Genomic DNA, 117687 nt, shown 5'->3' with positions numbered 1-117687 from the left:
TATTTGCCCCATAGCTCCGCCGGTATCCAAGATATCGCCACACTTTCTTCTGGCCATGGCTAGATGGCACTTGTGGCTAGATTTCTTCCATGCACCACTAATCGCTACCATGTCTGTGGCCGGAGCTATTCACGAAAGCGTCTCGCGCACTTGGTCGGGTTTTTGGTCCAACTTGCACCATTTTTGGCCCGTATTTGCCCCATACCTCCGCCGGTATCCAAGATATCGCCACACTTTCTTCTGGTCATGGCTAGATGGCACTTGTGGCTAGATTTCTTCCATGCACCACTAATCGCTACCATGTCTGTGGCCGGAGCTATTCGACGAACAACCATCGCATTTACCTAGGTACTTTTTCGGGTTTTTGGTCCAACTTGCACCATTTTTGGCCCGTATTTGCCCCATAGCTCCGCCGGTATCCAAGATATCGCCACACTTTCTTCTGGTCATGGCTAGATGGCACTTGTGGCTAGATTTCTTCCATGCACCACTAATCGCTACCATGTCTGTGGCCGGAGCTATTTGACGAACAACCATCGCATTTACCTAGGTACTTTTTCGGGTTTTTGGTCCAACTTGCACCATTTTTGGCCCGTATTTGCCCCATAGCTCCGCCGGTATCCAAGATATCGCCACACGTTCTTCTGGCCATGGCTAGATGGCACTTGTGGCTAGATTTCTTCCATGCACCACTAATCGCTACCATGTCTGTGGCCGGAGCTATTTGACGAACAACCATCGCATTTACCTAGGTACTTTTTCGGGTTTTTGGTCCAACTTGCACCATTTTTGGCCCGTATTTGCCCCATAGCTCCGCCGGTATCCAAGATATCGCCACACGTTCTTCTGGCCATGGCTAGATGGCACTTGTGGCTAGATTTCTTCCATGCACCACTAATCGCTACCATGTCTGTGGCCGGAGCTATTCACGAAAGCGCCTCGCGCACTTGGTCGGGTTTTTGGTCCAACTTGCACCATTTTTGGCCCGTATTTGCCCCATAGCTCCGCCGGTATCCAAGATATTGCCACACGTTCTTCTGGCCATGGCTAGATGGCACTTGTGGCTAGATTTCTTCCATGCACCACTAATCGCTACCATGTCTGTGGCCGGAGCTATTCGACGAACAACCATCGCATTTACCTAGGTACTTTTTCGGGTTTTTGGTCCAACTTGCACCATTTTTGGCCCGTATTTGCCCCATAGCTCCGCCGGTATCCAAGATATCGCCACACGTTCTTCTGGCCATGGCTAGATGGCACTTGTGGCTAGATTTCTTCCATGCACCACTAATCGCTACCATGTCTGTGGCCGGAGCTATTCACGAAAGCGTCTCGCGCACTTGGTCGGGTTTTTGGTCCAACTTGCACCATTTTTGGCCCGTATTTGCCCCATAGCTCCGCCGGTATCCAAGATATCGCCACACGTTCTTCTGGCCATGGCTAGATGGCACTTGTGGCTAGATTTCTTCCATGCACCACTAATCGCTACCATGTCTGTGACCGGAGCTATTCGACGAACAACCATCGCATTTACCTAGGTACTTTTTCGGGTTTTTGGTCCAACTTGCACCATTTTTAGCTTATGAGCTTATGAGAAGATCTATCCATATCTGTGTTACAATTGAAGATCCATTGGAAACTGACCGAGTTATAAGCATGCAAAGTGGCAAAATGAGAATTTTTTTTTTTTTGAAAAACCGAGAAAATTTTAAGTCTTTGTATCTCGAATATCATTTGACACGGACAACTAAGCACATCGGCGTTGAATAACTTTTGGTAGCTAATGAGAAGATCTATCCATATCTGTGTTACAATTGAAGATCCATTGGAAACTGACCGAGTTATAAGCATCCAAAGTGGCAAAATGAGAAATCTTTTTTTTTTTCAATTTTTTTTAAATCAAATTTATTTACGACCTCGCTGCTGCTTGCTCAAATAGCCCAGGTCGATAACTGCTTGCTGTGCCATCACCCACAGTGAAGGTTCAAATCTCGCTTTTACAAAATCTTTTTTTTTCAATTTTTTTTAAATCAAATGTATTTACGACCTCGCTGCTGCTTGCTCAAATAGCCCATGTCGATAACTGCTTGCTGTGCCATCACCCACAGTGAAGGTTCAAATCTCGCTTTTACAAAATCTTTTTTTTCAATTTTTTTTAAATCAAATTTATTTACGACCTCGCTGCTGCTTGCTCAAATAGCCCATGTCGATAACTGCTTGCTGTGCCATCACCCACAGTGAAGGTTCAAATCTCGCTTTTACAAAATCTTTTTTTTCAATTTTTTTTAAATCAAATTTATTTACGACCTCGCTGCTGCTTGCTCAAATAGCTCAGGTCGATAACTGCTTGCTGTGCCATCACCCACAGTGAAGGTTCAAATCTCGCTTTTACAAAATCTTTTTTTTCAATTTTTTTTAAATCAAATTTATTTACGACCTCGCTGCTGCTTGCTCAAATAGCCCAGGTCGATAACTGCTTGCTGTGCCATCACCCACAGTGAAGGTTCAAATCTCGCTTTTACAAAATCTTTTTTTTTCAATTTTTTTTAAATCAAATTTATTGACGACCTCGCTGCTGCTTGCTCAAATAGCCCAGGTCGATAACTGCTTGCTGTGCCATCACCCACAGTGAAGGTTCAAATCTCGCTTTTTCAAAATCTTTTTTTTCAATTTTTTTTAAATCAAATTTATTTACGACCTCGCTGCTGCTTGCTCAAATAGCCCATGTCGATAACTGCTTGCTGTGCCATCACCCACAGTGAAGGTTCAAATCTCGCTTTTACAAAATCTTTTTTTTCAATTTTTTTTAAATCAAATTTATTTACGACCTCGCTGCTGCTTGCTCAAATAGCCCAGGTCGATAACTGCTTGCTGTGCCATCACCCACAGTGAAGGTTCAAATCTCGCTTTTACAAAATCTTTTTTTTTTCATTTTTTTTTAAATCAAATTTATTTACGACCTCGCTGCTGCTTGCTCAAATAGCCCATGTCGATAACTGCTTGCTGTGCCATCACCCACAGTGAAGGTTCAAATCTCGCTTTTACAAAATCTTTTTTTTTCATTTTTTTTTAAATCAAATTTATTTACGACCTCGCTGCTGCTTGCTCAAATAGCCCATGTCGATAACTGCTTGCTGTGCCATCACCCACAGTGAAGGTTCAAATCTCGCTTTAACAAAATCTTTTTTTTCAATTTTTTTTAAATCAAATTTATTTACGACCTCGCTGCTGCTTGCTCAAATAGCCCATGTCGATAACTGCTTGCTGTGCCATCACCCACAGTGAAGGTTCAAATCTCGCTTTTACAAAATCTTTTTTTTCAATTTTTTTTAAATCAAATTTATTTACGACCTCGCTGCTGCTTGCTCAAATAGCCCTTGTCGATAACTGCTTGCTGTGCCATCACCCACAGTGAAGGTTCAAATCTCGCTTTTACAAAATCTTTTTTTTCAATTTTTTTTAAATCAAATTTATTTACGACCTCGCTGCTGCTTGCTCAAATACCCCATGTCGATAACTGCTGACAATAATGATAATGTTGACAATAATATATGCAATTGTGTGTGCACATAAATTTTTTACCCATACGCGGAACCTTCCGGCGTAAATTGCAATTCAATTTAAGCCAATGTTTTAAATTGCATTTTGATTTCATCTTCATTACAGTATTCCACGTGTGTGATACAATTAAATATACATTTAACAAATCGTGAAGTTTTCTGCAAGAATATGTGCAAAACTGTTTGTAATGGCAACCGTTCAAAATATGGGCGTGCGGTTTTTTTTATTTAATTACATTAAATTGTATTTTATCAAATGAGCCCATTCAGGTGTTCCACCACTCTCTGTTGCTCTCTCGCACTGATTGATCGAATCGTTCCCATGCGAAAGAATGCGAAGAAAAGGTTTGATTTATTTTTTGTTAGTACTGTTTTAAATCGGATTTTGGTCGGCTGTTATGATCATTGATTGTGTAGAATTGATTGAAATTAAGTTTAATAGAAAAAAAAATAATTTAATTAAATTTATTATAATTTTTTTTCATTTTATTCTAAATGAAATAATTTAGTTTAATTTAATAGAATTTAATTTATTCGAATTTAATTCAATTTAATTTAATTCAATGTAATTTAATTTAATTTAATTTTAATTAAATCCATAACATTTCATTTCATTTCATTTCATTTCATGTCGTTTCATGTCGTTTCATGTCATTTCATGTCATTTCATGCACAGCAATATCGCAATATCGAACATATGGCACAACCCCCACCCACAAAAAAAACACCGGCAACAGCTGTTGATACGGTGCGCGCTCCGTTTGCCTTAGCGCGGTATCGATGTGAAAAAAAGGGAAGCAAAGGTTTGATTTATTTTTTGTTAATACTGTTATAAATCGGATTTTGGTCGGCTGTTATGATCATTCATTGTGTAAAATTGATTGAAATAAAGTTTAATAGAAAAAAAAATAATTTAATTTAATTTATTACAATTTATTTTAATTTTAATAAAAACGAAATAATTTAATTTAATAGAATTTAATTTAATTTAATTGCCCTTTATTTCAATTCATTTCATTTAATTCAATATCACGCGCCGCAATAACGCGTGCGCATAAATACGCATGCATGCAACCGCACGCAACAAATGATCGAACGTATGCCACCAAAACGCGACAACGTCAAGGTCAACAGCTGTTGGTACCGCGCGCGATCCGTTTGCCTTAGCGCGGTATCGATGTGAAAGAAAGGGAAGCAAAGGTTTGATTCATTTTTTGTTAATACTGTTATAAATCGGATTTTGGTCGGCTGTTATGATCATTGATTGTGTAGAATTGATTGAAATAAAGTTTGATAGAAATAAAATAATTTAATTTAATTTAATAGAATTTATTTTAATTTTATTTTAAATTAAATAATTTATTTTAATTTAATAGAATTTAATGTAATTTAATTGCACTTTATGTCAATTCATTTCAATTCATTCAATATCACGCGCCGCAATAACGCGCGCGCATAAATACGCACGCATGCAACCGCACGCAACAGCTGATCGAACGTATGCCACCCACCCCCACCCACAAAAAACCACACCGGCAACAGCTGTTGGTACCGTGCGCGCTCCGTTTGCCTTAGCGCGGTATCGATGTGAAAGAAAGGGAAGCAAAGGTTTGATTCATTTTTTGTTAATACTGTTATAAATCGGATTTTGGTCGGCTATTTTGATCATTGATTGTGTAGAATTGATTGAAATGAAGTTGGATAGAAAAAAAATAATTTAATTTAATTTAATATAATTTATTTTAATTTTAATAAAAACGAAATAATTTAGTTTAATTTAATAGCATTTAATTTAATTTAATTTCATTTTATGTCAATTCATTTCAATTCATTCAATATCACGCGCCGCAATAACGCGCGCGCATAAATACGCACGCATGCAACCGCACGCAACAGCTGATCGAACGTATGCCACCCACCCCCACCCACCCACAAAAAACCACAACGGCAACAGCTGTTGGTACCGTGCGCGCTCCGTTTGCCTTAGCGCGGTATCGATGTGAAAGAAAGGGAAGCAAAGGTTTGATTTATTTTTTGTTAATACTGTTATAAATCGGATTTTGGTCGGCTGTTATGATCATTGATTGTGTAGAATTGATTGAAATAAAGTTTGATAGAAAAAAAATAATTTAATTTAATTTATTATAATTTATTTTAATTTTAATTAAAAATGAAATAATTTATTTTAATTTAATTGAATTTAATGTAATTTAATTGCACTTTATGTCAATTCATTTCAATTCATTCAATATCACGCGCCGCAATAACGCGCGCGCATAAATACGCACGCATGCAACCGCACGCAACAGCTGATCGAACGTATGCCACCCACCCCCACCCACCCACAAAAAACCACAACGGCAACAGCTGTTGGTACCGTGCGCGCTCCGTTTGCCTTAGCGCGGTATCGATGTGAAAGAAAGGGAAGCAAAGGTTTGATTTATTTTTTGTTAATACTGTTATAAATCGGATTTTGGTCGGCTGTTATGATCATTGATTGTGTAGAATTGATTGATATAAAGTTTAATAGGAAAAAATAATTTAATTTAATTTATTATAATTTATTTTAATTTTAATTAAAAATGAAATAATTTATTTTAATTTAATAGAATTTAATGTAATTTAATTGCACTTTATTTCAATTCATTTCATTTCATTCAATATCACGCGCCGCAATAACGCGCGCGCATAAATACGCACGCATGCAACCGCACGCAACAGCTGATCGAACGTATGGCACCACCCCCACCCACAAAAAAAAAAACACACCGGCAACAGCTGTTGATACGGTGCGCGCTCCGTTTGCCTTAGCGCGGTATCGATGTGAAAGAAAGGGAAGCAAAGGTTTGATTTATTTTTTGTTAATACTGATATAAATCGGATTTTGGTCGGCTGTTATGATCATTGATTGTGTAGAATTGATTGAAATGAAGTTGGATAGAAAAAGAATAATTTGATTTAATTTATTACAATTTATTTTCATTTTATTAAAAATGAAATAATTTAATTTAATTTAATAGAATTTAATGTAATTTAATTGCACTTTATGTCAATTCATTTCAATTCATTCAATATCACGCGCCGCAATAACGCGCGCGCATAAATACGCACGCATGCAACCGCACGCAACAGCTGGTCGAACATATGGCATCACCCCCACCCACAAAAAACCACACCGGCAACAGCTGTTGATACGGTGCGCGCTCCGTTTGCCTTAGCGCGGTATCGATGTGAAAGAAAGGGAAGCAAAGGTTTGATTTATTTTTTGTTAATACTGATATAAATCGGATTTTGGTCGGCTGTTATGATCATTGATTGTGTAAAATTGATTGAAATAAAGTTTAATAGAAAAAAAATAATTTAATTTAATTTAATATAATTTATTTTAATTTTATTAAAAATGAAATAATTTAATTTAATTTAATAGAATTTAATTTATTCGAATTGAATTCAATTTAATTTAATTCAATGTAATTTAATTTAATTTAATTTTAATTAAATCCATAACATTTCATTTCATTTCATTTCATTTCATGTCGTTTCATGTCGTTTCATGTCATTTCATGTCATTTCATGCACAGCAATATCGCAATATCGAACATATGGCACAACCCCCACCCACAAAAAAAAACACCGGCAACAGCTGTTGATACGGTACGCGCTCCGTTTGCCTTAGCGCGGTATCGATGTGAAAGAAAGGGAAGCAAAGGTTTGATTTTTTTTTTGTTAATACTGTTAAAAATCGGATTTTGGTCGACTGTTATGATCATTGATTGTGTAGAATTGATTGAAATAAAGTTTGTTAGTAAAAAATAATTTAATTTAATTTATTATAATTTATTTTAATTTTAATTAAAAATGAAATAATTTATTTTAATTTAATAGAATTTAATGTAATTTAATTGCACTTTATTTCAATTCATTTCAATTCATTCAATATCACGCGCCGCAATAACGCGCGCGCATTAATACGCACGCATGCAACCGCACGCAACAGCTGATCGAACGTATGGCACCATCCCCACCCACAAAAAAAACACCGGCAACAGCTGTTGGTACCGTGCGCGCTCCGTTTGCCTTAGCGCGGTATCGATGTGAAAGAAAGGGAAGCAAAGGTTTGATTTATTTTTTGTTAATACTATTATAAATCGGATTTTGGTCGGCTGTTATGATCATTGATTGTGTAGAATTGATTGATATAAAGTTTAATAGGAAAAAATAATTTAATTTAATTTATTATAATTTATTTTAATTTTATTTTAAATTAAATAATTTATATTAATTTAATAGAATTTAATGTAATTTAATTGCACTTTATTTCAATTCATTTCAATTCATTCAATATCACGCGCGCGCATAAATACGCACGCATGCAACCGCACGCAACAGCTGATCGAACGTATGGCACCATCCCCACCCACAAAAAAAAACACCGGCAACAGCTGTTGATACGGTGCGCGCTCCGTTTGCCTTAGCGCGGTATCGATGTGAAAAAAAGGGAAGCAAAGGTTTGATTTATTTTTTGTTAATACTGTTATAAATCGGATTTTGGTCGGCTGTTATGATCATTGATTGTGTAGAATTGATTGATATAAAGTTTAATAGGAAAAAATAATTTAATTTAATTTATTATAATTTATTTTAATTTTAATTAAAAATGAAATAATTTTTTTTAATTTAATAGATTTTAATTTAATTCCGTTCCGGTGTAAAATACAATTCAATTTTAATGCCATGCGGAAAATGTGCCGAACTTGTCCGCTACACCTAATGAAAGCTTCATATTGTACCCAAACGAAAGCTTTACATCAAAAGCTCTGTGATGCGAGAGCTTTTCCATATGCATTTTAACCATTTGGAAAGCTTTACCGCCATTTGCATTGGGTGTGTAGTAAAAGTGATGTCAGTAAAAATGTCATCGCATATTCATAACGTAATAATGTCGAATTATGCATATATTTTCGGCTCAACTGTCATTTATTGGGTTTGTTGACAATAATATATGCAATTGTGTGTGCAAATAAATTTTTTACCCACACGGGGAACCTTCCGGCGTAAATTGCAATTCAATTTAAGCCAATGTTTTAAATTGCATTTTGATTTCATCTTCATTACAGTATTCCACTTATTATGTGTGGCAGTGTGTGATACAATTAAATAAACATTTAACAAATCGTGAAGTTTTCTGCAAGAATATGTGCAAAACTGTTTGTAATGGCAACCGTTCAAAATATGGGCGTGCGGTTTTTTTTATTTAATTACATTAAATTGTATTTTATCAAATGAGCCCATTCAGGTGTTCCACCACTCCCTGTTGCTCTCTCGCACTGATTGATCGAATCGTTCCCATGCGAAAGAATGGGAAGCAAAGGTTTGATTTATTTTTTGTTAGTACTGTTTTAAATCGGATTTTGGTCAGCTGTTATGATCATTGATTGTGTAGAATTGATTGAAATTAAGTTTAATAGAAAAAAAATAATTTAATTTAATTTATTATAATTTATTTTAATTTTATTTAAAATGAAATAATTTAATTTAATTTAATAGAATTTAATTTATTCGAATTGAATTCAATTTACTTTAATACAATGTAATTTAATTTAATTTAATTTTAATTAAATCCATAACATTTCATTTCATTTCATTTCATTTCATGTCGTTTCATGTCGTTTCATGTCATTTCATGTCATTTCATGCACAGCAATATCGCAATATCGAACATATGGCACAACCCCCACCCACAAAAAACAACACCGGCAACAGCTGTTGATACGGTGCGCGCTCCGTTTGCCTTAGCGCGGTATCGATGTGAAAGAAAGGGAAGCAAAGGTTTGATTTATTTTTTGTTAATACTGTTAGAAATCGGATTTTGGTCGGCTGTTATGATCATTGATTGAAATAAAGTTTGTTAGAAAAAAAATAATTTAATTTAATTTTTTACATATTATTTTAATTCTATTAAAAATGAAATATTGTAGTTTAATAGAATTCAATTTAGTTTAATTTAAATGAACTATATTTCAATTCATTTCATTTAATTCAATATCACGCGCCGCAATAACGTGCGCGCATAAATACGCACGCATGCAACCGCACGCAACAGCTGATCGAACGTATGCCACCCACCCCCACCCACTCGCGAAAAACACCGGCAACCGGCTGTTGGTACCGTGCGCGCTCCGTTTGCCTTAGCGCGGTATCGATGTGAAAAAAAGGGAAGCAAAGGTTTGATTTATTTTTTGTTAATACTGTTATAAATCGGATTTTGGTCGGCTGTTATGATCATTGATTGTGGAGAATTGATTGAAATGAAGTTGAATAGAAAAAAAATAATTTAATTTAATTTATTACAATTTATTTTAATTTTATTTAAAATGAAATAATTTATTTTAATTTAATTTAATTTAATTTAATTTAATTGAACTATATTTCAATTCATTTCATTTAATATCACGCGCCGCAATAACGCGCGCGCATAAATACGCACGCATGAAACCGCACGCAACAGCTGATCGAACATATGCCACCACAACGCGACACCGTCAAGGTCAACAGCTGTTGGTACCGTGCGCGCTCCGTTTGCCTTAGCGCGGTATCGATGTGAAAGAAAGGGAAGCAAAGTTTGATTTATTTTTTTTTAATACTGTTATAAATCGGATTTTGGTCGGCTGTTATGATAATTGATTGTGGAGAATTGGTTGAAATAAAGTTTGATAGAAATGAAATAATTTAATTTAATTTATCATAATTTATTTTAATTTTATTTCAAATTAAATAATTAATTTTAATTTAATATAATTTAATTTAATTTAATTAAACTATATTTCAATTCATTTCATTTCATTCAATACCACGCGCCGCAATAACGCGCGCGCATAAATACGCACGCATGCAACCGCACGCAACAGCTGATCAAACGTATGCCACCACAACGCGACACCGTCAACAGCTGTTGGTACCGTGCGCGCTCCGTTTGCCTTAGCGCGGTATCGATGTGAAAGAAAGGGAAGCAAAGTTTGATTTATTTTTTGTTAATACTGTTATAAATCGGATTTTGGTCGGCTGTTATGATAATTGATTGTGGAGAATTGGTTGAAATAAAGTTTGATAGAAATGAAATAATTTAATTTAATTTATCATAATTTATTTTAATTTTATTTCAAATTAAATAATTAATTTTAATTTAATATAATTTAATTTAATTTAATTAAACTATATTTCAATTCATTTCATTTCATTCAATACCACGCGCCGCAATAACGCGCGCGCATAAATACGCACGCATGCAACCGCACGCAACAGCTGATCAAACGTATGCCACCACAACGCGACACCGTCAACAGCTGTTGGTACCGTGCGCGCTCCGTTTGCCTTAGTGTGGTATCGATGTGAACCGTGCCGCGGTCGAGGTTGAAATGAGCTCGTCCAGGTGGGTTTCCCCCACTCTCGCGTTTTCTCCCGCGCACTAATTGGTCGAAGCGTTCCCATACCGAAGAGAGGGAATGGCAAATGTTGGCTGAATTGTAAATGGTATGTCTGAAATCGGATATCCGCTTTAATAGCAAATAAGTTTTATTTTATTTAAAATTAATTACACTAAATGAAATTAATTTCACTGCAATGCACATAAGTTAGGTTAAATAGAATGTATGAAGGTGGTTTGAAATTATTTAATGTAAAATGTTAATAAATGTATTCATTTATTTAATTAATTATTGGAATTATAGTGTAGTGTATTAAATTGCATAAAATGAAATAATTGTTTAAATTTATTTATTCAATTAAGTGTTATGAAATGTGAAGAATGTAGTGTAATTTATATTGTTTTTTAATTTATTAAAAACTTAATGTAAATTTTTTTAATTAAATTCAATGTAATGCAATGTAATTAAATTTCAATAAATTTAATTTAATTTAATTTAATTTAATTTAGTTTAATTTTATTTTAATTTATTTTAATTTACTTTAATTTATTTAATTTTATTTAATGTAATTATACTTTTATTAAATTTAATTTTAATTTAATTTAATTGAATATAATTGAATTTATTTGAATTTAATTCAATTTATTTCAATTCAATGTAATTTAATTTAATTAAATTTAATATAATTTAATTTAATTCCATAAGATTTCATTTCATGTCATTTCATGTCATTTCATGCACAGCAATATCGCGCGCTCGCGCATGCGCACTCGCACAGCAACAGCTGATCGACCGTATACCACCCCCACCGAAAATAAACAACACCGGCAACCGGCTCTTTTTTATCGTGCGCGCTCCTTCCCGCCTTAGCGCGGTATCGATGTGAACCGTGCCGTGGTCGAGGTTGAAATGAGCTCGTCCAGGTGGGTTTCCCCCACTCTCGCGCATGCGCATGCGCACTCGCACAGCTGATCGAACGTATGCCCACCCCACCGAAAATAAACAACACCGGCAACCGTCTCTTTTTTATCGTGCGCGCTCCTTCCCGCGTTAGCGCGGTATCGATGTGAACCGTACCACGGTCGAGGTTGAAATGAGCTCGTCCAGCTGGGTTTCCCCCACTCTCGCGCATGCGCACTCGCACAGCAACAGCTGATCGACCGTATACCACCCCCACCGAAAATAAACATCACCGGCAACCGGCTCTTTCTTATCGTGCGCGCTCCTTCCTGCCTTAGCGCGGTATCGATGTGAACCGTACCACGGTCGAGGTTGAAATGAGCTCGTCCAGGTGGGTTTCCCCCACTCTCGCGCACGCGGTCGCGCGCTGGTTCAAGATTGGCCCGTTCCGCGGCGTACTAATACATGCTCATAAAAAGCGTCAAACCCGTTTCTCGCTTTGCGGGCAACGTGCACAAAGCGGAGAACGGGTTCGACACCACCGGCCCTCGTGTAGCGATAGGAAAACGTTTGCCGGTGTTTGTAAATATGCGTATTTTTTGCCGGATTTAAGCGTTCTGATTGGCTTGTAACGCTAGTATGGAAACGTAAACGCCCAGCGTGACGATTCGAGCGGGATGAAGCGATCTGAAACCCCAGGCGCGGGAACGGCTCATCCGAAAAGCGTTACATTAACGAAAATATATATTATGACTAGCTTAAACTCCGGGCCCGGTAGATTACAGGGCTACGCACGATAAGGGGATACGCATGATAAGGGGATGTGAGAAGATAGGGGATGTGAGAAGATAGGGGATGTAAGAAGATAGGGGATGTGAGAAGATAGGGGATGTAAGAAGATAGGGGATGTGAGAAGATAGGGGGGGGGGGAGGGTCGTGGAAGACTGTTAGCTTGCATTCATCGAGATCTCTCCAAATCACTAAGAAAATCCAAAATCGGTTGGTAAATGACTGAGATATGGGCAAACATAGAAGTTGAAATGCGAACCGCGAGAAATCAGCCTGAAGGTAGGCAATTCGTATAAGCCATTCAATGTATTAGAAGTTACTTTTTCGAATAACTTTTTCCACAGACATCTTAGCACATCGACGTAGAACAACTTATGGTAGCTAATGAGCAGATCTATCCAAATCTGTGTCAAAATTGAAGATCCATTGCAAACTGACCGAGTTATAAGCATGCAAAGTGGCCAAATGATTAATTGTTTTGTAAAAACCGTGAAAATGTTAAGTCTTTGTATCTTGAATAACTTTTTCCACAGACATCTTAGCACATCGACGTAGAACAACTTATGGTAGCTTATGAGCAGATCTATCCAAACCTAAGTCACAATTGAAGATCCATTGGAAACTGACCGAGTTATAAGCATCCAAAGTGGCAAAATGAGGCAATTTTTTTCTTGTAAATACCGAGGAAATTTTAAGTCTTTGTATCTCGAATAACATTTGACACGGACAACTTAGCACATCGGCGTAGAATAACTTTTGGTAGCTAATGAGAAGATCTATCCATATCTGTGTTACAATTGAAGATCCATTGGAAACTGACCGAGTTATAAGCATCCAAAGTGGCAAAATGAGGCAATTTTTTTCTTGTAAATACCGAGAATAGTTTAAGTCTTTGTATCTCGAATAACATTTGACACGGACAACTTAGCACATCGGCGTAGAATAACTTTTGGTAGCTAATGAGAAGATCTATCCATATCTGTGTTACAATTGAAGATCCATTGGAAACTGACCGAGTTATGGCAGGTGACAGAAAAAGGTTAGGTCGCGAATAACTTTTTTGTCCGACATCGGAGCACATGGTCGTGGAAGACTTTTATCTCGCATTCATCGAGATCTATCCAAATCACAAAGAAAATATTAAAATCAGTTGGTAAATGACTGAAATATGGGCAAAAATAGAAGTTGAAATGCGAACCGCGAGAAATCAGCCTGGAGGTAGGCAATTCGTATACGCCATTCAATGTATTAGAAGTTACTTTTTCGAATAACTTTTTCCACAGACATCTTAGCACATCGACGTAGAACAACTTATGGTAGCTAATGAGCAGATCTATCCAAATCTGTGTCACAATTGAAGATCCATTGCAAACTGACCGAGTTATAAGCATGCAAAGTGGCCAAATGATTAATTGTTTTGTAAAAACCGTGAAAATGTTAAGTCTTTGTATCTCGAATAACTTTTTCCACAGACATCTGAGCGCATCGGCGTAGAATAACTTTTGGTAGCTAATGAGAAGATCTATCCATATCTGTGTTACAATTGAAGATCCATTGGAAACTGACCGAGTTATAAGCATCCAAAGTGGCAAAATGGGGAATTTTTTTTTTGGAAAAACCGAGAAAATTTTAAGTCTTTGTATCTCGAATAACATTTGACACGGACAACTTAGCACATCGGCGTAGAATAACTTTTGGTAGCTTATGTAAAGATCTATCCATATCTGTGTTACAATTGAAGATCCATTGGAAACTGACCGAGTTATAAGCATCCAAAGTGGCAAAATGAGGCAATTTTTTTTTTTGTAAATACCGAGAAAATTTTAAGTCTTTGTATCTCGAATAACATTTGACACGGACAACTTAGCACATCGGCGTAGAATAACTTTTGGTAGCTAATGAGAAGATCTATCCATATCTGTGTTACAATTGAAGATCCATTGGAAACTGACCGAGTTATAAGCATGCAAAGTGGCAAAATGAGGCAATTTTTTTCTTGTAAATACCGAGAAAATTTTAAGTCTTTGTATCTCGAATAACATTTGACACGGACAACTTAGCACATCGGCGTAGAATAACTTTTGGTAGCTAATGAGAAGATCTATCCATATCTGTGTTATAATTGAAGATCCATTGGAAACTGACCGAGTTATAAGCATCCAAAGTGGCAAAATGAGGAATTTTTTTCTTGTAAATACCGAGAAAATTTTAAGTCTTTGTATCTCGAATAACATTTGACACGGACAACTTAGCACATCGGCGTAGAATAACTTTTGGTAGCTACTGAGAAGATCTATTCATATTTGTGTTACAATTGAAGATCCATTGGAAACTGACCGAGTTATAAGCATCCAAAGTGGCAAAATGAGTATTCACGAAAGCGCCTCGCGCACTTGGTCGGGTTTTTGGTCCAACTTGCACCATTTTTGGCCCGTATTTGCCCCATAGCTCCGCCGGTATCCAAGATATCGCCACACTTTCTTCTGGCCATGGCTAGATGGCACTTGTGGCTAGATTTCTTCCATGCACCACTAATCGCTACCATGTCTGTGGCCGGAGCTATTCGACGAACAACCATCGCATTTACCTAGGTACTTTTTCGGGTTTTTGGTCCAACTTGCACCATTTTTGGCCCGTATTTGCCCCATAGCTCCGCCGGTATCCAAGATATCGCCACACGTTCTTCTGGCCATGGCTAGATGGCACTTGTGGCTAGATTTCTTCCATGCACCACTAATCGCTACCATGTCTGTGGCCGGAGCTATTCACGAAAGCGTCTCGCGCACTTGGTCGGGTTTTTGGTCCAACTTGCACCATTTTTGGCCCGTATTTGCCCCATAGCTCCGCCGGTATCCAAGATATCGCCACACTTTCTTCTGGCCATGGCTAGATGGCACTTGTGGCTAGATTTCTTCCATGCACCACTAATCGCTACCATGTCTGTGGCCGGAGCTATTCACGAAAGCGTCTCGCGCACTTGGTCGGGTTTTTGGTCCAACTTGCACCATTTTTGGCCCGTATTTGCCCCATACCTCCGCCGGTATCCAAGATATCGCCACACTTTCTTCTGGTCATGGCTAGATGGCACTTGTGGCTAGATTTCTTCCATGCACCACTAATCGCTACCATGTCTGTGGCCGGAGCTATTCGACGAACAACCATCGCATTTACCTAGGTACTTTTTCGGGTTTTTGGTCCAACTTGCACCATTTTTGGCCCGTATTTGCCCCATAGCTCCGCCGGTATCCAAGATATCGCCACACTTTCTTCTGGCCATGGCTAGATGGCACTTGTGGCTAGATTTCTTCCATGCACCACTAATCGCTACCATGTCTGTGGCCGGAGCTATTTGACGAACAACCATCGCATTTACCTAGGTACTTTTTCGGGTTTTTGGTCCAACTTGCACCATTTTTGGCCCGTATTTGCCCCATAGCTCCGCCGGTATCCAAGATATCGCCACACGTTCTTCTGGCCATGGCTAGATGGCACTTGTGGCTAGATTTCTTCCATGCACCACTAATCGCTACCATGTCTGTGGCCGGAGCTATTTGACGAACAACCATCGCATTTACCTAGGTACTTTTTCGGGTTTTTGGTCTAACTTGCACCATTTTTTGGCCCGTATTTGCCCCATAGCTCCGCCGGTATCCAAGATATCGCCACACGTTCTTCTGGCCATGGCTAGATGGCACTTGTGGCTAGATTTCTTCCATGCACCACTAATCGCTACCATGTCTGTGGCCGGAGCTATTCACGAAAGCGCCTCGCGCACTTGGTCGGGTTTTTGGTCCAACTTGCACCATTTTTGGCCCGTATTTGCCCCATAGCTCCGCCGGTATCCAAGATATCGCCACACGTTCTTCTGGCCATGGCTAGATGGCACTTGTGGCTAGATTTCTTCCATGCACCACTAATCGCTACCATGTCTGTGGCCGGAGCTATTCGACGAACAACCATCGCATTTACCTAGGTACTTTTTCGGGTTTTTGGTCCAACTTGCACCATTTTTGGCCCGTATTTGCCCCATAGCTCCGCCGGTATCCAAGATATCGCCACACGTTCTTCTGGCCATGGCTAGATGGCACTTGTGGCTAGATTTCTTCCATGCACCACTAATCGCTACCATGTCTGTGGCCGGAGCTATTCACGAAAGCGTCTCGCGCACTTGGTCGGGTTTTTGGTCCAACTTGCACCATTTTTGGCCCGTATTTGCCCCATAGCTCCGCCGGTATCCAAGATATCGCCACACGTTCTTCTGGCCATGGCTAGATGGCACTTGTGGCTAGATTTCTTCCATGCACCACTAATCGCTACCATGTCTGTGACCGGAGCTATTCGACGAACAACCATCGCATTTACCTAGGTACTTTTTCGGGTTTTTGGTCCAACTTGCACCATTTTTAGCTTATGAGCTTATGAGAAGATCTATCCATATCTGTGTTACAATTGAAGATCCATTGGAAACTGACCGAGTTATAAGCATGCAAAGTGGCAAAATGAGAATTTTTTTTTTTTTGAAAAACCGAGAAAATTTTAAGTCTTTGTATCTCGAATATCATTTGACACGGACAACTAAGCACATCGGCGTTGAATAACTTTTGGTAGCTAATGAGAAGATCTATCCATATCTGTGTTACAATTGAAGATCCATTGGAAACTGACCGAGTTATAAGCATCCAAAGTGGCAAAATGAGAAATCTTTTTTTTTTTCAATTTTTTTTAAATCAAATTTATTTACGACCTCGCTGCTGCTTGCTCAAATAGCCCAGGTCGATAACTGCTTGCTGTGCCATCACCCACAGTGAAGGTTCAAATCTCGCTTTTACAAAATCTTTTTTTTTCAATTTTTTTTAAATCAAATGTATTTACGACCTCGCTGCTGCTTGCTCAAATAGCCCATGTCGATAACTGCTTGCTGTGCCATCACCCACAGTGAAGGTTCAAATCTCGCTTTTACAAAATCTTTTTTTTCAATTTTTTTTAAATCAAATTTATTTACGACCTCGCTGCTGCTTGCTCAAATAGCCCATGTCGATAACTGCTTGCTGTGCCATCACCCACAGTGAAGGTTCAAATCTCGCTTTTACAAAATCTTTTTTTTCAATTTTTTTTAAATCAAATTTATTTACGACCTCGCTGCTGCTTGCTCAAATAGCTCAGGTCGATAACTGCTTGCTGTGCCATCACCCACAGTGAAGGTTCAAATCTCGCTTTTACAAAATCTTTTTTTTCAATTTTTTTTAAATCAAATTTATTTACGACCTCGCTGCTGCTTGCTCAAATAGCCCAGGTCGATAACTGCTTGCTGTGCCATCACCCACAGTGAAGGTTCAAATCTCGCTTTTACAAAATCTTTTTTTTTCAATTTTTTTTAAATCAAATTTATTGACGACCTCGCTGCTGCTTGCTCAAATAGCCCAGGTCGATAACTGCTTGCTGTGCCATCACCCACAGTGAAGGTTCAAATCTCGCTTTTTCAAAATCTTTTTTTTCAATTTTTTTTAAATCAAATTTATTTACGACCTCGCTGCTGCTTGCTCAAATAGCCCATGTCGATAACTGCTTGCTGTGCCATCACCCACAGTGAAGGTTCAAATCTCGCTTTTACAAAATCTTTTTTTTCAATTTTTTTTAAATCAAATTTATTTACGACCTCGCTGCTGCTTGCTCAAATAGCCCAGGTCGATAACTGCTTGCTGTGCCATCACCCACAGTGAAGGTTCAAATCTCGCTTTTACAAAATCTTTTTTTTTTCATTTTTTTTTAAATCAAATTTATTTACGACCTCGCTGCTGCTTGCTCAAATAGCCCATGTCGATAACTGCTTGCTGTGCCATCACCCACAGTGAAGGTTCAAATCTCGCTTTTACAAAATCTTTTTTTTTCATTTTTTTTTAAATCAAATTTATTTACGACCTCGCTGCTGCTTGCTCAAATAGCCCATGTCGATAACTGCTTGCTGTGCCATCACCCACAGTGAAGGTTCAAATCTCGCTTTAACAAAATCTTTTTTTTCAATTTTTTTTAAATCAAATTTATTTACGACCTCGCTGCTGCTTGCTCAAATAGCCCATGTCGATAACTGCTTGCTGTGCCATCACCCACAGTGAAGGTTCAAATCTCGCTTTTACAAAATCTTTTTTTTCAATTTTTTTTAAATCAAATTTATTTACGACCTCGCTGCTGCTTGCTCAAATAGCCCTTGTCGATAACTGCTTGCTGTGCCATCACCCACAGTGAAGGTTCAAATCTCGCTTTTACAAAATCTTTTTTTTCAATTTTTTTTAAATCAAATTTATTTACGACCTCGCTGCTGCTTGCTCAAATACCCCATGTCGATAACTGCTGACAATAATGATAATGTTGACAATAATATATGCAATTGTGTGTGCACATAAATTTTTTACCCATACGCGGAACCTTCCGGCGTAAATTGCAATTCAATTTAAGCCAATGTTTTAAATTGCATTTTGATTTCATCTTCATTACAGTATTCCACGTGTGTGATACAATTAAATATACATTTAACAAATCGTGAAGTTTTCTGCAAGAATATGTGCAAAACTGTTTGTAATGGCAACCGTTCAAAATATGGGCGTGCGGTTTTTTTTATTTAATTACATTAAATTGTATTTTATCAAATGAGCCCATTCAGGTGTTCCACCACTCTCTGTTGCTCTCTCGCACTGATTGATCGAATCGTTCCCATGCGAAAAAATGGGAAGAAAAAATTTGATTTATTTTTTGTTAGTACTGTTTTAAATCGGATTTTGGTCGGCTGTTATAATCATTGATTGTGTAGAATTGATTGAAATTAAGTTTAATAGAAAAAAAAATAATTTAATTAAATTTATTATAATTTTTTTTCATTTTATTCTAAATGAAATAATTTAGTTTAATTTAATAGAATTTAATTTATTCGAATTTAATTCAATTTAATTTAATTCAATGTAATTTAATTTAATTTAATTTTAATTAAATCCATAACATTTCATTTCATTTCATTTCATTTCATGTCGTTTCATGTCGTTTCATGTCATTTCATGTCATTTCATGCACAGCAATATCGCAATATCGAACATATGGCACAACCCCCACCCACAAAAAAAACACCGGCAACAGCTGTTGATACGGTGCGCGCTCCGTTTGCCTTAGCGCGGTATCGATGTGAAAGAAAGGGAAGCAAAGGTTTGATTTATTTTTTGTTAATACTGTTATAAATCGGATTTTGGTCGGCTGTTATGATCATTGACTGTGTAAAATTGATTGAAATAAAGTTTAATAGAAAAAAAAATAATTTAATTTAATTTATTACAATTTATTTTAATTTTAATAAAAACGAAATAATTTAATTTAATAGAATTTAATTTAATTTAATTGCCCTTTATTTCAATTCATTTCATTTAATTCAATATCACGCGCCGCAATAACGCGTGCGCATAAATACGCATGCATGCAACCGCACGCAACAAATGATCGAACGTATGCCACCAAAACGCGACAACGTCAAGGTCAACAGCTGTTGGTACCGCGCGCGATCCGTTTGCCTTAGCGCGGTATCGATGTGAAAGAAAGGGAAGCAAAGGTTTGATTTATTTTTTGTTAATACTGTTATAAATCGGATTTTGGTCGGCTGTTATGATCATTGATTGTGTAGAATTGATTGAAATAAAGTTTGATAGAAATAAAATAATTTAATTTAATTTAATAGAATTTATTTTAATTTTATTTTAAATTAAATAATTTATTTTAATTTAATAGAATTTAATGTAATTTAATTGCACTTTATGTCAATTCATTTCAATTCATTCAATATCACGCGCCGCAATAACGCGCGCGCATAAATACGCACGCATGCAACCGCACGCAACAGCTGATCGAACGTATGCCACCCACCCCCACCCACAAAAAACCACACCGGCAACAGCTGTTGGTACCGTGCGCGCTCCGTTTGCCTTAGCGCGGTATCGATGTGAAAGAAAGGGAAGCAAAGGTTTGATTCATTTTTTGTTAATACTGTTATAAATCGGATTTTGGTCGGCTATTTTGATCATTGATTGTGTAGAATTGATTGAAATGAAGTTGGATAGAAAAAAAATAATTTAATTTAATTTAATATAATTTATTTTAATTTTAATAAAAACGAAATAATTTAGTTTAATTTAATAGCATTTAATTTAATTTAATTTCATTTTATGTCAATTCATTTCAATTCATTCAATATCACGCGCCGCAATAACGCGCGCGCATAAATACGCACGCATGCAACCGCACGCAACAGCTGATCGAACGTATGCCACCCACCCCCACCCACCCACAAAAAACCACAACGGCAACAGCTGTTGGTACCGTGCGCGCTCCGTTTGCCTTAGCGCGGTATCGATGTGAAAGAAAGGGAAGCAAAGGTTTGATTTATTTTTTGTTAATACTGTTATAAATCGGATTTTGGTCGGTTGTTATGATCATTGATTGTGTAGAATTGATTGAAATAAAGTTTGATAGAAAAAAAATAATTTAATTTAATTTATTATAATTTATTTTAATTTTAATTAAAAATGAAATAATTTATTTTAATTTAATTGAATTTAATGTAATTTAATTGCACTTTATGTCAATTCATTTCAATTCATTCAATATCACGCGCCGCAATAACGCGCGCGCATAAATACGCACGCATGCAACCGCACGCAACAGCTGATCGAACGTATGCCACCCACCCCCACCCACCCACAAAAAACCACAACGGCAACAGCTGTTGGTACCGTGCGCGCTCCGTTTGCCTTAGCGCGGTATCGATGTGAAAGAAAGGGAAGCAAAGGTTTGATTTATTTTTTGTTAATACTGTTATAAATCGAATTTTGGTCGGCTGTTATGATCATTGATTGTGTAGAATTGATTGATATAAAGTTTAATAGGAAAAAATAATTTAATTTAATTTATTATAATTTATTTTAATTTTAATTAAAAATGAAATAATTTATTTTAATTTAATAGAATTTAATGTAATTTAATTGCACTTTATTTCAATTCATTTCAATTCATTCAATATCACGCGCCGCAATAACGCGCGCGCATAAATACGCACGCATGCAACCGCACGCAACAGCTGATCGAACGTATGGCACCACCCCCACCCACAAAAAAAAAAACACACCGGCAACAGCTGTTGATACGGTGCGCGCTCCGTTTGCCTTAGCGCGGTATCGATGTGAAAGAAAGGGAAGCAAAGGTTTGATTTAGTTTTTGTTAATACTGATATAAATCGGATTTTGGTCGGCTGTTATGATCATTGATTGTGTAGAATTGATTGAAATGAAGTTGGATAGAAAAAGAATAATTTGATTTAATTTATTACAATTTATTTTCATTTTATTAAAAATGAAATAATTTAATTTAATTTAATAGAATTTAATGTAATTTAATTGCACTTTATGTCAATTCATTTCAATTCATTCAATATCACGCGCCGCAATAACGCGCGCGCATAAATACGCACGCATGCAACCGCACGCAACAGCTGGTCGAACATATGGCATCACCCCCACCCACAAAAAACCACACCGGCAACAGCTGTTGATACGGTGCGCGCTCCGTTTGCCTTAGCGCGGTATCGATGTGAAAGAAAGGGAAGCAAAGGTTTGATTTATTTTTTGTTAATACTGATATAAATCGGATTTTGGTCGGCTGTTATGATCATTGATTGTGTAAAATTGATTAAAATGAAGTTTAATAGAAAAAAAATAATTTAATTTAATTTAATATAATTTATTTTAATTTTATTAAAAATGAAATAATTTAATTTAATTTAATAGAATTTAATTTATTCGAATTGAATTCAATTTAATTTAATTCAATGTAATTTAATTTAATTTAATTTTAATTAAATCCATAACATTTCATTTCATTTCATTTCATTTCATGTCGTTTCATGTCGTTTCATGTCATTTCATGTCATTTCATGCACAGCAATATCGCAATATCGAACATATGGCACAACCCCCACCCACAAAAAAAAACACCGGCAACAGCTGTTGATACGGTGCGCGCTCCGTTTGCCTTAGCGCGGTATCGATGTGAAAGAAAGGGAAGCAAAGGTTAGATTTATTTTTTGTTAATACTATTATAAATCGGATTTTGGTCGGCTGTTATGATCATTGATTGTGGCGAATTGGTTGAAATAAAGTTTGTTAGTAAAAAATAATTTAATTTAATTTATTATAATTTATTTTAATTTTAATTAAAAATGAAATAATTTATTTTAATTTAATAGAATTTAATGTAATTTAATTGCACTTTATTTCAATTCATTTCAATTCATTCAATATCACGCGCCGCAATAACGCGCGCGCATTAATACGCACGCATGCAACCGCACGCAACAGCTGATCGAACGTATGGCACCATCCCCACCCACAAAAAAAACACCGGCAACAGCTGTTGGTACCGTGCGCGCTCCGTTTGCCTTAGCGCGGTATCGATGTGAAAGAAAGGGAAGCAAAGGTTTGATTTATTTTTTGTTAATACTATTATAAATCGGATTTTGGTCGGCTGTTATGATCATTGATTGTGTAGAATTGATTGATATAAAGTTTAATAGGAAAAAATAATTTAATTTAATTTATTATAATTTATTTTAATTTTATTTTAAATTAAATAATTTATATTAATTTAATAGAATTTAATGTAATTTAATTGCACTTTATTTCAATTCATTTCAATTCATTCAATATCACGCGCGCGCATAAATACGCACGCATGCAACCGCACGCAACAGCTGATCGAACGTATGGCACCATCCCCACCCACAAAAAAAAACACCGGCAACAGCTGTTGATACGGTGCGCGCTCCGTTTGCCTTAGCGCGGTATCGATGTGAAAAAAAGGGAAGCAAAGGTTTGATTTATTTTTTGTTAATACTGTTATAAATCGGATTTTGGTCGGCTGTTATGATCATTGATTGTGTAGAATTGATTGATATAAAGTTTAATAGGAAAAAATAATTTAATTTATTTTATTATAATTTATTTTAATTTTAATTAAAAATGAAATAATTTTTTTTAATTTAATAGATTTTAATTTAATTCCGTTCCGGTGTAAAATACAATTCAATTTTAATGCCATGCGGAAAATGTGCCGAACTTGTCCGCTACACCTAATGAAAGCTTCATATTGTACCCAAACGAAAGCTTTACATCAAAAGCTCTGTGATGCGAGAGCTTTTCCATATGCATTTTAACCATTTGGAAAGCTTTACCGCCATTTGCATTGGGTGTGTAGTAAAAGTGATGTCAGTAAAAATGTCATCGCATATTCATAACGTAATAATGTCGAATTATGCATATATTTTCGGCTCAACTGTCATTTATTGGGTTTGTTGACAATAATATATGCAATTGTGTGTGCAAATAAATTTTTTACCCACACGGGGAACCTTCCGGCGTAAATTGCAATTCAATTTAAGCCAATGTTTTAAATTGCATTTTGATTTCATCTTCATTACAGTATTCCACTTATTATGTGTGGCAGTGTGTGATACAATTAAATAAACATTTAACAAATCGTGAAGTTTTCTGCAAGAATATGTGCAAAACTGTTTGTAATGGCAACCGTTCAAAATATGGGCGTGCGGTTTTTTTTATTTAATTACATTAAATTGTATTTTATCAAATGAGCCCATTCAGGTGTTCCACCACTCCCTGTTGCTCTCTCGCACTGATTGATCGAATCGTTCCCATGCGAAAGAATGGGAAGCAAAGGTTTGATTTATTTTTTGTTAGTACTGTTTTAAATCGGATTTTGGTCAGCTGTTATGATCATTGATTGTGTAGAATTGATTGAAATTAAGTTTAATAGAAAAAAAATAATTTAATTTAATTTATTATAATTTATTTTAATTTTATTTAAAATGAAATAATTTAATTTAATTTAATAGAATTTAATTTATTCGAATTGAATTCAATTTACTTTAATACAATGTAATTTAATTTAATTTAATTTTAATTAAATCCATAACATTTCATTTCATTTCATTTCATTTCATGTCGTTTCATGTCGTTTCATGTCATTTCATGTCATTTCATGCACAGCAATATCGCAATATCGAACATATGGCACAACCCCCACCCACAAAAAACAACACCGGCAACAGCTGTTGATACGGTGCGCGCTCCGTTTGCCTTAGCGCGGTATCGATGTGAAAGAAAGGGAAGCAAAGGTTTGATTTATTTTTTGTTAATACTGTTAGAAATCGGATTTTGGTCGGCTGTTATGATCATTGATTGAAATAAAGTTTGTTAGAAAAAAAATAATTTAATTTAATTTTTTACATATTATTTTAATTCTATTAAAAATGAAATATTGTAGTTTAATAGAATTCAATTTAGTTTAATTTAAATGAACTATATTTCAATTCATTTCATTTAATTCAATATCACGCGCCGCAATAACGTGCGCGCATAAATACGCACGCATGCAACCGCACGCAACAGCTGATCGAACGTATGCCACCCACCCCCACCCACTCGCGAAAAACACCGGCAACCGGCTGTTGGTACCGTGCGCGCTCCGTTTGCCTTAGCGCGGTATCGATGTGAAAAAAAGGGAAGCAAAGGTTTGATTTATTTTTTGTTAATACTGTTATAAATCGGATTTTGGTCGGCTGTTATGATCATTGATTGTGGAGAATTGATTGAAATGAAGTTGAATAGAAAAAAAATAATTTAATTTAATTTATTACAATTTATTTTAATTTTATTTAAAATGAAATAATTTATTTTAATTTAATTTAATTTAATTTAATTTAATTGAACTATATTTCAATTCATTTCATTTAATATCACGCGCCGCAATAACGCGCGCGCATAAATACGCACGCATGAAACCGCACGCAACAGCTGATCGAACATATGCCACCACAACGCGACACCGTCAAGGTCAACAGCTGTTGGTACCGTGCGCGCTCCGTTTGCCTTAGCGCGGTATCGATGTGAAAGAAAGGGAAGCAAAGTTTGATTTATTTTTTTTTAATACTGTTATAAATCGGATTTTGGTCGGCTGTTATGATAATTGATTGTGGAGAATTGGTTGAAATAAAGTTTGATAGAAATGAAATAATTTAATTTAATTTATCATAATTTATTTTAATTTTATTTCAAATTAAATAATTAATTTTAATTTAATATAATTTAATTTAATTTAATTAAACTATATTTCAATTCATTTCATTTCATTCAATACCACGCGCCGCAATAACGCGCGCGCATAAATACGCACGCATGCAACCGCACGCAACAGCTGATCAAACGTATGCCACCACAACGCGACACCGTCAACAGCTGTTGGTACCGTGCGCGCTCCGTTTGCCTTAGCGCGGTATCGATGTGAAAGAAAGGGAAGCAAAGTTTGATTTATTTTTTGTTAATACTGTTATAAATCGGATTTTGGTCGGCTGTTATGATAATTGATTGTGGAGAATTGGTTGAAATAAAGTTTGATAGAAATGAAATAATTTAATTTAATTTATCATAATTTATTTTAATTTTATTTCAAATTAAATAATTAATTTTAATTTAATATAATTTAATTTAATTTAATTAAACTATATTTCAATTCATTTCATTTCATTCAATACCACGCGCCGCAATAACGCGCGCGCATAAATACGCACGCATGCAACCGCACGCAACAGCTGATCAAACGTATGCCACCACAACGCGACACCGTCAACAGCTGTTGGTACCGTGCGCGCTCCGTTTGCCTTAGTGTGGTATCGATGTGAACCGTGCCGCGGTCGAGGTTGAAATGAGCTCGTCCAGGTGGGTTTCCCCCACTCTCGCGTTTTCTCCCGCGCACTAATTGGTCGAAGCGTTCCCATACCGAAGAGAGGGAATGGCAAATGTTGGCTGAATTGTAAATGGTATGTCTGAAATCGGATATCCGCTTTAATAGCAAATAAGTTTTATTTTATTTAAAATTAATTACACTAAATGAAATTAATTTCACTGCAATGCACATAAGTTAGGTTAAATAGAATGTATGAAGGTGGTTTGAAATTATTTAATGTAAAATGTTAATAAATGTATTCATTTATTTAATTAATTATTGGAATTATAGTGAAGTGTATTAAATTGCATAAAATGAAATAATTGTTTAAATTTATTTATTCAATTAAGTGTTATGAAATGTGAAGAATGTAGTGTAATTTATATTGTTTTTTAATTTATTAACAACTTAATGTAAATTTATTTAATTAAATTCAATGTAATGCAATGTAATAAAATTTCAATAAATTTAATTTAATTTAATTTAATTTAATTTAGTTTAATTTTATTTTAATTTATTTTAATTTACTTTAATTTATTTAATTTTATTTAATGTAATTATACTTTTATTAAATTTAATTTTAATTTAATTTAATTGAATATAATTGAATTTATTTGAATTTAATTCAATTTAATTTAATTCAATGTAATTTAATTTAATTAAATTTAATATAATTTAATTTAATTCCATAAGATTTCATTTCATGTCATTTCATGTCATTTCATGCACAGCAATATCGCGCGCTCGCGCATGCGCACTCGCACAGCAACAGCTGATCGACCGTATACCACCCCCACCGAAAATAAACATCACCGGCAACCGGCTCTTTTTTATCGTGCGCGCTCCTTCCCGCCTTAGCGCGGTATCGATGTGAACCGTGCCGTGGTCGAGGTTGAAATGAGCTCGTCCAGGTGGGTTTCCCCCACTCTCGCGCATGCGCATGCGCACTCGCACAGCTGATCGAACGTATGCCCACCCCACCGAAAATAAACAACACCGGCAACCGTCTCTTTTTTATCGTGCGCGCTCCTTCCCGCGTTAGCGCGGTATCGATGTGAACCGTACCACGGTCGAGGTTGAAATGAGCTCGTCCAGCTGGGTTTCCCCCACTCTCGCGCATGCGCACTCGCACAGCAACAGCTGATCGACCGTATACCACCCCCACCGAAAATAAACATCACCGGCAACCGGCTCTTTCTTATCGTGCGCGCTCCTTCCTGCCTTAGCGCGGTATCGATGTGAACCGTACCACGGTCGAGGTTGAAATGAGCTCGTCCAGGTGGGTTTCCCCCACTCTCGCGCACGCGGTCGCGCGCTGGTTCAAGATTGGCCCGTTCCGCGGCGTACTAATACATGCTCATAAAAAGCGTCAAACCCGTTTCTCGCTTTGCGGGCAACGTGCACAAAGCGGAGAACGGGTTCGACACCACCGGCCCTCGTGTAGCGATAGGAAAACGTTTGCCGGTGTTTGTAAATATGCGTATTTTTTGCCGGATTTAAGCGTTCTGATTGGCTTGTAACGCTAGTATGGAAACGTAAACGCCCAGCGTGACGATTCGAGCGGGATGAAGCGATCTGAAACCCCAGGCGCGGGAACGGCTCATCCGAAAAGCGTTACATTAACGAAAATATATATTATGACTAGCTTAAACTCCGGGCCCGGTAGATTACAGGGCTACGCACGATAAGGGGATACGCATGATAAGGGGATGTGAGAAGATAGGGGATGTGAGAAAATAGGGGATGTAAGAAGATAGGGGATGTGAGAAGATAGGGGATGTAAGAAGATAGGGGATGTGAGAAGATAGGGGGGGGGGGAGGGTCGTGGAAGACTGTTAGCTTGCATTCATCGAGATCTCTCCAAATCACTAAGAAAATCCAAAATCGGTTGGTAAATGACTGAGATATGGGCAAACATAGAAGTTGAAATGCGAACCGCGAGAAATCAGCCTGAAGGTAGGCAATTCGTATAAGCCATTCAATGTATTAGAAGTTACTTTTTCGAATAACTTTTTCCACAGACATCTTAGCACATCGACGTAGAACAACTTATGGTAGCTAATGAGCAGATCTATCCAAATCTGTGTCAAAATTGAAGATCCATTGCAAACTGACCGAGTTATAAGCATGCAAAGTGGCCAAATGATTAATTGTTTTGTAAAAACCGTGAAAATGTTAAGTCTTTGTATCTTGAATAACTTTTTCCACAGACATCTTAGCACATCGACGTAGAACAACTTATGGTAGCTTATGAGCAGATCTATCCAAACCTAAGTCACAATTGAAGATCCATTGGAAACTGACCGAGTTATAAGCATCCAAAGTGGCAAAATGAGGCAATTTTTTTCTTGTAAATACCGAGGAAATTTTAAGTCTTTGTATCTCGAATAACATTTGACACGGACAACTTAGCACATCGGCGTAGAATAACTTTTGGTAGCTAATGAGAAGATCTATCCATATCTGTGTTACAATTGAAGATCCATTGGAAACTGACCGAGTTATAAGCATCCAAAGTGGCAAAATGAGGCAATTTTTTTCTTGTAAATACCGAGAATAGTTTAAGTCTTTGTATCTCGAATAACATTTGACACGGACAACTTAGCACATCGGCGTAGAATAACTTTTGGTAGCTAATGAGAAGATCTATCCATATCTGTGTTACAATTGAAGATCCATTGGAAACTGACCGAGTTATGGCAGGTGACAGAAAAAGGTTAGGTCGCGAATAACTTTTTTGTCCGACATCGGAGCACATGGTCGTGGAAGACTTTTATCTCGCATTCATCGAGATCTATCCAAATCACAAAGAAAATATTAAAATCAGTTGGTAAATGACTGAAATATGGGCAAAAATAGAAGTTGAAATGCGAACCGCGAGAAATCAGCCTGGAGGTAGGCAATTCGTATACGCCATTCAATGTATTAGAAGTTACTTTTTCGAATAACTTTTTCCACAGACATCTTAGCACATCGACGTAGAACAACTTATGGTAGCTAATGAGCAGATCTATCCAAATCTGTGTCACAATTGAAGATCCATTGCAAACTGACCGAGTTATAAGCATGCAAAGTGGCCAAATGATTAATTGTTTTGTAAAAACCGTGAAAATGTTAAGTCTTTGTATCTCGAATAACTTTTTCCACAGACATCTGAGCGCATCGGCGTAGAATAACTTTTGGTAGCTAATGAGAAGATCTATCCATATCTGTGTTACAATTGAAGATCCATTGGAAACTGACCGAGTTATAAGCATCCAAAGTGGCAAAATGGGGAATTTTTTTTTTGGAAAAACCGAGAAAATTTTAAGTCTTTGTATCTCGAATAACATTTGACACGGACAACTTAGCACATCGGCGTAGAATAACTTTTGGTAGCTTATGTAAAGATCTATCCATATCTGTGTTACAATTGAAGATCCATTGGAAACTGACCGAGTTATAAGCATCCAAAGTGGCAAAATGAGGCAATTTTTTTTTTTGTAAATACCGAGAAAATTTTAAGTCTTTGTATCTCGAATAACATTTGACACGGACAACTTAGCACATCGGCGTAGAATAACTTTTGGTAGCTAATGAGAAGATCTATCCATATCTGTGTTACAATTGAAGATCCATTGGAAACTGACCGAGTTATAAGCATGCAAAGTGGCAAAATGAGGCAATTTTTTTCTTGTAAATACCGAGAAAATTTTAAGTCTTTGTATCTCGAATAACATTTGACACGGACAACTTAGCACATCGGCGTAGAATAACTTTTGGTAGCTAATGAGAAGATCTATCCATATCTGTGTTATAATTGAAGATCCATTGGAAACTGACCGAGTTATAAGCATCCAAAGTGGCAAAATGAGGAATTTTTTTCTTGTAAATACCGAGAAAATTTTAAGTCTTTGTATCTCGAATAACATTTGACACGGACAACTTAGCACATCGGCGTAGAATAACTTTTGGTAGCTACTGAGAAGATCTATTCATATTTGTGTTACAATTGAAGATCCATTGGAAACTGACCGAGTTATAAGCATCCAAAGTGGCAAAATGAGTATTCACGAAAGCGCCTCGCGCACTTGGTCGGGTTTTTGGTCCAACTTGCACCATTTTTGGCCCGTATTTGCCCCATAGCTCCGCCGGTATCCAAGATATCGCCACACTTTCTTCTGGCCATGGCTAGATGGCACTTGTGGCTAGATTTCTTCCATGCACCACTAATCGCTACCATGTCTGTGGCCGGAGCTATTCGACGAACAACCATCGCATTTACCTAGGTACTTTTTCGGGTTTTTGGTCCAACTTGCACCATTTTTGGCCCGTATTTGCCCCATAGCTCCGCCGGTATCCAAGATATCGCCACACGTTCTTCTGGCCATGGCTAGATGGCACTTGTGGCTAGATTTCTTCCATGCACCACTAATCGCTACCATGTCTGTGGCCGGAGCTATTCACGAAAGCGTCTCGCGCACTTGGTCGGGTTTTTGGTCCAACTTGCACCATTTTTGGCCCGTATTTGCCCCATAGCTCCGCCGGTATCCAAGATATCGCCACACTTTCTTCTGGCCATGGCTAGATGGCACTTGTGGCTAGATTTCTTCCATGCACCACTAATCGCTACCATGTCTGTGGCCGGAGCTATTCACGAAAGCGTCTCGCGCACTTGGTCGGGTTTTTGGTCCAACTTGCACCATTTTTGGCCCGTATTTGCCCCATACCTCCGCCGGTATCCAAGATATCGCCACACTTTCTTCTGGTCATGGCTAGATGGCACTTGTGGCTAGATTTCTTCCATGCACCACTAATCGCTACCATGTCTGTGGCCGGAGCTATTCGACGAACAACCATCGCATTTACCTAGGTACTTTTTCGGGTTTTTGGTCCAACTTGCACCATTTTTGGCCCGTATTTGCCCCATAGCTCCGCCGGTATCCAAGATATCGCCACACTTTCTTCTGGCCATGGCTAGATGGCACTTGTGGCTAGATTTCTTCCATGCACCACTAATCGCTACCATGTCTGTGGCCGGAGCTATTTGACGAACAACCATCGCATTTACCTAGGTACTTTTTCGGGTTTTTGGTCCAACTTGCACCATTTTTGGCCCGTATTTGCCCCATAGCTCCGCCGGTATCCAAGATATCGCCACACGTTCTTCTGGCCATGGCTAGATGGCACTTGTGGCTAGATTTCTTCCATGCACCACTAATCGCTACCATGTCTGTGGCCGGAGCTATTTGACGAACAACCATCGCATTTACCTAGGTACTTTTTCGGGTTTTTGGTCCAACTTGCACCATTTTTGGCCCGTATTTGCCCCATAGCTCCGCCGGTATCCAAGATATCGCCACACTTTCTTCTGGCCATGGCTAGATGGCACTTGTGGCTAGATTTCTTCCATGCACCACTAATCGCTACCATGTCTGTGGCCGGAGCTATTCACGAAAGCGCCTCGCGCACTTGGTCGGGTTTTTGGTCCAACTTGCACCATTTTTGGCCCGTATTTGCCCCATAGCTCCGCCGGTATCCAAGATATTGCCACACGTTCTTCTGGCCATGGCTAGATGGCACTTGTGGCTAGATTTCTTCCATGCACCACTAATCGCTACCATGTCTGTGGCCGGAGCTATTCGACGAACAACCATCGCATTTACCTAGGTACTTTTTCGGGTTTTTGGTCCAACTTGCACCATTTTTGGCCCGTATTTGCCCCATAGCTCCGCCGGTATCCAAGATATCGCCACACGTTCTTCTGGCCATGGCTAGATGGCACTTGTGGCTAGATTTCTTCCATGCACCACTAATCGCTACCATGTCTGTGGCCGGAGCTATTCACGAAAGCGTCTCGCGCACTTGGTCGGGTTTTTGGTCCAACTTGCACCATTTTTGGCCCGTATTTGCCCCATAGCTCCGCCGGTATCCAAGATATCGCCACACGTTCTTCTGGCCATGGCTAGATGGCACTTGTGGCTAGATTTCTTCCATGCACCACTAATCGCTACCATGTCTGTGACCGGAGCTATTCGACGAACAACCATCGCATTTACCTAGGTACTTTTTCGGGTTTTTGGTCCAACTTGCACCATTTTTAGCTTATGAGCTTATGAGAAGATCTATCCATATCTGTGTTACAATTGAAGATCCATTGGAAACTGACCGAGTTATAAGCATGCAAAGTGGCAAAATGAGAATTTTTTTTTTTTTGAAAAACCGAGAAAATTTTAAGTCTTTGTATCTCGAATATCATTTGACACGGACAACTAAGCACATCGGCGTTGAATAACTTTTGGTAGCTAATGAGAAGATCTATCCATATCTGTGTTACAATTGAAGATCCATTGGAAACTGACCGAGTTATAAGCATCCAAAGTGGCAAAATGAGAAATCTTTTTTTTTTTCAATTTTTTTTAAATCAAATTTATTTACGACCTCGCTGCTGCTTGCTCAAATAGCCCAGGTCGATAACTGCTTGCTGTGCCATCACCCACAGTGAAGGTTCAAATCTCGCTTTTACAAAATCTTTTTTTTTCAATTTTTTTTAAATCAAATGTATTTACGACCTCGCTGCTGCTTGCTCAAATAGCCCATGTCGATAACTGCTTGCTGTGCCATCACCCACAGTGAAGGTTCAAATCTCGCTTTTACAAAATCTTTTTTTTCAATTTTTTTTAAATCAAATTTATTTACGACCTCGCTGCTGCTTGCTCAAATAGCCCATGTCGATAACTGCTTGCTGTGCCATCACCCACAGTGAAGGTTCAAATCTCGCTTTTACAAAATCTTTTTTTTCAATTTTTTTTAAATCAAATTTATTTACGACCTCGCTGCTGCTTGCTCAAATAGCTCAGGTCGATAACTGCTTGCTGTGCCATCACCCACAGTGAAGGTTCAAATCTCGCTTTTACAAAATCTTTTTTTTCAATTTTTTTTAAATCAAATTTATTTACGACCTCGCTGCTGCTTGCTCAAATAGCCCAGGTCGATAACTGCTTGCTGTGCCATCACCCACAGTGAAGGTTCAAATCTCGCTTTTACAAAATCTTTTTTTTTCAATTTTTTTTAAATCAAATTTATTTACGACCTCGCTGCTGCTTGCTCAAATAGCCCAGGTCGATAACTGCTTGCTGTGCCATCACCCACAGTGAAGGTTCAAATCTCGCTTTTTCAAAATCTTTTTTTTCAATTTTTTTTAAATCAAATTTATTTACGACCTCGCTGCTGCTTGCTCAAATAGCCCATGTCGATAACTGCTTGCTGTGCCATCACCCACAGTGAAGGTTCAAATCTCGCTTTTACAAAATCTTTTTTTTCAATTTTTTTTAAATCAAATTTATTTACGACCTCGCTGCTGCTTGCTCAAATAGCCCAGGTCGATAACTGCTTGCTGTGCCATCACCCACAGTGAAGGTTCAAATCTCGCTTTTACAAAATCTTTTTTTTTTCATTTTTTTTTAAATCAAATTTATTTACGACCTCGCTGCTGCTTGCTCAAATAGCCCATGTCGATAACTGCTTGCTGTGCCATCACCCACAGTGAAGGTTCAAATCTCGCTTTTACAAAATCTTTTTTTTTCATTTTTTTTTAAATCAAATTTATTTACGACCTCGCTGCTGCTTGCTCAAATAGCCCATGTCGATAACTGCTTGCTGTGCCATCACCCACAGTGAAGGTTCAAATCTCGCTTTAACAAAATCTTTTTTTTCAATTTTTTTTAAATCAAATTTATTTACGACCTCGCTGCTGCTTGCTCAAATAGCCCATGTCGATAACTGCTTGCTGTGCCATCACCCACAGTGAAGGTTCAAATCTCGCTTTTACAAAATCTTTTTTTTCAATTTTTTTTAAATCAAATTTATTTACGACCTCGCTGCTGCTTGCTCAAATAGCCCTTGTCGATAACTGCTTGCTGTGCCATCACCCACAGTGAAGGTTCAAATCTCGCTTTTACAAAATCTTTTTTTTCAATTTTTTTTAAATCAAATTTATTTACGACCTCGCTGCTGCTTGCTCAAATACCCCATGTCGATAACTGCTGACAATAATGATAATGTTGACAATAATATATGCAATTGTGTGTGCACATAAATTTTTTACCCATACGCGGAACCTTCCGGCGTAAATTGCAATTCAATTTAAGCCAATGTTTTAAATTGCATTTTGATTTCATCTTCATTACAGTATTCCACGTGTGTGATACAATTAAATATACATTTAACAAATCGTGAAGTTTTCTGCAAGAATATGTGCAAAACTGTTTGTAATGGCAACCGTTCAAAATATGGGCGTGCGGTTTTTTTTATTTAATTACATTAAATTGTATTTTATCAAATGAGCCCATTCAGGTGTTCCACCACTCTCTGTTGCTCTCTCGCACTGATTGATCGAATCGTTCCCATGCGAAAGAATGCGAAGAAAAGGTTTGATTTATTTTTTGTTAGTACTGTTTTAAATCGGATTTTGGTCGGCTGTTATGATCATTGATTGTGTAGAATTGATTGAAATTAAGTTTAATAGAAAAAAAAATAATTTAATTAAATTTATTATAATTTTTTTTCATTTTATTCTAAATGAAATAATTTAGTTTAATTTAATAGAATTTAATTTATTCGAATTTAATTCAATTTAATTTAATTCAATGTAATTTAATTTAATTTAATTTTAATTAAATCCATAACATTTCATTTCATTTCATTTCATTTCATGTCGTTTCATGTCGTTTCATGTCATTTCATGTCATTTCATGCACAGCAATATCGCAATATCGAACATATGGCACAACCCCCACCCACAAAAAAAACACCGGCAACAGCTGTTGATACGGTGCGCGCTCCGTTTGCCTTAGCGCGGTATCGATGTGAAAAAAAGGGAAGCAAAGGTTTGATTTATTTTTTGTTAATACTGTTATAAATCGGATTTTGGTCGGCTGTTATGATCATTCATTGTGTAAAATTGATTGAAATAAAGTTTAATAGAAAAAAAAATAATTTAATTTAATTTATTACAATTTATTTTAATTTTAATAAAAACGAAATAATTTAATTTAATAGAATTTAATTTAATTTAATTGCCCTTTATTTCAATTCATTTCATTTAATTCAATATCACGCGCCGCAATAACGCGTGCGCATAAATACGCATGCATGCAACCGCACGCAACAAATGATCGAACGTATGCCACCAAAACGCGACAACGTCAAGGTCAACAGCTGTTGGTACCGCGCGCGATCCGTTTGCCTTAGCGCGGTATCGATGTGAAAGAAAGGGAAGCAAAGGTTTGATTCATTTTTTGTTAATACTGTTATAAATCGGATTTTGGTCGGCTGTTATGATCATTGATTGTGTAGAATTGATTGAAATAAAGTTTGATAGAAATAAAATAATTTAATTTAATTTAATAGAATTTATTTTAATTTTATTTTAAATTAAATAATTTATTTTAATTTAATAGAATTTAATGTAATTTAATTGCACTTTATGTCAATTCATTTCAATTCATTCAATATCACGCGCCGCAATAACGCGCGCGCATAAATACGCACGCATGCAACCGCACGCAACAGCTGATCGAACGTATGCCACCCACCCCCACCCACAAAAAACCACACCGGCAACAGCTGTTGGTACCGTGCGCGCTCCGTTTGCCTTAGCGCGGTATCGATGTGAAAGAAAGGGAAGCAAAGGTTTGATTCATTTTTTGTTAATACTGTTATAAATCGGATTTTGGTCGGCTATTTTGATCATTGATTGTGTAGAATTGATTGAAATGAAGTTGGATAGAAAAAAAATAATTTAATTTAATTTAATATAATTTATTTTAATTTTAATAAAAACGAAATAATTTAGTTTAATTTAATAGCATTTAATTTAATTTAATTTCATTTTATGTCAATTCATTTCAATTCATTCAATATCACGCGCCGCAATAACGCGCGCGCATAAATACGCACGCATGCAACCGCACGCAACAGCTGATCGAACGTATGCCACCCACCCCCACCCACCCACAAAAAACCACAACGGCAACAGCTGTTGGTACCGTGCGCGCTCCGTTTGCCTTAGCGCGGTATCGATGTGAAAGAAAGGGAAGCAAAGGTTTGATTTATTTTTTGTTAATACTATTATAAATCGGATTTTGGTCGGTTGTTATGATCATTGATTGTGTAGAATTGATTGAAATAAAGTTTGATAGAAAAAAAATAATTTAATTTAATTTATTATAATTTATTTTAATTTTAATTAAAAATGAAATAATTTATTTTAATTTAATTGAATTTAATGTAATTTAATTGCACTTTATGTCAATTCATTTCAATTCATTCAATATCACGCGCCGCAATAACGCGCGCGCATAAATACGCACGCATGCAACCGCACGCAACAGCTGATCGAACGTATGCCACCCACCCCCACCCACCCACAAAAAACCACAACGGCAACAGCTGTTGGTACCGTGCGCGCTCCGTTTGCCTTAGCGCGGTATCGATGTGAAAGAAAGGGAAGCAAAGGTTTGATTTATTTTTTGTTAATACTGTTATAAATCGAATTTTGGTCGGCTGTTATGATCATTGATTGTGTAGAATTGATTGATATAAAGTTTAATAGGAAAAAATAATTTAATTTAATTTATTATAATTTATTTTAATTTTAATTAAAAATGAAATAATTTATTTTAATTTAATAGAATTTAATGTAATTTAATTGCACTTTATTTCAATTCATTTCATTTCATTCAATATCACGCGCCGCAATAACGCGCGCGCATAAATACGCACGCATGCAACCGCACGCAACAGCTGATCGAACGTATGGCACCATCCCCACCCACAAAAAAAAAAACACACCGGCAACAGCTGTTGATACGGTGCGCGCTCCGTTTGCCTTAGCGCGGTATCGATGTGAAAGAAAGGGAAGCAAAGGTTTGATTTAGTTTTTGTTAATACTGATATAAATCGGATTTTGGTCGGCTGTTATGATCATTGATTGTGTAGAATTGATTGAAATGAAGTTGGATAGAAAAAGAATAATTTGATTTAATTTATTACAATTTATTTTCATTTTATTAAAAATGAAATAATTTAATTTAATTTAATAGAATTTAATGTAATTTAATTGCACTTTATGTCAATTCATTTCAATTCATTCAATATCACGCGCCGCAATAACGCGCGCGCATAAATACGCACGCATGCAACCGCACGCAACAGCTGGTCGAACATATGGCATCACCCCCACCCACAAAAAACCACACCGGCAACAGCTGTTGATACGGTGCGCGCTCCGTTTGCCTTAGCGCGGTATCGATGTGAAAGAAAGGGAAGCAAAGGTTTGATTTATTTTTTGTTAATACTGATATAAATCGGATTTTGGTCGGCTGTTATGATCATTGATTGTGTAAAATTGATTGAAATAAAGTTTAATAGAAAAAAAATAATTTAATTTAATTTAATATAATTTATTTTAATTTTATTAAAAATGAAATAATTTAATTTAATTTAATAGAATTTAATTTATTCGAATTGAATTCAATTTAATTTAATTCAATGTAATTTAATTTAATTTAATTTTAATTAAATCCATAACATTTCATTTCATTTCATTTCATTTCATGTCGTTTCATGTCGTTTCATGTCATTTCATGTCATTTCATGCACAGCAATATCGCAATATCGAACATATGGCACAACCCCCACCCACAAAAAAAAACACCGGCAACAGCTGTTGATACGGTGCGCGCTCCGTTTGCCTTAGCGCGGTATCGATGTGAAAGAAAGGGAAGCAAAGGTTTGATTTATTTTTTGTTAATACTGTTATAAATCGGATTTTGGTCGACTGTTATGATCATTGATTGTGTAGAATTGATTGAAATAAAGTTTGTTAGTAAAAAATAATTTAATTTAATTTATTATAATTTATTTTAATTTTAATTAAAAATGAAATAATTTATTTTAATTTAATAGAATTTAATGTAATTTAATTGCACTTTATTTCAATTCATTTCAATTCATTCAATATCACGCGCCGCAATAACGCGCGCGCATAAATACGCACGCATGCAACCGCACGCAACAGCTGATCGAACGTATGGCACCATCCCCACCCACAAAAAAAACACCGGCAACAGCTGTTGGTACCGTGCGCGCTCCGTTTGCCTTAGCGCGGTATCGATGTGAAAGAAAGGGAAGCAAAGGTTTGATTTATTTTTTGTTAATACTATTATAAATCGGATTTTGGTCGGCTGTTATGATCATTGATTGTGTAGAATTGATTGATATAAAGTTTAATAGGAAAAAATAATTTAATTTAATTTATTATAATTTATTTTAATTTTATTTTAAATTAAATAATTTATATTAATTTAATAGAATTTAATGTAATTTAATTGCACTTTATTTCAATTCATTTCAATTCATTCAATATCACGCGCGCGCATAAATACGCACGCATGCAACCGCACGCAACAGCTGATCGAACGTATGGCACCATCCCCACCCACAAAAAAAAACACCGGCAACAGCTGTTGATACGGTGCGCGCTCCGTTTGCCTTAGCGCGGTATCGATGTGAAAAAAAGGGAAGCAAAGGTTTGATTTATTTTTTGTTAATACTGTTATAAATCGGATTTTGGTCGGCTGTTATGATCATTGATTGTGTAGAATTGATTGAAATAAAGTTTAATAGGAAAAAATAATTTAATTTAATTTATTATAATTTATTTTAATTTTAATTAAAAATGAAATAATTTTTTTTAATTTAATAGATTTTAATTTAATTCCGTTCCGGTGTAAAATACAATTCAATTTTAATGCCATGCGGAAAATGTGCCGAACTTGTCCGCTACACCTAATGAAAGCTTCATATTGTACCCAAACGAAAGCTTTACATCAAAAGCTCTGTGATGCGAGAGCTTTTCCATATGCATTTTAACCATTTGGAAAGCTTTACCGCCATTTGCATTGGGTGTGTAGTAAAAGTGATGTCAGTAAAAATGTCATCGCATATTCATAACGTAATAATGTCGAATTATGCATATATTTTCGGCTCAACTGTCATTTATTGGGTTTGTTGACAATAATATATGCAATTGTGTGTGCAAATAAATTTTTTACCCACACGGGGAACCTTCCGGCGTAAATTGCAATTCAATTTAAGCCAATGTTTTAAATTGCATTTTGATTTCATCTTCATTACAGTATTCCACTTATTATGTGTGGCAGTGTGTGATACAATTAAATAAACATTTAACAAATCGTGAAGTTTTCTGCAAGAATATGTGCAAAACTGTTTGTAATGGCAACCGTTCAAAATATGGGCGTGCGGTTTTTTTTATTTAATTACATTAAATTGTATTTTATCAAATGAGCCCATTCAGGTGTTCCACCACTCCCTGTTGCTCTCTCGCACTGATTGATCGAATCGTTCCCATGCGAAAGAATGGGAAGCAAAGGTTTGATTTATTTTTTGTTAGTGCTGTTTTAAATCGGATTTTGGTCAGCTGTTATGATCATTGATTGTGTAGAATTGATTGAAATTAAGTTTAATAGAAAAAAAATAATTTAATTTAATTTATTATAATTTATTTTAATTTTATTTAAAATGAAATAATTTAATTTAATTTAATAGAATTTAATTTATTCGAATTGAATTCAATTTACTTTAATACAATGTAATTTAATTTAATTTAATTTTAATTAAATCCATAACATTTCATTTCATTTCATTTCATTTCATGTCGTTTCATGTCGTTTCATGTCATTTCATGTCATTTCATGCACAGCAATATCGCAATATCGAACATATGGCACAACCCCCACCCACAAAAAACAACACCGGCAACAGCTGTTGATACGGTGCGCGCTCCGTTTGCCTTAGCGCGGTATCGATGTGAAAGAAAGGGAAGCAAAGGTTTGATTTATTTTTTGTTAATACTGTTAGAAATCGGATTTTGGTCGGCTGTTATGATCATTGATTGAAATAAAGTTTGTTAGAAAAAAAATAATTTAATTTAATTTTTTACATATTATTTTAATTCTATTAAAAATGAAATATTGTAGTTTAATAGAATTCAATTTAGTTTAATTTAAATGAACTATATTTCAATTCATTTCATTTAATTCAATATCACGCGCCGCAATAACGTGCGCGCATAAATACGCACGCATGCAACCGCACGCAACAGCTGATCGAACGTATGCCACCCACCCCCACCCACTCGCGAAAAACACCGGCAACCGGCTGTTGGTACCGTGCGCGCTCCGTTTGCCTTAGCGCGGTATCGATGTGAAAAAAAGGGAAGCAAAGGTTTGATTTATTTTTTGTTAATACTGTTATAAATCGGATTTTGGTCGGCTGTTATGATCATTGATTGTGGAGAATTGATTGAAATGAAGTTGAATAGAAAAAAAATAATTTAATTTAATTTATTACAATTTATTTTAATTTTATTTAAAATGAAATAATTTATTTTAATTTAATTTAATTTAATTTAATTTAATTGAACTATATTTCAATTCATTTCATTTAATATCACGCGCCGCAATAACGCGCGCGCATAAATACGCACGCATGAAACCGCACGCAACAGCTGATCGAACATATGCCACCACAACGCGACACCGTCAAGGTCAACAGCTGTTGGTACCGTGCGCGCTCCGTTTGCCTTAGCGCGGTATCGATGTGAAAGAAAGGGAAGCAAAGTTTGATTTATTTTTTTTTAATACTGTTATAAATCGGATTTTGGTCGGCTGTTATGATAATTGATTGTGGAGAATTGGTTGAAATAAAGTTTGATAGAAATGAAATAATTTAATTTAATTTATCATAATTTATTTTAATTTTATTTCAAATTAAATAATTAAGTTTAATTTAATATAATTTAATTTAATTTAATTAAACTATATTTCAATTCATTTCATTTCATTCAATACCACGCGCCGCAATAACGCGCGCGCATAAATACGCACGCATGCAACCGCACGCAACAGCTGATCAAACGTATGCCACCACAACGCGACACCGTCAACAGCTGTTGGTACCGTGCGCGCTCCGTTTGCCTTAGCGCGGTATCGATGTGAAAGAAAGGGAAGCAAAGTTTGATTTATTTTTTGTTAATACTGTTATAAATCGGATTTTGGTCGGCTGTTATGATAATTGATTGTGGAGAATTGGTTGAAATAAAGTTTGATAGAAATGAAATAATTTAATTTAATTTATCATAATTTATTTTAATTTTATTTCAAATTAAATAATTAATTTTAATTTAATATAATTTAATTTAATTTAATTAAACTATATTTCAATTCATTTCATTTCATTCAATACCACGCGCCGCAATAACGCGCGCGCATAAATACGCACGCATGCAACCGCACGCAACAGCTGATCAAACGTATGCCACCACAACGCGACACCGTCAACAGCTGTTGGTACCGTGCGCGCTCCGTTTGCCTTAGTGTGGTATCGATGTGAACCGTGCCGCGGTCGAGGTTGAAATGAGCTCGTCCAGGTGGGTTTCCCCCACTCTCGCGTTTTCTCCCGCGCACTAATTGGTCGAAGCGTTCCCATACCGAAGAGAGGGAATGGCAAATGTTGGCTGAATTGTAAATGGTATGTCTGAAATCGGATATCCGCTTTAATAGCAAATAAGTTTTATTTTATTTAAAATTAATTACACTAAATGAAATTAATTTCACTGCAATGCACATAAGTTAGGTTAAATAGAATGTATGAAGGTGGTTTGAAATTATTTAATGTAAAATGTTAATAAATGTATTCATTTATTTAATTAATTATTGGAATTATAGTGAAGTGTATTAAATTGCATAAAATGAAATAATTGTTTAAATTTATTTATTCAATTAAGTGTTATGAAATGTGAAGAATGTAGTGTAATTTATATTGTTTTTTAATTTATTAACAACTTAATGTAAATTTATTTAATTAAATTCAATGTAATGCAATGTAATAAAATTTCAATAAATTTAATTTAATTTAATTTAATTTAATTTAGTTTAATTTTATTTTAATTTATTTTAATTTACTTTAATTTATTTAATTTTATTTAATGTAATTATACTTTTATTAAATTTAATTTTAATTTAATTTAATTGAATATAATTGAATTTATTTGAATTTAATTCAATTTATTTCAATTCAATGTAATTTAATTTAATTAAATTTAATATAATTTAATTTAATTCCATAAGATTTCATTTCATGTCATTTCATGTCATTTCATGCACAGCAATATCGCGCGCTCGCGCATGCGCACTCGCACAGCAACAGCTGATCGATCGTATACCACCCCCACCGAAAATAAACATCACCGGCAACCGTCTCTTTTTTATCGTGCGCGCTCCTTCCCGCCTTAGCGCGGTATCGATGTGAACCGTGCCGTGGTCGAGGTTGAAATGAGCTCGTCCAGGTGGGTTTCCCCCACTCTCGCGCATGCGCATGCGCACTCGCACAGCTGATCGAACGTATGCCCACCCCACCGAAAATAAACAACACCGGCAACCGTCTCTTTTTTATCGTGCGCGCTCCTTCCCGCGTTAGCGCGGTATCGATGTGAACCGTACCACGGTCGAGGTTGAAATGAGCTCGTCCAGCTGGGTTTCCCCCACTCTCGCGCATGCGCACTCGCACAGCAACAGCTGATCGACCGTATACCACCCCCACCGAAAATAAACATCACCGGCAACCGGCTCTTTCTTATCGTGCGCGCTCCTTCCCGCGTTAGCGCGGTATCGATGTGAACCGTACCACGGTCGAGGTTGAAATGAGCTCGTCCAGGTGGGTTTCCCCCACTCTCGCACACGCGGTCGCGCGCTGGCTCAAGATTGGCCCGTTCCGTGGCGTACTAATACATGCTCATAAAAAGCGTCAAACCCGTTTCTCGCTTTGCGGGCAACGTGCACAAAGCGGAGAACGGGTTCGACACCACCGGCCCTCGTGTAGCGATAGGAAAACGTTTGCCGGTGTTTGTAAATATGCGTATTTTTTGCCGGATTTGAGCGTTCTGATTGGCTTGTAACGCTAGTATGGAAACGTAAACGCCCAGCGTGACGATTCGAGCGGGATGAAGCGATCTGAAACCCCGGGCGCGGGAACGGCTCATCCGAAAAGCGTTACATTAACGAAAATATATATTATGACTAGCTTAAACTCCGGGCCCGGTAGATTACAGGGCTACGCACGATAAGGGGATACGCATGATAAGGGGATGTGAGAAGATAGGGGATGTGAGAAAATAGGGGATGTAAGAAGATAGGGGATGTGAGAAGATAGGGGATGTAAGAAGATAGGGGATGTGAGAAGATAGGGGGGGGGGGGGGGTCGTGGAAGACTGTTAGCTTGCATTCATCGAGATCTCTCCAAATCACTAAGAAAATCCAAAATCGGTTGGTAAATGACTGAGATATGGGCAAACATAGAAGTTGAAATGCGAACCGCGAGAAATCAGCCTGAAGGTAGGCAATTCGTATAAGCCATTCAATGTATTAGAAGTTACTTTTTCGAATAACTTTTTCCACAGACATCTTAGCACATCGACGTAGAACAACTTATGGTAGCTAATGAGCAGATCTATCCAAATCTGTGTCAAAATTGAAGATCCATTGCAAACTGACCGAGTTATAAGCATGCAAAGTGGCCAAATGATTAATTGTTTTGTAAAAACCGTGAAAATGTTAAGTCTTTGTATCTTGAATAACTTTTTCCACAGACATCTTAGCACATCGACGTAGAACAACTTATGGTAGCTTATGAGCAGATCTATCCAAACCTAAGTCACAATTGAAGATCCATTGGAAACTGACCGAGTTATAAGCATCCAAAGTGGCAAAATGAGGCAATTTTTTTCTTGTAAATACCGAGGAAATTTTAAGTCTTTGTATCTCGAATAACATTTGACACGGACAACTTAGCACATCGGCGTAGAATAACTTTTGGTAGCTAATGAGAAGATCTATCCATATCTGTGTTACAATTGAAGATCCATTGGAAACTGACCGAGTTATAAGCATCCAAAGTGGCAAAATGAGGCAATTTTTTTCTTGTAAATACCGAGAATAGTTTAAGTCTTTGTATCTCGAATAACATTTGACACGGACAACTTAGCACATCGGCGTAGAATAACTTTTGGTAGCTAATGAGAAGATCTATCCATATCTGTGTTACAATTGAAGATCCATTGGAAACTGACCGAGTTATGGCAGGTGACAGAAAAAGGTTAGGTCGCGAATAACTTTTTTGTCCGACATCGGAGCACATGGTCGTGGAAGACTTTTATCTCGCATTCATCGAGATCTATCCAAATCACAAAGAAAATATTAAAATCAGTTGGTAAATGACTGAAATATGGGCAAAAATAGAAGTTGAAATGCGAACCGCGAGAAATCAGCCTGGAGGTAGGCAATTCGTATACGCCATTCAATGTATTAGAAGTTACTTTTTCGAATAACTTTTTCCACAGACATCTTAGCACATCGACGTAGAACAACTTATGGTAGCTAATGAGCAGATCTATCCAAATCTGTGTCACAATTGAAGATCCATTGCAAACTGACCGAGTTATAAGCATGCAAAGTGGCCAAATGATTAATTGTTTTGTAAAAACCGTGAAAATGTTAAGTCTTTGTATCTCGAATAACTTTTTCCACAGACATCTGAGCGCATCGGCGTAGAATAACTTTTGGTAGCTAATGAGAAGATCTATCCATATCTGTGTTACAATTGAAGATCCATTGGAAACTGACCGAGTTATAAGCATCCAAAGTGGCAAAATGGGGAATTTTTTTTTTGGAAAAACCGAGAAAATTTTAAGTCTTTGTATCTCGAATAACATTTGACACGGACAACTTAGCACATCGGCGTAGAATAACTTTTGGTAGCTTATGTAAAGATCTATCCATATCTGTGTTACAATTGAAGATCCATTGGAAACTGACCGAGTTATAAGCATCCAAAGTGGCAAAATGAGGCAATTTTTTTTTTTGTAAATACCGAGAAAATTTTAAGTCTTTGTATCTCGAATAACATTTGACACGGACAACTTAGCACATCGGCGTAGAATAACTTTTGGTAGCTAATGAGAAGATCTATCCATATCTGTGTTACAATTGAAGATCCATTGGAAACTGACCGAGTTATAAGCATGCAAAGTGGCAAAATGAGGCAATTTTTTTCTTGTAAATACCGAGAAAATTTTAAGTCTTTGTATCTCGAATAACATTTGACACGGACAACTTAGCACATCGGCGTAGAATAACTTTTGGTAGCTAATGAGAAGATCTATCCATATCTGTGTTATAATTGAAGATCCATTGGAAACTGACCGAGTTATAAGCATCCAAAGTGGCAAAATGAGGAATTTTTTTCTTGTAAATACCGAGAAAATTTTAAGTCTTTGTATCTCGAATAACATTTGACACGGACAACTTAGCACATCGGCGTAGAATAACTTTTGGTAGCTACTGAGAAGATCTATTCATATTTGTGTTACAATTGAAGATCCATTGGAAACTGACCGAGTTATAAGCATCCAAAGTGGCAAAATGAGTATTCACGAAAGCGCCTCGCGCACTTGGTCGGGTTTTTGGTCCAACTTGCACCATTTTTGGCCCGTATTTGCCCCATAGCTCCGCCGGTATCCAAGATATCGCCACACTTTCTTCTGGCCATGGCTAGATGGCACTTGTGGCTAGATTTCTTCCATGCACCACTAATCGCTACCATGTCTGTGGCCGGAGCTATTCGACGAACAACCATCGCATTTACCTAGGTACTTTTTCGGGTTTTTGGTCCAACTTGCACCATTTTTGGCCCGTATTTGCCCCATAGCTCCGCCGGTATCCAAGATATCGCCACACGTTCTTCTGGCCATGGCTAGATGGCACTTGTGGCTAGATTTCTTCCATGCACCACTAATCGCTACCATGTCTGTGGCCGGAGCTATTCACGAAAGCGTCTCGCGCACTTGGTCGGGTTTTTGGTCCAACTTGCACCATTTTTGGCCCGTATTTGCCCCATAGCTCCGCCGGTATCCAAGATATCGCCACACTTTCTTCTGGTCATGGCTAGATGGCACTTGTGGCTAGATTTCTTCCATGCACCACTAATCGCTACCATGTCTGTGGCCGGAGCTATTCACGAAAGCGTCTCGCGCACTTGGTCGGGTTTTTGGTCCAACTTGCACCATTTTTGGCCCGTATTTGCCCCATACCTCCGCCGGTATCCAAGATATCGCCACACTTTCTTCTGGTCATGGCTAGATGGCACTTGTGGCTAGATTTCTTCCATGCACCACTAATCGCTACCATGTCTGTGGCCGGAGCTATTCGACGAACAACCATCGCATTTACCTAGGTACTTTTTCGGGTTTTTGGTCCAACTTGCACCATTTTTGGCCCGTATTTGCCCCATAGCTCCGCCGGTATCCAAGATATCGCCACACTTTCTTCTGGCCATGGCTAGATGGCACTTGTGGCTAGATTTCTTCCATGCACCACTAATCGCTACCATGTCTGTGGCCGGAGCTATTTGACGAACAACCATCGCATTTACCTAGGTACTTTTTCGGGTTTTTGGTCCAACTTGCACCATTTTTGGCCCGTATTTGCCCCATAGCTCCGCCGGTATCCAAGATATCGCCACACGTTCTTCTGGCCATGGCTAGATGGCACTTGTGGCTAGATTTCTTCCATGCACCACTAATCGCTACCATGTCTGTGGCCGGAGCTATTTGACGAACAACCATCGCATTTACCTAGGTACTTTTTCGGGTTTTTGGTCCAACTTGCACCATTTTTGGCCCGTATTTGCCCCATAGCTCCGCCGGTATCCAAGATATCGCCACACGTTCTTCTGGCCATGGCTAGATGGCACTTGTGGCTAGATTTCTTCCATGCACCACTAATCGCTACCATGTCTGTGGCCGGAGCTATTCACGAAAGCGCCTCGCGCACTTGGTCGGGTTTTTGGTCCAACTTGCACCATTTTTGGCCCGTATTTGCCCCATAGCTCCGCCGGTATCCAAGATATTGCCACACGTTCTTCTGGCCATGGCTAGATGGCACTTGTGGCTAGATTTCTTCCATGCACCACTAATCGCTACCATGTCTGTGGCCGGAGCTATTCGACGAACAACCATCGCATTTACCTAGGTACTTTTTCGGGTTTTTGGTCCAACTTGCACCATTTTTGGCCCGTATTTGCCCCATAGCTCCGCCGGTATCCAAGATATCGCCACACGTTCTTCTGGCCATGGCTAGATGGCACTTGTGGCTAGATTTCTTCCATGCACCACTAATCGCTACCATGTCTGTGGCCGGAGCTATTCACGAAAGCGTCTCGCGCACTTGGTCGGGTTTTTGGTCCAACTTGCACCATTTTTGGCCCGTATTTGCCCCATAGCTCCGCCGGTATCCAAGATATCGCCACACGTTCTTCTGGCCATGGCTAGATGGCACTTGTGGCTAGATTTCTTCCATGCACCACTAATCGCTACCATGTCTGTGACCGGAGCTATTCGACGAACAACCATCGCATTTACCTAGGTACTTTTTCGGGTTTTTGGTCCAACTTGCACCATTTTTAGCTTATGAGCTTATGAGAAGATCTATCCATATCTGTGTTACAATTGAAGATCCATTGGAAACTGACCGAGTTATAAGCATGCAAAGTGGCAAAATGAGAATTTTTTTTTTTTTGAAAAACCGAGAAAATTTTAAGTCTTTGTATCTCGAATATCATTTGACACGGACAACTAAGCACATCGGCGTTGAATAACTTTTGGTAGCTAATGAGAAGATCTATCCATATCTGTGTTACAATTGAAGATCCATTGGAAACTGACCGAGTTATAAGCATCCAAAGTGGCAAAATGAGAAATCTTTTTTTTTTTCAATTTTTTTTAAATCAAATTTATTTACGACCTCGCTGCTGCTTGCTCAAATAGCCCAGGTCGATAACTGCTTGCTGTGCCATCACCCACAGTGAAGGTTCAAATCTCGCTTTTACAAAATCTTTTTTTTTCAATTTTTTTTAAATCAAATGTATTTACGACCTCGCTGCTGCTTGCTCAAATAGCCCATGTCGATAACTGCTTGCTGTGCCATCACCCACAGTGAAGGTTCAAATCTCGCTTTTACAAAATCTTTTTTTTCAATTTTTTTTAAATCAAATTTATTTACGACCTCGCTGCTGCTTGCTCAAATAGCCCATGTCGATAACTGCTTGCTGTGCCATCACCCACAGTGAAGGTTCAAATCTCGCTTTTACAAAATCTTTTTTTTCAATTTTTTTTAAATCAAATTTATTTACGACCTCGCTGCTGCTTGCTCAAATAGCTCAGGTCGATAACTGCTTGCTGTGCCATCACCCACAGTGAAGGTTCAAATCTCGCTTTTACAAAATCTTTTTTTTCAATTTTTTTTAAATCAAATTTATTTACGACCTCGCTGCTGCTTGCTCAAATAGCCCAGGTCGATAACTGCTTGCTGTGCCATCACCCACAGTGAAGGTTCAAATCTCGCTTTTACAAAATCTTTTTTTTTCAATTTTTTTTAAATCAAATTTATTTACGACCTCGCTGCTGCTTGCTCAAATAGCCCAGGTCGATAACTGCTTGCTGTGCCATCACCCACAGTGAAGGTTCAAATCTCGCTTTTTCAAAATCTTTTTTTTCAATTTTTTTTAAATCAAATTTATTTACGACCTCGCTGCTGCTTGCTCAAATAGCCCATGTCGATAACTGCTTGCTGTGCCATCACCCACAGTGAAGGTTCAAATCTCGCTTTTACAAAATCTTTTTTTTCAATTTTTTTTAAATCAAATTTATTTACGACCTCGCTGCTGCTTGCTCAAATAGCCCAGGTCGATAACTGCTTGCTGTGCCATCACCCACAGTGAAGGTTCAAATCTCGCTTTTACAAAATCTTTTTTTTTTCATTTTTTTTTAAATCAAATTTATTTACGACCTCGCTGCTGCTTGCTCAAATAGCCCATGTCGATAACTGCTTGCTGTGCCATCACCCACAGTGAAGGTTCAAATCTCGCTTTTACAAAATCTTTTTTTTTCATTTTTTTTTAAATCAAATTTATTTACGACCTCGCTGCTGCTTGCTCAAATAGCCCATGTCGATAACTGCTTGCTGTGCCATCACCCACAGTGAAGGTTCAAATCTCGCTTTAACAAAATCTTTTTTTTCAATTTTTTTTAAATCAAATTTATTTACGACCTCGCTGCTGCTTGCTCAAATAGCCCATGTCGATAACTGCTTGCTGTGCCATCACCCACAGTGAAGGTTCAAATCTCGCTTTTACAAAATCTTTTTTTTCAATTTTTTTTAAATCAAATTTATTTACGACCTCGCTGCTGCTTGCTCAAATAGCCCTTGTCGATAACTGCTTGCTGTGCCATCACCCACAGTGAAGGTTCAAATCTCGCTTTTACAAAATCTTTTTTTTCAATTTTTTTTAAATCAAATTTATTTACGACCTCGCTGCTGCTTGCTCAAATACCCCATGTCGATAACTGCTGACAATAATGATAATGTTGACAATAATATATGCAATTGTGTGTGCACATAAATTTTTTACCCATACGCGGAACCTTCCGGCGTAAATTGCAATTCAATTTAAGCCAATGTTTTAAATTGCATTTTGATTTCATCTTCATTACAGTATTCCACGTGTGTGATACAATTAAATATACATTTAACAAATCGTGAAGTTTTCTGCAAGAATATGTGCAAAACTGTTTGTAATGGCAACCGTTCAAAATATGGGCGTGCGGTTTTTTTTATTTAATTACATTAAATTGTATTTTATCAAATGAGCCCATTCAGGTGTTCCACCACTCTCTGTTGCTCTCTCGCACTGATTGATCGAATCGTTCCCATGCGAAAGAATGCGAAGAAAAGGTTTGATTTATTTTTTGTTAGTACTGTTTTAAATCGGATTTTGGTCGGCTGTTATGATCATTGATTGTGTAGAATTGATTGAAATTAAGTTTAATAGAAAAAAAAATAATTTAATTAAATTTATTATAATTTTTTTTCATTTTATTCTAAATGAAATAATTTAGTTTAATTTAATAGAATTTAATTTATTCGAATTTAATTCAATTTAATTTAATTCAATGTAATTTAATTTAATTTAATTTTAATTAAATCCATAACATTTCATTTCATTTCATTTCATTTCATGTCGTTTCATGTCGTTTCATGTCATTTCATGTCATTTCATGCACAGCAATATCGCAATATCGAACATATGGCACAACCCCCACCCACAAAAAAAACACCGGCAACAGCTGTTGATACGGTGCGCGCTCCGTTTGCCTTAGCGCGGTATCGATGTGAAAAAAAGGGAAGCAAAGGTTTGATTTATTTTTTGTTAATACTGTTATAAATCGGATTTTGGTCGGCTGTTATGATCATTGATTGTGTAAAATTGATTGAAATAAAGTTTAATAGAAAAAAAAATAATTTAATTTAATTTATTACAATTTATTTTAATTTTAATAAAAACGAAATAATTTAATTTAATAGAATTTAATTTAATTTAATTGCCCTTTATTTCAATTCATTTCATTTAATTCAATATCACGCGCCGCAATAACGCGTGCGCATAAATACGCATGCATGCAACCGCACGCAACAAATGATCGAACGTATGCCACCAAAACGCGACAACGTCAAGGTCAACAGCTGTTGGTACCGCGCGCGATCCGTTTGCCTTAGCGCGGTATCGATGTGAAAGAAAGGGAAGCAAAGGTTTGATTCATTTTTTGTTAATACTGTTATAAATCGGATTTTGGTCGGCTGTTATGATCATTGATTGTGTAGAATTGATTGAAATAAAGTTTGATAGAAATAAAATAATTTAATTTAATTTAATAGAATTTATTTTAATTTTATTTTAAATTAAATAATTTATTTTAATTTAATAGAATTTAATGTAATTTAATTGCACTTTATGTCAATTCATTTCAATTCATTCAATATCACGCGCCGCAATAACGCGCGCGCATAAATACGCACGCATGCAACCGCACGCAACAGCTGATCGAACGTATGCCACCCACCCCCACCCACAAAAAACCACACCGGCAACAGCTGTTGGTACCGTGCGCGCTCCGTTTGCCTTAGCGCGGTATCGATGTGAAAGAAAGGGAAGCAAAGGTTTGATTCATTTTTTGTTAATACTGTTATAAATCGGATTTTGGTCGGCTATTTTGATCATTGATTGTGTAGAATTGATTGAAATGAAGTTGGATAGAAAAAAAATAATTTAATTTAATTTAATATAATTTATTTTAATTTTAATAAAAACGAAATAATTTAGTTTAATTTAATAGCATTTAATTTAATTTAATTTCATTTTATGTCAATTCATTTCAATTCATTCAATATCACGCGCCGCAATAACGCGCGCGCATAAATACGCACGCATGCAACCGCACGCAACAGCTGATCGAACGTATGCCACCCACCCCCACCCACCCACAAAAAACCACAACGGCAACAGCTGTTGGTACCGTGCGCGCTCCGTTTGCCTTAGCGCGGTATCGATGTGAAAGAAAGGGAAGCAAAGGTTTGATTTATTTTTTGTTAATACTATTATAAATCGGATTTTGGTCGGTTGTTATGATCATTGATTGTGTAGAATTGATTGAAATAAAGTTTGATAGAAAAAAAATAATTTAATTTAATTTATTATAATTTATTTTAATTTTAATTAAAAAAGAAATAATTTAGTTTAATTTAATTGAATTTAATTTAATTTAATTGCACTTTATTTCAATTCATTTCATTTCATTCAATATCACGCGCCGCAATAACGCGCGCGCATAAATACGCACGCATGCAACCGCACGCAACAGCTGATCGAACGTATGCCACCCACCCCCACCCACCCACAAAAAACCACAACGGCAACAGCTGTTGGTACCGTGCGCGCTCCGTTTGCCTTAGCGCGGTATCGATGTGAAAGAAAGGGAAGCAAAGGTTTGATTTATTTTTTGTTAATACTGTTATAAATCGAATTTTGGTCGGCTGTTATGATCATTGATTGTGTAGAATTGATTGATATAAAGTTTAATAGGAAAAAATAATTTAATTTAATTTATTATAATTTATTTTAATTTTAATTAAAAATGAAATAATTTATTTTAATTTAATAGAATTTAATGTAATTTAATTGCACTTTATTTCAATTCATTTCAATTCATTCAATATCACGCGCCGCAATAACGCGCGCGCATAAATACGCACGCATGCAACCGCACGCAACAGCTGATCGAACGTATGGCACCACCCCCACCCACAAAAAAAAAAACACACCGGCAACAGCTGTTGATACGGTGCGCGCTCCGTTTGCCTTAGCGCGGTATCGATGTGAAAGAAAGGGAAGCAAAGGTTTGATTTAGTTTTTGTTAATACTGATATAAATCGGATTTTGGTCGGCTGTTATGATCATTGATTGTGTAGAATTGATTGAAATGAAGTTGGATAGAAAAAGAATAATTTGATTTAATTTATTACAATTTATTTTCATTTTATTAAAAATGAAATAATTTAATTTAATTTAATAGAATTTAATGTAATTTAATTGCACTTTATGTCAATTCATTTCAATTCATTCAATATCACGCGCCGCAATAACGCGCGCGCATAAATACGCACGCATGCAACCGCACGCAACAGCTGGTCGAACATATGGCATCACCCCCACCCACAAAAAACCACACCGGCAACAGCTGTTGATACGGTGCGCGCTCCGTTTGCCTTAGCGCGGTATCGATGTGAAAGAAAGGGAAGCAAAGGTTTGATTTATTTTTTGTTAATACTGATATAAATCGGATTTTTATCGGCTGTTATGATCATTGATTGTGTAAAATTGATTAAAATGAAGTTTAATAGAAAAAAAATAATTTAATTTAATTTAATATAATTTATTTTAATTTTATTAAAAATGAAATAATTTAATTTAATTTAATAGAATTTAATTTATTCGAATTGAATTCAATTTAATTTAATTCAATGTAATTTAATTTAATTTAATTTTAATTAAATCCATAACATTTCATTTCATTTCATTTCATTTCATGTCGTTTCATGTCGTTTCATGTCATTTCATGTCATTTCATGCACAGCAATATCGCAATATCGAACATATGGCACAACCCCCACCCACAAAAAAAAACACCGGCAACAGCTGTTGATACGGTGCGCGCTCCGTTTGCCTTAGCGCGGTATCGATGTGAAAGAAAGGGAAGCAAAGGTTTGATTTATTTTTTGTTAATACTGTTATAAATCGGATTTTGGTCGACTGTTATGATCATTGATTGTGTAGAATTGATTGAAATAAAGTTTGTTAGTAAAAAATAATTTAATTTAATTTATTATAATTTATTTTAATTTTAATTAAAAATGAAATAATTTATTTTAATTTAATAGAATTTAATGTAATTTAATTGCACTTTATTTCAATTCATTTCAATTCATTCAATATCACGCGCCGCAATAACGCGCGCGCATTAATACGCACGCATGCAACCGCACGCAACAGCTGATCGAACGTATGGCACCATCCCCACCCACAAAAAAAACACCGGCAACAGCTGTTGGTACCGTGCGCGCTCCGTTTGCCTTAGCGCGGTATCGATGTGAAAGAAAGGGAAGCAAAGGTTTGATTTATTTTTTGTTAATACTATTATAAATCGGATTTTGGTCGGCTGTTATGATCATTGATTGTGTAGAATTGATTGATATAAAGTTTAATAGGAAAAAATAATTTAATTTAATTTATTATAATTTATTTTAATTTTATTTTAAATTAAATAATTTATATTAATTTAATAGAATTTAATGTAATTTAATTGCACTTTATTTCAATTCATTTCAATTCATTCAATATCACGCGCGCGCATAAATACGCACGCATGCAACCGCACGCAACAGCTGATCGAACGTATGGCACCATCCCCACCCACAAAAAAAAACACCGGCAACAGCTGTTGATACGGTGCGCGCTCCGTTTGCCTTAGCGCGGTATCGATGTGAAAAAAAGGGAAGCAAAGGTTTGATTTATTTTTTGTTAATACTGTTATAAATCGGATTTTGGTCGGCTGTTATGATCATTGATTGTGTAGAATTGATTGATATAAAGTTTAATAGGAAAAAATAATTTAATTTAATTTATTATAATTTATTTTAATTTTAATTAAAAATGAAATAATTTTTTTTAATTTAATAGATTTTAATTTAATTCCGTTCCGGTGTAAAATACAATTCAATTTTAATGCCATGCGGAAAATGTGCCGAACTTGTCCGCTACACCTAATGAAAGCTTCATATTGTACCCAAACGAAAGCTTTACATCAAAAGCTCTGTGATGCGAGAGCTTTTCCATATGCATTTTAACCATTTGGAAAGCTTTACCGCCATTTGCATTGGGTGTGTAGTAAAAGTGATGTCAGTAAAAATGTCATCGCATATTCATAACGTAATAATGTCGAATTATGCATATATTTTCGGCTCAACTGTCATTTATTGGGTTTGTTGACAATAATATATGCAATTGTGTGTGCAAATAAATTTTTTACCCACACGGGGAACCTTCCGGCGTAAATTGCAATTCAATTTAAGCCAATGTTTTAAATTGCATTTTGATTTCATCTTCATTACAGTATTCCACTTATTATGTGTGGCAGTGTGTGATACAATTAAATAAACATTTAACAAATCGTGAAGTTTTCTGCAAGAATATGTGCAAAACTGTTTGTAATGGCAACCGTTCAAAATATGGGCGTGCGGTTTTTTTTATTTAATTACATTAAATTGTATTTTATCAAATGAGCCCATTCAGGTGTTCCACCACTCCCTGTTGCTCTCTCGCACTGATTGATCGAATCGTTCCCATGCGAAAGAATGGGAAGCAAAGGTTTGATTTATTTTTTGTTAGTGCTGTTTTAAATCGGATTTTGGTCAGCTGTTATGATCATTGATTGTGTAGAATTGATTGAAATTAAGTTTAATAGAAAAAAAATAATTTAATTTAATTTATTATAATTTATTTTAATTTTATTTAAAATGAAATAATTTAATTTAATTTAATAGAATTTAATTTATTCGAATTGAATTCAATTTACTTTAATACAATGTAATTTAATTTAATTTAATTTTAATTAAATCCATAACATTTCATTTCATTTCATTTCATTTCATGTCGTTTCATGTCGTTTCATGTCATTTCATGTCATTTCATGCACAGCAATATCGCAATATCGAACATATGGCACAACCCCCACCCACAAAAAACAACACCGGCAACAGCTGTTGATACGGTGCGCGCTCCGTTTGCCTTAGCGCGGTATCGATGTGAAAGAAAGGGAAGCAAAGGTTTGATTTATTTTTTGTTAATACTGTTAGAAATCGGATTTTGGTCGGCTGTTATGATCATTGATTGAAATAAAGTTTGTTAGAAAAAAAATAATTTAATTTAATTTTTTACATATTATTTTAATTCTATTAAAAATGAAATATTGTAGTTTAATAGAATTCAATTTAGTTTAATTTAAATGAACTATATTTCAATTCATTTCATTTAATTCAATATCACGCGCCGCAATAACGTGCGCGCATAAATACGCACGCATGCAACCGCACGCAACAGCTGATCGAACGTATGCCACCCACCCCCACCCACTCGCGAAAAACACCGGCAACCGGCTGTTGGTACCGTGCGCGCTCCGTTTGCCTTAGCGCGGTATCGATGTGAAAAAAAGGGAAGCAAAGGTTTGATTTATTTTTTGTTAATACTGTTATAAATCGGATTTTGGTCGGCTGTTATGATCATTGATTGTGGAGAATTGATTGAAATGAAGTTGAATAGAAAAAAAATAATTTAATTTAATTTATTACAATTTATTTTAATTTTATTTAAAATGAAATAATTTAATTTAATTTAATTTAATTTAATTTAGTTTAATTGAACTATGTTTCAATTCATTTCATTTAATATCACGCGCCGCAATAACGCGCGCGCATAAATACGCACGCATGAAACCGCACGCAACAGCTGATCGAACATATGCCACCACAACGCGACACCGTCAAGGTCAACAGCTGTTGGTACCGTGCGCGCTCCGTTTGCCTTAGCGCGGTATCGATGTGAAAGAAAGGGAAGCAAAGTTTGATTTATTTTTTTTTAATACTGTTATAAATCGGATTTTGGTCGGCTGTTATGATAATTGATTGTGGAGAATTGGTTGAAATAAAGTTTGATAGAAATGAAATAATTTAATTTAATTTATCATAATTTATTTTAATTTTATTTCAAATTAAATAATTAATTTTAATTTAATATAATTTAATTTAATTTAATTAAACTATATTTCAATTCATTTCATTTCATTCAATACCACGCGCCGCAATAACGCGCGCGCATAAATACGCACGCATGCAACCGCACGCAACAGCTGATCAAACGTATGCCACCACAACGCGACACCGTCAACAGCTGTTGGTACCGTGCGCGCTCCGTTTGCCTTAGCGCGGTATCGATGTGAAAGAAAGGGAAGCAAAGTTTGATTTATTTTTTGTTAATACTGTTATAAATCGGATTTTGGTCGGCTGTTATGATAATTGATTGTGGAGAATTGGTTGAAATAAAGTTTGATAGAAATGAAATAATTTAATTTAATTTATCATAATTTATTTTAATTTTATTTCAAATTAAATAATTAATTTTAATTTAATATAATTTAATTTAATTTAATTAAACTATATTTCAATTCATTTCATTTCATTCAATACCACGCGCCGCAATAACGCGCGCGCATAAATACGCACGCATGCAACCGCACGCAACAGCTGATCAAACGTATGCCACCACAACGCGACACCGTCAACAGCTGTTGGTACCGTGCGCGCTCCGTTTGCCTTAGTGTGGTATCGATGTGAACCGTGCCGCGGTCGAGGTTGAAATGAGCTCGTCCAGGTGGGTTTCCCCCACTCTCGCGTTTTCTCCCGCGCACTAATTGGTCGAAGCGTTCCCATACCGAAGAGAGGGAATGGCAAATGTTGGCTGAATTGTAAATGGTATGTCTGAAATCGGATATCCGCTTTAATAGCAAATAAGTTTTATTTTATTTAAAATTAATTACACTAAATGAAATTAATTTCACTGCAATGCACATAAGTTAGGTTAAATAGAATGTATGAAGGTGGTTTGAAATTATTTAATGTAAAATGTTAATAAATGTATTCATTTATTTAATTAATTATTGGAATTATAGTGAAGTGTATTAAATTGCATAAAATGAAATAATTGTTTAAATTTATTTATTCAATTAAGTGTTATGAAATGTGAAGAATGTAGTGTAATTTATATTGTTTTTTAATTTATTAAAAACTTAATGTAAATTTATTTAATTAAATTCAATGTAATGCAATGTACTTAAATTTCAATAAATTTAATTTAATTTAATTTAATTTAATTTAGTTTAATTTTATTTTAATTTATTTTAATTTACTTTAATTTATTTAATTTTATTTAATGTAATTATACTTTTATTAAATTTAATTTTAATTTAATTTAATTGAATATAATTGAATTTATTTGAATTTAATTCAATTTAATTTAATTCAATGTAATTTAATTTAATTAAATTTAATATAATTTAATTTAATTCCATAAGATTTCATTTCATGTCATTTCATGTCATTTCATGCACAGCAATATCGCGCGCTCGCGCATGCGCACTCGCACAGCAACAGCTGATCGATCGTATACCACCCCCACCGAAAATAAACATCACCGGCAACCGTCTCTTTTTTATCGTGCGCGCTCCTTCCCGCCTTAGCGCGGTATCGATGTGAACCGTGCCGTGGTCGAGGTTGAAATGAGCTCGTCCAGGTGGGTTTCCCCCACTCTCGCGCATGCGCATGCGCACTCGCACAGCTGATCGAACGTATGCCCACCCCACCGAAAATAAACAACACCGGCAACCGTCTCTTTTTTATCGTGCGCGCTCCTTCCCGCGTTAGCGCGGTATCGATGTGAACCGTACCACGGTCGAGGTTGAAATGAGCTCGTCCAGGTGGGTTTCCCCCACTCTCGCGCATGCGCACTCGCACAGCAACAGCTGATCGACCGTATACCACCCCCACCGAAAATAAACATCACCGGCAACCGGCTCTTTCTTATCGTGCGCGCTCCTTCCTGCCTTAGCGCGGTATCGATGTGAACCGTACCACGGTCGAGGTTGAAATGAGCTCGTCCAGGTGGGTTTCCCCCACTCTCGCGCACGCGGTCGCGCGCTGGTTCAAGATTGGCCCGTTCCGCGGCGTACTAATACATGCTCATAAAAAGCGTCAAACCCGTTTCTCGCTTTGCGGGCAACGTGCACAAAGCGGAGAACGGGTTCGACACCACCGGCCCTCGTGTAGCGATAGGAAAACGTTTGCCGGTGTTTGTAAATATGCGTATTTTTTGCCGGATTTAAGCGTTCTGATTGGCTTGTAACGCTAGTATGGAAACGTAAACGCCCAGCGTGACGATTTGAGCGGGATGAAGCGATCTGAAACCCCAGGCGCGGGAACGGCTCATCCGAAAAGCGTTACATTAACGAAAATATATATTATGACTAGCTTAAACTCCGGGCCCGGTAGATTACAGGGCTACGCACGATAAGGGGATACGCATGATAAGGGGATGTGAGAAGATAGGGGATGTGAGAAGATAGGGGATGTAAGAAGATAGGGGATGTGAGAAGATAGGGGATGTAAGAAGATAGGGGATGTGAGAAGATAGGGGGGGGGGGAGGGTCGTGGAAGACTGTTAGCTTGCATTCATCGAGATCTCTCCAAATCACTAAGAAAATCCAAAATCGGTTGGTAAATGACTGAGATATGGGCAAACATAGAAGTTGAAATGCGAACCGCGAGAAATCAGCCTGAAGGTAGGCAATTCGTATAAGCCATTCAATGTATTAGAAGTTACTTTTTCGAATAACTTTTTCCACAGACATCTTAGCACATCGACGTAGAACAACTTATGGTAGCTAATGAGCAGATCTATCCAAATCTGTGTCAAAATTGAAGATCCATTGCAAACTGACCGAGTTATAAGCATGCAAAGTGGCCAAATGATTAATTGTTTTGTAAAAACCGTGAAAATGTTAAGTCTTTGTATCTTGAATAACTTTTTCCACAGACATCTTAGCACATCGACGTAGAACAACTTATGGTAGCTTATGAGCAGATCTATCCAAACCTAAGTCACAATTGAAGATCCATTGGAAACTGACCGAGTTATAAGCATCCAAAGTGGCAAAATGAGGCAATTTTTTTCTTGTAAATACCGAGGAAATTTTAAGTCTTTGTATCTCGAATAACATTTGACACGGACAACTTAGCACATCGGCGTAGAATAACTTTTGGTAGCTAATGAGAAGATCTATCCATATCTGTGTTACAATTGAAGATCCATTGGAAACTGACCGAGTTATAAGCATCCAAAGTGGCAAAATGAGGCAATTTTTTTCTTGTAAATACCGAGAATAGTTTAAGTCTTTGTATCTCGAATAACATTTGACACGGACAACTTAGCACATCGGCGTAGAATAACTTTTGGTAGCTAATGAGAAGATCTATCCATATCTGTGTTACAATTGAAGATCCATTGGAAACTGACCGAGTTATGGCAGGTGACAGAAAAAGGTTAGGTCGCGAATAACTTTTTTGTCCGACATCGGAGCACATGGTCGTGGAAGACTTTTATCTCGCATTCATCGAGATCTATCCAAATCACAAAGAAAATATTAAAATCAGTTGGTAAATGACTGAAATATGGGCAAAAATAGAAGTTGAAATGCGAACCGCGAGAAATCAGCCTGGAGGTAGGCAATTCGTATACGCCATTCAATGTATTAGAAGTTACTTTTTCGAATAACTTTTTCCACAGACATCTTAGCACATCGACGTAGAACAACTTATGGTAGCTAATGAGCAGATCTATCCAAATCTGTGTCACAATTGAAGATCCATTGCAAACTGACCGAGTTATAAGCATGCAAAGTGGCCAAATGATTAATTGTTTTGTAAAAACCGTGAAAATGTTAAGTCTTTGTATCTCGAATAACTTTTTCCACAGACATCTGAGCGCATCGGCGTAGAATAACTTTTGGTAGCTAATGAGAAGATCTATCCATATCTGTGTTACAATTGAAGATCCATTGGAAACTGACCGAGTTATAAGCATCCAAAGTGGCAAAATGGGGAATTTTTTTTTTGGAAAAACCGAGAAAATTTTAAGTCTTTGTATCTCGAATAACATTTGACACGGACAACTTAGCACATCGGCGTAGAATAACTTTTGGTAGCTTATGTAAAGATCTATCCATATCTGTGTTACAATTGAAGATCCATTGGAAACTGACCGAGTTATAAGCATCCAAAGTGGCAAAATGAGGCAATTTTTTTTTTTGTAAATACCGAGAAAATTTTAAGTCTTTGTATCTCGAATAACATTTGACACGGACAACTTAGCACATCGGCGTAGAATAACTTTTGGTAGCTAATGAGAAGATCTATCCATATCTGTGTTACAATTGAAGATCCATTGGAAACTGACCGAGTTATAAGCATGCAAAGTGGCAAAATGAGGCAATTTTTTTCTTGTAAATACCGAGAAAATTTTAAGTCTTTGTATCTCGAATAACATTTGACACGGACAACTTAGCACATCGGCGTAGAATAACTTTTGGTAGCTAATGAGAAGATCTATCCATATCTGTGTTATAATTGAAGATCCATTGGAAACTGACCGAGTTATAAGCATCCAAAGTGGCAAAATGAGGAATTTTTTTCTTGTAAATACCGAGAAAATTTTAAGTCTTTGTATCTCGAATAACATTTGACACGGACAACTTAGCACATCGGCGTAGAATAACTTTTGGTAGCTACTGAGAAGATCTATTCATATTTGTGTTACAATTGAAGATCCATTGGAAACTGACCGAGTTATAAGCATCCAAAGTGGCAAAATGAGTATTCACGAAAGCGCCTCGCGCACTTGGTCGGGTTTTTGGTCCAACTTGCACCATTTTTGGCCCGTATTTGCCCCATAGCTCCGCCGGTATCCAAGATATCGCCACACTTTCTTCTGGCCATGGCTAGATGGCACTTGTGGCTAGATTTCTTCCATGCACCACTAATCGCTACCATGTCTGTGGCCGGAGCTATTCGACGAACAACCATCGCATTTACCTAGGTACTTTTTCGGGTTTTTGGTCCAACTTGCACCATTTTTGGCCCGTATTTGCCCCATAGCTCCGCCGGTATCCAAGATATCGCCACACGTTCTTCTGGCCATGGCTAGATGGCACTTGTGGCTAGATTTCTTCCATGCACCACTAATCGCTACCATGTCTGTGGCCGGAGCTATTCACGAAAGCGTCTCGCGCACTTGGTCGGGTTTTTGGTCCAACTTGCACCATTTTTGGCCCGTATTTGCCCCATATCTCCGCCGGTATCCAAGATATCGCCACACTTTCTTCTGGCCATGGCTAGATGGCACTTGTGGCTAGATTTCTTCCATGCACCACTAATCGCTACCATGTCTGTGGCCGGAGCTATTCACGAAAGCGTCTCGCGCACTTGGTCGGGTTTTTGGTCCAACTTGCACCATTTTTGGCCCGTATTTGCCCCATACCTCCGCCGGTATCCAAGATATCGCCACACTTTCTTCTGGTCATGGCTAGATGGCACTTGTGGCTAGATTTCTTCCATGCACCACTAATCGCTACCATGTCTGTGGCCGGAGCTATTCGACGAACAACCATCGCATTTACCTAGGTACTTTTTCGGGTTTTTGGTCCAACTTGCACCATTTTTGGCCCGTATTTGCCCCATAGCTCCGCCGGTATCCAAGATATCGCCACACTTTCTTCTGGCCATGGCTAGATGACACTTGTGGCTAGATTTCTTCCATGCACCACTAATCGCTACCATGTCTGTGGCCGGAGCTATTTGACGAACAACCATCGCATTTACCTAGGTACTTTTTCGGGTTTTTGGTCCAACTTGCACCATTTTTGGCCCGTATTTGCCCCATAGCTCCGCCGGTATCCAAGATATCGCCACACGTTCTTCTGGCCATGGCTAGATGGCACTTGTGGCTAGATTTCTTCCATGCACCACTAATCGCTACCATGTCTGTGGCCGGAGCTATTTGACGAACAACCATCGCATTTACCTAGGTACTTTTTCGGGTTTTTGGTCCAACTTGCACCATTTTTGGCCCGTATTTGCCCCATAGCTCCGCCGGTATCCAAGATATCGCCACACGTTCTTCTGGCCATGGCTAGATGGCACTTGTGGCTAGATTTCTTCCATGCACCACTAATCGCTACCATGTCTGTGGCCGGAGCTATTCACGAAAGCGCCTCGCGCACTTGGTCGGGTTTTTGGTCCAACTTGCACCATTTTTGGCCCGTATTTGCCCCATAGCTCCGCCGGTATCCAAGATATTGCCACACGTTCTTCTGGCCATGGCTAGATGGCACTTGTGGCTAGATTTCTTCCATGCACCACTAATCGCTACCATGTCTGTGGCCGGAGCTATTCGACGAACAACCATCGCATTTACCTAGGTACTTTTTCGGGTTTTTGGTCCAACTTGCACCATTTTTGGCCCGTATTTGCCCCATAGCTCCGCCGGTATCCAAGATATCGCCACACGTTCTTCTGGCCATGGCTAGATGGCACTTGTGGCTAGATTTCTTCCATGCACCACTAATCGCTACCATGTCTGTGGCCTGAGCTATTCACGAAAGCGTCTCGCGCACTTGGTCGGGTTTTTGGTCCAACTTGCACCATTTTTGGCCCGTATTTGCCCCATAGCTCCGCCGGTATCCAAGATATCGCCACACGTTCTTCTGGCCATGGCTAGATGGCACTTGTGGCTAGATTTCTTCCATGCACCACTAATCGCTACCATGTCTGTGACCGGAGCTATTCGACGAACAACCATCGCATTTACCTAGGTACTTTTTCGGGTTTTTGGTCCAACTTGCACCATTTTTAGCTTATGAGCTTATGAGAAGATCTATCCATATCTGTGTTACAATTGAAGATCCATTGGAAACTGACCGAGTTATAAGCATGCAAAGTGGCAAAATGAGAATTTTTTTTTTTTTGAAAAACCGAGAAAATTTTAAGTCTTTGTATCTCGAATATCATTTGACACGGACAACTAAGCACATCGGCGTTGAATAACTTTTGGTAGCTAATGAGAAGATCTATCCATATCTGTGTTACAATTGAAGATCCATTGGAAACTGACCGAGTTATAAGCATCCAAAGTGGCAAAATGAGAAATCTTTTTTTTTTTCAATTTTTTTTAAATCAAATTTATTTACGACCTCGCTGCTGCTTGCTCAAATAGCCCAGGTCGATAACTGCTTGCTGTGCCATCACCCACAGTGAAGGTTCAAATCTCGCTTTTACAAAATCTTTTTTTTTCAATTTTTTTTAAATCAAATGTATTTACGACCTCGCTGCTGCTTGCTCAAATAGCCCATGTCGATAACTGCTTGCTGTGCCATCACCCACAGTGAAGGTTCAAATCTCGCTTTTACAAAATCTTTTTTTTCAATTTTTTTTAAATCAAATTTATTTACGACCTCGCTGCTGCTTGCTCAAATAGCCCATGTCGATAACTGCTTGCTGTGCCATCACCCACAGTGAAGGTTCAAATCTCGCTTTTACAAAATCTTTTTTTTCAATTTTTTTTAAATCAAATTTATTTACGACCTCGCTGCTGCTTGCTCAAATAGCTCAGGTCGATAACTGCTTGCTGTGCCATCACCCACAGTGAAGGTTCAAATCTCGCTTTTACAAAATCTTTTTTTTCAATTTTTTTTAAATCAAATTTATTTACGACCTCGCTGCTGCTTGCTCAAATAGCCCAGGTCGATAACTGCTTGCTGTGCCATCACCCACAGTGAAGGTTCAAATCTCGCTTTTACAAAATCTTTTTTTTTCAATTTTTTTTAAATCAAATTTATTGACGACCTCGCTGCTGCTTGCTCAAATAGCCCAGGTCGATAACTGCTTGCTGTGCCATCACCCACAGTGAAGGTTCAAATCTCGCTTTTTCAAAATCTTTTTTTTCAATTTTTTTTAAATCAAATTTATTTACGACCTCGCTGCTGCTTGCTCAAATAGCCCATGTCGATAACTGCTTGCTGTGCCATCACCCACAGTGAAGGTTCAAATCTCGCTTTTACAAAATCTTTTTTTTCAATTTTTTTTAAATCAAATTTATTTACGACCTCGCTGCTGCTTGCTCAAATAGCCCAGGTCGATAACTGCTTGCTGTGCCATCACCCACAGTGAAGGTTCAAATCTCGCTTTTACAAAATCTTTTTTTTTTCATTTTTTTTTAAATCAAATTTATTTACGACCTCGCTGCTGCTTGCTCAAATAGCCCATGTCGATAACTGCTTGCTGTGCCATCACCCACAGTGAAGGTTCAAATCTCGCTTTTACAAAATCTTTTTTTTTCATTTTTTTTTAAATCAAATTTATTTACGACCTCGCTGCTGCTTGCTCAAATAGCCCATGTCGATAACTGCTTGCTGTGCCATCACCCACAGTGAAGGTTCAAATCTCGCTTTAACAAAATCTTTTTTTTCAATTTTTTTTAAATCAAATTTATTTACGACCTCGCTGCTGCTTGCTCAAATAGCCCATGTCGATAACTGCTTGCTGTGCCATCACCCACAGTGAAGGTTCAAATCTCGCTTTTACAAAATCTTTTTTTTCAATTTTTTTTAAATCAAATTTATTTACGACCTCGCTGCTGCTTGCTCAAATAGCCCTTGTCGATAACTGCTTGCTGTGCCATCACCCACAGTGAAGGTTCAAATCTCGCTTTTACAAAATCTTTTTTTTCAATTTTTTTTAAATCAAATTTATTTACGACCTCGCTGCTGCTTGCTCAAATACCCCATGTCGATAACTGCTGACAATAATGATAATGTTGACAATAATATATGCAATTGTGTGTGCACATAAATTTTTTACCCATACGCGGAACCTTCCGGCGTAAATTGCAATTCAATTTAAGCCAATGTTTTAAATTGCATTTTGATTTCATCTTCATTACAGTATTCCACGTGTGTGATACAATTAAATATACATTTAACAAATCGTGAAGTTTTCTGCAAGAATATGTGCAAAACTGTTTGTAATGGCAACCGTTCAAAATATGGGCGTGCGGTTTTTTTTACTTAATTACATTAAATTGTATTTTATCAAATGAGCCCATTCAGGTGTTCCACCACTCTCTGTTGCTCTCTCGCACTGATTGATCGAATCGTTCCCATGCGAAAGAATGGGAAGAAAAGGTTTGATTTATTTTTTGTTAGTACTGTTTTAAATCGGATTTTGGTCGGCTGTTATGATCATTGATTGTGTAGAATTGATTGAAATTAAGTTTAATAGAAAAAAAAATAATTTAATTAAATTTATTATAATTTTTTTTCATTTTATTCTAAATGAAATAATTTAGTTTAATTTAATAGAATTTAATTTATTCGAATTTAATTCAATTTAATTTAATTCAATGTAATTTAATTTAATTTAATTTTAATTAAATCCATAACATTTCATTTCATTTCATTTCATTTCATGTCGTTTCATGTCGTTTCATGTCATTTCATGTCATTTCATGCACAGCAATATCGCAATATCGAACATATGGCACAACCCCCACCCACAAAAAAAACACCGGCAACAGCTGTTGATACGGTGCGCGCTCCGTTTGCCTTAGCGCGGTATCGATGTGAAAGAAAGGGAAGCAAAGGTTTGATTTATTTTTTGTTAATACTGTTATAAATCGGATTTTGGTCGGCTGTTATGATCGTTGATTGTGTAAAATTGATTGAAATAAAGTTTAATAGAAAAAAAAATAATTTAATTTAATTTATTACAATTTATTTTAATTTTAATAAAAACGAAATAATTTAATTTAATAGAATTTAATTTAATTTAATTGCCCTTTATTTCAATTCATTTCATTTAATTCAATATCACGCGCCGCAATAACGCGTGCGCATAAATACGCATGCATGCAACCGCACGCAACAAATGATCGAACGTATGCCACCAAAACGCGACAACGTCAAGGTCAACAGCTGTTGGTACCGCGCGCGATCCGTTTGCCTTAGCGCGGTATCGATGTGAAAGAAAGGGAAGCAAAGGTTTGATTCATTTTTTGTTAATACTGTTATAAATCGGATTTTGGTCGGCTGTTATGATCATTGATTGTGTAGAATTGATTGAAATAAAGTTTGATAGAAATAAAATAATTTAATTTAATTTAATAGAATTTATTTTAATTTTATTTTAAATTAAATAATTTATTTTAATTTAATAGAATTTAATGTAATTTAATTGCACTTTATGTCAATTCATTTCAATTCATTCAATATCACGCGCCGCAATAACGCGCGCGCATAAATACGCACGCATGCAACCGCACGCAACAGCTGATCGAACGTATGCCACCCACCCCCACCCACAAAAAACCACACCGGCAACAGCTGTTGGTACCGTGCGCGCTCCGTTTGCCTTAGCGCGGTATCGATGTGAAAGAAAGGGAAGCAAAGGTTTGATTCATTTTTTGTTAATACTGTTATAAATCGGATTTTGGTCGGCTATTTTGATCATTGATTGTGTAGAATTGATTGAAATGAAGTTGGATAGAAAAAAAATAATTTAATTTAATTTAATATAATTTATTTTAATTTTAATAAAAACGAAATAATTTAGTTTAATTTAATAGCATTTAATTTAATTTAATTTCATTTTATGTCAATTCATTTCAATTCATTCAATATCACGCGCCGCAATAACGCGCGCGCATAAATACGCACGCATGCAACCGCACGCAACAGCTGATCGAACGTATGCCACCCACCCCCACCCACCCACAAAAAACCACAACGGCAACAGCTGTTGGTACCGTGCGCGCTCCGTTTGCCTTAGCGCGGTATCGATGTGAAAGAAAGGGAAGCAAAGGTTTGATTTATTTTTTGTTAATACTATTATAAATCGGATTTTGGTCGGTTGTTATGATCATTGATTGTGTAGAATTGATTGAAATAAAGTTTGATAGAAAAAAAATAATTTAATTTAATTTATTATAATTTATTTTAATTTTAATTAAAAATGAAATAATTTATTTTAATTTAATTGAATTTAATGTAATTTAATTGCACTTTATGTCAATTCATTTCAATTCATTCAATATCACGCGCCGCAATAACGCGCGCGCATAAATACGCACGCATGCAACCGCACGCAACAGCTGATCGAACGTATGCCACCCACCCCCACCCACCCACAAAAAACCACAACGGCAACAGCTGTTGGTACCGTGCGCGCTCCGTTTGCCTTAGCGCGGTATCGATGTGAAAGAAAGGGAAGCAAAGGTTTGATTTATTTTTTGTTAATACTGTTATAAATCGAATTTTGGTCGGCTGTTATGATCATTGATTGTGTAGAATTGATTGATATAAAGTTTAATAGGAAAAAATAATTTAATTTAATTTATTATAATTTATTTTAATTTTAATTAAAAATGAAATAATTTATTTTAATTTAATAGAATTTAATGTAATTTAATTGCACTTTATTTCAATTCATTTCAATTCATTCAATATCACGCGCCGCAATAACGCGCGCGCATAAATACGCACGCATGCAACCGCACGCAACAGCTGATCGAACGTATGGCACCACCCCCACCCACAAAAAAAAAAACACACCGGCAACAGCTGTTGATACGGTGCGCGCTCCGTTTGCCTTAGCGCGGTATCGATGTGAAAGAAAGGGAAGCAAAGGTTTGATTTAGTTTTTGTTAATACTGATATAAATCGGATTTTGGTCGGCTGTTATGATCATTGATTGTGTAGAATTGATTGAAATGAAGTTGGATAGAAAAAGAATAATTTGATTTAATTTATTACAATTTATTTTCATTTTATTAAAAATGAAATAATTTAATTTAATTTAATAGAATTTAATGTAATTTAATTGCACTTTATGTCAATTCATTTCAATTCATTCAATATCACGCGCCGCAATAACGCGCGCGCATAAATACGCACGCATGCAACCGCACGCAACAGCTGGTCGAACATATGGCATCACCCCCACCCACAAAAAACCACACCGGCAACAGCTGTTGATACGGTGCGCGCTCCGTTTGCCTTAGCGCGGTATCGATGTGAAAGAAAGGGAAGCAAAGGTTTGATTTATTTTTTGTTAATACTGATATAAATCGGATTTTGGTCGGCTGTTATGATCATTGATTGTGTAAAATTGATTAAAATGAAGTTTAATAGAAAAAAAATAATTTAATTTAATTTAATATAATTTATTTTAATTTTATTAAAAATGAAATAATTTAATTTAATTTAATAGAATTTAATTTATTCGAATTGAATTCAATTTAATTTAATTCAATGTAATTTAATTTAATTTAATTTTAATTAAATCCATAACATTTCATTTCATTTCATTTCATTTCATGTCGTTTCATGTCGTTTCATGTCATTTCATGTCATTTCATGCACAGCAATATCGCAATATCGAACATATGGCACAACCCCCACCCACAAAAAAAAACACCGGCAACAGCTGTTGATACGGTGCGCGCTCCGTTTGCCTTAGCGCGGTATCGATGTGAAAGAAAGGGAAGCAAAGGTTTGATTTATTTTTTGTTAATACTGTTATAAATCGGATTTTGGTCGACTGTTATGATCATTGATTGTGTAGAATTGATTGAAATAAAGTTTGTTAGTAAAAAATAATTTAATTTAATTTATTATAATTTATTTTAATTTTAATTAAAAATGAAATAATTTATTTTAATTTAATAGAATTTAATGTAATTTAATTGCACTTTATTTCAATTCATTTCATTTCATTCAATATCACGCGCCGCAATAACGCGCGCGCATAAATACGCACGCATGCAACCGCACGCAACAGCTGATCGAACGTATGGCACCATCCCCACCCACAAAAAAAACACCGGCAACAGCTGTTGGTACCGTGCGCGCTCCGTTTGCCTTAGCGCGGTATCGATGTGAAAGAAAGGGAAGCAAAGGTTTGATTTATTTTTTGTTAATACTGTTATAAATCGGATTTTGGTCGGCTGTTATGATCATTGATTGTGTAGAATTGATTGATATAAAGTTTAATAGGAAAAAATAATTTAATTTAATTTATTATAATTTATTTTAATTTTATTTTAAATTAAATAATTTATATTAATTTAATAGAATTTAATGTAATTTAATTGCACTTTATTTCAATTCATTTCAATTCATTCAATATCACGCGCGCGCATAAATACGCACGCATGCAACCGCACGCAACAGCTGATCGAACGTATGGCACCATCCCCACCCACAAAAAAAAACACCGGCAACAGCTGTTGATACGGTGCGCGCTCCGTTTGCCTTAGCGCGGTATCGATGTGAAAAAAAGGGAAGCAAAGGTTTGATTTATTTTTTGTTAATACTGTTATAAATCGGATTTTGGTCGGCTGTTATGATCATTGATTGTGTAGAATTGATTGATATAAAGTTTAATAGGAAAAAATAATTTAATTTAATTTATTATAATTTATTTTAATTTTAATTAAAAATGAAATAATTTTTTTTAATTTAATAGATTTTAATTTAATTCCGTTCCGGTGTAAAATACAATTCAATTTTAATGCCATGCGGAAAATGTGCCGAACTTGTCCGCTACACCTAATGAAAGCTTCATATTGTACCCAAACGAAAGCTTTACATCAAAAGCTCTGTGATGCGAGAGCTTTTCCATATGCATTTTAACCATTTGGAAAGCTTTACCGCCATTTGCATTGGGTGTGTAGTAAAAGTGATGTCAGTAAAAATGTCATCGCATATTCATAACGTAATAATGTCGAATTATGCATATATTTTCGGCTCAACTGTCATTTATTGGGTTTGTTGACAATAATATATGCAATTGTGTGTGCAAATAAATTTTTTACCCACACGGGGAACCTTCCGGCGTAAATTGCAATTCAATTTAAGCCAATGTTTTAAATTGCATTTTGATTTCATCTTCATTACAGTATTCCACTTATTATGTGTGGCAGTGTGTGATACAATTAAATAAACATTTAACAAATCGTGAAGTTTTCTGCAAGAATATGTGCAAAACTGTTTGTAATGGCAACCGTTCAAAATATGGGCGTGCGGTTTTTTTTATTTAATTACATTAAATTGTATTTTATCAAATGAGCCCATTCAGGTGTTCCACCACTCCCTGTTGCTCTCTCGCACTGATTGATCGAATCGTTCCCATGCGAAAGAATGGGAAGCAAAGGTTTGATTTATTTTTTGTTAGTGCTGTTTTAAATCGGATTTTGGTCAGCTGTTATGATCATTGATTGTGTAGAATTGATTGAAATTAAGTTTAATAGAAAAAAAATAATTTAATTTAATTTATTATAATTTATTTTAATTTTATTTAAAATGAAATAATTTAATTTAATTTAATAGAATTTAATTTATTCGAATTGAATTCAATTTACTTTAATACAATGTAATTTAATTTAATTTAATTTTAATTAAATCCATAACATTTCATTTCATTTCATTTCATTTCATGTCGTTTCATGTCGTTTCATGTCATTTCATGTCATTTCATGCACAGCAATATCGCAATATCGAACATATGGCACAACCCCCACCCACAAAAAACAACACCGGCAACAGCTGTTGATACGGTGCGCGCTCCGTTTGCCTTAGCGCGGTATCGATGTGAAAGAAAGGGAAGCAAAGGTTTGATTTATTTTTTGTTAATACTGTTAGAAATCGGATTTTGGTCGGCTGTTATGATCATTGATTGAAATAAAGTTTGTTAGAAAAAAAATAATTTAATTTAATTTTTTACATATTATTTTAATTCTATTAAAAATGAAATATTGTAGTTTAATAGAATTCAATTTAGTTTAATTTAAATGAACTATATTTCAATTCATTTCATTTAATTCAATATCACGCGCCGCAATAACGTGCGCGCATAAATACGCACGCATGCAACCGCACGCAACAGCTGATCGAACGTATGCCACCCACCCCCACCCACTCGCGAAAAACACCGGCAACCGGCTGTTGGTACCGTGCGCGCTCCGTTTGCCTTAGCGCGGTATCGATGTGAAAAAAAGGGAAGCAAAGGTTTGATTTATTTTTTGTTAATACTGTTATAAATCGGATTTTGGTCGGCTGTTATGATCATTGATTGTGGAGAATTGATTGAAATGAAGTTGAATAGAAAAAAAATAATTTAATTTAATTTATTACAATTTATTTTAATTTTATTTAAAATGAAATAATTTATTTTAATTTAATTTAATTTAATTTAATTTAATTGAACTATATTTCAATTCATTTCATTTAATATCACGCGCCGCAATAACGCGCGCGCATAAATACGCACGCATGCAACCGCACGCAACAGCTGATCGAACGTATGTCACCACAACGCGACAACGTCAAGGTCAACAGCTGTTGGTACCGTGCGCGCTCCGTTTGCCTTAGCGCGGTATCGATGTGAAAGAAAGGGAAGCAAAGTTTGATTTATTTTTTTTTAATACTGTTATAAATCGGATTTTGGTCGGCTGTTATGATAATTGATTGTGGAGAATTGGTTGAAATAAAGTTTGATAGAAATGAAATAATTTAATTTAATTTATCATAATTTATTTTAATTTTATTTCAAATTAAATAATTAATTTTAATTTAATATAATTTAATTTAATTTAATTAAACTATATTTCAATTCATTTCATTTCATTCAATACCACGCGCCGCAATAACGCGCGCGCATAAATACGCACGCATGCAACCGCACGCAACAGCTGATCAAACGTATGCCACCACAACGCGACACCGTCAACAGCTGTTGGTACCGTGCGCGCTCCGTTTGCCTTAGCGCGGTATCGATGTGAAAGAAAGGGAAGCAAAGTTTGATTTATTTTTTGTTAATACTGTTATAAATCGGATTTTGGTCGGCTGTTATGATAATTGATTGTGGAGAATTGGTTGAAATAAAGTTTGATAGAAATGAAATAATTTAATTTAATTTATCATAATTTATTTTAATTTTATTTCAAATTAAATAATTAATTTTAATTTAATATAATTTAATTTAATTTAATTAAACTATATTTCAATTCATTTCATTTCATTCAATACCACGCGCCGCAATAACGCGCGCGCATAAATACGCACGCATGCAACCGCACGCAACAGCTGATCAAACGTATGCCACCACAACGCGACACCGTCAACAGCTGTTGGTACCGTGCGCGCTCCGTTTGCCTTAGTGTGGTATCGATGTGAACCGTGCCGCGGTCGAGGTTGAAATGAGCTCGTCCAGGTGGGTTTCCCCCACTCTCGCGTTTTCTCCCGCGCACTAATTGGTCGAAGCGTTCCCATACCGAAGAGAGGGAATGGCAAATGTTGGCTGAATTGTAAATGGTATGTCTGAAATCGGATATCCGCTTTAATAGCAAATAAGTTTTATTTTATTTAAAATTAATTACACTAAATGAAATTAATTTCACTGCAATGCACATAAGTTAGGTTAAATAGAATGTATGAAGGTGGTTTGAAATTATTTAATGTAAAATGTTAATAAATGTATTCATTTATTTAATTAATTATTGGAATTATAGTGAAGTGTATTAAATTGCATAAAATGAAATAATTGTTTAAATTTATTTATTCAATTAAGTGTTATGAAATGTGAAGAATGTAGTGTAATTTATATTGTTTTTTAATTTATTAAAAACTTAATGTAAATTTATTTAATTAAATTCAATGTAATGCAATGTACTTAAATTTCAATAAATTTAATTTAATTTAATTTAATTTAATTTAGTTTAATTTTATTTTAATTTATTTTAATTTACTTTAATTTATTTAATTTTATTTAATGTAATTATACTTTTATTAAATTTAATTTTAATTTAATTTAATTTAATATAATTAAATTTATATGAATTTAATTCAATTTATTTCAATTCAATGTAATTTAATTTAATTAAATTTAATATAATTTAATTTAATTCCATAAGATTTCATTTCATGTCATTTCATGTCATTTCATGCACAGCAATATCGCGCGCTCGCGCATGCGCACTCGCACAGCAACAGCTGATCGATCGTATACCACCCCCACCGAAAATAAACATCACCGGCAACCGTCTCTTTTTTATCGTGCGCGCTCCTTCCCGCCTTAGCGCGGTATCGATGTGAACCGTGCCGTGGTCGAGGTTGAAATGAGCTCGTCCAGGTGGGTTTCCCCCACTCTCGCGCATGCGCATGCGCACTCGCACAGCTGATCGAACGTATGCCCACCCCACCGAAAATAAACAACACCGGCAACCGTCTCTTTTTTATCGTGCGCGCTCCTTCCCGCGTTAGCGCGGTATCGATGTGAACCGTACCACGGTCGAGGTTGAAATGAGCTCGTCCAGCTGGGTTTCCCCCACTCTCGCGCATGCGCACTCGCACAGCAACAGCTGATCGACCGTATACCACCCCCACCGAAAATAAACATCACCGGCAACCGGCTCTTTCTTATCGTGCGCGCTCCTTCCTGCCTTAGCGCGGTATCGATGTGAACCGTACCACGGTCGAGGTTGAAATGAGCTCGTCCAGGTGGGTTTCCCCCACTCTCGCGCACGCGGTCGCGCGCTGGTTCAAGATTGGCCCGTTCCGCGGCGTACTAATACATGCTCATAAAAAGCGTCAAACCCGTTTCTCGCTTTGCGGGCAACGTGCACAAAGCGGAGAACGGGTTCGACACCACCGGCCCTCGTGTAGCGATAGGAAAACGTTTGCCGGTGTTTGTAAATATGCGTATTTTTTGCCGGATTTAAGCGTTCTGATTGGCTTGTAACGCTAGTATGGAAACGTAAACGCCCAGCGTGACGATTTGAGCGGGATGAAGCGATCTGAAACCCCGGGCGCGGGAACGGCTCATCCGAAAAGCGTTACATTAACGAAAATATATATTATGACTAGCTTAAACTCCGGGCCCGGTAGATTACAGGGCTACGCACGATAAGGGGATACGCATGATAAGGGGATGTGAGAAGATAGGGGATGTGAGAAAATAGGGGATGTAAGAAGATAGGGGATGTGAGAAGATAGGGGATGTAAGAAGATAGGGGATGTGAGAAGATAGGGGGGGGGGGAGGGTCGTGGAAGACTGTTAGCTTGCATTCATCGAGATCTCTCCAAATCACTAAGAAAATCCAAAATCGGTTGGTAAATGACTGAGATATGGGCAAACATAGAAGTTGAAATGCGAACCGCGAGAAATCAGCCTGAAGGTAGGCAATTCGTATAAGCCATTCAATGTATTAGAAGTTACTTTTTCGAATAACTTTTTCCACAGACATCTGAGCACATCGACGTAAAACAACTTATGGTAGCTAATGAGCAGATCTATCCAAATCTGTGTCAAAATTGAAGATCCATTGCAAACTGACCGAGTTATAAGCATGCAAAGTGGCCAAATGATTAATTGTTTTGTAAAAACCGTGAAAATGTTAAGTCTTTGTATCTTGAATAACTTTTTCCACAGACATCTTAGCACATCGACGTAGAACAACTTATGGTAGCTTATGAGCAGATCTATCCAAACCTAAGTCACAATTGAAGATCCATTGGAAACTGACCGAGTTATAAGCATCCAAAGTGGCAAAATGAGGCAATTTTTTTCTTGTAAATACCGAGGAAATTTTAAGTCTTTGTATCTCGAATAACATTTGACACGGACAACTTAGCACATCGGCGTAGAATAACTTTTGGTAGCTAATGAGAAGATCTATCCATATCTGTGTTACAATTGAAGATCCATTGGAAACTGACCGAGTTATAAGCATCCAAAGTGGCAAAATGAGGCAATTTTTTTCTTGTAAATACCGAGAATAGTTTAAGTCTTTGTATCTCGAATAACATTTGACACGGACAACTTAGCACATCGGCGTAGAATAACTTTTGGTAGCTAATGAGAAGATCTATCCATATCTGTGTTACAATTGAAGATCCATTGGAAACTGACCGAGTTATGGCAGGTGACAGAAAAAGGTTAGGTCGCGAATAACTTTTTTGTCCGACATCGGAGCACATGGTCGTGGAAGACTTTTATCTCGCATTCATCGAGATCTATCCAAATCACAAAGAAAATATTAAAATCAGTTGGTAAATGACTGAAATATGGGCAAAAATAGAAGTTGAAATGCGAACCGCGAGAAATCAGCCTGGAGGTAGGCAATTCGTATACGCCATTCAATGTATTAGAAGTTACTTTTTCGAATAACTTTTTCCACAGACATCTTAGCACATCGACGTAGAACAACTTATGGTAGCTAATGAGCAGATCTATCCAAATCTGTGTCACAATTGAAGATCCATTGCAAACTGACCGAGTTATAAGCATGCAAAGTGGCCAAATGATTAATTGTTTTGTAAAAACCGTGAAAATGTTAAGTCTTTGTATCTCGAATAACTTTTTCCACAGACATCTGAGCGCATCGACGTAGAATAACTTTTGGTAGCTAATGAGAAGATCTATCCATATCTGTGTTTCAATTGAAGATCCATTGGAAACTGACCGAGTTATAAGCATCCAAAGTGGCAAAATGGGGAATTTTTTTTTTGGAAAAACCGAGAAAATTTTAAGTCTTTGTATCTCGAATAACATTTGACACGGACAACTTAGCACATCGGCGTAGAATAACTTTTGGTAGCTTATGTAAAGATCTATCCATATCTGTGTTACAATTGAAGATCCATTGGAAACTGACCGAGTTATAAGCATCCAAAGTGGCAAAATGAGGCAATTTTTTTTTTTGTAAATACCGAGAAAATTTTAAGTCTTTGTATCTCGAATAACATTTGACACGGACAACTTAGCACATCGGCGTAGAATAACTTTTGGTAGCTAATGAGAAGATCTATCCATATCTGTGTTACAATTGAAGATCCATTGGAAACTGACCGAGTTATAAGCATGCAAAGTGGCAAAATGAGGCAATTTTTTTCTTGTAAATACCGAGAAAATTTTAAGTCTTTGTATCTCGAATAACATTTGACACGGACAACTTAGCACATCGGCGTAGAATAACTTTTGGTAGCTAATGAGAAGATCTATCCATATCTGTGTTATAATTGAAGATCCATTGGAAACTGACCGAGTTATAAGCATCCAAAGTGGCAAAATGAGGAATTTTTTTCTTGTAAATACCGAGAAAATTTTAAGTCTTTGTATCTCGAATAACATTTGACACGGACAACTTAGCACATCGGCGTAGAATAACTTTTGGTAGCTACTGAGAAGATCTATTCATATTTGTGTTACAATTGAAGATCCATTGGAAACTGACCGAGTTATAAGCATCCAAAGTGGCAAAATGAGTATTCACGAAAGCGCCTCGCGCACTTGGTCGGGTTTTTGGTCCAACTTGCACCATTTTTGGCCCGTATTTGCCCCATAGCTCCGCCGGTATCCAAGATATCGCCACACTTTCTTCTGGCCATGGCTAGATGGCACTTGTGGCTAGATTTCTTCCATGCACCACTAATCGCTACCATGTCTGTGGCCGGAGCTATTCGACGAACAACCATCGCATTTACCTAGGTACTTTTTCGGGTTTTTGGTCCAACTTGCACCATTTTTGGCCCGTATTTGCCCCATACCTCCGCCGGTATCCAAGATATCGCCACACTTTCTTCTGGTCATGGCTAGATGGCACTTGTGGCTAGATTTCTTCCATGCATCACTAATCGCTACCATGTCTGTGGCCGGAGCTATTCACGAAAGCGTCTCGCGCACTTGGTCGGGTTTTTGGTCCAACTTGCACCATTTTTTACCCGTACTTGTCCCATAGCTCCGCCGGTATCCAAGATATCGCCACACGTTCTTCTGGCCATGGCTAGATGGCACTTGTGGCTAGATTTCTTCCATGCACCACTAATCGCTACCATGTCTGTGGCCGGAGCTATTCGACGAACAACCATCGCATTTACCTAGGTACTTTTTTGGGTTTTTGGTCCAACTTGCACCATTTTTGGCCCGTATTTGCCCCATAGCTCCGCCGGTATCCAAGATATCGCCACACTTTCTTCTGGCCATGGCTAGATGGCACTTGTGGCTAGATTTCTTCCATGCACCACTAATCGCTACCATGTCTGTGGCCGGAGCTATTCACGAAAGCGTCTGGCGCACTTGGTCGGGTTTTTGGTCCAACTTGCACCATTTTTGGCCCGTATTTGCCCCATAGCTCCGCCGGTATCCAAGATATCGCCACACTTTCTTCTGGCCATGGCTAGATGGCACTTGTGGCTAGATTTCTTCCATGCACCACTAATCGCTACCATGTCTGTGGCCGGAGCTATTCACGAAAGCGTCTCGCGCACTTGGTCGGGTTTTTGGTCCAACTTGCACCATTTTTGGCCCGTATTTGCCCCATAGCTCCGCCGGTATCCAAGATATCGCCACACGTTCTTCTGGCCATGGCTAGATGGCACTTGTGGCTAGATTTCTTCCATGCACCACTAATCGCTACCATGTCTGTGGCCGGAGCTATTCGACGAACAACCATCGCATTTACCTAGGTACTTTTTCGGGTTTTTGGTCCAACTTGCACCATTTTTGGCCCGTATTTGCCCCATAGCTCCGCCGGTATCCAAGATATCGCCACACTTTCTTCTGGCCATGGCTAGATGGCACTTGTGGCTAGATTTCTTCCATGCACCACTAATCGCTACCATGTCTGTGGCCGGAGCTATTCGACGAACAACCATCGCATTTACCTAGGTACTTGGTCGGGTTTTTGGTCCAACTTGCACCATTTTTGGCCCGTATTTGCCCCATAGCTCCGCCGGTATCCAAGATATCGCCACACGTTCTTCTGGCCATGGCTAGATGGCACTTGTGGCTAGATTTCTTCCATGCACCACTAATCGCTACCATGTCTGTGGCCGGAGCTATTCGACGAACAACCATCGCATTTACCTAGGTACTTGGTCGGGTTTTTGGTCCAACTTGCACCATTTTTGGCCCGTATTTGCCCCATAGCTCCGCCGGTATCCAAGATATCGCCACATTTTCTTCTGGCCATGGCTAGATGGTACTTGTGGCTAGATTTCTTCCATGCACCACTAATCGCTACCATGTCTGTGGCCGGAGCTATTCACGAAAGCGTCTCGCGCACTTGGTCGGGTTTTTGGTCCAACTTGCACCATTTTTGGCCCGTATTTGCCCCATAGCTCCGCCGGTATCCAAGATATCGCCAAACTTTCTTCTGGCCATGGCTAGATGGCACTTGTGGCTAGATTTCTTCCATGCACCACTAATCGCTACCATGTCTGTGGCCGGAGCTATTCGACGAACAACCATCGCATTTACCTAGGTACTTTTTCGGGTTTTTGGTCCAACTTGCACCATTTTTGGCCCGTATTTGCCCCATAGCTCCGCCGGTATCCAAGATATCGCCACACTTTCTTCTGGCCATGGCTAGATGGCACTTGTGGCTAGATTTCTTCCATGCACCACTAATCGCTACCATGTCTGTGGCCGGAGCTATTCACGAAAGCGCCTCGCGCACTTGGTCGGGTTTTTGGTCCAACTTGCACCATTTTTGGCCCGTATTTGCCCCATAGCTCCGCCGGTATCCAAGATATCGCCACATTTTCTTCTGGCCATGGCTAGATGGCACTTGTGGCTAGATTTCTTCCATGCACCACTAATCGCTACCATGTCTGTGGCCGGAGCTATTCGACGAACAACCATCGCATTTACCTAGGTACTTTTTCGGGTTTTTGGTCCAACTTGCACCATTTTTGGCCCGTATTTGCCCCATAGCTCCGCCGGTATCCAAGATATCGCCAAACTTTCTTCTGGCCATGGCTAGATGGCACTTGTGGCTAGATTTCTTCCATGCACCACTAATCGCTACCATGTCTGTGGCCGGAGCTATTCACGAAAGCGTCTCGCGCACTTGGTCGGGTTTTTGGTCCAACTTGCACCATTTTTGGCCCGTATTTGCCCCATAGCTCCGCCGGTATCCAAGATATCGCCACATTTTCTTCTGGCCATGGCTAGATGGCACTTGTGGCTAGATTTCTTCCATGCACCACTAATCGCTACCATGTCTGTGGCCGGAGCTATTCGACGAACAACCATCGCATTTACCTAGGTACTTTTTCGGGTTTTTGGTCCAACTTGCACCATTTTTGGCCCGTATTTGCCCCATAGCTCCGCCGGTATCCAAGATATCGCCACACTTTCTTCTGGCCATGGCTAGATGGCACTTGTGGCTAGATTTCTTCCATGCACCACTAATCGCTACCATGTCTGTGGCCGGAGCTATTCGACGAACAACCATCGCATTTACCTAGGTACTTGGTCGGGTTTTTGGTCCAACTTGCACCATTTTTGGCCCGTATTTGCCCCATAGCTCCGCCGGTATCCAAGATATCGCCACACGTTCTTCTGGCCATGGCTAGATGGCACTTGTGGCTAGATTTCTTCCATGCACCACTAATCGCTACCATGTCTGTGGCCGGAGCTATTCGACGAACAACCATCGCATTTACCTAGGTACTTGGTCGGGTTTTTGGTCCAACTTGCACCATTTTTGGCCCGTATTTGCCCCATAGCTCCGCCGGTATCCAAGATATCGCCACACTTTCTTCTGGCCATGGCTAGATGGCACTTGTGGCTAGATTTCTTCCATGCACCACTAATCGCTACCATGTCTGTGGCCGGAGCTATTCACGAAAGCGTCTCGCGCACTTGGTCGGGTTTTTGGTCCAACTTGCACCATTTTTGGCCCGTATTTGCCCCATAGCTCCGCCGGTATCCAAGATATCGCCACACTTTCTTCTGGCCATGGCTAGATGGCACTTGTGGCTAGATTTCTTCCATGCACCACTAATCGCTACCATGTCTGTGGCCGGAGCTATTCGACGAACAACCATCGCATTTACCTAGGTACTTGGTCGGGTTTTTGGTCCAACTTGCACCATTTTTGGCCCGTATTTGCCCCATAGCTCCGCCGGTATCCAAGATATCGCCACACGTTCTTCTGGTCATGGCTAGATGGTACTTGTGGCTAGATTTCTTCCATGCACCACTAATCGCTACCATGTCTGTGGCCGGAGCTATTCACGAAAGCGTCTCGCGCACTTGGTCGGGTTTTTGGTCCAACTTGCACCATTTTTGGCCCGTATTTGCCCCATAGCTCCGCCGGTATCCAAGATATCGCCACACTTTCTTCTGGCCATGGCTAGATGGCACTTGTGGCTAGATTTCTTCCATGCACCACTAATCGCTACCATGTCTGTGGCCGGAGCTATTCGACGAACAACCATCGCATTTACCTAGGTACTTTTTCGGGTTTTTGGTCAAACTTGCACCATTTTTGGCCCGTATTTGCCCCATAGCTCCGCCGGTATCCAAGATATCGCCAAACTTTTTTCTGGCCATGGCTAGATGGCACTTGTGGCTAGATTTCTTCCATGCACCACTAATCGCTACCATGTCTGTGGCCGGAGCTATTCACGAAAGCGCCTCGCGCACTTGGTCGGGTTTTTGGTCCAACTTGCACCATTTTTGGCCCGTATTTGCCCCATAGCTCCGCCGGTATCCAAGATATCGCCACACTTTCTTCTGGCCATGGCTAGATGGCACTTGTGGCTAGATTTCTTCCATGCACCACTAATCGCTACCATGTCTGTGGCCGGAGCTATTCGACGAACAACCATCGCATTTACCTAGGTACTTTTTCGGGTTTTTGGTCCAACTTGCACCATTTTTGGCCCGTATTTGCCCCATAGCTCCGCCGGTATCCAAGATATCGCCACACTTTCTTCTGGCCATGGCTAGATGGCACTTGTGGCTAGATTTCTTCCATGCACCACTAATCGCTACCATGTCTGTGGCCGGAGCTATTCACGAAAGCGTCTCGCGCACTTGGTCGGGTTTTTGGTCCAACTTGCACCATTTTTGGCCCGTATTTGCCCCATAGCTCCGCCGGTATCCAAGATATCGCCACACTTTCTTCTGGCCATGGCTAGATGGCACTTGTGGCTAGATTTCTTCCATGCACCACTAATCGCTACCATGTCTGTGGCCGGAGCTATTCGACGAACAACCATCGCATTTACCTAGGTACTTTTTCGGGTTTTTGGTCCAACTTGCATCATTTTTAGCTTATGAGCTTATGAGAAGATCTATCCATATCTGTGTTACAATTGAAGATCCATTGGAAACTGACCGAGTTATAAGCATCCAAAGTGGCAAAATGAGGAAATTTTTTTTCAATTTTTTTTAAATCAAATTTATTTACGACCTCGCTGCTGCTTGCTCAAATAGCCCAGGTCGATAACTGCTTGCTGTGCCATCACCCACAGTGAAGGTTCAAATCTCGCTTTTACAAAATCTTTTTTTTTCAATTTTTTTTAAATCAAATTTATTTACGACCTCGCTGCTGCTTGCTCAAATAGCCCAGGTCGATAACTGCTTGCTGTGCCATCACCCACAGTGAAGGTTCAAATCTCGCTTTTACAAAATCTTTTTTTTCAATTTTTTTTAAATCAAATTTATTTACGACCTCGCTGCTGCTTGCTCAAATAGCCCAGGTCGATAACTGCTTGCTGTGCCATCACCCACAGTGAAGGTTCAAATCTCGCTTTTACAAAATCTTTTTTTTCAATTTTTTTTAAATCAAATTTATTTACGACCTCGCTGCTGCTTGCTCAAATAGCCCAGGTCGATAACTGCTTGCTGTGCCATCACCCACAGTGAAGGTTCAAATCTCGCTTTTACAAAATCTTTTTTTTCAATTTTTTTTAAATCAAATTTATTTACGACCTCGCTGCTGCTTGCTCAAATAGCCCAGGTCGATAACTGCTTGCTGTGCCATCACCCACAGTGAAGGTTCAAATCTCGCTTTTACAAAATCTTTTTTTTCAATTTTTTTTAAATCAAATTTATTTACGACCTCGCTGCTGCTTGCTCAAATAGCCCAGGTCGATAACTGCTTGCTGTGCCATCACCCACAGTGAAGGTTCAAATCTCGCTTTTACAAAATCTTTTTTTTCAATTTTTTTTAAATCAAATTTATTTACGACCTCGCTGCTGCTTGCTCAAATAGCCCAGCTCGATAACTGCTTGCTGTGCCATCACCCACAGTGAAGGTTCAAATCTCGCTTTTACAAAATCTTTTTTTTCAATTTTTTTTAAATCAAATTTATTTACGACCTCGCTGCTGCTTGCTCAAATAGCCCAGGTCGATAACTGCTTGCTGTGCCATCACCCACAGTGAAGGTTCAAATCTCGCTTTTACAAAATCTTTTTTTTTCAATTTTTTTTAAATCAAATTTATTTACGACCTCGCTGCTGCTTGCTCAAATAGCCCAGGTCGATAACTGCTTGCTGTGCCATCACCCACAGTGAAGGTTCAAATCTCGCTTTTACAAAATCTTTTTTTTCAATTTTTTTTAAATCAAATTTATTTACGACCTCGCTGCTGCTTGCTCAAATAGCCCAGGTCGATAACTGCTTGCTGTGCCATCACCCACAGTGAAGGTTCAAATCTCGCTTTTACAAAATCTTTTTTTTCAATTTTTTTTAAATCAAATTTATTTACGACCTCGCTGCTGCTTGCTCAAATAGCCCAGCTCGATAACTGCTTGCTGTGCCATCACCCACAGTGAAGGTTCAAATCTCGCTTTTACAAAATCTTTTTTTTCAATTTTTTTTAAATCAAATTTATTTACGACCTCGCTGCTGCTTGCTCAAATAGCCCAGGTCGATAACTGCTTGCTGTGCCATCACCCACAGTGAAGGTTCAAATCTCGCTTTTACAAAATCTTTTTTTTCAATTTTTTTTAAATCAAATTTATTTACGACCTCGCTGCTGCTTGCTCAAATAGCCCAGGTCGATAACTGCTTGCTGTGCCATCACCCACAGTGAAGGTTCAAATCTCGCTTTTACAAAATCTTTTTTTTCAATTTTTTTTAAATCAAATTTATTTACGACCTCGCTGCTGCTTGCTCAAATAGCCCAGGTCGATAACTGCTTGCTGTGCCATCACCCACAGTGAAGGTTCAAATCTCGCTTTTACAAAATCTTTTTTTTCAATTTTTTTTAAATCAAATTTATTTACGACCTCGCTGCTGCTTGCTCAAATAGCCCAGGTCGATAACTGCTTGCTGTGCCATCACCCACAGTGAAGGTTCAAATCTCGCTTTTACAAAATCTTTTTTTTCAATTTTTTTTAAATCAAATTTATTTACGACCTCGCTGCTGCTTGCTCAAATAGCCCAGCTCGATAACTGCTTGCTGTGCCATCACCCACAGTGAAGGTTCAAATCTCGCTTTTACAAAATCTTTTTTTTCAATTTTTTTTAAATCAAATTTATTTACGACCTCGCTGCTGCTTGCTCAAATAGCCCAGCTCGATAACTGCTTGCTGTGCCATCACCCACAGTGAAGGTTCAAATCTCGCTTTTACAAAATCTTTTTTTTTAAATTTTTTTTAAATCAAATTTATTTACGACCTCGCTGCTGCTTGCTCAAATAGCCCAGGTCGATAACTGCTTGCTGTGCCATCACCCACAGTGAAGGTTCAAATCTCGCTTTTACAAAATCTTTTTTTTCAATTTTTTTTAAATCAAATTTATTTACGACCTCGCTGCTGCTTGCTCAAATAGCCCAGGTCGATAACTGCTTGCTGTGCCATCACCCACAGTGAAGGTTCAAATCTCGCTTTTACAAAATCTTTTTTTTCAATTTTTTTTAAATCAAATTTATTTACGACCTCGCTGCTGCTTGCTCAAATAGCCCAGCTCGATAACTGCTTGCTGTGCCATCACCCACAGTGAAGGTTCAAATCTCGCTTTTACAAAATCTTTTTTTTCAATTTTTTTTAAATCAAATTTATTTACGACCTCGCTGCTGCTTGCTCAAATAGCCCAGGTCGATAACTGCTTGCTGTGCCATCACCCACAGTGAAGGTTCAAATCTCGCTTTTACAAAATCTTTTTTTTCAATTTTTTTTAAATCAAATTTATTTACGACCTCGCTGCTGCTTGCTCAAATAGCCCAGGTCGATAACTGCTTGCTGTGCCATCACCCACAGTGAAGGTTCAAATCTCGCTTTTACAAAATCTTTTTTTTCAATTTTTTTTAAATCAAATTTATTTACGACCTCGCTGCTGCTTGCTCAAATAGCTCATGTCGATAACTGCTGACAATAATGATAATGTTGACAATAATTTATGCAATTGTGTGTGAACATAAATTTTTTACCCACACGCGGAACCTTCCGGCGTAAATTGCAATTCAATTTTAGCCAATGTTTTAAATTGCATTTTGATTTCATCTTCATTACAGTATTCCACTTATTATGTGTGAAACAATTAAATATGCATTTAACAAATCGTGAAGTTTTCGGCAAGAATATGTGCAAAACTGTTTGTAATGGCAACCGTTCAAAATATGGGCGTGCGGTTTTTTTATTTAAATACATTAAATTGTATTTTATCAAATGAGCCCATTCAGGTGTTCCACCACTCTCTGTTGCTCTCTCGCACTGATTGATCGAATCGTTCCCATGCGAAAGAAAGGGAAGCAAAGGTTTGATTTATTTTTTGTTAATACTGATATAAATCGGATTTTGGTCGGCTGTTATGATCATTGATTGTGTAGAATTGATTGAAATTAACTTTAATAGAAAAAAAATAATTTAATTTAATTTATTATAATTTATTTTAATTTTATTCAAAATGAATTAATTTAATTTAATTTAATAGAATTTAATTTATTCGAATTTAATTCAATTTAATTTAATTCAATGTAATTTAATTTAATTTAATTTTAATTAATTCCATAACATTTCATTTCATTTCATTTCATGTCGTTTCATGTCGTTTCATGTCATTTCATGTCATTTCATGCACAGCAATATCGCAATATCGAACATATGGCACAACCCCCACCCACAAAAAACAACACCGGCAACAGCTGTTGATACGGTGCGCGATCCGTTTGCCTTAGCGCGGTATCGATGTGAAAGAAAGGGAAGCAAAGGTTTGATTTATTTTTTGTTAATACTGTTATAAATCGGATTTTGGTCGGTTGTTATGATCATTGATTGTGTAGAATTGATTGAAATAAAGTTTAACAGAAACAAAATAATTTAATTTAATTTATTACAATTTATTTTAATTTTATTAAAAACGAAATAATTTAAATTAATTTAATAGCATTTAATTTAATTTAATTGAACTATATTTCAATTCATTTCATTTCATTCAATACCACGCGCCGCAATAACGCGCGCGCATAAATACGCACGCATGCAACCGCACGCAACAGCTGATCAAACGTATGCCACCACAACGCGACACCGTCAACAGCTGTTGATACGGTGCGCTTTCCGTTTGCCTTAGCGTGGTATCGATGTGAACCGTGCCGCGGTCGAGGTTGAAATGAGCTCGTCCAGGTGGGTTTCCCCCACTCTCGCGTTTTCTCCCGCGCACTAATTGGTCGAAGCGTTCCCATACCGAAGAGAGGGAATGGCAAATGTTGGCTGAATTGTAAATGGTATGTCTGAAATCGGATATCCGCTTTTATAGCAATTAATATTTATTTTATTTAAAATTAATTACACTAAATGAAATTAATTTCACTGCAATGCACATAAGTTAAGTTAAATAGAATGTATGAAGGTGGTTTGAAATTATTCAATGTAAAATGTTAATAAATGTATTCATTTATTTAATTAATTATTGGAATTATAGTGAAGTGTATTAAATTGCATAAAATGAAATAATTGTTTAAATTTATTTATTCAATTAAATGTTATGAAATGTGAAGAATGTAGTGTAATTTATATTGGTTTTTAATTTATTAAAAACTTAATGTAAATTTTTTTAATTAAATTCAATGTAATGCAATGTACTTAAATTTCAATAAATTTAATTTAATTTAGTTTAATTTATTTTAATTTATTTTAATTAACTTTAATTTAATTGAATTTAATTTAATGTAATTATACTTTTATTAAATTTAATTTTAATTTAATTTAATTGAATATAATTGAATTTATTTGAATTTAATTCAATTAAATTTAATTCAATGTTATTTAATTTAATTTTATTTTATTTAATTTAATTTGATTCCATAAGATTTAATTTCATGTCATTTCATGTCATTTCATGCACAGCAATATCGCGCGCTCGCGCGTGCGCATGCGCACTCGCACAGCTGATCGATCGTATACCACCCCCACCGAAAATAAACAACACCGGCAACCGTCTCTTTTTTATCGTGCGCGCTCCTTCCCACCTTAGCGCGGTATCGATGTGAACCGTACCACGGTCGAGGTTGAAATGAGCTCGTCCAGGTGGGTTTCCCCCACTCTCGCGCATGCGCACTCGCACAGCAACAGCTGATCGATCGTATACCACCCCCACCGAAAATAAACATCACCGGCAACCGTCTCTTTTTTATCGTGCGCGCTCCTTCGTGCCTTAGCGCGGTATCGATGTGAACCGTACCACGGTCGAGGTTGAAATGAGCTCGTCCAGGTGGGTTTCCCCCACTCTCGCGCATGCGCATGCGCACTCGCACAGCTGATCGAACGTATGCCCACCCCACCGAAAATAAACATCACCGGCAACCGTCTCTTTTTTATCGTGCGCGCTCCTTCCCGCGTTAGCGCGGTATCGATGTGAACCGTACCACGGTCGAGGTTGAAATGAGCTCGTCCAGGTGGGTTTCCCCCACTCTCGCACACGCGGTCGCGCGCTGGCTCAAGATTGGCCCGTTCCGTGGCGTACTAATACATGCTCATAAAAAGCGTCAAACCCGTTTCTCGCTTTGCGGGCAACGTGCACAAAGCGGAGAACGGGTTCGACACCACCGGCCCTCGTGTAGCGATAGGAAAACGTTTGCCGGTGTTTGTAAATATGCGTATTTTTTGCCGGATTTGAGCGTTCTGATTGGCTTGTAACGCTAGTATGGAAACGTAAACGCCCAGCGTGACGATTCGAGCGGGATGAAGCGATCTGAAACCCCGGGCGCGGGAACGGCTCATCCGAAAAGCGTTACATTAACGAAAATATATATTATGACTAGCTTAAACTCCGGGCCCGGTAGATTACAGGGCTACGCACGATAAGGGGATACGCATGATAAGGGGATGTGAGAAGATAGGGGATGTGAGAAGATAGGGGATGTAAGAAGATAGGGGATGTGAGAAGATAGGGGATGTAAGAAGATAGGGGATGTGAGAAGATAGGGGGGGGGGAGGGTCGTGGAAGACTGTTAGCTTGCATTCATCGAGATCTCTCCAAATCACTAAGAAAATCCAAAATCGGTTGGTAAATGACTGAGATATGGGCAAACATAGAAGTTGAAATGCGAACCGCGAGAAATCAGCCTGAAGGTAGGCAATTCGTATAAGCCATTCAATGTATTAGAAGTTACTTTTTCGAATAACTTTTTCCACAGACATCTGAGCACATCGACGTAGAACAACTTATGGTAGCTAATGAGCAGATCTATCCAAATCTGTGTCAAAATTGAAGATCCATTGCAAACTGACCGAGTTATAAGCATGCAAAGTGGCCAAATGATTAATTGTTTTGTAAAAACCGTGAAAATGTTAAGTCTTTGTATCTTGAATAACTTTTTCCACAGACATCTTAGCACATCGACGTAGAACAACTTATGGTAGCTTATGAGCAGATCTATCCAAACCTAAGTCACAATTGAAGATCCATTGGAAACTGACCGAGTTATAAGCATCCAAAGTGGCAAAATGAGGCAATTTTTTTCTTGTAAATACCGAGGAAATTTTAAGTCTTTGTATCTCGAATAACATTTGACACGGACAACTTAGCACATCGGCGTAGAATAACTTTTGGTAGCTAATGAGAAGATCTATCCATATCTGTGTTACAATTGAAGATCCATTGGAAACTGACCGAGTTATAAGCATCCAAAGTGGCAAAATGAGGCAATTTTTTTCTTGTAAATACCGAGAATAGTTTAAGTCTTTGTATCTCGAATAACATTTGACACGGACAACTTAGCACATCGGCGTAGAATAACTTTTGGTAGCTAATGAGAAGATCTATCCATATCTGTGTTACAATTGAAGATCCATTGGAAACTGACCGAGTTATGGCAGGTGACAGAAAAAGGTTAGGTCGCGAATAACTTTTTTGTCCGACATCGGAGCACATGGTCGTGGAAGACTTTTATCTCGCATTCATCGAGATCTATCCAAATCACAAAGAAAATATTAAAATCAGTTGGTAAATGACTGAAATATGGGCAAAAATAGAAGTTGAAATGCGAACCGCGAGAAATCAGCCTGGAGGTAGGCAATTCGTATACGCCATTCAATGTATTAGAAGTTACTTTTTCGAATAACTTTTTCCACAGACATCTTAGCACATCGACGTAGAACAACTTATGGTAGCTAATGAGCAGATCTATCCAAATCTGTGTCACAATTGAAGATCCATTGCAAACTGACCGAGTTATAAGCATGCAAAGTGGCCAAATGATTAATTGTTTTGTAAAAACCGTGAAAATGTTAAGTCTTTGTATCTCGAATAACTTTTTCCACAGACATCTGAGCGCATCGGCGTAGAATAACTTTTGGTAGCTAATGAGAAGATCTATCCATATCTGTGTTACAATTGAAGATCCATTGGAAACTGACCGAGTTATAAGCATCCAAAGTGGCAAAATGGGGAATTTTTTTTTTGGAAAAACCGAGAAAATTTTAAGTCTTTGTATCTCGAATAACATTTGACACGGACAACTTAGCACATCGGCGTAGAATAACTTTTGGTAGCTTATGTAAAGATCTATCCATATCTGTGTTACAATTGAAGATCCATTGGAAACTGACCGAGTTATAAGCATCCAAAGTGGCAAAATGAGGCAATTTTTTTTTTTGTAAATACCGAGAAAATTTTAAGTCTTTGTATCTCGAATAACATTTGACACGGACAACTTAGCACATCGGCGTAGAATAACTTTTGGTAGCTAATGAGAAGATCTATCCATATCTGTGTTACAATTGAAGATCCATTGGAAACTGACCGAGTTATAAGCATGCAAAGTGGCAAAATGAGGCAATTTTTTTCTTGTAAATACCGAGAAAATTTTAAGTCTTTGTATCTCGAATAACATTTGACACGGACAACTTAGCACATCGGCGTAGAATAACTTTTGGTAGCTAATGAGAAGATCTATCCATATCTGTGTTATAATTGAAGATCCATTGGAAACTGACCGAGTTATAAGCATCCAAAGTGGCAAAATGAGGAATTTTTTTCTTGTAAATACCGAGAAAATTTTAAGTCTTTGTATCTCGAATAACATTTGACACGGACAACTTAGCACATCGGCGTAGAATAACTTTTGGTAGCTACTGAGAAGATCTATTCATATTTGTGTTACAATTGAAGATCCATTGGAAACTGACCGAGTTATAAGCATCCAAAGTGGCAAAATGAGTATTCACGAAAGCGCCTCGCGCACTTGGTCGGGTTTTTGGTCCAACTTGCACCATTTTTGGCCCGTATTTGCCCCATAGCTCCGCCGGTATCCAAGATATCGCCACACTTTCTTCTGGCCATGGCTAGATGGCACTTGTGGCTAGATTTCTTCCATGCACCACTAATCGCTACCATGTCTGTGGCCGGAGCTATTCGACGAACAACCATCGCATTTACCTAGGTACTTTTTCGGGTTTTTGGTCCAACTTGCACCATTTTTGGCCCGTATTTGCCCCATAGCTCCGCCGGTATCCAAGATATCGCCACACGTTCTTCTGGCCATGGCTAGATGGCACTTGTGGCTAGATTTCTTCCATGCACCACTAATCGCTACCATGTCTGTGGCCGGAGCTATTCACGAAAGCGTCTCGCGCACTTGGTCGGGTTTTTGGTCCAACTTGCACCATTTTTGGCCCGTATTTGCCCCATAGCTCCGCCGGTATCCAAGATATCGCCACACTTTCTTCTGGCCATGGCTAGATGGCACTTGTGGCTAGATTTCTTCCATGCACCACTAATCGCTACCATGTCTGTGGCCGGAGCTATTCACGAAAGCGTCTCGCGCACTTGGTCGGGTTTTTGGTCCAACTTGCACCATTGTTGGCCCGTATTTGCCCCATACCTCCGCCGGTATCCAAGATATCGCCACACTTTCTTCTGGTCATGGCTAGATGGCACTTGTGGCTAGATTTCTTCCATGCACCACTAATCGCTACCATGTCTGTGGCCGGAGCTATTCGACGAACAACCATCGCATTTACCTAGGTACTTTTTCGGGTTTTTGGTCCAACTTGCACCATTTTTGGCCCGTATTTGCCCCATAGCTCCGCCGGTATCCAAGATATCGCCACACTTTCTTCTGGCCATGGCTAGATGGCACTTGTGGCTAGATTTCTTCCATGCACCACTAATCGCTACCATGTCTGTGGCCGGAGCTATTTGACGAACAACCATCGCATTTACCTAGGTACTTTTTCGGGTTTTTGGTCCAACTTGCACCATTTTTGGCCCGTATTTGCCCCATAGCTCCGCCGGTATCCAAGATATCGCCACACTTTCTTCTGGCCATGGCTAGATGGCACTTGTGGCTAGATTTCTTCCATGCACCACTAATCGCTACCATGTCTGTGGCCGGAGCTATTTGACGAACAACCATCGCATTTACCTAGGTACTTTTTCGGGTTTTTGGTCCAACTTGCACCATTTTTGGCCCGTATTTGCCCCATAGCTCCGCCGGTATCCAAGATATCGCCACACGTTCTTCTGGCCATGGCTAGATGGCACTTGTGGCTAGATTTCTTCCATGCACCACTAATCGCTACCATGTCTGTGGCCGGAGCTATTCACGAAAGCGCCTCGCGCACTTGGTCGGGTTTTTGGTCCAACTTGCACCATTTTTGGCCCGTATTTGCCCCATAGCTCCGCCGGTATCCAAGATATTGCCACACGTTCTTCTGGCCATGGCTAGATGGCACTTGTGGCTAGATTTCTTCCATGCACCACTAATCGCTACCATGTCTGTGGCCGGAGCTATTTGACGAACAACCATCGCATTTACCTAGGTACTTTTTCGGGTTTTTGGTCCAACTTGCACCATTTTTGGCCCGTATTTGCCCCATAGCTCCGCCGGTATCCAAGATATCGCCACACGTTCTTCTGGCCATGGCTAGATGGCACTTGTGGCTAGATTTCTTCCATGCACCACTAATCGCTACCATGTCTGTGGCCGGAGCTATTCACGAAAGCGCCTCGCGCACTTGGTCGGGTTTTTGGTCCAACTTGCACCATTTTTGGCCCGTATTTGCCCCATAGCTCCGCCGGTATCCAAGATATCGCCACACGTTCTTCTGGCCATGGCTAGATGGCACTTGTGGCTAGATTTCTTCCATGCACCACTAATCGCTACCATGTCTGTGACCGGAGCTATTCGACGAACAACCATCGCATTTACCTAGGTACTTTTTCGGGTTTTTGGTCCAACTTGCACCATTTTTAGCTTATGAGCTTATGAGAAGATCTATCCATATCTGTGTTACAATTGAAGATCCATTGGAAACTGACCGAGTTATAAGCATGCAAAGTGGCAAAATGAGAATTTTTTTTTTTTTGAAAAACCGAGAAAATTTTAAGTCTTTGTATCTCGAATATCATTTGACACGGACAACTAAGCACATCGGCGTTGAATAACTTTTGGTAGCTAATGAGAAGATCTATCCATATCTGTGTTACAATTGAAGATCCATTGGAAACTGACCGAGTTATAAGCATCCAAAGTGGCAAAATGAGAAATCTTTTTTTTTTTCAATTTTTTTTAAATCAAATTTATTTACGACCTCGCTGCTGCTTGCTCAAATAGCCCAGGTCGATAACTGCTTGCTGTGCCATCACCCACAGTGAAGGTTCAAATCTCGCTTTTACAAAATCTTTTTTTTTCAATTTTTTTTAAATCAAATGTATTTACGACCTCGCTGCTGCTTGCTCAAATAGCCCATGTCGATAACTGCTTGCTGTGCCATCACCCACAGTGAAGGTTCAAATCTCGCTTTTACAAAATCTTTTTTTTCAATTTTTTTTAAATCAAATTTATTTACGACCTCGCTGCTGCTTGCTCAAATAGCCCATGTCGATAACTGCTTGCTGTGCCATCACCCACAGTGAAGGTTCAAATCTCGCTTTTACAAAATCTTTTTTTTCAATTTTTTTTAAATCAAATTTATTTACGACCTCGCTGCTGCTTGCTCAAATAGCTCATGTCGATAACTGCTTGCTGTGCCATCACCCACAGTGAAGGTTCAAATCTCGCTTTTACAAAATCTTTTTTTTCAATTTTTTTTAAATCAAATTTATTTACGACCTCGCTGCTGCTTGCTCAAATAGCCCAGGTCGATAACTGCTTGCTGTGCCATCACCCACAGTGAAGGTTCAAATCTCGCTTTTACAAAATCTTTTTTTTTCAATTTTTTTTAAATCAAATTTATTTACGACCTCGCTGCTGCTTGCTCAAATAGCCCAGGTCGATAACTGCTTGCTGTGCCATCACCCACAGTGAAGGTTCAAATCTCGCTTTTTCAAAATCTTTTTTTTCAATTTTTTTTAAATCAAATTTATTTACGACCTCGCTGCTGCTTGCTCAAATAGCCCATGTCGATAACTGCTTGCTGTGCCATCACCCACAGTGAAGGTTCAAATCTCGCTTTTACAAAATCTTTTTTTTCAATTTTTTTTAAATCAAATTTATTTACGACCTCGCTGCTGCTTGCTCAAATAGCCCAGGTCGATAACTGCTTGCTGTGCCATCACCCACAGTGAAGGTTCAAATCTCGCTTTTACAAAATCTTTTTTTTTTCATTTTTTTTTAAATCAAATTTATTTACGACCTCGCTGCTGCTTGCTCAAATAGCCCATGTCGATAACTGCTTGCTGTGCCATCACCCACAGTGAAGGTTCAAATCTCGCTTTTACAAAATCTTTTTTTTAAATTTTTTTTAAATCAAATTTATTTACGACCTCGCTGCTGCTTGCTCAAATAGCCCAGGTCGATAACTGCTTGCTGTGCCATCACCCACAGTGAAGGTTCAAATCTCGCTTTAACAAAATCTTTTTTTTCAATTTTTTTTAAATCAAATTTATTTACGACCTCGCTGCTGCTTGCTCAAATAGCCCATGTCGATAACTGCTTGCTGTGCCATCACCCACAGTGAAGGTTCAAATCTCGCTTTTACAAAATCTTTTTTTTCAATTTTTTTTAAATCAAATTTATTTACGACCTCGCTGCTGCTTGCTCAAATAGCCCTTGTCGATAACTGCTTGCTGTGCCATCACCCACAGTGAAGGTTCAAATCTCGCTTTTACAAAATCTTTTTTTTCAATTTTTTTTAAATCAAATTTATTTACGACCTCGCTGCTGCTTGCTCAAATACCCCATGTCGATAACTGCTGACAATAATGATAATGTTGACAATAATATATGCAATTGTGTGTGCACATAAATTTTTTACCCATACGCGGAACCTTCCGGCGTAAATTGCAATTCAATTTAAGCCAATGTTTTAAATTGCATTTTGATTTCATCTTCATTACAGTATTCCACGTGTGTGATACAATTAAATATACATTTAACAAATCGTGAAGTTTTCTGCAAGAATATGTGCAAAACTGTTTGTAATGGCAACCGTTCAAAATATGGGCGTGCGGTTTTTTTTATTTAATTACATTAAATTGTATTTTATCAAATGAGCCCATTCAGGTGTTCCACCACTCTCTGTTGCTCTCTCGCACTGATTGATCGAATCGTTCCCATGCGAAAGAATGGGAAGAAAAGGTTTGATTTATTTTTTGTTAGTACTGTTTTAAATCGGATTTTGGTCGGCTGTTATGATCATTGATTGTGTAGAATTGATTGAAATTAAGTTTAATAGAAAAAAAAATAATTTAATTAAATTTATTATAATTTTTTTTCATTTTATTCTAAATGAAATAATTTAGTTTAATTTAATAGAATTTAATTTATTCGAATTTAATTCAATTTAATTTAATTCAATGTAATTTAATTTAATTTAATTTTAATTAAATCCATAACATTTCATTTCATTTCATTTCATTTCATGTCGTTTCATGTCGTTTCATGTCATTTCATGTCATTTCATGCACAGCAATATCGCAATATCGAACATATGGCACAACCCCCACCCACAAAAAAAACACCGGCAACAGCTGTTGATACGGTGCGCGCTCCGTTTGCCTTAGCGCGGTATCGATGTGAAAGAAAGGGAAGCAAAGGTTTGATTTATTTTTTGTTAATACTGTTATAAATCGGATTTTGGTCGGCTGTTATGATCGTTGATTGTGTAAAATTGATTGAAATAAAGTTTAATAGAAAAAAAAATAATTTAATTTAATTTATTACAATTTATTTTAATTTTAATAAAAACGAAATAATTTAATTTAATAGAATTTAATTTAATTTAATTGCCCTTTATTTCAATTCATTTCATTTAATTCAATATCACGCGCCGCAATAACGCGTGCGCATAAATACGCATGCATGCAACCGCACGCAACAAATGATCGAACGTATGCCACCACAACGCGACAACGTCAAGGTCAACAGCTGTTGGTACCGCGCGCGATCCGTTTGCCTTAGCGCGGTATCGATGTGAAAGAAAGGGAAGCAAAGGTTTGATTTATTTTTTGTTAATACTGTTATAAATCGGATTTTGGTCGGCTGTTATGATCATTGATTGTGTAGAATTGATTGAAATAAAGTTTGATAGAAATAAAATAATTTAATTTAATTTAATAGAATTTATTTTAATTTTATTTTAAATTAAATAATTTATTTTAATTTAATAGAATTTAATGTAATTTAATTGCACTTTATGTCAATTCATTTCAATTCATTCAATATCACGCGCCGCAATAACGCGCGCGCATAAATACGCACGCATGCAACCGCACGCAACAGCTGATCGAACGTATGCCACCCACCCCCACCCACAAAAAACCACACCGGCAACAGCTGTTGGTACCGTGCGCGCTCCGTTTGCCTTAGCGCGGTATCGATGTGAAAGAAAGGGAAGCAAAGGTTTGATTCATTTTTTGTTAATACTGTTATAAATCGGATTTTGGTCGGCTATTTTGATCATTGATTGTGTAGAATTGATTGAAATGAAGTTGGATAGAAAAAAAATAATTTAATTTAATTTAATATAATTTATTTTAATTTTAATAAAAACGAAATAATTTAGTTTAATTTAATAGCATTTAATTTAATTTAATTTCATTTTATGTCAATTCATTTCAATTCATTCAATATCACGCGCCGCAATAACGCGCGCGCATAAATACGCACGCATGCAACCGCACGCAACAGCTGATCGAACGTATGCCACCCACCCCCACCCACCCACAAAAAACCACAACGGCAACAGCTGTTGGTACCGTGCGCGCTCCGTTTGCCTTAGCGCGGTATCGATGTGAAAGAAAGGGAAGCAAAGGTTTGATTTATTTTTTGTTAATACTGTTATAAATCGGATTTTGGTCGGTTGTTATGATCATTGATTGTGTAGAATTGATTGAAATAAAGTTTGATAGAAAAAAAATAATTTAATTTAATTTATTATAATTTATTTTAATTTTAATTAAAAATGAAATAATTTATTTTAATTTAATTGAATTTAATGTAATTTAATTGCACTTTATGTCAATTCATTTCAATTCATTCAATATCACGCGCCGCAATAACGCGCGCGCATAAATACGCACGCATGCAACCGCACGCAACAGCTGATCGAACGTATGCCACCCACCCCCACCCACCCACAAAAAACCACAACGGCAACAGCTGTTGGTACCGTGCGCGCTCCGTTTGCCTTAGCGCGGTATCGATGTGAAAGAAAGGGAAGCAAAGGTTTGATTTATTTTTTGTTAATACTGTTATAAATCGAATTTTGGTCGGCTGTTATGATCATTGATTGTGTAGAATTGATTGATATAAAGTTTAATAGGAAAAAATAATTTAATTTAATTTATTATAATTTATTTTAATTTTAATTAAAAATGAAATAATTTATTTTAATTTAATAGAATTTAATGTAATTTAATTGCACTTTATTTCAATTCATTTCATTTCATTCAATATCACGCGCCGCAATAACGCGCGCGCATAAATACGCACGCATGCAACCGCACGCAACAGCTGATCGAACGTATGGCACCACCCCCACCCACAAAAAAAAAAACACACCGGCAACAGCTGTTGATACGGTACGCGCTCCGTTTGCCTTAGCGCGGTATCGATGTGAAAGAAAGGGAAGCAAAGGTTTGATTTAGTTTTTGTTAATACTGATATAAATCGGATTTTGGTCGGCTGTTATGATCATTGATTGTGTAGAATTGATTGAAATGAAGTTGGATAGAAAAAGAATAATTTGATTTAATTTATTACAATTTATTTTCATTTTATTAAAAATGAAATAATTTAATTTAATTTAATAGAATTTAATGTAATTTAATTGCACTTTATTTCAATTCATTTCATTTCATTCAATATCACGCGCCGCAATAACGCGCGCGCATAAATACGCACGCATGCAACCGCACGCAACAGCTGATCGAACATATGGCATCACCCCCACCCACAAAAAACCACACCGGCAACAGCTGTTGATACGGTGCGCGCTCCGTTTGCCTTAGCGCGGTATCGATGTGAAAGAAAGGGAAGCAAAGGTTTGATTTATTTTTTGTTAATACTGTTATAAATCGGATTTTGGTCGGCTGTTATGATCATTGATTGTGTAAAATTGATTAAAATGAAGTTTAATAGAAAAAAAATAATTTAATTTAATTTAATATAATTTATTTTAATTTTATTAAAAATGAAATAATTTAATTTAATTTAATAGAATTTAATTTATTCGAATTTAATTCAATTTAATTTAATTCAATGTAATTTAATTTAATTTAATTTTAATTAAATCCATAACATTTCATTTCATTTCATTTCATTTCATGTCGTTTCATGTCGTTTCATGTCATTTCATGTCATTTCATGCACAGCAATATCGCAATATCGAACATATGGCACAACCCCCACCCACAAAAAAAAACACCGGCAACAGCTGTTGATACGGTGCGCGCTCCGTTTGCCTTAGCGCGGTATCGATGTGAAAGAAAGGGAAGCAAAGGTTTGATTTATTTTTTGTTAATACTGTTATAAATCGGATTTTGGTCGACTGTTATGATCATTGATTGTGTAGAATTGATTGAAATAAAGTTTGTTAGAAAAAAATAATTTAATTTAATTTATTATAATTTATTTTAATTTTAATTAAAAATGAAATAATTTATTTTAATTTAATAGAATTTAATGTAATTTAATTGCACTTTATTTCAATTCATTTCATTTCATTCAATATCACGCGCCGCAATAACGCGCGCGCATAAATACGCACGCATGCAACCGCACGCAACAGCTGATCGAACGTATGGCACCATCCCCACCCACAAAAAAAACACCGGCAACAGCTGTTGGTACCGTGCGCGCTCCGTTTGCCTTAGCGCGGTATCGATGTGAAAGAAAGGGAAGCAAAGGTTTGATTTATTTTTTGTTAATACTATTATAAATCGGATTTTGGTCGGCTGTTATGATCATTGATTGTGTAGAATTGATTGATATAAAGTTTAATAGGAAAAAATAATTTAATTTAATTTATTATAATTTATTTTAATTTTATTTTAAATTAAATAATTTATATTAATTTAATAGAATTTAATGTAATTTAATTGCACTTTATTTCAATTCATTTCAATTCATTCAATATCACGCGCGCGCATAAATACGCACGCATGCAACCGCACGCAACAGCTGATCGAACGTATGGCACCATCCCCACCCACAAAAAAAAACACCGGCAACAGCTGTTGATACGGTGCGCGCTCCGTTTGCCTTAGCGCGGTATCGATGTGAAAGAAAGGGAAGCAAAGGTTTGATTTATTTTTTGTTAATACTGTTATAAATCGGATTTTGGTCGGCTGTTATGATCATTGATTGTGTAGAATTGATTGAAATAAAGTTTAATAGGAAAAAATAATTTAATTTAATTTATTATAATTTATTTTAATTTTAATTAAAAATGAAATAATTTTTTTTAATTTAATAGATTTTAATTTAATTCCGTTCCGGTGTAAAATACAATTCAATTTTAATGCCATGCGGAAAATGTGCCGAACTTGTCCGCTACACCTAATGAAAGCTTCATATTGTACCCAAACGAAAGCTTTACATCAAAAGCTCTGTGATGCGAGAGCTTTTCCATATGCATTTTAACCATTTGGAAAGCTTTACCGCCATTTGCATTGGGTGTGTAGTAAAAGTGATGTCAGTAAAAATGTCATCGCAGATTCATAACGTAATAATGTCGAATTATGCATATATTTTCGGCTCAACTGTCATTTATTGGGTTTGTTGACAATAATATATGCAATTGTGTGTGCAAATAAATTTTTTACCCACACGGGGAACCTTCCGGCGTAAATTGCAATTCAATTTAAGCCAATGTTTTAAATTGCATTTTGATTTCATCTTCATTACAGTATTCCACTTATTATGTGTGGCAGTGTGTGATACAATTAAATAAACATTTAACAAATCGTGAAGTTTTCTGCAAGAATATGTGCAAAACTGTTTGTAATGGCAACCGTTCAAAATATGGGCGTGCGGTTTTTTTTATTTAATTACATTAAATTGTATTTTATCAAATGAGCCCATTCAGGTGTTCCACCACTCTCTGTTGCTCTCTCGCACTGATTGATCGAATCGTTCCCATGCGAAAGAATGGGAAGCAAAGGTTTGATTTATTTTTTGTTAGTGCTGTTTTAAATCGGATTTTGGTCAGCTGTTATGATCATTGATTGTGTAGAATTGATTGAAATTAAGTTTAATAGAAAAAAAATAATTTAATTTAATTTATTATAATTTATTTTAATTTTATTTAAAATGAAATAATTTAATTTAATTTAATAGAATTTAATTTATTCGAATTGAATTCAATTTACTTTAATACAATGTAATTTAATTTAATTTAATTTTAATTAAATCCATAACATTTCATTTCATTTCATTTCATTTCATGTCGTTTCATGTCGTTTCATGTCATTTCATGTCATTTCATGCACAGCAATATCGCAATATCGAACATATGGCACAACCCCCACCCACAAAAAACAACACCGGCAACAGCTGTTGATACGGTGCGCGCTCCGTTTGCCTTAGCGCGGTATCGATGTGAAAGAAAGGGAAGCAAAGGTTTGATTTATTTTTTGTTAATACTGTTAGAAATCGGATTTTGGTCGGCTGTTATGATCATTGATTGAAATAAAGTTTGTTAGAAAAAAAATAATTTAATTTAATTTTTTACATATTATTTTAATTCTATTAAAAATGAAATATTGTAGTTTAATAGAATTCAATTTAGTTTAATTTAAATGAACTATATTTCAATTCATTTCATTTAATTCAATATCACGCGCCGCAATAACGTGCGCGCATAAATACGCACGCATGCAACCGCACGCAACAGCTGATCGAACGTATGCCACCCACCCCCACCCACTCGCGAAAAACACCGGCAACCGGCTGTTGGTACCGTGCGCGCTCCGTTTGCCTTAGCGCGGTATCGATGTGAAAAAAAGGGAAGCAAAGGTTTGATTTATTTTTTGTTAATACTGTTATAAATCGGATTTTGGTCGGCTGTTATGATCATTGATTGTGGAGAATTGATTGAAATAAAGTTGAATAGAAAAAAAATAATTTAATTTAATTTATTACAATTTATTTTAATTTTATTTAAAATGAAATAATTTAATTTAATTTAATTTAATTTAATTTAATTTAATTGAACTATATTTCAATTCATTTCATTTAATATCACGCGCCGCAATAACGCGCGCGCATAAATACGCACGCATGAAACCGCACGCAACAGCTGATCGAACATATGCCACCACAACGCGACACCGTCAAGGTCAACAGCTGTTGGTACCGTGCGCGCTCCGTTTGCCTTAGCGCGGTATCGATGTGAAAGAAAGGGAAGCAAAGTTTGATTTATTTTTTTTTAATACTGTTATAAATCGGATTTTGGTCGGCTGTTATGATAATTGATTGTGGAGAATTGGTTGAAATAAAGTTTGATAGAAATGAAATAATTTAATTTAATTTATCATAATTTATTTTAATTTTATTTCAAATTAAATAATTAAGTTTAATTTAATATAATTTAATTTAATTTAATTAAACTATATTTCAATTCATTTCATTTCATTCAATACCACGCGCCGCAATAACGCGCGCGCATAAATACGCACGCATGCAACCGCACGCAACAGCTGATCAAACGTATGCCACCACAACGCGACACCGTCAACAGCTGTTGGTACCGTGCGCGCTCCGTTTGCCTTAGCGCGGTATCGATGTGAAAGAAAGGGAAGCAAAGTTTGATTTATTTTTTGTTAATACTGTTATAAATCGGATTTTGGTCGGCTGTTATGATAATTGATTGTGGAGAATTGGTTGAAATAAAGTTTGATAGAAATGAAATAATTTAATTTAATTTATCATAATTTATTTTAATTTTATTTCAAATTAAATAATTAATTTTAATTTAATATAATTTAATTTAATTTAATTAAACTATATTTCAATTCATTTCATTTCATTCAATACCACGCGCCGCAATAACGCGCGCGCATAAATACGCACGCATGCAACCGCACGCAACAGCTGATCGAACGTATGCCACCACAACGCGACACCGTCAACAGCTGTTGGTACCGTGCGCGCTCCGTTTGCCTTAGCGCGGTATCGATGTGAACCGTGCCGCGGTCGAGGTTGAAATGAGCTCGTCCAGGTGGGTTTCCCCCACTCTCGCGTTTTCTCCCGCGCACTAATTGGTCGAAGCGTTCCCATACCGAAGAGAGGGAATGGCAAATGTTGGCTGAATTGTAAATGGTATGTCTGAAATCGGATATCCGCTTTAATAGCAAATAAGTTTTATTTTATTTAAAATTAATTACACTAAATGAAATTAATTTCACTGCAATGCACATAAGTTAGGTTAAATAGAATGTATGAAGGTGGTTTGAAATTATTTAATGTAAAATGTTAATAAATGTATTCATTTATTTAATTAATTATTGGAATTATAGTGAAGTGTATTAAATTGCATAAAATGAAATAATTGTTTAAATTTATTTATTCAATTAAGTGTTATGAAATGTGAAGAATGTAGTGTAATTTATATTGTTTTTTAATTTATTAAAAACTTAATGTACAATTATTTAATTAAATTCAATGTAATGCAATATAATTAAATTTCAATAAATTTAATTTAATTTAATTTAATTTAATTTAGTTTAATTTTATTTTAATTTATTTTAATTTACTTTAATTTATTTAATTTTATTTAATGTAATTATACTTTTATTAAATTTAATTTTAATTTAATTTAATTTAATATAATTGAATTTATATGAATTTAATTCAATTTAATTTAATTCAATGTAATTTAATTTAATTAAATTTAATATAATTTAATTTAATTCCATAAGATTTCATTTCATGTCATTTCATGTCATTTCATGCACAGCAATATCGCGCGCTCGCGCATGCGCACTCGCACAGCAACAGCTGATCGACCGTATACCACCCCCACCGAAAATAAACATCACCGGCAACCGTCTCTTTTTTATCGTGCGCGCTCCTTCCCGCCTTAGCGCGGTATCGATGTGAACCGTGCCGTGGTCGAGGTTGAAATGAGCTCGTCCAGGTGGGTTTCCCCCACTCTCGCGCATGCGCATGCGCACTCGCACAGCTGATCGAACGTATGCCCACCCCACCGAAAATAAACAACACCGGCAACCGTCTCTTTTTTATCGTGCGCGCTCCTTCCCGCGTTAGCGCGGTATCGATGTGAACCGTACCACGGTCGAGGTTGAAATGAGCTCGTCCAGCTGGGTTTCCCCCACTCTCGCGCATGCGCACTCGCACAGCAACAGCTGATCGACCGTATACCACCCCCACCGAAAATAAACATCACCGGCAACCGGCTCTTTCTTATCGTGCGCGCTCCTTCCTGCCTTAGCGCGGTATCGATGTGAACCGTACCACGGTCGAGGTTGAAATGAGCTCGTCCAGGTGGGTTTCCCCCACTCTCGCGCACGCGGTCGCGCGCTGGCTCAAGATTGGCCCGTTCCGCGGCGTACTAATACATGCTCATAAAAAGCGTCAAACCCGTTTCTCGCTTTGCGGGCAACGTGCACAAAGCGGAGAACGGGTTCGACACCACCGGTCCTCGTGTAGCGATAGGAAAACGTTTGCCGGTGTTTGTAAATATGCGTATTTTTTGCCGGATTTAAGCGTTCTGATTGGCTTGTAACGCTAGTATGGAAACGTAAACGCCCAGCGTGACGATTTGAGCGGGATGAAGCGATCTGAAACCCCAGGCGCGGGAACGGCTCATCCGAAAAGCGTTACATTAACGAAAATATATATTATGACTAGCTTAAACTCCGGGCCCGGTAGATTACAGGGCTACGCACGATAAGGGGATACGCATGATAAGGGGATGTGAGAAGATAGGGGATGTGAGAAAATAGGGGATGTAAGAAGATAGGGGATGTGAGAAGATAGGGGATGTAAGAAGATAGGGGATGTGAGAAGATAGGGGGGGGGGGGAGGGTCGTGGAAGACTGTTAGCTTGCATTCATCGAGATCTCTCCAAATCACTAAGAAAATCCAAAATCGGTTGGTAAATGACTGAGATATGGGCAAACATAGAAGTTGAAATGCGAACCGCGAGAAATCAGCCTGAAGGTAGGCAATGCGTATAAGCCATTCAATGTATTAGAAGTTACTTTTTCGAATAACTTTTTCCACAGACATCTTAGCACATCGACGTAGAACAACTTATGGTAGCTAATGAGCAGATCTATCCAAATCTGTGTCAAAATTGAAGATCCATTGCAAACTGACCGAGTTATAAGCATGCAAAGTGGCCAAATGATTAATTGTTTTGTAAAAACCGTGAAAATGTTAAGTCTTTGTATCTTGAATAACTTTTTCCACAGACATCTTAGCACATCGACGTAGAACAACTTATGGTAGCTTATGAGCAGATCTATCCAAACCTAAGTCACAATTGAAGATCCATTGGAAACTGACCGAGTTATAAGCATCCAAAGTGGCAAAATGAGGCAATTTTTTTCTTGTAAATACCGAGGAAATTTTAAGTCTTTGTATCTCGAATAACATTTGACACGGACAACTTAGCACATCGGCGTAGAATAACTTTTGGTAGCTAATGAGAAGATCTATCCATATCTGTGTTACAATTGAAGATCCATTGGAAACTGACCGAGTTATAAGCATCCAAAGTGGCAAAATGAGGCAATTTTTTTCTTGTAAATACCGAGAATAGTTTAAGTCTTTGTATCTCGAATAACATTTGACACGGACAACTTAGCACATCGGCGTAGAATAACTTTTGGTAGCTAATGAGAAGATCTATCCATATCTGTGTTACAATTGAAGATCCATTGGAAACTGACCGAGTTATGGCAGGTGACAGAAAAAGGTTAGGTCGCGAATAACTTTTTTGTCCGACATCGGAGCACATGGTCGTGGAAGACTTTTATCTCGCATTCATCGAGATCTATCCAAATCACAAAGAAAATATTAAAATCAGTTGGTAAATGACTGAAATATGGGCAAAAATAGAAGTTGAAATGCGAACCGCGAGAAATCAGCCTGGAGGTAGGCAATTCGTATACGCCATTCAATGTATTAGAAGTTACTTTTTCGAATAACTTTTTCCACAGACATCTTAGCACATCGACGTAGAACAACTTATGGTAGCTAATGAGCAGATCTATCCAAATCTGTGTCACAATTGAAGATCCATTGCAAACTGACCGAGTTATAAGCATGCAAAGTGGCCAAATGATTAATTGTTTTGTAAAAACCGTGAAAATGTTAAGTCTTTGTATCTCGAATAACTTTTTCCACAGACATCTGAGCGCATCGGCGTAGAATAACTTTTGGTAGCTAATGAGAAGATCTATCCATATCTGTGTTACAATTGAAGATCCATTGGAAACTGACCGAGTTATAAGCATCCAAAGTGGCAAAATGAGGATTTTTTTTTTTGGAAAAACCGAGAAAATTTTAAGTCTTTGTATCTCGAATAACATTTGACACGGACAACTTAGCACATCGGCGTAGAATAACTTTTGGTAGCTTATGTAAAGATCTATCCATATCTGTGTTACAATTGAAGATCCATTGGAAACTGACCGAGTTATAAGCATCCAAAGTGGCAAAATGAGGCAATTTTTTTTTTTGTAAATACCGAGAAAATTTTAAGTCTTTGTATCTCGAATAACATTTGACACGGACAACTTAGCACATCGGCGTAGAATAACTTTTGGTAGCTAATGAGAAGATCTATCCATATCTGTGTTACAATTGAAGATCCATTGGAAACTGACCGAGTTATAAGCATGCAAAGTGGCAAAATGAGGCAATTTTTTTCTTGTAAATACCGAGAAAATTTTAAGTCTTTGTATCTCGAATAACATTTGACACGGACAACTTAGCACATCGGCGTAGAATAACTTTTGGTAGCTAATGAGAAGATCTATCCATATCTGTGTTATAATTGAAGATCCATTGGAAACTGACCGAGTTATAAGCATCCAAAGTGGCAAAATGAGGAATTTTTTTCTTGTAAATACCGAGAAAATTTTAAGTCTTTGTATCTCGAATAACATTTGACACGGACAACTTAGCACATCGGCGTAGAATAACTTTTGGTAGCTACTGAGAAGATCTATTCATATCTGTGTTACAATTGAAGATCCATTGGAAACTGACCGAGTTATAAGCATCCAAAGTGGCAAAATGAGTATTCACGAAAGCGCCTCGCGCACTTGGTCGGGTTTTTGGTCCAACTTGCACCATTTTTGGCCCGTATTTGCCCCATAGCTCCGCCGGTATCCAAGATATCGCCACACTTTCTTCTGGCCATGGCTAGATGGCACTTGTGGCTAGATTTCTTCCATGCACCACTAATCGCTACCATGTCTGTGGCCGGAGCTATTCGACGAACAACCATCGCATTTACCTAGGTACTTTTTCGGGTTTTTGGTCCAACTTGCACCATTTTTGGCCCGTATTTGCCCCATACCTCCGCCGGTATCCAAGATATCGCCACACTTTCTTCTGGTCATGGCTAGATGGCACTTGTGGCTAGATTTCTTCCATGCATCACTAATCGCTACCATGTCTGTGGCCGGAGCTATTCACGAAAGCGTCTCGCGCACTTGGTCGGGTTTTTGGTCCAACTTGCACCATTTTTTACCCGTACTTGTCCCATAGCTCCGCCGGTATCCAAGATATCGCCACACTTTCTTCTGGCCATGGCTAGATGGCACTTGTGGCTAGATTTCTTCCATGCACCACTAATCGCTACCATGTCTGTGGCCGGAGCTATTCGACGAACAACCATCGCATTTACCTAGGTACTTTTTTGGGTTTTTGGTCCAACTTGCACCATTTTTGGCCCGTATTTGCCCCATAGCTCCGCCGGTATCCAAGATATCGCCACACTTTCTTCTGGCCATGGCTAGATGGCACTTGTGGCTAGATTTCTTCCATGCACCACTAATCGCTACCATGTCTGTGGCCGGAGCTATTCACGAAAGCGTCTGGCGCACTTGGTCGGGTTTTTGGTCCAACTTGCACCATTTTTGGCCCGTATTTGCCCCATAGCTCCGCCGGTATCCAAGATATCGCCACACTTTCTTCTGGCCATGGCTAGATGGCACTTGTGGCTAGATTTCTTCCATGCACCACTAATCGCTACCATGTCTGTGGCCGGAGCTATTCACGAAAGCGTCTCGCGCACTTGGTCGGGTTTTTGGTCCAACTTGCACCATTTTTGGCCCGTATTTGCCCCATAGCTCCGCCGGTATCCAAGATATCGCCACACGTTCTTCTGGCCATGGCTAGATGGCACTTGTGGCTAGATTTCTTCCATGCACCACTAATCGCTACCATGTCTGTGGCCGGAGCTATTCGACGAACAACCATCGCATTTACCTAGGTACTTTTTCGGGTTTTTGGTCCAACTTGCACCATTTTTGGCCCGTATTTGCCCCATAGCTCCGCCGGTATCCAAGATATCGCCACACTTTCTTCTGGCCATGGCTAGATGGCACTTGTGGCTAGATTTCTTCCATGCACCACTAATCGCTACCATGTCTGTGGCCGGAGCTATTCGACGAACAACCATCGCATTTACCTAGGTACTTGGTCGGGTTTTTGGTCCAACTTGCACCATTTTTGGCCCGTATTTGCCCCATAGCTCCGCCGGTATCCAAGATATCGCCACACGTTCTTCTGGCCATGGCTAGATGGCACTTGTGGCTAGATTTCTTCCATGCACCACTAATCGCTACCATGTCTGTGGCCGGAGCTATTCGACGAACAACCATCGCATTTACCTAGGTACTTGGTCGGGTTTTTGGTCCAACTTGCACCATTTTTGGCCCGTATTTGCCCCATAGCTCCGCCGGTATCCAAGATATCGCCACATTTTCTTCTGGCCATGGCTAGATGGTACTTGTGGCTAGATTTCTTCCATGCACCACTAATCGCTACCATGTCTGTGGCCGGAGCTATTCACGAAAGCGTCTCGCGCACTTGGTCGGGTTTTTGGTCCAACTTGCACCATTTTTGGCCCGTATTTGCCCCATAGCTCCGCCGGTATCCAAGATATCGCCAAACTTTCTTCTGGCCATGGCTAGATGGCACTTGTGGCTAGATTTCTTCCATGCACCACTAATCGCTACCATGTCTGTGGCCGGAGCTATTCGACGAACAACCATCGCATTTACCTAGGTACTTTTTCGGGTTTTTGGTCCAACTTGCACCATTTTTGGCCCGTATTTGCCCCATAGCTCCGCCGGTATCCAAGATATCGCCACACTTTCTTCTGGCCATGGCTAGATGGCACTTGTGGCTAGATTTCTTCCATGCACCACTAATCGCTACCATGTCTGTGGCCGGAGCTATTCACGAAAGCGCCTCGCGCACTTGGTCGGGTTTTTGGTCCAACTTGCACCATTTTTGGCCCGTATTTGCCCCATAGCTCCGCCGGTATCCAAGATATCGCCACATTTTCTTCTGGCCATGGCTAGATGGCACTTGTGGCTAGATTTCTTCCATGCACCACTAATCGCTACCATGTCTGTGGCCGGAGCTATTCGACGAACAACCATCGCATTTACCTAGGTACTTTTTCGGGTTTTTGGTCCAACTTGCACCATTTTTGGCCCGTATTTGCCCCATAGCTCCGCCGGTATCCAAGATATCGCCAAACTTTCTTCTGGCCATGGCTAGATGGCACTTGTGGCTAGATTTCTTCCATGCACCACTAATCGCTACCATGTCTGTGGCCGGAGCTATTCACGAAAGCGTCTCGCGCACTTGGTCGGGTTTTTGGTCCAACTTGCACCATTTTTGGCCCGTATTTGCCCCATAGCTCCGCCGGTATCCAAGATATCGCCACATTTTCTTCTGGCCATGGCTAGATGGCACTTGTGGCTAGATTTCTTCCATGCACCACTAATCGCTACCATGTCTGTGGCCGGAGCTATTCGACGAACAACCATCGCATTTACCTAGGTACTTTTTCGGGTTTTTGGTCCAACTTGCACCATTTTTGGCCCGTATTTGCCCCATAGCTCCGCCGGTATCCAAGATATCGCCACACTTTCTTCTGGCCATGGCTAGATGGCACTTGTGGCTAGATTTCTTCCATGCACCACTAATCGCTACCATGTCTGTGGCCGGAGCTATTCGACGAACAACCATCGCATTTACCTAGGTACTTGGTCGGGTTTTTGGTCCAACTTGCACCATTTTTGGCCCGTATTTGCCCCATAGCTCCGCCGGTATCCAAGATATCGCCACACGTTCTTCTGGCCATGGCTAGATGGCACTTGTGGCTAGATTTCTTCCATGCACCACTAATCGCTACCATGTCTGTGGCCGGAGCTATTCGACGAACAACCATCGCATTTACCTAGGTACTTGGTCGGGTTTTTGGTCCAACTTGCACCATTTTTGGCCCGTATTTGCCCCATAGCTCCGCCGGTATCCAAGATATCGCCACACTTTCTTCTGGCCATGGCTAGATGGCACTTGTGGCTAGATTTCTTCCATGCACCACTAATCGCTACCATGTCTGTGGCCGGAGCTATTCACGAAAGCGTCTCGCGCACTTGGTCGGGTTTTTGGTCCAACTTGCACCATTTTTGGCCCGTATTTGCCCCATAGCTCCGCCGGTATCCAAGATATCGCCACACTTTCTTCTGGCCATGGCTAGATGGCACTTGTGGCTAGATTTCTTCCATGCACCACTAATCGCTACCATGTCTGTGGCCGGAGCTATTCGACGAACAACCATCGCATTTACCTAGGTACTTGGTCGGGTTTTTGGTCCAACTTGCACCATTTTTGGCCCGTATTTGCCCCATAGCTCCGCCGGTATCCAAGATATCGCCACACGTTCTTCTGGTCATGGCTAGATGGTACTTGTGGCTAGATTTCTTCCATGCACCACTAATCGCTACCATGTCTGTGGCCGGAGCTATTCACGAAAGCGTCTCGCGCACTTGGTCGGGTTTTTGGTCCAACTTGCACCATTTTTGGCCCGTATTTGCCCCATAGCTCCGCCGGTATCCAAGATATCGCCACACTTTCTTCTGGCCATGGCTAGATGGCACTTGTGGCTAGATTTCTTCCATGCACCACTAATCGCTACCATGTCTGTGGCCGGAGCTATTCGACGAACAACCATCGCATTTACCTAGGTACTTTTTCGGGTTTTTGGTCAAACTTGCACCATTTTTGGCCCGTATTTGCCCCATAGCTCCGCCGGTATCCAAGATATCGCCAAACTTTTTTCTGGCCATGGCTAGATGGCACTTGTGGCTAGATTTCTTCCATGCACCACTAATCGCTACCATGTCTGTGGCCGGAGCTATTCACGAAAGCGCCTCGCGCACTTGGTCGGGTTTTTGGTCCAACTTGCACCATTTTTGGCCCGTATTTGCCCCATAGCTCCGCCGGTATCCAAGATATCGCCACACTTTCTTCTGGCCATGGCTAGATGGCACTTGTGGCTAGATTTCTTCCATGCACCACTAATCGCTACCATGTCTGTGGCCGGAGCTATTCGACGAACAACCATCGCATTTACCTAGGTACTTTTTCGGGTTTTTGGTCCAACTTGCACCATTTTTGGCCCGTATTTGCCCCATAGCTCCGCCGGTATCCAAGATATCGCCACACTTTCTTCTGGCCATGGCTAGATGGCACTTGTGGCTAGATTTCTTCCATGCACCACTAATCGCTACCATGTCTGTGGCCGGAGCTATTCACGAAAGCGTCTCGCGCACTTGGTCGGGTTTTTGGTCCAACTTGCACCATTTTTGGCCCGTATTTGCCCCATAGCTCCGCCGGTATCCAAGATATCGCCACACTTTCTTCTGGCCATGGCTAGATGGCACTTGTGGCTAGATTTCTTCCATGCACCACTAATCGCTACCATGTCTGTGGCCGGAGCTATTCGACGAACAACCATCGCATTTACCTAGGTACTTTTTCGGGTTTTTGGTCCAACTTGCACCATTTTTAGCTTATGAGCTTATGAGAAGATCTATCCATATCTGTGTTACAATTGAAGATCCATTGGAAACTGACCGAGTTATAAGCATCCAAAGTGGCAAAATGAGGAAATTTTTTTTCAATTTTTTTTAAATCAAATTTATTTACGACCTCGCTGCTGCTTGCTCAAATAGCCCAGGTCGATAACTGCTTGCTGTGCCATCACCCACAGTGAAGGTTCAAATCTCGCTTTTACAAAATCTTTTTTTTTCAATTTTTTTTAAATCAAATTTATTTACGACCTCGCTGCTGCTTGCTCAAATAGCCCAGGTCGATAACTGCTTGCTGTGCCATCACCCACAGTGAAGGTTCAAATCTCGCTTTTACAAAATCTTTTTTTTCAATTTTTTTTAAATCAAATTTATTTACGACCTCGCTGCTGCTTGCTCAAATAGCCCAGGTCGATAACTGCTTGCTGTGCCATCACCCACAGTGAAGGTTCAAATCTCGCTTTTACAAAATCTTTTTTTTCAATTTTTTTTAAATCAAATTTATTTACGACCTCGCTGCTGCTTGCTCAAATAGCCCAGGTCGATAACTGCTTGCTGTGCCATCACCCACAGTGAAGGTTCAAATCTCGCTTTTACAAAATCTTTTTTTTCAATTTTTTTTAAATCAAATTTATTTACGACCTCGCTGCTGCTTGCTCAAATAGCCCAGGTCGATAACTGCTTGCTGTGCCATCACCCACAGTGAAGGTTCAAATCTCGCTTTTACAAAATCTTTTTTTTCAATTTTTTTTAAATCAAATTTATTTACGACCTCGCTGCTGCTTGCTCAAATAGCCCAGGTCGATAACTGCTTGCTGTGCCATCACCCACAGTGAAGGTTCAAATCTCGCTTTTACAAAATCTTTTTTTTCAATTTTTTTTAAATCAAATTTATTTACGACCTCGCTGCTGCTTGCTCAAATAGCCCAGCTCGATAACTGCTTGCTGTGCCATCACCCACAGTGAAGGTTCAAATCTCGCTTTTACAAAATCTTTTTTTTCAATTTTTTTTAAATCAAATTTATTTACGACCTCGCTGCTGCTTGCTCAAATAGCCCAGGTCGATAACTGCTTGCTGTGCCATCACCCACAGTGAAGGTTCAAATCTCGCTTTTACAAAATCTTTTTTTTTCAATTTTTTTTAAATCAAATTTATTTACGACCTCGCTGCTGCTTGCTCAAATAGCCCAGGTCGATAACTGCTTGCTGTGCCATCACCCACAGTGAAGGTTCAAATCTCGCTTTTACAAAATCTTTTTTTTCAATTTTTTTTAAATCAAATTTATTTACGACCTCGCTGCTGCTTGCTCAAATAGCCCAGGTCGATAACTGCTTGCTGTGCCATCACCCACAGTGAAGGTTCAAATCTCGCTTTTACAAAATCTTTTTTTTCAATTTTTTTTAAATCAAATTTATTTACGACCTCGCTGCTGCTTGCTCAAATAGCCCAGCTCGATAACTGCTTGCTGTGCCATCACCCACAGTGAAGGTTCAAATCTCGCTTTTACAAAATCTTTTTTTTCAATTTTTTTTAAATCAAATTTATTTACGACCTCGCTGCTGCTTGCTCAAATAGCCCAGGTCGATAACTGCTTGCTGTGCCATCACCCACAGTGAAGGTTCAAATCTCGCTTTTACAAAATCTTTTTTTTCAATTTTTTTTAAATCAAATTTATTTACGACCTCGCTGCTGCTTGCTCAAATAGCCCAGGTCGATAACTGCTTGCTGTGCCATCACCCACAGTGAAGGTTCAAATCTCGCTTTTACAAAATCTTTTTTTTCAATTTTTTTTAAATCAAATTTATTTACGACCTCGCTGCTGCTTGCTCAAATAGCCCAGGTCGATAACTGCTTGCTGTGCCATCACCCACAGTGAAGGTTCAAATCTCGCTTTTACAAAATCTTTTTTTTCAATTTTTTTTAAATCAAATTTATTTACGACCTCGCTGCTGCTTGCTCAAATAGCCCAGGTCGATAACTGCTTGCTGTGCCATCACCCACAGTGAAGGTTCAAATCTCGCTTTTACAAAATCTTTTTTTTCAATTTTTTTTAAATCAAATTTATTTACGACCTCGCTGCTGCTTGCTCAAATAGCCCAGCTCGATAACTGCTTGCTGTGCCATCACCCACAGTGAAGGTTCAAATCTCGCTTTTACAAAATCTTTTTTTTCAATTTTTTTTAAATCAAATTTATTTACGACCTCGCTGCTGCTTGCTCAAATAGCCCAGCTCGATAACTGCTTGCTGTGCCATCACCCACAGTGAAGGTTCAAATCTCGCTTTTACAAAATCTTTTTTTTTAAATTTTTTTTAAATCAAATTTATTTACGACCTCGCTGCTGCTTGCTCAAATAGCCCAGGTCGATAACTGCTTGCTGTGCCATCACCCACAGTGAAGGTTCAAATCTCGCTTTTACAAAATCTTTTTTTTCAATTTTTTTTAAATCAAATTTATTTACGACCTCGCTGCTGCTTGCTCAAATAGCCCAGGTCGATAACTGCTTGCTGTGCCATCACCCACAGTGAAGGTTCAAATCTCGCTTTTACAAAATCTTTTTTTTCAATTTTTTTTAAATCAAATTTATTTACGACCTCGCTGCTGCTTGCTCAAATAGCCCAGCTCGATAACTGCTTGCTGTGCCATCACCCACAGTGAAGGTTCAAATCTCGCTTTTACAAAATCTTTTTTTTCAATTTTTTTTAAATCAAATTTATTTACGACCTCGCTGCTGCTTGCTCAAATAGCCCAGGTCGATAACTGCTTGCTGTGCCATCACCCACAGTGAAGGTTCAAATCTCGCTTTTACAAAATCTTTTTTTTCAATTTTTTTTAAATCAAATTTATTTACGACCTCGCTGCTGCTTGCTCAAATAGCCCATGTCGATAACTGCTTGCTGTGCCATCACCCACAGTGAAGGTTCGAATCTCGCTTTTACAAAATTTTTTTTTTCAATTTTTTTTAAATCAAATTTATTTACGACCTCGCTGCTGCTTGCTCAAATAGCTCATGTCGATAACTGCTGACAATAATGATAATGTTGACAATAATTTATGCAATTGTGTGTGAACATAAATTTTTTACCCACACGCGGAACCTTCCGGCGTAAATTGCAATTCAATTTTAGCCAATGTTTTAAATTGCATTTTGATTTCATCTTCATTACAGTATTCCACTTATTATGTGTGAAACAATTAAATATGCATTTAACAAATCGTGAAGTTTTCGGCAAGAATATGTGCAAAACTGTTTGTAATGGCAACCGTTCAAAATATGGGCGTGCGGTTTTTTTATTTAAATACATTAAATTGTATTTTATCAAATGAGCCCATTCAGGTGTTCCACCACTCTCTGTTGCTCTCTCGCACTGATTGATCGAATCGTTCCCATGCGAAAGAAAGGGAAGCAAAGGTTTGATTTATTTTTTGTTAATACTGATATAAATCGGATTTTGGTCGGCTGTTATGATCATTGATTGTGTAGAATTGATTGAAATTAACTTTAATAGAAAAAAAATAATTTAATTTAATTTATTATAATTTATTTTAATTTTATTCAAAATGAATTAATTTAATTTAATTTAATAGAATTTAATTTATTCGAATTTAATTCAATTTAATTTAATTCAATGTAATTTAATTTAATTTAATTTTAATTAATTCCATAACATTTCATTTCATTTCATTTCATGTCGTTTCATGTCGTTTCATGTCATTTCATGTCATTTCATGCACAGCAATATCGCAATATCGAACATATGGCACAACCCCCACCCACAAAAAACAACACCGGCAACAGCTGTTGATACGGTGCGCGATCCGTTTGCCTTAGCGCGGTATCGATGTGAAAGAAAGGGAAGCAAAGGTTTGATTTATTTTTTGTTAATACTGTTATAAATCGGATTTTGGTCGGTTGTTATGATCATTGATTGTGTAGAATTGATTGAAATAAAGTTTGTTAGAAAAAAAATAATTTAATTTAATTTATTACAATTTATTTTAATTTTATTAAAAACGAAATAATTTAAATTAATTTAATAGCATTTAATTTAATTTAATTGAACTATATTTCAATTCATTTCATTTCATTCAATACCACGCGCCGCAATAACGCGCGCGCATAAATACGCACGCATGCAACCGCACGCAACAGCTGATCAAACGTATGCCACCACAACGCGACACCGTCAACAGCTGTTGATACGGTGCGCTTTCCGTTTGCCTTAGCGTGGTATCGATGTGAACCGTGCCGCGGTCGAGGTTGAAATGAGCTCGTCCAGGTGGGTTTCCCCCACTCTCGCGTTTTCTCCCGCGCACTAATTGGTCGAAGCGTTCCCATACCGAAGAGAGGGAATGGCAAATGTTGGCTGAATTGTAAATGGTATGTCTGAAATCGGATATCCGCTTTTATAGAAATTAATATTTATTTTATTTAAAATTAATTACACTAAATGAAATTAATTTCACTGCAATGCACATAAGTTAAGTTAAATAGAATGTATGAAGGTGGTTTGAAATTATTCAATGTAAAATGTTAATAAATGTATTCATTTATTTAATTAATTATTGGAATTATAGTGAAGTGTATTAAATTGCATAAAATGAAATAATTGTTTAAATTTATTTATTCAATTAAATGTTATGAAATGTGAAGAATGTAGTGTAATTTATATTGTTTTTTAATTTATTAAAAACTTAATGTAAATTTTTTTAATTTAATTCAATGTAATGCAATATAATTAAATTTCAATAAATTTAATTTAATTTAGTTTAATTTATTTTAATTTATTTTAATTAACTTTAATTTAATTGAATTTAATTTAATGTAATTATACTTTTATTAAATTTAATTTTAATTTAATTTAATTGAATATAATTGAATTTATTTGAATTTAATTCAATTAAATTTAATTCAATGTTATTTAATTTAATTTTATTTTATTTAATTTAATTTGATTCCATAAGATTTAATTTCATGTCATTTCATGTCATTTCATGCACAGCAATATCGCGCGCTCGCGCGTGCGCATGCGCACTCGCACAGCTGATCGATCGTATACCACCCCCACCGAAAATAAACAACACCGGCAACCGTCTCTTTTTTATCGTGCGCGCTCCTTCCCACCTTAGCGCGGTATCGATGTGAACCGTACCACGGTCGAGGTTGAAATGAGCTCGTCCAGGTGGGTTTCCCCCACTCTCGCGCATGCGCACTCGCACAGCAACAGCTGATCGATCGTATACCACCCCCACCGAAAATAAACATCACCGGCAACCGTCTCTTTTTTATCGTGCGCGCTCCTTCGTGCCTTAGCGCGGTATCGATGTGAACCGTACCACGGTCGAGGTTGAAATGAGCTCGTCCAGGTGGGTTTCCCCCACTCTCGCGCATGCGCATGCGCACTCGCACAGCTGATCGAACGTATGCCCACCCCACCGAAAATAAACATCACCGGCAACCGTCTCTTTTTTATCGTGCGCGCTCCTTCCCGCGTTAGCGCGGTATCGATGTGAACCGTACCACGGTCGAGGTTGAAATGAGCTCGTCCAGGTGGGTTTCCCCCACTCTCGCGCACGCGCTCGCGCGCTGGCTCAAGATTGGCCCGTTCCGTGCCGTACTAATACATGCTCATAAAAAGCGTCAAACCCGTTTCTCGCTTTGCGCGCAACGTGCACAAAGCGGAGAACGGGTTCGACACCACCGGCCCTCGTGTAGCGATAGGAAAACGTTTGCCGGTGTTTGTAAATATGCGTATTTTTTGCCGGATTTGAGCGTTCTGATTGGCTTGTAACGCTAGTATGGAAACGTAAACGCCCAGCGTGACGATTCGAGCGGGATGAAGCGATCTGAAACCCCGGGCGCGGGAACGGCTCATCCGAAAAGCGTTACATTAACGAAAATATATATTATGACTAGCTTAAACTCCGGGCCCGGTAGATTACAGGGCTACGCACGATAAGGGGATACGCATGATAAGGGGATGTGAGAAGATAGGGGATGTGAGAAAATAGGGGATGTAAGAAGATAGGGGATGTGAGAAGATAGGGGATGTAAGAAGATAGGGGATGTGAGAAGATAGGGGGGGGGGAGGGTCGTGGAAGACTGTTAGCTTGCATTCATCGAGATCTCTCCAAATCACTAAGAAAATCCAAAATCGGTTGGTAAATGACTGAGATATGGGCAAACATAGAAGTTGAAATGCGAACCGCGAGAAATCAGCCTGAAGGTAGGCAATTCGTATAAGCCATTCAATGTATTAGAAGTTACTTTTTCGAATAACTTTTTCCACAGACATCTTAGCACATCGACGTAGAACAACTTATGGTAGCTAATGAGCAGATCTATCCAAATCTGTGTCAAAATTGAAGATCCATTGCAAACTGACCGAGTTATAAGCATGCAAAGTGGCCAAATGATTAATTGTTTTGTAAAAACCGTGAAAATGTTAAGTCTTTGTATCTTGAATAACTTTTTCCACAGACATCTTAGCACATCGACGTAGAACAACTTATGGTAGCTTATGAGCAGATCTATCCAAACCTAAGTCACAATTGAAGATCCATTGGAAACTGACCGAGTTATAAGCATCCAAAGTGGCAAAATGAGGCAATTTTTTTCTTGTAAATACCGAGAAAATTTTAAGTCTTTGTATCTCGAATAACATTTGACACGGACAACTTAGCACATCGGCGTAGAATAACTTTTGGTAGCTAATGAGAAGATCTATCCATATCTGTGTTACAATTGAAGATCCATTGGAAACTGACCGAGTTATAAGCATCCAAAGTGGCAAAATGAGGCAATTTTTTTCTTGTAAATACCGAGAATAGTTTAAGTCTTTGTATCTCGAATAACATTTGACACGGACAACTTAGCACATCGGCGTAGAATAACTTTTGGTAGCTAATGAGAAGATCTATCCATATCTGTGTTACAATTGAAGATCCATTGGAAACTGACCGAGTTATGGCAGGTGACAGAAAAAGGTTAGGTCGCGAATAACTTTTTTGTCCGACATCGGAGCACATGGTCGTGGAAGACTTTTATCTCGCATTCATCGAGATCTATCCAAATCACAAAGAAAATATTAAAATCAGTTGGTAAATGACTGAAATATGGGCAAAAATAGAAGTTGAAATGCGAACCGCGAGAAATCAGCCTGGAGGTAGGCAATTCGTATACGCCATTCA

General features: G+C 37.8%; 2 long non-coding RNA genes across 5 annotated transcripts; both read left to right on the top strand.

Annotated features, from left to right (window-relative positions):
• Positions 1-39837: 39837 nt before the first annotated feature.
• LOC125773028 (uncharacterized) lies at positions 39838-67596 on the top strand. Of its 4 annotated transcripts, none has more exons than XR_007419842.1 (3): positions 39838-39932; positions 50407-51669; positions 67582-67596. It is a non-coding gene; the product is annotated as an uncharacterized LOC125773028 (long non-coding RNA). The 4 variants fall into 4 exon arrangements; XR_007419843.1 differs by lacking the exon at positions 67582-67596 and adding an exon at positions 54177-54207; XR_007419844.1 differs by lacking the exon at positions 67582-67596 and adding an exon at positions 52495-52525.
• A 3017-nt stretch (positions 67597-70613) lies between these two features.
• LOC125773029 (uncharacterized) lies at positions 70614-102013 on the top strand. The gene is made up of 3 exons (XR_007419845.1): positions 70614-70857; positions 85199-86367; positions 101851-102013. It is a non-coding gene; the product is annotated as an uncharacterized LOC125773029 (long non-coding RNA).
• The last annotated feature ends 15674 nt before the right edge of the window (positions 102014-117687 follow it).

The sequence above is a fragment of the Anopheles funestus genome (assembly GCF_943734845.2).
Source record: "Anopheles funestus chromosome X unlocalized genomic scaffold, idAnoFuneDA-416_04 X_unloc_18, whole genome shotgun sequence".
In the NCBI taxonomy this organism is placed as follows: domain Eukaryota; kingdom Metazoa; phylum Arthropoda; class Insecta; order Diptera; family Culicidae; genus Anopheles; species Anopheles funestus.
This window is presented reverse-complemented; position numbering and strand designations above follow the sequence as displayed.